At 41.2% G+C, this 111,711-nt stretch overlaps 2 protein-coding genes across 3 annotated transcripts; both read left to right on the top strand.

Annotated features, from left to right (window-relative positions):
• The first annotated feature begins 658 nt into the window (after nt 1–658).
• Nucleotides 659–36,564, top strand: MTDH (metadherin). 2 transcript variants are annotated; one of them, XM_035546239.2, is made up of 13 exons: nt 659–1,241; nt 7,088–7,192; nt 11,740–11,821; nt 12,268–12,447; nt 13,976–14,044; nt 16,527–16,778; nt 19,472–19,558; nt 21,608–21,706; nt 24,077–24,204; nt 24,739–24,858; nt 26,550–26,669; nt 32,585–32,741; nt 33,682–36,564. In XM_035546239.2, exons 1-13 carry the CDS (start codon nt 846–848, stop codon nt 33,750–33,752), a joined length of 1,866 nt encoding a protein of 621 aa, XP_035402132.1. In that variant the 5' UTR covers nt 659–845; the 3' UTR covers nt 33,753–36,564. The 2 variants fall into 2 exon arrangements, with proteins under 2 accessions (XP_035402132.1, XP_035402133.1); XM_035546240.2 differs by lacking the exon at nt 19,472–19,558 and having other exon boundaries at nt 675–1,241.
• A 12,054-nt stretch (nt 36,565–48,618) lies between these two features.
• LAPTM4B (lysosomal protein transmembrane 4 beta) lies at nt 48,619–109,347 on the top strand. The gene is given in 8 exon segments (XM_035546128.2): nt 48,619–48,787; nt 48,790–48,896; nt 64,865–64,976; nt 72,225–72,298; nt 72,927–73,049; nt 81,606–81,704; nt 87,971–88,066; nt 107,377–109,347. Coding segments are annotated over 8 exon segments (855 nt in total). The 3' UTR covers nt 107,452–109,347.
• The last annotated feature ends 2,364 nt before the right edge of the window (nt 109,348–111,711 follow it).

Raw genomic sequence — 111,711 nt, forward strand, 5'->3', positions numbered from 1 at the left:
AAACGGGACAGGAGGCAACATCTCCCTGTCTGTCCCAGGAACCCGTGGGTTGCCTCATGGCCAGCTTTGGCCGCTCCCTGTACCTGTAGCTGGCACGCCGCAGGTACGTGCTGGTTCACACGTTCGGCGTGGGGCGTGCGAGGCTCAGGACCAGAGGTGCTCCCGCTGGGGTGGCGGCACAATTCCAGGCATTGCACAAGCACCGGGGCCCTGGGGCTTTATGTGGTTTGGGGAGGTGCAGGAAGGCTTTCCCTGTACCGAGCCCTACAGAACAAAATCCCCGCTGACATCTGCAGGCCGAGAAGAACCGGGGACGGCTTTGGTGTTGGTAAGAGCTGAGGCAAACCATTAATTAACACGCCCACTCCTCTTCGGGGCGACTACAAAGCAACATGAAGGTGATTTAACACTGGTGGAAACGCACCCCGGCTGCTCACGGAGGGGTCGCTGCCCCTCTCCCTGCCTCCCTCCCTCAGCACCACGACCCCCGAGCCCCCTCGGAGCCTCCTCCCCGCCGCCACCGGGCGGCGCCCGGCCTCGCTCGGCAGCTGCCACGTCGAGGCCGCCTCCCCGGGCCGAGGAGGAGGAGGAGGAAGAAGGAGGAAGGGAGGAGGACGAGGAGGAGGGGGCGGAGATGGCGGCGGGGCGCTGACGTTGCGGGGAGGAGGAAGGAGGAGGAAGAGGAGGAGACCCGGCTGCCTCCGGGGCAGAGGCTGCCGCGTCCCGCGGAGGCTCGGCGCGGCTCCGCGTCCCCCCCCGACCGCCGTCCATAAGGCGGTGGCCGCGATGCGCTCGGCCTGAGCGCCCGCCTCGGGTCCCCTTCTTCGTGCCTGCGAGGGGCGGCGATGGCCGCGGGCAGCTGGCAGCAGGCGGCGGCCCAGCAGGCCGAGGAGACGGCGGCCCGGGTGCGGGACGCGCTGGCGGGAGGCCTGGGCCTGCTGCGAGCCGAGCTGGGCCTGGAGCTGGGCCTCGACCCGCACGGCCTGCCCACCTGGCTCGCCCTGGGGCTGCCGGCCGCGCTGGGGCTCGGGCTGCTCGGGCTGCTGCTGGCCCTGGCCTGCGGGAGCGGCCTCCGCAGGAAGGCAGCGGCCGGCCGGGCCGAGAGGAAGGGCGACGAGGCGGCGGCGGCGACGGCCCTGACAGGCGGCGGGGGGCCGGGCAAGGCGGCGGGGCAGCTGGGGCTGAAGGGCGACGAGCAGAAGAAGAGGAGCAAGAAGAAGCTGCCCGAGAAAGCGGCGAGGGTGAGAGGGGAGCCGGGGAGACTCGGCCACGGAGCCCTGGGCACGGCCGGGGAATTGGGGGGGACGAGGGCCGAGATAGCGGGGTTCACCCCAGTGGCATCCGCCGGGCTCCCTCCGGGCTGCCCGGGAGCTTTGCAAACCAACATTTAGGTGAAAACGATGCTTTTTTTCCTCCTGGGGAAGGAGAAGAGAGCTCCCCGCTTTTTTAGTGGAACCGTGGGTTATGTACGCACACTGTACTGTTGCGTTTTTACTATCAATATTGTCTTTTTACTATCAATCGAAAGCTTAGTGGATCAGGAGCTGGTAGCAGAGACCTTACTGTGGTTCAGCTTCTCAAGGCAGGAGTCGCAGCCCAGGCAGGTACAGGCTGTTGGAAGCCTCATAAAGGCTGCGATGATTCAAACTTGAGTAAGGCTTTCTGCTGCGCCTTTTCGGCAGGACACGTTAACACCAGGCTTGTGGTGAATTTGCCTCGCTAGGAACATGTCTCGGTTGTTACAGTAAGGATCATCTCCTTTAATAAGGAAATCTGTCTCTCAGCAGCCGCTTAAAAACAGATCGTGCCTGTCTTTTATTTTAATCCTCGGTCTGTGATGTAGGAATCTTGTGTCTTTGACAGCGTTTTCATGAGAAAATTAATTGAATGCAGAAATTATCAGCTGTCCTTTTCAAGCTTCCAGTTATCATAGTTTTGGGACTTGAAGGGATTGCTTCAATAGCTTTTATGTTGTTGGTATGTTTGTAATCCTATTTACATCCAAATGGATTATAGGAATGAAAGTGCAGCAGCTGTCCCCTGCCTTTTACAACTATGTCTTTTAATTACATAGTGTGAAATTTAATATGAATTGTTTGCCTAATGACGAGAAAAAGGAGGTGCAGAAAGGGGTTGTGCCTTCGTTTGGTTCTGTGGCAATACTGAGACTTGAGAAGTTTTGTTAAAGATTTTTTAGCCTGCTCTCCATTAAAAAAATACAAAAGTCTGTATATAGCACCAAACTGTCTTTTGAGCAGTGAACTCCTGAAACTCACTGGAGCTGATTCTGCAAGTTGCAATAGGCTAATAACTAAGCACCAAGAAGAGGAAGCACTGTGATTCAGAATTTTTCAAATGTTGCTAGGTCTCCATTTTGAAGAAGACACGTTAAAGATGCAGTGTTTTTTTGCTGTCCTGAAAGGGACATCCTCCAAGGCTTAATAGATCTGTTATGCTTTCTAGAAAACAGACTAAGCCTAGAAATAATCCCAGTTTTTCTTATTTTATTTAAACTCCAGTGTAAAAACAAAACATAAACTCTTGCAAGTCATCATTGGAGACACTGAAAAATGCCTGAACAGAAGACAGAGTGAAGAAATAGATACAGTGTTGACAATGTTCTGCAGTGTAGGGCTTTATAAAAGCAAGCTTTGTATTAATTGTGTATAAACTTAACTAGCCGACATTTTCAGTGAATATAAATACTTGTATTGTTTCCAGCTTGGTTTACTCAGGCACAAAATAGCGAAAGTTAAGGCTATGGAAGAGCAAATAGTTTCACAGTCAAAAAGGAGTAAAAGAGTTTTTCAACTGTCAAGATATCATTCTGTATTCTTAGGATTTGAAAAGTTATTTTCGTAGTACTTTGTATCCATTATTTCAATGCAGAGATAAGATTAAAAAAAACTTTGCAGGAAAGAAAATGAAAGAACTGAATCATTAACTACAGTGCAAACAAGTTTGTATCAGCAGTGAAATTAAATAGGCCTGCCTCGTGCTAGTTTTCCAACATAAGTTCACGGGGACCTGTATTAGCGCGTTCCAAGATTTTCTGACTTTTTCACCATGAAAAACATTCAAAATCACATGGGAAATTTACAGAAGCAGCAGAAAATCCTACCGAAGGCTGCATAGTGGTTTCATCTTGTATTTTTGTACACTCGTGCTAATAACGAGATCTGTGAAGGAAAAAGAGTAAGCCTATTATCAGTAGATTTACCAGAGGGTTTGCTATGCCAGGGTCTAGATTTCCATTACAGGCATTACAGAAAGCTTAGAGCAACTGGTCTGGAGCATTAAAAATCACACTCCAGATGTCTAATTAAAAGCCGTAGGGTTACTTTAATGTAGGGTTACTGAGCTCATTGTGGGGCGGGTGATGTATGCTCTCATCAGTCAGGATCAGAAATGTTCTCCACCGTTCCCTTTCCGAGGAAGAGTATTGTTGCTTTGTTTCTTGTGTTTGGGTTTATTTGGTTCCTTCATAGGTATGGTACAATTTAACTGAGATTTTTAGTACGATGTGGAGCTGAACGGCAGGGAGTTGACTGGAAGCTGTAGTAGCTGTGGTGTTCTGTTTATTGACTTGCTGTGGGTAGACTGAGATCAAGTGAATGATTTAGCGTTCATTAGCACTAAGTTCAGAGAGCCAGTCCTGGCTTCCTCCAGCAGCTTGGAGCAAGGTAGCGTCATGGTACCTTCACTTCAGATTCTCTCTGTAGATGTGCAGTAAACCTCAAGCCCCTTTTTCTCTTTTCCTCAGCTCCTGGCAGGGGACAGAGCACTTTGTCTTCCATCTCAGAGCTCTTTAGCCCCTAGTAAGATTTTTTTTCCTTTCCTTTCCAAAAATCTCTTGATCTTTCATCTTAGTTCCTTTCCCTTGTAAATAATTCCTGTGCTTCGCTTCTACTTTTTAAACCTTCAGAAGAAAAAAGGTGAAACTGATATTACATGGTTTCTGTAAAATCTGGAAAACATCACAGAAATTTAAGAGTAATAATCTGCGTTCAGCTACAGCTTATAGAAAGCCATTCATCCCATCTATTTACAGATGCAGAAAATACCAAGCTGACAATATATTTCCTATTGTTTGAAGTATACCAGAACAGTAAAGGCTGCACACTGAAGTTTAATTTTGGTACAAGCATTGGCATTCATTTGAGAAAGCTTCTTACTTGGCCTGCTTGAAAGAACTTTTCAGGCTATGCTTATTACGCTTAGAAATAGACTGCATAAAGACTTTTTCATACTTCTAACTGATACTCACGTGTTGTACCTGTCCAACTGCAGCAGTAATAAGGCTGTAGGCTTGTCCAGGGCTTGCAGAGAAAATTGCTTAGTTTCTGTCTTAAGAAAAGCTTATAGAAAACAGTGGTAAATGGATTCTTTCATTGGCCAAAAAAATTGTAAGTAGGCGTAGCTTTGTACTGTGTAACTGAGGACTTTGGCTAATATGGCCTTGTAAAACTCCAATGCTAGCGATTTCATTACTGCTTTTTGCAGTGTGAAACTGAGGTATCCATAGCATTGTACTGTGTTTAAAGAACAGTATTTTTGGTTTCAGCACTTAATGTCAGCAAAACCTCTATTCTACTTCTGGATTATCTTAACACCCTCAAAAAAGAATGTATGTGGAAAAAGGGTTGTTTAAATATTGGAGTTTTAAGATCAGCAGGCGAGTTCAGGAGTGTGTTCAGAAATGAGTATTGTTATTGACAGCAGTATTTCTGCTGTCACATCTTCCCTATAGCTGTTTGGACGAAGAGGAAAAAAAGATGGCATATAGCAACTTGATCTATCTAAGTGAATTAATATTATTGGTGGAAGTTTAGTATATTAGTGCCAAGTTTTAAACTTTGTCTTTTTAGCTGTAGTTGCCTTTTAAAAGAAACACTTCTTAATACTCTGGAAAAGCTTTTTTTCTTTCCCGCTTCTGTTACTATCTTTGTTATACCCAAAAATGGTCACATGAATTTTGGTTAAAAGTCTATGATTCATCTGTGGATAGAAATAAAATGTGGAAAGCTTCCACCGAAAAGGCAAATATTGCAAATATTCAGGGAGAAATGTATGACGGTTCAGGCTTTTAAACTTAATTCTAATGGTCATGGTCTACACGATCAGATGATCAGACAGTGTTTTAAGCAGTCGTGGATGAATTTTTCTGGAGGGTTCTTAACGGATATGAATTAGCTTAGTACTTAGGAGAAACGGCTGAAGGTTTTTCAAATTCAATATATTAAACATTTTATATTGAAATTTTGAGAGAGATAAAGACAGTGGTGTTCAAATTTAAGGTATATATGTTATACCAAAGGAGCAAAGCAATGTACAGAATTAAAAGAAGTTAGCTGGCTGTAAACATTTCTGACACAAGTCCAAGAGCAATACTGCAGCAAATCTGTTATCTAGGCATACCACTAAGTAACTTAGAGTTTCTTTCTCCACCTTACGATCTTAAACATCATGGATTTTAAAAAGACATTGTACCACTAACAACATAGCTGTACGGCATCTGGAAAAATAGGTTCGAGAACTGATTTTGGCAGTGGGTTATTGTCAAGAATGAACATCAGATCTTTGGTATCCCTGTGGAGTCTTGCACTGTGAGCTTAGTGGAGAGGAGCTTCTGGACAGACTTTGGAGAGACAGATCTATAAAACGATTTTTCAGAACGCCAAGGGAAGAAGCGTAGTGTGCTAGATATAAGAGGTCTAATTTAAAGCCAGCTGTTGCAGGAGGAGAGGGGTTAGGTGATCTGATCTTTCAATTTCTATTAATAGTTACAAATAACAAGTTGGCATGCTAGCTAACTACAGTAAGCAATACTATGGTACGCACTGGTGCCAGGGGTGCTCTGTAAGCATAATATAAAATGGCAAGAAATAATTCCCTTCCCAGTTAAGCTGAGGAGCAGATCTGGTATTTAAAGGAGTAGGTCACACTAACTTTGTAATGTAGCCTTTTACTTCAGAGCAATCAGGTTGGTTTAATGCGAACTTAAGGTAGCTCATGTTTTTTAATAAACAGAATAGCTAAGAACAATGTATGGAGTGGTTTAAACTTTATTTAAATAGATGTTTTGCACAGGAAATACATTTGACCCAGACATTAAAACAAATATGAAGTAGAGTGGTTACTTATGCTTAACACCCTAAATTAGAGTGAAAATTAAATACCTGAATCATTATGAATAACAAGAAACCTGTTGTGTGGAGCTAGTATCAATTAATACCTTTGGCAGTTGCATTTCTCTCGGTGAGAGTAATTGCTAACAGCAGTATAAAACTTCGGGTAGTTTAATCCTGTTCAACACAACAACCTCACTCTTCATTTTTTGGGAACATTAAAGAAATTATTGTATTTTTGCATTGGGAATATGGAAGCTGAGGCATATGCCTCTGCTGTCAAAGTGACGATAAGACTTAGGACTGTCCAGATTTTTAACTTCATTATCATAGAAACTTTTGGAAAGTAATACATGCTAATTTCCTTCCTTTAATTACTGTGGAAGGGAAAATAGTTGACTGATGCGATGACTACACTCAAGTCTGACCCTCTGAAAAGAACAACAGGATGTTCTTTGTTCATGCTGCATGTTTAACTTCTAATTTCTGTTCTACTGTGGAAGTTTTAACTTGACAAGTGAGTGAGCTGTGAGGGTTACACACAGGTACTGGGGGAATAAAGTGAAGAAATTTATTCAAGCTCGGAATGATTTGAAAAATTCAAGCTGCTACAAAGTGCTAAATGTGTTCGTTTAATTAGATAACTTATGGTGTGTACAGATGTAGCTGGTCTCAAAGCTGGTAACTTACAGAAATTTCTTTCAATAAGTAATTCCTATATTGAATAAGATTGAGATGAAATGAGGAGAATTATATTTTCTTTCCATTCTCATTCATACACGTGGTAAATACAGAACTGCAGTGGATATTCTGAGTGCTTATCCAAAATTCTGTGGGTTTTACTCAATCTTGCAGGCATTTTTCAGTCAAGTAGTTGCATTTCAGTAATCGTGTAGCCTAAGCTTTGCTTCATCTGCTTTCTCCAGTTTTTTTATTATTTATACTTACTGTTTACGCAGCCTAATGGACGGTCTTTCCTTGATGTATCTGAGGATGAAATAATACAGCCTGTCTGTAAAGAAAATACAAAGCAACCTTTGGATGCAGAAAAGAAGAATGAAAAGGTCAGTTATGTACTTGAAATGAAAATGTTGAAGTTTAATGCATGTTACTTCAATATCTAATAACTGTATTTGTGGTAGGAAATCCAGTTATTTATCTGAGTGGGAGGGGGGGGCATGTTTTTTAATATGGAGAGTATTAATCTAATGCTCTGTTGGAAAGAGCTAATGTATTTTCTCAGCTTCTGAGATCATGCCTTATCACGGAGTGTTTGCATCAAGCAAAACAAACCCCCATGCTGAACACTGATGCCATTGTTCACAATTTGAAGATGTTAAACCTACAGAAATTAAGTTTGTGTTTAATCTTTGTGGGCTTCTGTGGAGATGCAGCATAATGATAGTATTGTTAAGTGGCTTGTAAATGGCCCAACAATAGAGGGACTACTATTGAAAGGATTAAGAGCATGTGCATGCTTATTTCTTTTGTCAGATGTATCCATTAGTGATTAGAGATCTTAATTTCTGATGACAAACACAGGCTTTGAAGTCTGGTGTGAACTTTCTTATTGTGCAAATTGAACAGCTGCATTAGAACATCTTTTTAAAGCTTGATCTGAAGCTTTATGTACTAGGTAGCCATACTAAAGACGTGTTATTTTTTTGAGGACTGATCCCTTCTAGCTTTGCCATAAATGCTGTCCCTTCTAGGCAACGTAGATATATTTATGATAGGCCCCAGAGCAAAACTTTATTTTGGTTCTTTTGCTAACATTGTGCATGAAACTTTCTCACTGGCATGGATTTCTGAAAATATTTAATATATTTCCTGGCTTATGCTACAGTGAAGACTAGCTATCAGTTTTGTTCTGATCAGGTAAACATTGTTGGATTTTTTAATTTTTTACTATTAGGAATGATAAAAATTCACTCTGTTAAAAACCTTTAAATATGTACATACATATATTTTGACAAAGTAAATTGACTTAAATCATTTGATATATTTGAGGATTAATTAATAGAATTTCCTTCCCAAGATGCTTTTGCTCTAACTATACTGAAGAGTATTGGAGAAAGAAAACAGTATTTCATTACTGTAATTTGTTTAGCTCGCTCAAGCTCTAATTAACTTACTTGACTACCCTTTTTTTTGCAGTTAGTATGTTGGTGAAAAGAAAACTATCAAAAAGTTAATTGTATCATGTCATTTGGCTATAGTACTCTGAAAGCTTTCATTATTGACAAATAGACTTTTCTGTAAAATGGCTTCGCCTTAAAATTTCATGCTGCATACTTCTTTCTCTTCTCCATGAGTCACATATCAGACTGTTCTTTTCAAGAACAGAACAAAATGTGATCCTGAAGGAATAACCACGTTTTTATCCTTAACTTTCACTTATCTTAAGCATGTTTCCAGGCAGGTAAGGTGTTTCAATACTCAACCTGAGCTTTACCTTAAAACCGAATTTTGAAATGTTAAATGAAAGCTGCAGGGGGTTGGTACCACCACATGGATTTTTGATGCTCGTTCAACAGATTATGTTTTCGTATTGCTTTGGAGAAGCATGTTTGCCTCTGGAGTTGATTGTTACCCTTCAATTAAAAACAGCCCCAAGTACTTGCTTTAAGCTACGGGTAACTTTGCAGACATCTAATCATTTGGTTAAGCCTCTCGGGGCAACTGTTGTGTTTGTAACGTTATAAGCCTGCTGAGAAGAACATTAGGGGTCCTGTGTAGGTGTTCGTTCTTTGTATGGCTTGAGGTGGGCGGTAGGAGGTGATGGGTAGGATTTAAGTAGTACATGCATGTATACAGATATATAAATATATATAATCTGTCACCTGAAGGGTATGATTTTTTTGTTGTGTTTTAAATATTTGCTTTTGATGAAAAATAGAATTCCATTTGAGTTTCTGTATTTGTTAGCTGCTTCAGTCTTGTGAATTTCACGCATGTTTTTTCAGGGTAGTCATTTAGGTTTTGTCCTCTTGTTCTGCTTTGTGTGGAAGGGAAGCTTTGGGCAATGTCTAGATTGTGGCTGATTCATACAGTTGTTCATTCTCTTGTCACAGAACAGTTTCTTCCCTTTTTTCAATTTTAGTGACTTGCGCAGTACAGGGTTTTTAGTCATTTAGTATATGGGACTGTATTTAAAAAAAAAAAAAATTCCGCGGATGACACTGTAGAATCTTAAAACTTTAGTGCCAGTTCTTTTTAAAATTACACAAAACTGCCTTGTCTTGAATACTAGAAGTAAACAGACTATTAAGGACAAAGAAGAAAGGCTTATTTCTCTATAGTTTGTTCTTGCGTGGGGGACCATGTATCTTACAGACATAAATTTTGGCAAGCCTGCCAAGTTCCTCCTGTGCTCCTTGGCTGGTGGCAGACCCAACATTGGCAGCTTTCTATGTTGCAGAAGCTGACACTTTGAATGAATAGGGCTTCTGCAAAATTATTGGCTAGGTTGCTTGAGACCCTTTAACATCTTTAACCTTTAGCAGTCAGTTTGTTACCAGGAGAATGATGGTTACAGAACTTGGTTCACCACTTGGCTGGTAGTGAATAAGCTAGATACCTAATTATAGTTCCAGCTTCTTAGATTAAGTTCTAGTAACTCAGGTTAGGAAAGCAAATATATTTTCAATATTCGAATTCTCAGTCTTTGTTACTAACAAGGACTGTTTTTAAAATCTTACTTTCAAAACTCTTAAGCTTTGATGTTTTTATCAGAAATGTAGTGTTTGGTGTCAGTATCTCTGTAAAAGTGATTTTCTTAAGAAACTGCAGTTATAACTTGGAGAAGCAGTCATCTTAAACTGCTATCTGAAAGACTTGTGAAGTCTTCTGACATGTTCTCTTCATGTCAAAGACCAGATGAGTCGTGGTGGCTTTGTAGATGTGAGATTCTAAGACCTCAGCTTCCTTTCTCAGTGTAGCTGAGACTGGAGGATGAAGGTACACGATCACTAACCTCTCCTTTGCGTAAGTGGCAAGAAGCAAATCACAATCATCTTTCATGTTGTCTGCTGTCATGCTTAATCCTTTACTTGGAAGGTGCTCTGAGGAATGATTTGGCTTGTTCGTGTTCTTAGAACCAATTCTTCTCAGGTAGCTTTTGAAACAGTCCCTTTTCTTTTAGAGACTGTTCAGAAGTTACATAGCCAGTATGTGGGTAAATGTAGTTTACTGAACAAGTTTGTGAAATAATTCTGTTTGGATGCTTGCATATTGTGGGTCCCCTAGTACAGCACGTGGTGAATTAACTGCTCTAGTCAGATCTGTGTTACAGGTGTGTTGGCACAGCACTGCATACAAGCAGTGGCATTTTTATTAGCTCTGGTGCTGCACTAACAAGCTGTACTGCTTTCCGTAGCCATGTGGAAGCTACAAGATGCTTTGGGGGCATGCAAACTCAAAGGCATGTACACCGCCTACCATGGTGGACCTTTAGGATTTCTGCTACAACTGTGGTGATAATTTACGTGTTACCAGTCCTAGAGATATGGGTGTGTGGTTCTTAGCCATCTAAGACTTGCAAATGATATAGTCGAAACTCAGGCAAAAAGCTGGTAATTAACTATTACCCAGTTGCTAGTCTTGCTCTAGATGTCCAGAAAGACATTCAATATACTTGAAATATCTCTATTAGAGTATTCACATACAGAGACAGCAAATCGGTGGAAGTTGTGATTTAATGTGCGTGGGTAGCCTTCTTTCTTTAAAAACTTAAATATTTTTTTCCTTCAGGTTTATCTAGTAGTTCTTACACACCTTCAGGTTTATCTAGTAGTTCTTACACACCTCTTCACTAGATCAAAAAGCTTTTTAGTATTGTAGTTTCTTTCAAAAAAGGCACGCAAGTCATTTTGCCATCACTTTAGCTTATCAAAAGGTTAAAGTCAAAGGCTTTTCTGCAATATACTCCCTCCAAATACCTAAGGTCATTTTTCTTTTTTTTGATAGTATCTTTTTAACATCTTATTACTACCTGTTGCACCAAAACTGCTTGAAGGGGTAGTCGTATTTGTTCCTATTCATTTATCTCTGCCTGTATAGCCAAGAAACGATGACAGGTGGAACCATTTAAAAATAAATAAATATAAATGCATATTGCTCTAATCCCAGCTCCTGCTTTGAAGTAATTTTCCATGCTGGAATTCTTACCAACTTGTGTTTTTGTTTGTTTCATTGCTGTTTGCTTATATTTTAAGGTATCACTCATTCTGTGTTGCTCCACGTATAACTATACAGATTTTGCCAGTGGGATCTGTCTGTCATACAGTTTGTTTTCCTCTGTGACTGTGATGCTATCAGCATCGCTTCTTCCATCAGGATTTGTGCTCTGTAGCATAAGTACTTCTTCCCTCCATCTGCCATTTGTATACTGCACAAGGTTTTAATGCCCTTTAACAGTCTTAATTTATGTTTAGGAATAACTGTTGGTTAGTAGTCCTTTCATTTTCAAGGGACTGTCCATACAGAGGGTTGTTAAGAAAAAAATCAGTTTAAGTTTACTCCTGTTCTTTTGTTTTTGTTTTTTAAATTCTAAATATATAGTGAGCGATCACCAAGTAATTAATAAGGTGATGTTTTATTTTTATTCTAGTCAAAGAAAAAAAAGAAATCAAAGGGAGATGCTAAAACGGTTCAAGATACGTCACGTCTAGATGGAAAGGAAGTTGATGAAGGTACTGAGCACAAACACAAAAAAATCGATTAGATGTACTTTGATTTAAATGCTATTACTTGTTTGTGATTCATAAACACAGAAAACTCATTTTGTCCTACCTCCAGAATTGTATATTAGATCTGGAAATCTGATGTGTGAAACAATGTTTAATGATTTTAACTGTATTTCAGTTAAACTTACAGAAACTGAGAATAGTCATGTATAATATAATAACTAGTGTTATTCATGTTTGCTTTGGGAAGCAAAGTACTATTGCATTGCATCCAGGAAAAAACTTACCTTCTGCCAGTTGTTCATTTTCTCCAGCTAATGTTGAAGTTGCCTGCTGGGTCTGATTTTTAAACTGAACCTTTTTTCAGACTTCAGCTTGATATGAGACGAGGTAAAGCTCTTTCCTGTTTGCTCTGTAACTTAATCATGTTTTCATTTTGGGGGACATATTAGGAACCTGGGAAACTAAAATCAGTAACAGAGAAAAGCGACAGCAGCGGAAGCGAGACAAGGTGTTGACTGATGGTGGCTCAGGAGAATCAAATCCCCAAGGGTCAGAAAACACAGCTACTGTATCCATCGAACAGCTGATGCCTACACCATCACTTCCCGTTGGTCTCAGAAAAAATAAAGGTATGATAGTCAAGAGGTCTGTGAAAAAATTCTATAAAGATGATGTCTCTTGAATGCCCAAATAGTGACTGTTTTGGAAGCATAGGGGATATATTTGGATGTGTAACTCTTGAGGATATTATTTCAAGCCACATAAAGATATCTTTCCTTGTGCAAAACTCCCCCTCTTTTTGAGCCACAGTTTTGGGAGAGCTCAGGAGAGGACATCCTGGAGTAAATGTCTGAGGCAGTGTCCTCCACACCAGAGCTCTGTCAGCACCGGTATCGTATGTCAGTAGCTGCACAGTTGCATGGACGTAGGTCTCCATTCCTGCCTTTATGCTCTGACTCTGCTCGTTATGTTCCCTGGAAACTTCAGACTCACCCACAGCACTCTTGCAGGCAGTACCAACTCAACTTTTGAGTGCTTCCTTGTGGGAAGGTTATGCCTATGAGTTCTCTACACTGATTATATTCATTGCTTAACATGTAGACTCTTTCACTGTCTGGTTTGTTAGTACATGTGCTAAAGTGGTTCATGATGGTGGGACACATCTGGCTGAAGTTTAGAAATCAATTCTAGCAGCTGAGGTTTCAATAAGGAAAAAGGCTTTAGCTCCGAGGGCTGCTGCTGTTTCAGGTAGTCTCATAGATTTAAGCAGTGTGCAGGCATAAGAATTCATATTTTGCTGTAGATGAAAAGTGGTTTAGGAAGCTAAAAGAATCTAAACACACAATTTAGCTTTCTGGCATATTTCTAATCTGTTGATATGCTCAGCTCTTCAATGAAATGATATTCTAACTAAGCAGCAAAAAGACTGAGCCTAGCTACTATCTGGTACCTTGTAACAACATACTGAAACTTGCAGGTCTTAACAGTTGTTTTTTTTTTTTTTTTTATTGACTCTTGTTTGCATCTTGACTGGGTGTTTTGAAATTGGATAAATTGTTTCCTGTTTTCTTTTTTTTCCCTACTATTTACCTACAAACAGTGTCAAGGAACAGTAATTCCAGCTGTCTGTATACTCTGTGGCTATCCATGACTATTGTAAACTCTCTAGGCAAAGTTCATTATGCAGCATATGTTTTTATGTATCACCTAATATCAGAATAAATTGAAGAGAATCAGCTTTGTCTAATGTTTTCATGGTAAAGTAAAAGTTAGAAATATCTCTAAGCATTTCAGAAATGTATAGCTACAGCTAGCTGGAAAATGACAGCCTCTGTTTTAGATTTCTGCTTGCTATTCTTGGGAAGCTAGCTAGAATTCTTTGAAATCTGCAGCTACTAAGTGTATAGGCTGTAAATCACCTTTGAGTTCAATTTGGCTATAAGAATCAACACAAAGAAAAATAGAGTATTAATTTTACTCTTAAGTTTCATGAAAATGGCTTAATTTACTTTGAGGTACTGATTAATGTTATTGGGTGGGGGTTGGCTGTTTTTTTTTTTTTAAAATACCAGTTATGAATACTCTTAAAGGAATTTTACAGGTGTTGCTGTCTGCAGAAATTTACTCTAGCTCTGTCTCCTCCTACCTCTTAACCAGGTGATACGCTTCTGAATGTGCAAGTCAGCAGCTCTAAACCTTCCAAAGGGGAGTCATCAATTCCACAAGGTAAAAGGCTTTCATGACTAGGATTCCTAATTAACTGGAAACGTGCTTTACAGAAGTGAAAGCACATTGTCAGTGCAGGATGTTATGTGGTTACTAATCTGGAACTCTATTATGCAGCTGGCTCTTTTTGCTATGCAAATGTTATACTTCTAAGTTGCAGTTACTACTCAACAGGTTGAAAACAGTCTCTATTACATCTGTTGGGATGTATGAAATAAAAAAAAAAAGGATCTAGTGTCTGAAATTTTCAGGCAGATTGCTTGCTATACAGATCATTACTTGCAGAATGCTAAAGCTTATTCTCAAGCACCAGTTAAAAATCCCTCAGCTAGCTTTTCAAATTTACTTTTTTTGTGTGTTAATAAGTCTATTTGCTCAGAGAAAAATTAATATAGATAATTTCAAAGATAGCAGTTGATTATTGTAAAGTTTGCACTCATTGCAGGTTGTGTACATGTGGGTTATTCAGTTCTTTCAATGCTCCTTTGAGGGGTTTACTGTAAAGGCATTCATTTTGAGGACATTATTTGTCATATAGTTGTTAAACTATTTGGCTACTTTTAGACTATGCTTGACTGATGAATTGTAATGGCTTTTTGATAGGAGATGGTGATACAGCGGTGCATGAAGTGTATTAGTTTGGCATAGTGATATACAGATGGTGGTTTTTTATAGCCATCATTAGTGGCATTTCTTTAAACACGGGTAGTCATTGCATTTAAGCAAGTCAACAAATGAGTTATTAAAAGCACCCAGGTCCAGAAAATGCATCACTGCCAGTTTTTGAGAGCTTTGATTCACATGCTAACTTTCTGGACCATAGCATAGAGAGAAGGAGCCATGTACTTCAGAGGTGCCTAATGATAGGGTAGGAGGCAATGATTAAGTTGCAGTAAGGGAAATTCTGTTTGGACGTCATCAAGGAAGCTCTTTACACGGTTGCCTGGAGAGGCTTTGAACTCTCAAGTTCTGGTAATCATAAAGACTGAGTAAAATGACACAATTTTGAACTTAGCTGTACAGAAGTTAGCAGAAGGTGGAGCTAGGTTGCTTCCAGAGATCCATTCCAACCTTAAGTTTTCTGTGATTTTCTATGAAAAGTTGCTGGAAGAGTAGTTTAATAAACAGAATAATCAAGCTTTTGCTCCAGGACTTCAGCTGTCTTCTTGCAAGATTAAAGGGTTGTTCTACCAGCTACACCAACAGTTCCTGTGTTTGCTGTTTTTTGTTGTTGCCATCCCCTAAAAGGACATGTTACCCACAGAGGACATAGATTGACGCAGTGTAGCATCTCTAGAGTTGTGAGAGAAAGGACAGTGTTTTTAGGTACAGGGATTGTTGTATTACAGCTGTCTGTGTTTGGAAATAGGATTTATCTAGGAACATGTAGGCGTATCTCAGCAAATCATTTCTTTGCCAGTGAGGCTGCCTTGAATTTGGTATGCTCATGCTGCCTGAGCAGAGTTCATTTATGAAATGAAACATATTGTCTGTAGTTTTTGTGGACATATGATTCTGACTTAATTATGTGTCACTTTTTAGCTGAGTATTTAAGTGTTACACTCATAATATGTAGATACTTCATCATTTGTAAAGTGGCAGCTTTTTTGTTGTTTACAATGTATAACTAAAAATAAGAGAGGGTTTGATATGCAGGGCCCTTTGAGAAAGGTGTGTCATATATAGGTCAGGTTGGGTGTGCCAGGGGATCGTTAGCCTTTGTTTTATGGGGACATTAAAAGAAAAGAAAATTTATAATGATCTTTGTCTCAGTGTAGTACTGAGTCCTTTGAAAATGCATATTAAGCTTGCTATGACTAGTAGTTCCTCAGCAATGTAGACTGCAGATAAAGATTTGTGGTCTCTTACCATAGTGTAATGTAGAATACATTGCCTATGAATTATTTTGAGAGCTTGCCATGGGTTTTTTTGTGTGTCGTCCCCCCCCCCCCCCCCCCCCCAAGTTTGGTCTCTGTAGTTAATGATAGCTATGTGCCTAGTAAATTCCATGTAGCACTTGGGAAGCATTTTCTACACATCATTTCTTCTACTTAGTGCTTAGAGGACTATTGTATGCCACCATAGTTACAAAACAGAAATTGTTCTCCATTCAATACATATGGCTCTCCACAAGCCATTGCATCACCATAGTCTGTAAGAGAAATTGCCTTGTTTTTTTAATCTAGAGGCACTGATGAAACAAGATACGAGTCTTATAAAGAAAGGGACACAGGAGGAAGGGTGCAGTTTGGTGCTGTTTTTTTCCCCTTGCTCTTCAAGTTAGTTGACAGATGGTGTGTATCATCTGAACTGGAAAATCAGCTGAGACAGAGCAGCAGCTCTTCTATATCACACTGGTGTAGCAAAGCTGTTGTTCTTTTTTTTTTTTTTTCTTTTATTGCTAAGTATATGTGCATGTAAGATTTTAATTCTTCATCCAATTAGTATTTTGTGTAACGTTTCATTATTCTTGTGTTTTAAGTGTCTACAGGATTGAGTGAAAGCCATACGGTAAATGGTGGAAGCTGGAATGAGAAGTCTGTAAAAATCTCCTCACAGATTGGTGTAGGGGAGGAGAAATGGACGTCTGTTTCCTCAGCTACAGCTGGGAAGAGGAAGACTGAGACATCGGCTTGGGGCCAAGACACTGGAGATGCTAATGGGAATGGAAAGGACTGGGGCGTAACCCTGGTGGGCAGGCCCTGGAAAGAGCGTTCTTTGTTCACTCCTATTGGTAAGCTATTTTGAGAAAAATTTGCTTCACTTAAGCATTTTTACATAATTTTTGGTACTGAATCTCTGGAATAGCTTTGTTTATGTATTCAAAAAAAATCTTGGAATGGTCTAGTGAAATGTGAACTAAGCATTTTCTGTTTATTGCAAGTTCTGATGGCTTATCGTGCATGTTTTTCATTAGTTTAATGGGGTTTTCGGTTTTCATCTGAAATAAAATTATTTCTGTCAAGGAACCAAATTTTTTTTATCACTTTTCTAAAATTCTGAAGGTGTATATTAAGTCATTGAAGTATAATTTTTTTCTTTCCTTTTTTAACATATGTATTGGAACCTAGGTTATAAGTCTGTTTTGTTGATATATGATCAAATCAGCTGTGTTGTATTGACAGACATCTGTTTAGGCTTCGGGAATGAAGATTGCTCAACTCTTGGGGCAGTCTCTTTAAGTGTTTTTACTGTTTTTTCTCATTAGAACTGTTTTTTCTCATTAGAAATTATTTCTTAGTCTTTACCAGTACAATGTTTAGCCTTTTTTGCTTATATTGTCCAGATAAATGATGAAATTTTCATTTGTCTGTGCAACAACCTTATTAGTAGATGCTGTAATATTGTCCTGTCCATTGTTCAGTCTAAATGATCATGGTCTTTTCTGAAAAGCAGTGTTCTGCTATAGTCAGAAACACTGCTTTTGTCTAGACTGGTTTCATTTGTTCCACGTTTCTTGGATTTTGGTGCCTGAGACTGGACTTGGTATTCCATTGAAAGCTTTTTATTACTGAGAGGAAGCAAGTGTTTTTGTTGTTGTTTTTATTTTTATTTTTTTTCATATTCCAGTTAGTTGTATTCTGCTTTATATTCTAATGTGGTATTTCTTAGCACCTAAACAGCTTGTTCTTGTTTTGTTACTGAGAACAAGTCATGCATGACCAGACTGATCCGCTTCTGGTTAAGTGACCAGATTGTGGATGAGCAGAGGATATCTTTTTTACCATAACTTTAGTAATGTTTTCAACACTGTCTCTCACAGCATTTTTTTTATTAAAGTTAGGATGGTCTGCTCTGGGTGGCTGAAAAACAGGTAGTGGTTAGTGGGTATGTTTGTACATAGTGTGCTATGTTTGGAGGCTGGTAGCAATGGGGTATCCCAGGGCTCTGTGCTTCGAGCTGTCCTGTTTATTATCTTTATAAATGATCTGGAGGAGGTGATAGTGTGACTCGCATCACAATTCCAGATTACACAAACCCTTGGGGAACCAGCTGGTACAGCCCAGATCAGGGGTGCCATCTTGAGGGGCCTAAATGGACTGAAGGAGTGGGCCAACCGAAACTCGAGGGAGTTGAAGGACAAATGTGAAGTGCTGCGCCTGGGAAGGAGGAACCCTGAGCTGGGGAATGACTGGCTGGCTGGAGAGGAGCTCTGTGGGACAGGCGTCCTGGTGGACACCGAGGTGGACATGAGCCGGCCATGGGCCCTGGCAGCAGAGGACACCAGCAATGCTCTGAGCTGCATTAACAGGAGTCAGTCAGTAGATTGTGGCAGTGATTATGCCCCGTACTAAGCACTTCTTGGACCGTAACTGGAGTACTGTGTCCAGTTTTGGGTCCCCCGTACAGAAAGGATGTTGATCAGCTGGAGCAAATTCAGCAAAGAACCTCAGAAATGGTCGGTTGTTGGAGCACTTGCCCTGGGAGGAGAGGCTAAGGGAATGGGGCCTGTCTGGTTTGGGGAGTGGAAGGCTTCAGGAGAACCTGACAGCAGCCTGCCAGAACCTGTGAGGTGTTACTGGGAAGGCAGAGACAGGCTCTTCACAGTGGTGTGTAGTAGGAAGACGACAGACAACAGATGTAAATTGAAACAAGATGTTCAGACTGAGTATAAACAGAAACTTTTTCCTCACAAGGACGGTCAGGCATCATAAACGCACAACCTTTGTGGGTAACCAGCCTTCATCCTTGGAGGTTTTTAAGATTCAACTGAATAAAAAGCACTGTGCAGCCTGATCTGACTTGAGAGCTGACCGTGAGTTCAGGAGAGGAGGATGTACTAGGGACTTCCTGAGGTTCTCTTTGTAGCTCATTATAACTCCTGGTAGTTTTTCCTTATCATATAATCACATTCTAACCAGCTGCTTCTTTTTGACACATTTATGCCACTGGTTATTTTGTCTTGTTTTCTACTTTACACTTCACAGAGTTAAGTATGTTGTAATTTTTAATCAGCATCTCCTATTTGTCAAAATTTTTCTGAACTCAGTTCTGTTCTTCAACATAAAAGCAATTTGCTTAAGCTAGGTGTCATCTACAGAGCTAACAAATAGGCTTTTTCACAACTCCAGTGTTGTTAACAGGGGGGAAAATCAGCAATATGGGTCTCAAAACTCAATCTACTCCTCACAAAGGAAAAGTTTATATATAGAAGAAAATCTAACGTTCTGTATAGAAACAGTGGTAGAGGGAGGAAGATCTTAGTCCGAAAATGATTTCAAGCTGAATGTTCATACATTTACACCTCTGTCAGTGCTGATTGTCTCATGTAATAAGGCAAACACTGCTCTCAGCTGTATGGAATGTGAACATGGCTGGAACTTCCTCTGTTTTACTGACCCTATTCATCATTAAATAGCTAACTTTTTCAACGTTGCCAGCAGTATGAAGCTTGCTTTTTTTCTTTTTTTTTCCCTCCCCCCACAGCTGCTTGGAATGTGGATGCACGGATTAATACCTCTGAACCAAATTCTACTTCTTTCTCTTCTTTTGGATTAACTCCTGGAGTTTCTGGTATGTATGCCCTTCCAAAGATTTTTGCCTCTCTTCTCCTATACCAGATAGAAACAAATTTGCCAGGTGTTTTTCGCATCGTTTGTCCATGGAAAATGGTAGTGGTAACTGTGAACAAGTAGAAGACCTGTTTTGTGAAAGTCTGCCAAGCTTTTTGTTTTTATGCTAAAATAATGCAATAAGGTAACTCTGAAATTGATAATCAAAAGCTAAATCAGTGAGGTATTTCTGCTTGATTCTGTGTTGAATCTAAATGATTGGCATAAGAGATTGCTAAGTACTGCTGTGACTCAAGATAGATGTCTGAAGATTTTCTAGGAAAATAATTTTTACCCTGAACTTTCAGGGGTCTTGTTGTTTGTTGATTGGGGTTCTTTTTGCCTTCAAGGAACTGAAGCACTACTTTCAAAACGTGTTGTGTAGGCAGGAGTTGAAGTCCTGAGGCTTTGCTTTGTAGGATGGGTAGGAAAGGTGAACTCCAGGGTCGTCTTGTTTTGAAGGGTGAAATTGCTGTAGAACGCAAACCTGGCTTCCTGACAGATCTTGTGTGTTAAACTACTGACATAAGTGCTACAGTGATTTATTATTTAATAAAGGGGTCAGGTTTTCTTCTCTTGCTTATTTACTCCCAATCTAAAGAGCTTGGCGTGTCTATTTTCTTCCAGCAAGTAGCTAGCCAAGCGCTTATGCATTAAGCTATGTTTACTGGTATTGCAGTTTGTGGTCTTCAAACTGTGAAACTAGCGTTCATTGTCCTATAGCTCACAAGTGCTTCATTCTCTGTGCGCATCTGTGCCAGTATAACAAAGAAGTTACAAATGCCAAGGTCTAATTCACCAGGCTCTCCAAAGAACAGCTCACTTAATGAAAACCTATCTTAAGAAAAAAAAATAGTAATTGTACAAAAAATGTTAATTAAATTGGATTTCCCAAAGGGATCTACTTGAACTCAAGTTCAGTTGCTAGGCTGAAACTTAAGAAAACTTAGTTAATAAAGTGGGAAAGACTGATCTGAGATTCATCTGCAATACCATCATTCCAACTTGAATTCAGAGAGAAGCATGAAGACAGTGAAGTATATGTATAGTCTTTGATGCACATTAGCCAAATTAATAAATATTTACTGCTTGCTGTAATGGCTAGTTAGTAAAAGATAGCGAATGTGTCAGTGTTCTTGTCATTTGAGAGATTTTTTGCATAGGCATTTATGAATTAGGGAGAACCAGGTAGCTATCTGTGGTCCTAGTTAAACTTTTCAAAAATAAGTCTCATTGTAAAGTGGTATGTTAATTTCTTTCAGTTCCACAAATGAGCTTCTTGGATTTTTTTCTGAAATTGTTTCTGTTTGCTGATTCCTTATTTTTCTTAAAATAATGATGTTAGATGTCTAACACTTTTTATTGTCATAGCTGGAATTAGGCTTTACTGTTGTTTGTCATGCTGCTTTTATGTTCCTAGAACTTTTTACTTGAACTGATTTTTTTTTGTTGTTGTTGTTATGCTCAAATAATGCAATAAAGTAACTTTTAATGATAATCAAAAGCTAAATCAATAAGATATTTCTGCTTGATTGTGTGCTGAGTCTAAATGATGAGCATAAAATTCACTTAGTAGTAAATAATTTAATTGCTATATCTGTGATATAATTAAGTTTCTTTCTAGTAGTCTTCTAAGCTGATGTGTATAAGAGTTTTTACTTACACATGGTGAATAATTTTATCACCCATAAATTTTCATTGTTTTCCAATTAGAGGAGACTGCTGTAAGTCTTGTGGAATGTTATTAATCTGTATTACCTCTTTTTTTTTTTTCCCATATTCTACTGCTGACTTTGTCTTCCTTTTTCAGTTCCCTTTTTTTCTGAATAAAACTCATTTTGAAGAGCTTGGTAGTTTTGAAGAGCTTTTCCTGTACTGTGCAGTCTTTAGAACCAGACTTTTTTTTTTCTGTGGGCCTTTTTTCCTTGGTTATTGTGCTTTGAATTGCTTCACCTAAGAAAACTGAGGAAGCTTGTAACTGACAAGTACAATTTCATTTATTCTCTTTCAGGATCCAATAGTGAGCCAGTTTCTCAGGCTGGTACTTCCGATTTTCAATGGGATTTAAGTCACGCTCAACCCCCTGTTGATGACGAATGGTCTGGGTTAAGTATGTTCCTCTAAAATGTTCATTAACAAAAATTGCAATTACCATCACTTTAAAGCATAATTATTTATAAGCTATTTGCATTAACTAGTTGTGAGCATATGAAGACAAAAATGGAAATGTTTCACTTCTGTAAAGCTAAGTATCAGTTTGAGGAAAGCAGGAAAAAGTACTTCTGATGAATGATAGTAGATAATTATTTCTTAGGCAAAATACTTGGTATTGAAACACAGAAGTGAAAGAGAGCTCATGCATTTTAGTGTAGTTCTGACTTTTGCTAGAAGAACAATGTAATTACACCGGTCTTAATTTGCTACAAATGATAAGAAATCTACTGCAAGTCTGCACAAGTTATGTTGGTATTAGCAGAAAATATATCTGAGTAACAGAGTTTGTCTTTACATGGTTGTACCTTACTGAAAACTTAGCATGCCGTTAAAACTCTTGTATTCAGTCTTAGTCTTACTTCCTTGTTTAGCAAGCATTAGGGAATTTTGTATGTATGTGAAAAGCATATGCAGGCTAGAGATTGAAGTTACTTGGGAGTTGTAGTAAGCTTGGTGTTTATTTTTCTTTCCCCTCCTTGCTGATTTCAGAATATACTTGTAGTTTTTACCACAGTCTCTACCTAAACAAGGGCTGTAGCATAGTTAGTAGTAGTAGTGTAGGGATGTTACAGACTTACCTAAATACCTACCAGTGAAAGTGTACCCTTAAAAAAGCTTACAGCCTTAAGTCCATTTTTTGAATTGCCTTGTAGTTGATATTATATTTGACTGAATAAAGATTTTTTTTTTCTGAAATAAACAATGTAGTTTCATTAGCTCATTGGCTTAAAAACTTGGTCAACAAAGTGACCAGCAAGGCTGCCATACATACCACCTTCTAAGAACAATGTCTTATTTAATGACTGCAGGATTAGAATGGATTGATTCAGTCATTGACTCCATTTTTGTCATGATCATTCTAATACCAGTTGATATAAAAATTATTCTGTCCTTATCTGGCTTAAGAATAAGGGAAGCACACTTTCAGTTAATTGTTTGGAATTGATCAGCTTTCCATTATAAGAGCATAATTTATTCACATTTCTGAACATAGAATGTCTATGTCTACAGCTTCTGTTAATCAAGTCGTTTTTTCAGTAGTGTACCTCCATTACTTGGTATCTATAAGAAGGGGGAAATAGGCTTGAACTTTCCTTAAATCAGTAAGGTATATCTGTATATCACTTAACAGATTCAGTGCATGGGAATTAACTGGATGTGCAGATGCTATGAATTTTCTATTTAGGAGAATGGAATTTTCTTAAAGGAACTAGTGACAGGGCAATAGATAATAAGCTTATTAAGTGTTACACAGTAGTAAACTTTTTCAAATCAGTTGATTCTAGCGTATAATGTTCAAAGTATGTAATATATATGTAATATACCAACTAAGTTGAGGTAATATTTTACAAGAAGGCAAGAGATATGAAAAAGTTTTCTAGGCAATCTTAAAATTCTTGTGTACTAGCAAACTACAGTGTTTGCTAGTAAATGTAATTGGCTTTATCATTGCTTTTCCTTTGGGCATAAGTTTTTTAAATGTTTAAATTGAATGCTGCCATAGTTGGCAGACCAAGCTTGCACCTTTGCCATCAATTTGGCATAGGCGAAGGGTAAAAAAAATATTTTTGGTAGTCTTTCATTTTGTGTTTATATCATCTTTTACAAGGTGTTCGGTTTTGAAATCGACTTGCTGTAAGTTTCTGCTAAACTCTAGGGCTTAGTTCTTTCCTTCTAGCATTTTTAACTTTTATATAATTGACCCTGTCATTCCTCATCACAGCATAAACGCGTGCCATTGCAAAATGACAATACTAGCAAAATAGAGTAGGGACTTGAAAGCTTGGGAAAATATGGTATTAAAGAAAGAATGTCTGTGTTACAAGATGACTTCTGACTCAATGAGATTTACATTTCTCAGATATGACACTTGTAAAGGATCCTTACTAAGCATCAGTATTATTCACAGTTCATCCTAATGTCTTCACAAACCAGGAAAAAGACTTGAGATGAAGAACAACCCTTAACTTCGTTGCTCTTTACATAGTTCATAAAAGTATCCCAAAGCAATTGCATGTGGCTAGCTGCGGCTGTGACTAGTTTGTAATCCTATTGCTTTGTAAAATAATTTAAACTGACTCATTACTTACCAAAGTCTTCATCTTATCATTAACATATTTACATTTTTCAGAAATACAGGAAACACCTGTTTGTATCTTGGTATCAAAGGTAGTTTTCTGCATAGTAATTTTTTTTCATTTTTCAACTGTCAAAGAGTACCTGTAAAGCAAGGTGACATTCCTGAAAATCTCTTTAATTTTTGCAGATGGACTTTCTTCTGCTGATCCCAGCTCTGATTGGAATGCACCAGCAGAAGAGTGGGGAAACTGGGTAGATGAAGAAAAAGTTGTTTCTGTTCCACAACCTGAAGAGGCATTATCTGATGTTCAGAAGGTAAAAGGTGATATTTTCCCCTTTAGCTCCAAGACTTTGCCCTTACCACTGCCGTTTCTTAAAGTAACTTAAGGGTGATGATTAAGGTAATCTCTCATTTCCTTTACGCTGATAAGAGCAGCAGCATTTTGTTAACGTGTGGTGCTGGATGTTATAGGGGAAAATAAAAGCCAGTTAGCTCCATGTCAGATCTTATTGTCTCACCATAATGTAAGGTATTACCTTTTATTGTGTACTAATAGAGGATTTGGATCTCTCCTCATAAATACTACTCAACAATATTTTGCGTGTGTAAAAAGCAGCATTTCTGTGCCACCAGTACGTTGTCCGTTTTCCATTTCCCAGCTCTTGTACTTTGTTTCCAGAGTGTGTAAAGAATGTAGTCTTTCCAAAATGAACTGAACAGATAAGATTGTGTTCACTTACTTTTATATGCCATTAAATCCCTTATAGCTAGTGTTTTATGTTTAGTTTATAGGAAGTGTGTTTCATTGTCATCTTAAATGTTTAATATCTTATATTTCCTTATTTAAGGCTTCAGATAATGAAAGAGAAAAAGCAGAACCAATTCTTCAGAGTTCGACAAGTGGGAAGTCCAAGAAAAAGAAGAAGAAAAAGAAGAAGCAGGGTGAAGAAGCTAACTCTCCTTCACAGGTAAACGGAGCAAGATCTGGATTGTCTGAAAATAAATTTACAAGGAATTCACAAAAAGTGATTCTCTGATGGACTGGTGAATGTAGAGTAGTTCTGCTGGATTTCTGGAAAGCATGAAATATGTGGAAAATACTTTGAAATATTTTCTTTCAAAGCAAGATTCTGTAGTGTAGGGATGCTTCTACAGGGACTTTCCTCTGCGTGGGAAGCTTTCTGTTCCTGTGTTTTGAAAGACAGCTGCCTTGTGTGCATAGCTAGCTAGGAGAACAAGAGAAATTGAAATTCCCTTTCTAGGTGTTCTTGAAGTGCGGTCCTACTAGGACATAGTGGTTTTCTAAAGTACTTTTGTAATGTATGTGAAATATTAAGTATTTACGACTTTACAAGTACAGCTGTCCTATGTGAGATCTTTGAATGAGATGGATACTGTTTGCAAACAAGATGGCTGGAGTTGTCTGTGATATTTTTTAATTGTTTTTGACAAATTACATTGAAACTCATTTATTGTAAAAAGGAAAAAAAAAAAAAGCAAAATCAAATTGCACTTGGCAATTGGAGCATGTTTAAATAGATGAAAACAAGTACGTTCTAAATAGGAAAAAATCTTTTGACAGCTCATACTCAGAATACATCCTGCTTCTGCCTGTGGTGACAGCCGTTCATAAAGGAGGGGGATAGCATTACTTCAGTCATAATTACTTTGGATTTGCTTCTTTTTTTTTTAATTGCAAAAGATAAAATTACTGTCAAGTAGAGTTCCTTTAATATTGTGTAAGTAGAGATGGTTGATTTGTGTCGATTTGCAACATTTCTTTTGAGGTTAAAAAAAGAAAGGATACTAGGACTGTAGCTTTCCTATGATTGAAACCTATGTTGTTCTGGAATCTGCAATAACTCTAGACATAAGTCATGATTAATAAGAAATGGTTAACAGGTGTTTTCAATGTTTTGCATGGATCTTCAAGTTAGAATAGTAAGTTCAGTGATTTAACTTGCTAGTTCTTCTTCAAACTCACATAAAATGTGTATATTTATAACTCTGAAAGTTGAATGTGTTCATTGATGAGAAGTATAATTTTAACAGTACAATCTAAGTGTTCATGCCGTATTTGTTGGCTTCAGGCAGCAGAAGCTACCACCAGAGCTAAATGTAAGACAGGATATATTCTTACCCGTTAGGAGTCAACAGACTTTGACTGCATTTCTCACAAGGTTTCAGGGGAAATAAGGAAGGAAGGAATGTTTTGAGAAGGTACTTCCAGTTTAAAACTGGAGATTTGTGTTCTAGTTACCGTTCACCATAGGGCCCTTTTAGTGCTTTAAACAAATTTATCTACTCTAATTCCTCATTTAAAGGAAAACTGTCCAACATTAGTGCTTAAGGAGTAAAGGTTGAGACTCTTGGAAACTTAGGAAATGTTTTCAGTTTGTATAGAGGTATGTTTGTTACAGACATCACTGGAAACTGCACTGGGTTGCAAAATATTGTTAAAGCATAATATGTGAAAGAAAGCTATACGAGTTAATACCTGAAACTTCTGCATATTAAGCAAATATTAGCCAACTACTTTAATCTTTTTAGATTTTCTTACTTATAGAAGTTAATTATGGCAACCAAACTGATGTGCAGGGAGAAAGAGTCGGAAATTTACTGCACATACAGGCTCCTAATTTTTTCCCCAATTTTGTAGGACACTGAAGAACTGGATAGAGAAGCTGGAGAGGAATTTCAAGAGGATACCTCAAAAGCTCAACCACAGCAGGAAATAGCTTTTTCTCTGAAGACCATAAGTACTAGTGAACCAGCTAAGGTAGGGTTATAAAACTGTGTTTAAGTAAGAATTTCTTATTTTGAAATGCTCAAGATGTACTGAAACATTAGTTTGTGTATGGTAATGTTACAGTAGGGATATGTTTCAGGTTATGTTTAATTTGAAGGTGATCAAGAGGTGGAATTTTAGGCATGGTTCAATTACTAGCTTATAAAAAGGGCATCCACTCTAAGAAGCAGCATTTGCTAAATCATTAATCTTCTTCATCATGATCAAGGTTTGTGGTTTTTGTTGTTGGTGATTGAATATATAAATTCTAAAACTTTCATATCTGGAAACCTAAGAATAAATAGGTAAGAGTGCAAGACTAATATCTCAGCATATCTTACTGTTTCATTGCAACAGAGTGAAGAGCTATCAACATACTATGTTCTGAGTTGTCATTGAACCAATTCACAAACTGACCATTCATTTCAGCTCTCAGTTGAAATAAGTGCTATAGAAAATACAAGTTCCTTGGTCTTTCTCCAAAATAGCTTCTTTAAATAATGTCCTACAAGCATCACACTGTAGGAAGAAGTAAAATATTAAATATTTCTGATGGTATTGATTTTTATTCAATCAAGTATGAACAATATCAGTGAGACAGTACCTCAGAATATTGAGTTTCACTTCAATAACTAAGCATTTCTTACATAAAGATAGCAAGGTTATAACAAGGTTGCATAAAGACAAGAAGATTTCAATGAAAATAATAGAATGGAATCTTCTACAAGAAGCTACAGGTCACCAAAGTACAGAAACTGTATATTGAGAACATGCCTTGAAAAACAGATTCAGACATGTCTTAGCTTATTATAAATATTCTGCATTGATGTATAGCTTTTACTGTGATTATTCAGTTTAAATTAACTTCAACTTTTATTCAAGGTTGGTATCAATGTGTCTGATTCATCAGCTCAGATGTAGACCTACACTGTGCACTATTATTTTTTAGACTGGAGTGATCCTGTTGCTGTGAGTCTTAAATTCGTTGTGTTTGTATAGGTTGTGCCTATATATAGCTGTGTTGCAGCCAGCGGCAGTTTTGTGAAACGAGATCAAATATTGTATTAAACTTGTTGTGGAAGCAAAAGAAAAAAAGAGGGAAGAAAAATGTTACTGATGTTCCCTGAAAATTAGTTGAACTTGGTGAACATAAAGGGCAATTTGTGAATTGTTATATCTGACAATGCAGATGGCTTATCAGTTATTTTTCAAGCCTCTTTGCCATCAGGTTTGGCTTTACTGTAATTTCACATATACAAAGATGTTTTCTGATATTGAATTGGCTGTTCCAAAACATTTTAGAAATGGTCTGTGACTGATGCCTGAAATGGATGACCTAAGTTTCCAAGCTAGGTAATTGAGTCTTGAGCAAATGTTCTGAAACATGAAAACAAAATATGAGGAAAATTAAAATTTGTGTGCCTCACCACCCTCTGAGTGAAAAATTTCTTCCAAATTGCTAATCTAAATCTCCCCTCTTTTAGTGTAAACCCATTCCCCCTTATGCTATCACTGCACTGCTAGACAAAGAGTCCCTCCCCAGCTTTTTTGTAGCCCCCCTTCAGGTACAGGGATTGTATTGTACAATTGTACTGGAATGTACATTTAAATCTTAATCAAGTTGTTTTACATGCGGGTGGAGAGTGACCCTGTCCTAACAAAACTGTGAGTGATGCCAGTAAACTGAATTGGTTACCTTGCACAACTAAGAACTTTAAGTCCTCTTCCTGTTTGAGGCAACGTTGATTTTGTTGAAGTTAATGTTCTTGTGTAGCTAATCGTTGCCAACAATTAGACAACATTAGAATTGGCAAAGCCTGGAAGTCCTGCAATATGGGAGTTCATTTTATCAGCATAGGCAGTATTTAAAAAAAAATATTGTCATGCTTACAGTGTGATGTTATTTATAATTCCAGTAGTTCTCTTATTAAACCTATTTCAGTTGTGTAAGAACACAGAAAACTTCTCTATCCATAGTAGATTAGAGAACTTCTACCTTATTTTTTGTTGTTAGTTTTTTCTAATTAAAATTATTAAAGCTGTTTAATTTCTTGCTCAGTATTATATGGCTTAAAAATGTATGTTGCCCTATTGTATGTTTTGACTAAATTTTTGTGAGATGCTTATGTTACCAGCTTGTACTGTTGCCATCACTAACAATAACCTAGGACCTGTGTACATCTGCATCAAGGGATGGATGTAGACATCACTGTTACGTTCTGTTAGTTTCACATCCTTGCTGTTGTAGGACAACTACGGCCATGAATTCTTAATAACATCCTAAAGTTTTAGGTTTGTTTCTTGACTGATGCCGTGTTTTTCCAGTATACTCTTATCTGAAGCCTTCTGTCAGTAGGTTGCTTGCTGTGGGATCATACAGTTCTTTTTTGTTCTGACTTTCCTACTAAAATGTTTTTCTTTGCATTTCAACTTGTGTTTTACTTAGCTTTCATTCTAGTAAGTGCTACGTAGTAAGCTACAGTTACAGTTCATCTCTGTAGTGGGAATCTTCAAAATAGACCATATAATTGGAAAATAAGCTGTCTTTCACCTGGTAGTTCATCCTACAGTAGTTTTCACTGAAATGTTTTTGACTACTCTCACAAATACCTGTTGTTCTAATATAAGCACAGAATGTGAGCAACGACCAAGTAGTTGCCCGCTGGGTAGGAATGACTGCAAATGCTTTCTGAACCATATAAATGCTTTTTTGAGTTGTAGTTTTTGACCTCACCAGTTTGCCGTTTTGCCTTGAAACAAAAGGCTACGACTTGGTTGCCATCACGGAGACGTGGTGGGATCGCTCCCACGACTGGAGTGCTGCAATGCCTGGCTATCGGCTCTTCAGGAGGGACAGGCAGCACAGAGGGGGTGGTGGCGTGGCTCTCTACATTAGAGAATCTTTTGATGTTGTGGAACTCCAGGCTGGGAATGATAAGGTTGAATCCCTGTGGGTTAGGATCCGCGGGAAGGCCGGCAAGGCTAGCGTCCTGGTCGGGGTCTGTTATAGACCGCCGAACCAGGATGAGGAGACGGATGAGGAGTTTTATAGGCAACTGACAGAAGTTGCAAAATCGTCGGCGCTTGTCCTCGTGGGGGACTTCAACTTCCCGGATATATCCTGGAAACACAACACGGCACAGAGAAAGCAGTCTAGGATGTTTCTGGAGAGCGTGGGAGATAGCTTCCTGACGCAGCTGGTCAGTGAACCTACCAGGGGTGGTGCCCTGCTAGACCTTCTCTTCACAAACAGGGAAGGACTGGTGGGAGATGTGGTGGTCGGAAACTGTCTTGGACAGAGTGACCACGAAATGGTAGAGTTCTCTATTCTTGGCGAGGCCAGGAAGGGGACCAGTAAAACTGCTGTCTTGGACTTCCGGAGGGCTGACTTTGAGCTGCTCAGGACGCTGGTTGGCCGAGTCCCTTGGGAGGCGGTTCTGAAGGGCAGAGGAGTCCAGGAGGAAGGCTGGGCGCTCCTCAAGAAGGAAATCTTAACGGCACAGGAGTGGTCCGTCCCCACGTGCCCAAAGACGAGCCGGCGTGGAAGAAGACCGGCCTGGCTCAACAGAGAGTTGCGGCTTGTGCTGAGCAGAAAAAAGAGGGTTTATAATCTTTGGAAAAAAGGGCGGGCCACTGAGGAGGACTACAAGGATGTAGCAAGGCTGTGCAGGGAGAAAATTAGAAAGGCCAAAGCTCATCGGGAGCTCAACCTGGCTACTGCTGTTAAAGACAACAAAAAATCCTTTTACAAATATATCAACGCGAAACGGAGGACTAAGGAGAATCTCCATCCTTTACTGGATGCGAGGGGAAACCTAGTTATTAAGGATGAGGAAAAGGCTGAGGTGCTTAATGCCGCCTTTGCCTCAGTCTTTAGCGGCAATACCGGTTGTTCTCTGGATACCCAGTGCCCTGAGCTGGCGGAAGGGGATGGGGAGCAGGATGTGGCCTTCGCTATTCATGAGGAAATGGTTGGCGAGGTTGGCGACCTGCTAAGGAGCTTGGATGTGCGCAAGTCGATGGGGCCGGATGGGATGCACCCGAGGGTACTGAAAGAACTGGCGGAGGAGCTGGCCGAGCCGCTTTCCATCATTTATTGGCAGTCCTGGCTATCGGGGGAGGTCCCAGTTGACTGGCGGCTAGCCAATGTGACGCCCATCTATAAGAAGGGCCGGAGGGCAGACCCGGGGAACTATAGGCCTGTCAGTTTGACCTCAGTGCCAGGAAAGCTCATGGAGCAGATTATCTTGAGGGTCATCACGCGGCACTTGCAGGGCAAGCAGGCGATCAGGCCCAGTCAGCATGGGTTTATGAAAGGCAGGTCCTGCTTGACGAACCTGATCTCCTTCTATGACAAAGTGACGCGCTTGGTGGATGAGGGAAGGGCTGTGGATGTGGTTTACCTTGACCTCAGTAAGGCTTTTGACACCGTTCCCCACAACATTCTCCTCAAGAAACTGGCTGCTCGGGGCTTGGACTGGCGTACGCTTCGCTGGGTTAGAAACTGGCTGGATAGCCGGGCCCAAAGAGTTGTGGTGAATGGAGTCAAATCTGGTTGGAGGCTGGTCACTAGTGGTGTCCCCCAGGGCTCGGTACTGGGGCCGGTCCTCTTTAATATCTTTATCGATGATCTAGATGAGGGCATCCAGTGCACCCTCAGTGAGTTTGCAGATGACACCAAGCTAAGTGCGTGTGTCGATCTGCTCGAGGGCAGGAAGGCTCTGCAGGAGGATCTGGATAGGCTGGAGCGATGGGCTGAGGTCAACTGTATGAAGTTCAACAAGGCCAAGTGCCGGGTCCTGCACCTGGGGCGCAACAACCCCAAGCAGAGCTACAGGCTGGGAGATGAGTGGCTGGAAAGCTGCCTGGCCGAGAAGGACCTGGGAGTATTGGTTGATAGTCGGCTGAATATGAGCCAGCAGTGTGCTCAGGTGGCCAAGAAGGCCAACAGCATCCTGGCCTGTATAAGAAGCAGTGTGGCCAGCAGGTCTAGGGTAGTGATTGTGCCCCTGTACTCGGCTCTGGTGAGGCCGCACCTTGAGTACTGTGTTCAGTTTTGGGCCCCTTGCTACAGGAAGGACATGGACGTGCTCGAGCGAGCCCAGAGAAGGGCGACCAAGCTGGTGAGGGGTCTGGAGAACAAGTCTTACGAGGAGCGGCTGAGGGAGCTGGGCTTGTTCAGCCTGGAGAAGAGGAGGCTCAGGGGCGACCTTATCGCTCTCTACAGTTACCTTAAAGGAGGCTGTAGCGAGGTGGGGGTTGGTCTGTTCTCCCACGTGCCTGGTGACAGGACGAGGGGGAATGGGCTCAAGTTGCGCCAGGGGAAGTTTAGGTTGGATATTAGGAAGAACTTCTTTACGGAAAGGGTTGTTAGGCATTGGAATGGGCTGCCCAGGGAAGTGGTTGAGTCACCAGCCCTGGAGGTCTTTAAGAGACGTTTAGATGTTGAACTTGGTGATATGGTTTAGTGGAGGACTTGTTAGTGTTAGGTCAGAGGTTGGACTAGGTGATCTTGGAGGTCTCTTCCAACCTAGACGATTCTGTGATTCTGTGAAAATGTGTATGCATCACTGTCTTCCACCTATTCTGAATACATATTCTAGAATCCTTTTCAGATTTTAGTGACTTTCAGAGTGTATTCTCTTTCTATGCACGTCATGTGTTTTTTAAGGTGAACTACTTTACGTGGCTACTTGTATGCAACTGAAAAGTTTTGGCACTAGATGGCAGTCACAGTCTTATGGCTTTGAATGCAATTTTAAAGGATTTTAATACTGGCTTAATTTTTCAGTGCCATCTTCCCAGCACCTGCGAAGTATTGTTCCAAAATAACACTGTATAAGAATGTCTTACTGTTATATGACTTAGTAAACTCTTGGAATTTTTTTTCTGTTTTTTTCAAATAGCCTGAGGAGGCTCCTTCACTTGCTGTTTCTACTGAGCCATCTGTAATTGTATCAGAGAGCGATTCCGACAAGATCGCTTCCCAAGTGCCACAGATGCTGCAAGAGACAGATGTTTCTAGTCCCAATATTAAGCAAAACAGTGTGCCTCCTCCACAGAGTAAGTATCTCAGTACAATTTTATCTGAATTCAGTGTGGTGTTTTTTTTTCCACAGAGCAGGTACAGTCAGAATGCTTTGCCATGTGGTTTGGATGCGGAGTAGCACATCAGATGCTTCTATATTTCATTGAGGGATCTTATTTAAAAGAAAGCTAAATGATAGTATTTTGGCAACTGTCCTTTCACTGTGAGGAAAAACAAGCTTCATATGCTTGCATGACTGAAAATGTTTGTTGTCCTTGTCAAGACCTTAACAGACGTTTGAATGTACTCTTCTCCATCAGGATGGGAGTTCCGTGCTGTAACTATGTAGTTAATATATCAATTAACTGCTTTTTGTTCTGGTTCTAAAATAAAAAGGCTTTTGTGACTAATTCCTGCCTCAGCAAATGGGAGAATATCTCATATTAAACATATAAAAAAATTTGATGACTTTTGCTGCTTTTGGCAGCCAGCACGTTTTAAGGCCGATCTATTTATTCAAATAATATAGCGATTCTTTATTCAATTCTAGATACCATGTAACCACATCTTTATGTAGTTCATTATTTTAAAAATTAATCTTTTCATGTGCAAGTGTAACTCAGTGGTTAAAAATGATGTAATCAGATAAAAGTGAACAAATAATGTTACCTGTGTACATATATATTATTTCCAGTTAGCCAACAGCTGATAATGACCTTATTGCAGATGTTACATTAACAAAAATGAGTGACTTTCTCTATGGTGTAAGAAAAATAGATTGAAGTTATCAAACGTTCTTTTAGAGGTACTTCAGATTAGTCTATTCGGTACAAACAGGTAAATGGGAGGTCTACAAAAATCATGCTGGCTGAAGAACAGCTTCATCGTGTTATGGAATGTACTCTTTAGGATTTTAAAAGTCAGTTCTGTGTAAACTTCCTCAGTTGTAACTCTGTAGTTATGCTTTGTTTTTAGCAAAGTCTGAAGAAAGCTGGGAATCCCCCAAACAAGTTAAAAAGAAGAAAAAAGCAAGAAGGGAAACGTGAACTTCCTGAGATGGACATGTGTTGCTGAATACTGTCATGAAGATTATGCTGTTTATGCAATAATTTGTGAACATGTACAGAATTTTATATAAGTTTCAAACAATTTTTAAAAACAGAACTGCTGTGAACACAAACATCTTTAAAAAAGGAATCAAAGGAAAGTAACTTTATGATATAGAAAACAGAACATGCTACATTTGAAAGACATTCTGAAGAGTCTGTTTTTCCAACTTTTGGAGAGAGATCTTAAAATAAAAAACAAAACTGGTTTTACAACACAGTGCCCTGTTTACAACAGATTATACTCTCATCTACAGCTGCGGATAAAAGGTTGATTTCAAGGAAGGGTTTTCTGTAAAATATTTGTCTGTATAATAATGGGTGTTTCTTGCCTCTCTTTTAAGTGATGCAGTAGAAGCACAGAATGTCAACCATTTGAATTTGTTTCATGCCTAAATCAAAGTGCTTTGATAAAATACGTAATCTGCCATATCTTTACAGTATGTTGGTTAGCAAGTCTGCTAGCTATTACAGGAATCAAGTGCAAATCATTAACCATTTGTACAGTCAGACCTTCATGGTTTATTATATGAAGTTAACACAATAAAACTGCTTTGGGTTAAAAGTTTGAGAATGTGATTTGAAACTTAAGTATGGTTCATGAAGTTATTTTTGATAATGTCTATTACCTTACTTGAATTGCTGAAGATAACAATATATTTTTAAGAACGCAGTAATGTGCATAAAATTGGTTTTTCTGCTTCATTCCCTACAGTTCTTGGTTGATTCAGACTCCCATCTAAAATTGCACCCCTTTAACTTTTAAGCTCATACAATGAATTGAAATCAAATGTTCCCTTCTCTTAACGCCCTAATTTGCCATACCCAATTCTGTTTTGTTCTCTGTTACTAAAACTCCGAAGAAAACAAGGTGAACTTTTTTCACTCAACAAATTATATGGGATTTCAATGATCTGTTGGAGAACTGGAGTGGCTTCAGACAGCTTTAATTGACATTGTCAAGACCAGTTATCAGGAACACATTTTTTTTACTGCCTTAACCTGTAGTATGTAGAATGTGTCTAGACTTCTGGACAGGAGTTAGTGTTTTTATAAAAAATAAATAAACATTCATGCAAGTATAGCAGTTGTAAAAAAAATAAAAATAAAAATAAAAAATAAAGAACATTTCCCGCTTGAAACTGTTAATTAAAATGGTGTTTAAGATGTGTTGTCATTTTCAGGCACTGTGTAATTACGTAGTATCAAACTGACAGATGTGTTTGTCTGTAAGGTGCATGCTCAGCCATGTACACTGTAAATAGTCTTTACAAAAAAAAAATAAGGATGGTAATTAACATCACCTGGTAAAATTCTGTTAAAGAGCCAAAATGTTTTGTAAATGATTTGGTTTTGTGGCACAAACAGAATTGTTAACAGCTGCAGCACATGGTACTGATCAGCAATCTTTCACTGTTCTACTGTACGTACGTGCATTTGAACAGGATTACAGGGCAAGAACAGTTAATGCAGCAAGCTGGTTTTAATTGTACTGAAGATGCACCTTGCTAATGGACAACTTACCTAATAAATGGATACTAATTTGCACAGGTATTAATCCCTGTATATCAGGAATATGTGACACTCTAAACTGATCTGTCAAAATAAATCGAGCATATTGACAGTACTGATTTATTTACTGGGAGGGAAGAATGCCTGGAACCGATGCCTGTCAGGCAGGATTCATGTGAGCTAAATTTAGAACTGAAGTACAGTTTTCAAGGAGTATATTAAGGCAGGCACTCAAACAGGATGTTACAAAACAGAGTTATATGCATGTAAATAATATTTTAATTTTACTTATCCTTTTCTTGGCAAAAGTAAAAGAATTTTACTTCTCAATTCAGGTTTGTAATGTACGTCCAAAATGTGTTTCTAACCTGTATGTTGAGCTATGGGCCTTTCTTGTAGGGGAAAAAAAATGAAGCATTTATGTGATGAGGGTGACTGCCCTCAAGAGCTTTCACTGCATAAATTTATTCTTTTCATCTCTTCAGGATAAAATTGGTGGTATTTGGGGGTTATTAAGCTCTAGCTATTGGGAAGTTTGTCATTCTGGAAAAACGAATCTAGCTACCAAGCTACCAACACAGGAACCCTGCTGATTAACTGCTACTCCTAAGCAGGATCGTATAAGTACATAGCCTTCCTTTCAAAATGTTACCCATTTTAGCAGCACCTCTTACTGTTTTCTTAATGTGCAGTTTCAATGTCTTAGAAAGCAAACCTTGCTTTATTTGACATTCATTAAAGAGGTATATAGCGTGTTGTCTATAAATAGAAACGTGGTTATCTATGTATTGTCATGTTTCTATGAGTCAAGCAATGGTTATTTTTAATGATACACTGAATCCAGACTTTGGTACTTGGGTAGAGAAAACGCTATTTAAAGAAATTTAACAATCTTTTTTTTTTCTTTTATTTGTTGTTGAATGCATGAAATGGTTTCATAAATCCAATATGTTGGTTTTTTTTTAAATACTCTGGAATTATTTGTATGCGTAATTTAAACTTGTGATGATGTGTAATTGGGTAGTCATGGCATAGTTTTCTTTTGTGGGGAGGGAAAGATGTACAGTATTCATGTGTGCTTGTTACAAAGGTAACAACCTGTGCATTGGTTCGGAAGGGGATGAAAACTGTATTTCTGATGCCCTTTTAGAAGTCTAAAGAAAAAAAGTGCAAGAGAAGAGCACTACTTTAATATTTACTAAGAATGTACATATTAAAAACATTTCAAACTTTATAGAAATACTTCTAGTATTGTTGTGTTGTAACTGAATTGTATCTCACTGGAAACTGCCTTATTAATGGTTATTAGCCATGGGATTGGCCTGTGAAATAAGGCTCTTATAACTGCAGATGACATCAGAATACATAATTTGAGCAGACTTTCATCTATTATTAACCGTAGTAGTTTTGCTTTTACATGTCTCAAGTTGGTCTCTGGCTAAGATTTGAGTTGTTAAGATACAAGTCTTTGCAGTGACCATAACGATAACCATTTCTACTTATGAATTTCTTTCTAGTGAATGCTGCAAACCAATGAAGGATAGTTTGAGTTTTCCAGGCTGACTCTAAAAGCTTTCAGCATAGTTCTGCTGTAAAAGGAAGAAAAAAAAATATAAAATGGAACTACCTTTCTAAAGATACTGCTAAAATATTTTACTGTTAAAATGGGTTAGAGTTTGTGGGGTTTGGGCAGAGAGGGGTGAGGACCAGAAGAGGTTCCATGGCTGATAATGAACCTGAAAGCGGTATGATATAGCCATGTGTCGTCTTCCGTGCAGGATTAAGAGAGCCACTGCTAGTTGTGTCAGGAGCCAAGTGGGAAAACTTGTATGTCGTCAGATGGGTGGGGGGTACTCGGTGTTTTCTGGACTAGCATCTTGCTAGGAAAGGTTCACAAGTTGTTCTTATTGAAGAAAAAAACAGTTGAATTGCTAAAAATTGTCTAGTGTCTGTATAGGATCCCTTCTGTTAATGAAACTTGACCTTCTGTTTCTTAAATACCAAGTTAGTTGAACCAAACTGAAGATTTCCAGTTCGTTGAAGATCAGTTTCTTATTGAAACCATGATGTCTAATTTTGGTGTGTTCTGTAAAAGAACATTTCACAGAAAATTGCATTTGAAACTCTTAATATGAAACTAATGGTTTCAGGATTTCATACGGTGCTGTTAAAAGAGCAAGCTTGCGAACATCTGCAGTTCAAAGCAAGTAGATTTTCTGTCCTTCATCAAGTGACCTCTGAAACTGGCTTAGTATTTTTAAGACAGTTCTGTTTTCTCAGGAATATCAACTCTTCTGCGCGCACACAGTTTCCACGTAGCTGTTCAATAGACTGCCTTTGAGCTAAGTGAGTTATTTCAAATGTCTGATGGAGTATAAGCCAAGTACTTTGTTACTTGAGAGCTTTGTTTTTAGAGGCCACTGACTGAAGCTGCCACCAGGCCCATTCACAAACACCTTGTCCTTCCCAATATTCCTATCTCCTAGACCATCTTTGTCTATGTAGCTGACCAGTGAAGTCATGCCTCGATCTATACCCACAATTGAAGCTGCACGTGGGAGATCCCTTTTGCTGTTTTTATTTATTTACAGGTTCCAGAGACGGGCTCTAAGAGCTGTCTGCTCTGAACTAATGTGATTTAAAAATAATAATAATAATGAAACAAAAAAACTTGGAGATGGAAGATGACTTATTAAAAAGCAAAACTAATGTTATTTGAACTTGATCTAGAGAGTGATGGTGAACTGATGTTCAAAACTGTTCATTTTAGAGTTAAACTGCATTTTTTAGTAACTCAGGAAAACAAGTAGCTACAGAGGGGTGTGCAAATTTTGACCAAGTATTGCATTATTATGGCTACCTAATTACATGTTGCGTTACTGATGATGTGATTAAAGGGAAGGAAGAAAAAAAAGATCTTGAGATTGCTGCCATTCACATATAGAAAGGGCATGTCCAGGTAATGAGGCTGGGCAGTTGTGAGTAGTTACTCCAGCAATGAAACCACAGATAACAGAGCCGAGCAAGGTCTCTAAGTTCTTCTGGAAAAGCTGGTAGTAGCAGGCTGTCACCCAGTGATCAGCAGCTTCTATGGGCACCATGTCCCACTGCTTATATGGGAATTTGGGGGGAGAGGGCCCATACATGTTCTGTGTTTGCTGATGCTGGTGTCTTAAGATTCCTCATCTCAGACTTCCTCTTCTATGTTATGAAAGGGGCACGGTTATGGATCTCATACCTTGGCTTCGGCTAACCTATTTGTATGAGTGTGAATGTATTTAAGTGTTCTTCTGGAGTGGGCTCAGGATGCTCAGCACTGGTAGAACGGAGCTGGAAAATCAATACCCTGCTATTTTATGTCCACATATTATAGAGGTGGTGTTCAAAGTCATTCAACTCGTGCAGCCTGCTAACATAGCAACTTCTTTACAGTATTTTTGAAACATTTAAGGATGTCCTGCATTGAATATAAAAATGCTTGGTAGGCTGTGACAGAGACACATGATTGAAGGCTTCCAGAGTTTGGTGTGTCTGCAACTGAGAGGGGCAGATTTTTACATATCCAGTGATTGCCATGTTGGATTTCCATAGTAACATCACCTGGGTAATAGGGAAAACTGAGGTCAGAAGCAGTGCACGTCACATCAGAAACTAGTTTTTTGCTTGTTCACTTCCAGGTAAAATGTACTTCCAGGTAAAATGTCTGTCATGCAGCACATGGTTAAGACACAGAAGCATGACTGCGAGTGCTTCACTCTATTAATAATTCCCTCGCTAATGACCTTGACTTCGTGCTAGTATGCTGCTGGAGTTCATCCTTCTGTGCTTCCTGAGAACATCTTATGGGAGCAGGATTTCTTATGTAAGGACTTAATGTAGTGCTGACAGCTCTGGAAACCACCGTGCCTTTTCTCTCACACAAAATGTTTTGCTTCTGCTTCGTGTTGCTACTGCGTTGAGAACACGATACACTGCGAGGCTTTAAACACCTTAGATTTTACTGTTCCAAGTATTTTTTGGCCAACCCACCTCAAAAACAGTTTTTTGCCAGCTTAACTGCGGGGAGAATTGCTACCTGCAGATCGTGTTTGTTATTTATGGTGAATTAGTGGCTCAAAGGGAGCTGTCGGCAGGTCCTTCCTCCAGCACACCAAGGACATCTTGCTCTGCACGGCCAAAAGTCAGCACCTTGTGCTGAGAGGGTATTGAGGTGTCACCCATGGTAGTTAAGTGGTCTAAGGGTTCACGTAGGCTAAACATCAAAGGGAAAGGGGGAAAAAACATGCAGATGTACATGTTCAAAGTAAGCTTGGTTTTGGAGACCATCCTGCTGGTGATCAGTTACTTTTATGTTAGAGTGGAAAAGAAAGTCAGGCTCTGAGCAAATGTCAGGTACTAGAGTGTGAAACAAGGAAGCTGCAGGATGTATAGTAACAACATTATACAGGTACATACCTACTGACTTGCCCCAACAAGACTGACTTAATTTCAGAGCGCTTTCAGATTCAGAATTGGTTTAAACATTGTCCAAATATTCATCAGCTTGCAAACTGGGAGTATGCCGATGAACACCCCTAATAAAGCTCAAGATGACTGCAGCATTTAAAATCCCAAGTCCGTGCATGTCATCTGGGCTCAAGCTGGAAAACAGCATAAATCATGATTAAGCGAGGTGCTAAGATGGTGTAAAATCAGAGGGGCTACTCCGTAGAGTGTCACTGACCTGCAGAGATGGGGTTTCCACATGCCACACCTGAGCCACTCCTGTTCCAAAGGTTTGTATGTAGATGCTTGACTCTAAAGATGTGATGAGCTGTAATTGTGTGTTATTGCAATTAAACTTTCCAAAGTCAATTGGGAGATCTTCACAGCATTAGCCCAGTCAGGATTTCCCAAAGTTGCCTCAGATTATAATCAAACATGTTCAGATGTGTATGCCTATAAAATGTTATATAGCGGCAGTACAGTAATAAACTTTGTATTCATAATCTATGAATGTACCTTTACAAAAATATAATGACAAGAATAAGTGTGAGATGTGCTTCTGAAGTGATGTTTATGCTGCTCTTGGGGATGAGTTGCCAAATAATGCTATTTCAGTAGGATTATATTGGTATTTATGAGGTCGTTTGGTATACAAAGTGGAGAATGAAATATCAGGCACATTATTTAAAACATCAATCTTACTTCTGGCATGAGGGATCCTAAGATACTTTGGTCATTTGGAGGAGCTTGTTATGAAGAAAAGCCAGGAGTATCTTTGGTTTCTGTAATTGGAAGAACATTAGCAGCCTTGACCCGTCTCTCTTTAGAAGAGAAAACATAAAATATATAGCACTAGAGAGGTTCAGTCTCACACCCCACACACATTGCTGTACTGGTGGCTGTGTTTTATGTAGCTTTTCATCTGGTTTTCCTAGCAGTATTTTCTGATACAAGCAAAAGTTTAATTAGAAGTTTGTTCCAATTTATAAAACTTTCTGCACCACTAATACCAAAAAAGAAGTGTTTTCCTTGCTTTTGAATTAACAAATCCATGTGTGCTGTGTTTCAGGAAGGACATACCATGACCTGTAATATGTATGGTGTATATGAAAGGTGTTACACTGCATGTATAGTGCTTGCAGATTGCCTCTGCATGGGCTGCAAGAAAAGGTGAGTATTGGCTTAACTGCATCCGAATCACCATCAGGTACTCAGCAAGTCAACCATCAAGGGGGCTTTTCCTGGGGATTCAGAGCAGACTGCTGAAGGGGGCAAACCTCATTGACATTTTCATTGTATGAAGCCAACAGCTACTGTGGCACATTCTCCAGGCTTGGCTGGCAAAAGAATCAGTCTCCATTGGTGACTCCTTATTAAGCAGTAGATGGGTAAGTTGTCAGAGGATGACACTAAGAGAAAAACTCAAGTGCTCCTCTTAGCATAGAGGGGAAAAAATATATCAGTGAGACTGGAAGCTTCTGTAAAGCTCCGTGGCAAACCTCTTACTGCAATGAACACCGGTGAAAATTGTACGGCATGTCCTGGAGTTTGCTCAAGAGGCCAGCAAACTTCAAAGAGAGCAGGAGAAGAGGAATAACTCCACAGATACTCAAAATAATGATGGAGATGGTATTTAGTTGGTTTAAAGCTGGTGACAATTCAGATCTCAGGTTTCTGGTGCATGTGGTTTAATATAGGGACTAACAACGTGCATCTGGGGAAAGTCTAAGCAGGCTCCAAGTGGTAATGTGGGTAACACAAACAGACAAAACTGCAAGTGTTTGCTGTGTAAGCTACAGAAAGTAACGAGATACAATTATGGAAGGTGTGGTGTTTTAGTTTCTCCTGACGTAAAATTAAGTCCTGGTTCTCAATAGTAGGACGGAAGAAGATACTTTATCACTACACTGAGGTCAGTATTAAAAGACCAAATGGTCATGATTTCTGATAGTTCTTAGGTGTATTTATTTTTTTTCTTATAACTATGTAAACATAAGACTGAGTAAAACTGGGAGGAACATCTATTCTTTTGCATTAATAAAAAATTAAATATTGAGCCTTTAAAAGAAGGGGAGAAACCTGTTACCACATAAAGAAAAAGGGAATAAAATTTGGCAAAATTCCCAGTGTTGAGCCATACTCAAAGTCATAAATTAAAAATTAACTAATCTAACTAATGGAACTAAGAGGAAGTAAATACTCTTTATGTACATTAGCTTTTCTTAGAAGGTCTGCCTCTCCCATCAATAAAAGTCTTGTGACCTCTTTGACTGCAAACTCACCACGGTGTTAAAAACTGTCACTTAGATTTCCTTTGTTTAAGCAATCTGGCAAGCAGCATGGTCTTGTTGGCAATGTAACAACCTATTTATCCAACAGCTAGAATCCCATCCTAATATGCTGTATGTCATGCTTCAGAATTGGTTGTTTGCAGACTATGGATAAAATGTACCCGCATATACCAGCTGGCTTAATACTGTGTCCAGCATAACTGCTCAGGCTAAAAGGAAAAAAAAAAAAAAAAGCCCTAAGCGTGACCTTCTACTGGGTCATAGTGAAAGGTCAAGTGTAAACCCTGAGATGTTTGAATCTGAACAGTGAGGAGGAATGAGGGCACAATACCAACCCTGTGTCCATTTAGTAAATAATGTTGTGCCTGATGCCTGCAATTTTTAAGGCTCTTACAACACTGTCTAGGTGCAGACCTGAGAGAAGCAATAAATATATACTTAAGGGACTGGAAGTAGTATTTGGCTGGTAGAAACTTAATTTGACAAAAAGATTTGGAAAAGACTTCATTGCAGGGTAGAAGTTACTAGACATTAGGTGCTAAAGGGCTTATTCGCCTGGCAGAGAAAGAGGTGACAAGTTTGTGTTGGATATAAGACATCTGGGCTTATTGATGGGGTTGATAACAGGTTGAGACCAAGCTGCTATGATCAGTGGTGGTGTCTCCACTTCTCTCTGTCTTTTGGATGAAGAATGGTTCCCTCTCAGGGAACTCTCAGGAGATGGGTACAAGTTACTGGTTTAAATACAAGGGCAGCTAGATGAGACTTGAAGGCTTGTGCAAGAGAAGCCAGCACACACTAGCTCGTGCTTTCTTCTGGCCATATGTTCTTCAAATGGGAGCAGTCCATGTGTGACAAACATGCCCACAGAGGTGACTGAAGTACCCGTTGCACTGGGTTGCGACAGCCAAGTGTTCTGAGCCAGTGAAGGGGAAAAGTCAAAGCTGTTCTTCTCCACTGGGCATGAGATGGGGCACAAGGTTCACTAGCTGTATTCAGCCAAGAGAAATAAAAGTATTAGAGAAGTTCACGGACTTCCCCAAGGTAAAAGGAGAGAGAAATTGATCTTCTTAATTGCTTAAAGTACTGACTAACAGCATATAACCACTGCGGCATGGCAAGGTACAATGTGTAAACATTCCTTTTACATATTATCGTGCTCCAACTTTAGATGTACTTTTCAGGCTTTTTCTTTATATTCTTAACTTCCATGTTGTGGTGGTTTAACAGTGACAGGCAGCTCAGCACCTCCATGCCACACTCTTGCTCCCCCTCCTCAACAGATCGGGGAGAAAACAGGATGAAAAAAAAGGTTCAGGGGTTGAGATAAGGGCAGGATGATTGCTCACCAACCACAGAGGCAAAACAGGCTCAGCAAAGAGAGATTAATGTAATTTATTGCCTACTCCCAATAGACCAAAACAGTGAGAAACTAAAAACAAATAAAATACACCTTCCGCCCCCCATCCACCCTCTTCTAAGTCCTCCCCTCAAGCAGCACAGGGGAATGGGGGCTGTGGTCGGTCCCTAACATTTCATCTCCGCTGCTCCTTCACGGTCCCTCTCTGCCCCTGCTCCCCGTGGGGTCCCTCCCATGGGATGCCATCCTTCCCGAACTGAGCCTGCAGGGGCTGCCCACAGGCAGCAGCTCTTCAAGAACTGCTCCCACATGGCTCCGTACCACGGGGTCCATCCCCCAGGAGCAAACTGTTCCAGCATGGGTCCCCCACGCGCGGCAGCTCCCCCCAGACCCCTTGCTCCTGCGTGGGCTCCTCTCCACGGGCTGCAGCTCCGGCCCGGGGCCTGCTCCTGTGGGGGCTCTCCATGGGCCGCAGCCTCCTCCAGGCCACATCCACCTGCTCCACCGGGGGCTCCTCCACGGGCTGCAGCATGGAGATCTGCTCCTTGTGGGACCCATGGGCTGCAGGTGGATGGGCTGCAGGGGGACAGCCTGCTCCGCCAGGGGCCTCTCCACAGGCTGCAGGGGAACTGCTGCTGAGTGCCTGGAGCACCTCCTGCCCTCCTGCTGCAGTGACCTGGGGGGCTGCAGGGCTGCTTCTCACTCCTCACTCTCCCAGTTGCTGTTGCACAGCACGTTTTTTGTTTTTTTCCCTTTCTTCAATCTGCTCTCCCAGAGGCACAACCAATGTTGCTCACTGGCTTGGCTCTGGTAGCAGTGGGTCCCTTTTGGAGCCATATGGAGGTGGCTCTGTTCTGACCTTGGGAGGCTTCTGGGCTCTGCTCACAGAGCTCAAACCACACCAGGTTGACCCACCTCTTCCCTGGCAGTTGGCACCAGGGCTGTCCCTGCTGATGGGTCCTTGTCCACTGGCCAGCTGATGGAGAGTCTGAGTCCACACAGGGAGTAGGTGATTACTACTTTTATACCTTTTCTTATGCCCCACATTCAGCCCTTTCAAACCAGTTAAATGTGAATCTGGTGCTGGTGATCAGCTGGTGCTCAGCTCATGCTCCAGGCGGTGTCTAGCACCTCCTTATCCTTGAGATTATTTAACTCTTGCATTCCTTTGTTCCCTTTATCTCTGTTTGTGTGAGCATGCAGTGTCACTGGAGATTTATGGGGGTGGGGGAGACCACCAGGCCTCTGTCTGTCATGGCAGGACTTTGGTCAACCTACACGGTGCAGTGACATAGTCAGGAATCCTACCCTCTGAGGGCACCCCAAAGGTATCTCCTTCTTGACAGCCATGGCACCCCTAGTCCTGCCCTTGCAGTGCACTGTCAATGTGGCATCCTGTTGGTCAAGGTGGGATCTCTGTATTTTATACTGGGGGAGCATGCTGAAGGAACGATTCACAGTAAGCTAAAAACAGTGTCAAAAAGGTCTGAAAATTATCTATGCTCCCACCCTACTAGGACTTACAGGTCTTCCAGAAAGACAAAGGAGAGGCAGAATGGGATGGAAGGCCCTTTAGAGATCTGACATGGTGAGCCAAAGATTTGTGCAAGGGAAATGCCAGAGCTCAACTAATGCTGTAAAGGAACTGGAGCAAGCTATAAGAGATCAAATCTATCTGATGCATAATTTAACTCCTGAAATAGGGAAATGCCCACACTATGTCAAGCAAACACTGTCTGCTCTTTTCATGTCTGGATGAAGCCTTTAGGATTTATGAACCTATTGGCACCTGCAGCAGTAATTTTCGTCCTTGCTCATACAATCTGAATCATTTGCTTGCATTCTAAAACGTAGTAAATGACTTAAACAGCTATTATGCTCTTGTTTTTGTGTTTTGTGGGGACAAAAGGTGAAGGTTGTAGTAGGTACATGTTCTGTTGGTTACGGTGTTAACCCCTGTAGCCTTGTCAAAAGGGAGGAGGTATGGGTACTGTGGTAGGCGTATATTCAGCGTGTAATAGTGCTGACCCTTTTCTTGAAGAATTTTTGGGCTCTGGGTTTTCCTGATTTACAAAGGCAACATATCAAAATATTTTAATGATGCATATTTTAAAACCAGTGACTTTAAAACAGAATTATGAAACAGTGACCCAGGAAACTGGTGTTGCAAATGCTGGTTACCATCATTAAAGAATATGTGTAAGTATATCAGTTGTCTATGAGACTAGAGCTATCATCTGCTATAAGACCAATCATGATAAAAATCCCTAGAAATGAAATAAAGAGGTCCAGGCACTTCTTCTAACAATTTTTAAAGGTCAATAGAGAACACAGAAAACAAAAGAAAGAAAGAAAGAGAGAGAGAAAGAGAGAAAACAACAATAAAAATAGGTAACAGCTTATTATTCATTTTTTGGTACTGGATCAAAGGAATTTGACTAGCTCTGTGTAAGCAGTTGTACATCAAGCTGTGTCAGTGTGATGTCTCTCTTATATGTCTTTAAAATGTATGTTGAGTTGCAAGACAAAGTGTTGGAGACAAACACTGTTCTCACCTTGAATTGTTTTACTCAAACCAGGAGAATGAATGACCTTTTGAACTCATTTTGAATTGCAGCAGCAGTCCTATTTTATTGCCTGTTGTCTTTCTCTGTGAAACAGAGATGGTGTCAGGTATTTATTGGAAGGCTACTTTTTTTTTTTTTTCTAGAAAGTGGTGGGGTTTTTTGTTGTTGTTTATTTTTTATACTTGATTGCATTAATTATTTCTGTAGCCCTGGCAACTTGAATCATTTGCAGCCATCCTGAAACGCAGGCTCTGGACCTGGCCAAACAGGAACTTGAGCAAAATTGCTCTTTAATACAATCAGCCAGTTTCCCAATGTTGTCACTGTCCTGTGCCCAAGGACAATACCTAGACCTTGGTTTCTGGACAATATTTAACCCTTTACTTATCTTGTCTTAAGCTGGCCAAATACAAAACAATTAACAACCTCTTTGCTCACCCCGGAGCATGGGGCTAATCCTACTGAGCATCAGCAGTGCTCCTGAGAGCACTCCCTACAACCACCCCTTTGTGTATGTGCTGCAGGCAACACCGGGTGCAGTGTAATTGAATTATTCAAGGCCAGTTGAACCATGCTCCACCATCTCTGTGGACTGTGAGTGCAGACAGAAGGTGTGCAGCTTCCAAGCCACCTGTCCAGAAGCAGACTTGCTCAGAAAAGTATTAAAAAGTTGGGAGGAGGAGTACCAGCGACTAGTTCTAATGAGTGAAAGAAAAATGGATTGTTGTGCGTTGGAGCACAGTAAACCTCATGTTGTAACTCGTGTTGCCATGACCCCCACTTTTCCTTCCTTGCATCTGTTTGTTTTAATGCAGTTTTCAGCTATGTCCTTGCCACCACAGCTGGTAACAAGGGGCAAGAGATGGGGTTGCTTGGTGGGGTCTCTACAAGCACACAGCAGCACTTGTGCCTGCACCCCGTCAGCTACTGACTAGAGTCAAGGACTATCAGTGCTTCGAGGCAAGGACTAGGTCTTCCATCTGCAAAGTATCTTGTATGCCACAGAAATATAAATAGAGCAAATTGGGCTTCATCATTTCTCTAAACCCTACCTAGGATTTGTACTACTCTGGACCCCCTAGAGCTGATTATAAATGGGGAGTGTGATATAAACCCTGATGTTTCCTCATCTTTCCCATCAGGCTTTTTGAATGGAAATTTATAATTGTACAGGAAACTGCTTTGAAGTAATTAATGATCACTTTCTCATTCTTCCTTTTTCTTCAGCGGATATCTGGATTACAGCCATTGATGGGAAACCACGAGAACCTGCTGGCTCCAGCCACTGACACCGCAGGCCCACAGCCCCCCCCCGAATATCCCAGCTCCTCAGGTCCCTTTTGTTTCCCCTTCTTATCAGTCACAAAGTCCAGGGGCCCCTCTCCAAAGCAATGCTGGAGCTCCTCAATGGCCCATCCATTTGTAACTGGAGACTTTGAGTCTTCGGCATTGTCTCTGTTATCCCTTGTCCTCCGGGTTTGTGCTTGGGTGTCCTTGTTTATCACACACCTTTGCTTATTATCCCCTTTGCTTTGAAAAGGTCCTTGCTCAGATAACCTTAATGAAGCAAATGCTCTTACCTTCCGCATACTCTCACAAGTCGCATATACAAGATTTTAATCTTTCTAACTTGCATACCTTTACCTTCTGGTATTAAACACAGAGGTCTGTCAAGGTTGTTGGCAAGATAGTACAGAGCACATTGCTTGGGATTTTTCTCTGGTCTCTTGGATTTTTTATTTATTTTTTGTCAATTAGGGATGTTTCACTTTAATAGATTTTAGTGTAATTTTTCAATATGAATTTTGAAAATACAATTTTTACGATTTTTAGTTTTTGCACATAATCTAGTCCAAATTATAAATTCAGTGCCAAGTGGCTTTTCTATTTATGCACAATTTTTTTTTTTTGGTAAGGGCAAGGTAAAAACTGAGGTTATAGAAAGGTCCTACTTAAGGGATTTTTAACTTAATTTACTACAGTGGTTTTACAAGTAGGGATGAGGCATAGTTAGAAATGTTCTTCTGTGCCAAGTTAGCTTTTATCTGGGAGTTACTGTTCGGTGCAGATGTATGTATGCAATAAAAACGAGCCCCAAAGCAACCATATAGGGAAACATCTGAGTACTTTTCAGCGTTATATTTTGATGATAAATTGCGCAATTTGGGAAGTAGCCAAGATAAGATGTCAGCGACTGAATTATTCTCGGGGTCAGGACAGGTGTGCAGACCTCCTGGTCGAATCTTCTCCGTTATTTCCTCTAGAAAATGATACAAGTCTCAAGAAGTAGAATAAGAATAAAAATATTATGATTGATGATGACGATGAAACAGCCATGCGCTAGGTAGGTAGCTTAGCTTCTACCTGCATGGGGGCTGCTGTTTGACCACCAGAAGTGGGTCCTTACTCCTGCTGCAGTTCCCCCACCATCAGAGCACTGACTACAGCCAGCAAGAGTGAGGTTTCTGCCACTTGCGTGCCAGCTAAACAACCACCACAACGCCAGCCTCCTCGATGGCAGCGGCTATGGGAGCGGGTTGGGAGGACGCTGGGAAAACCCCAACCGTTCGTGCCTTCAGAACCTGGGGCCGATGCTGAGATTTTCCCCGTCGTCTCCGGCCCTATCTACTAGGGAAGGAGGGGGATGTTTCGTGCTGGGTGCCCGGCCAGGGGGGTCCCGCCCGCCGGGAGGGGCCGGCCCGGCCCCGCCTCCGCCCCCGCGGAGCGGTGCGGAGCTGCGCGGAGCCCGGAGGAGCTCGGAGGAGCCGCGGAGATGCTGAGCTCGCCCTGGGCACGCTTCTACTCCAACAGCTGCTGCCTCTGCTGCCATGTCCGCACCGGCACCATCATCCTCGGCGTCTGGTACCTGGTAAGAGGGGTTTTGGGGGGGGTCCCGACGCGGGCAGGCGCGGCTGAGCCCCGATAAGGATCCGGCGCTTCTCCGCCGGTCCTTGGCAGGGCTAGTGGTGGAAATCTGCCGACAGCAAGAGAGGAAATCCGTGTGGATTTAAAGGTAAGCAGGGGTCTCGAGCAAAAAGCAAGTTTGGGGGTGAAGATGCGAGACGTGAGGGTTTGTCCCGGCTCCCCAAACTTCGGAGCAAGGGTTCACTGCTCACTGCAGCGCTGCGACCCCATGGATGCGCTGACTCCGCCGAGGCTGCTCAGGCTCTGACCACACTGCACAGAAAATCTTGTGCTCTCAAGATTTTTGAGACACTGCTTTGCAAAGAGGGCAGGTGCTCTTGTCACTGCTGCTCCGCGTGTGCCGGATAACTGGTGGTCGATGGCATCTGAGCCTGGCTGACAGGGGGCTGGAGGCTTGCAGGAGCCTCCGACGTGTATCAGGAAGACTTCTTTCCTCCACCAGGCTGGAGGAGTGAGGGATTGACCCTTGAAGCGCAGCCTTAATGGGTCATCATCCATCCATCCAGAGGCTGTTGGGCACCTGGCATTGCTGGACACCGGGTTGTCCAGCCGGAGAAAGAGGAGGAGATGCACCAAGCCCCCATCTCTTCTCCTATCATTGGCAATCTTTTCTCAACCCCTTGGGTAGCAGTGCAGGAAAAGCAGCTTTTCCAGAGCCAGCCCCGTAGTTGTGGGGTTTGCAAATGTGTCACAACAATAAAAAGAGCTGGTTCGTTGCTTTGGGTTATGTGGATGTGCTGCTTCTCAGCCTGTTTTGTCTTCCCAGTCTCTTGGTGCGAGAAATCCATCCCCATCTGATGCCAAGGCCACCCAGAGCTGTTTGCCAAGGGTCACTGCAGACGGAAGCAGATTAGACCCAGGCTTGTTTGCTAACTGCTGAAATTCCCTTCAGAAGGAAGCGAAAAATGCATGGCTGTCCTCCATTGTAGGGCAGCTCATTAAATAAATTCAATCAGCGTAATTAAAATGCTAGGTTGACATCTATGTCCCAGAAATCACATAAAATATGATGTCCTATAAAATGCATATTTCACCACTGATAAAATGGTGTGTCAGTTCAGCTATTTCTTGCTCCCCTTTTAATAGTTAAAAGAAATATCCACAGCCCGTGGTATCCGAAATAATCACAGCATTGAAAAAGATGCCCTTTTTGCCCACCTATAGCAGAGTTTCAGTGAGTCTGAATATGACCTGAAAGCTTCTGAACATTTCTTCCAAGATTCTTGTTATTTCTTTCTGCCTTCAGCTGAATGAAGCCTCTTTACATCAGCTCCACAAAGACAGGGATACAGATACTTTAGCTGTTCAGTGGACTTAAAAATATTCAAGGAAAAGGGAAGTAAGTGCATTAGCTTAGCTTTAGTTACAAAGAAAAGGCTGAGGGCTTTTTTTTTTAGACTTTACCTACCATGTTACTAACATTTAAATGCCAGTGCCCCAGTTTCACTTACTACATTTCTGCAAAACCTCTGTAAAAATGTTCTTTTTTAAGTATTGATTTTTTCCTGATTTATACCTCTTCCTACTTTGTTTCCTTCCCTTTTATACATTTTTCAGGGCAGATTCCTAAATGACTTCAAACTGACAATAGCTCATAACATGCCAGTTAACTCATAACACTGCTTTCTATTCTTTCTCATATATCACACATACTTTTATTTTTAAGGTTGACTATTATGAACAGAAATTTTGCTGCATGTTGATAATAAATACTAAACCTTTTTGCTAGCTTACCAAGTTAGGAGGTAAATAAGGGCTAGCCCCTTAAGCCCCTGGTTGTAAGTTCTAGTTTACAAAGTCATATAAGAAAAATAATGTTTTATCTCAGATCAATTATGTTCTGATACAGTATACATAAAAATTGGTGCTGTTCTGCTGGTGTTTTTTCCTCTCCATTCATTCTGTGTGGTTGTATTACTTCAAACCACAAATGAGCTATGAGTGTTACCTCAAATAAAAGTTAAAAAAAAATCTTTGATTTTTCACCACCAATATGTTTTCTCTATACTGTTTGCCATTAATCTTTACAGGAAATTACCTGAGAAAAAAGAATCCCCCTAGAGAATGAATAGTTTTCTTTTTTTTTTTTTTTTTTTTTTCCCCATATCTTGCTTCTTGTGAAGTGCAAGTCTTACTAATTCTCTGACTATGAATATAATGCTTCAGTATCACAGAAAGAGTTTCTTAAGAAGAGAAAAAATAGTAGCTTGTAAGTTTGGGGAGGTCTTTTAAGTAACATTTTCACATGTTGAACAGGTTTTCAATTAGGATAATTTCAGGAGGCAGAATTTCTGAGTAAATGTGGAAAAAAGCATTGTGTGTCTCTGGGATGATGTTTTAGCTCTTCAGTTTTAATGTTTTAATTGTATGTTTGGGATCCTTCAAATAACGGAGAGTGAGGGAGCTGAGTGCAGGTGGGGCTGTCGGGTGATCAGAGCACTTTCCCCTGCAGGTGAAGGACAAGAACAGTAGTTTCATAAAGTATCGATAACTGGGAAATAAATATTTAACTTTGCTTCATTTTAGAACATAATGGATCTCAGAATGCTAATGTTTCTGCAGCTGTTGTGTTTCGGTAGTTTCTTTCTGGTAGAGCCATAGGCACCACATCTAGACTAACGTAATACAGCATTACATGATATTACACTATAGTATGCATCTTAAAATATACTATCAAAAAGCACTGATGTACTTCAATGTAAAATGTAACTTGTAAAGGGTGAAGTAGCCAAATATCAATCAGAGGAAAATTCCTGACAGCAATATCTAGTAGGGCTCCAGAGTGGCCTGCACTTCAGGAGCTGATGTGTTGCACTGGGGAGAAAAACTTCAGGCATGCTGTAATGTTGAAGATAAATGTAGTGTTCATAAACTGGCAATAATATGGCTGGCTGGAGGGTAATATTTATTCAGAAACCTGGGGACCAGTTCAGTTCAGCTGGTTATTGATCTTTGTCTCATCCCACTGGCATGGACTTTACACCTCTTTGTATTATATCAAACATGAAATCTGAGGCCATGTGTAATAAAGCAGAAGACTTTAGGGCACAAAAGTCTTAAAAGAGCCATATATGTAGGGAAAAAAGAAGGACAATGAGAATGAAAAGCTGGCGTTTTTGTTAGCTCCAAGTGATCCAGTGGGTAGCGGTGAGTCAGAGTAATATCCTCTTTGGTAACAGCACTTGTAAACACAGCATGTTGTCTTCCCGAGTAAATGCACTCCCCTTTCTTTATCTAAAAAACAAAGAAGAAACAGCTCTGATGTGCTGACATTGCCACAGAAGGGTTTTCCATTAGCTCGACACATGGCAGCAGGGGCTTTGTTTACACCCCGCGGCTCTGCCGGCACCATCTGGGACAACGGCAATTATTTTCCATTGACTTGCGCAGGGCAGAGATGAAACTTTCATCTTTCTGGAAAAAAAATCCGGGAGGGGTAGTGGTGGGGGAACAGGAGAAGAAGGAGCTTTGTCCCCTTGTACGCGGGGCAGCCGGGACCCCACAACCACTGCGGGAGCTGTCCGGCACGGCCTGTGCTGAAGCACTGCTCCGTCTCCTCAACCCAGGGCCCTGCAAGGGAGCCTAAAAATAAAAAACTAATGGAAGAGCAAGAGCCTTTTATGACTGCCAGTTATTCAGATTGTGGAGGCACTCTCTGGAGGACATGTGGTACGAACATAAATAGAGCAAGCCTAAGTTTTTAGCCGGGGTGGCTTCAACGTTCGAGCTATTTGTGGAAAGCTCAGGACGGATTGCTAGTCGTGATGCTTCAGTGCTGGATTTTTCTGAGCGGATGGTTGAAAACTTGAATGGTTTCTGTCAGCATTCCAGTTGTTTTTAATGAAGGGATAGAGTCCTAATGGATGAAAAAATGTATTGGTACTATCCTTTTTATACGGTAAAGCAAAAGAGAAGTACTGCTTACTATAGCCTCATTGTGCAATGGATTTACAGGTTCCTTATCTCTGCTGAGATCAGTAAAGTGTGCTTGGCCTGATGTCAAAAAGAGATTCAAGATCTATACTTTGTAACTGGGCCATGTTTATTCCCTTGTCTTTTCCAAGGCCTGTGCAAAACAGCATGTATGGCGATGTGCTTAAATACCCATTAGAAGATTACTGAAATCTTGGCTTATTTGGCAGGGAGCAGAGATCAGAACTGACTGTTCCAGTACACAAAATATACCCACACTGAGGTCCTTCTAACCTGCTCTGTTCTCACTCCTGCAACCTTTAGATTGTCTAGGACTGCTCACATTAGCAAGGAGTTGTAAGTGTCGGTCACTTGAATGGTGTGAAAAAGTCTTTTCAGGGAAGGCAGAAGAAATTAAAAAAAAAAAAATGAAGTTATCATTTTCAAACCTGTGAGAATTGGGAGACTGAAAAACTAAAAAATAAAAACAAAAAACAAACACAATTGAATTGTGAAAATTGTGAAAAGGGGGAAATCACACCATTAGAAACTGAGGTTCAAGGAAACTGGGAACTTTGTTATCTTGGGGCCAGGTTGTGGGAATTCGCATGAATGCAAGTTTGAGGTCTTGTGCTTTACTTAGAAATTTCATAGATTCATAAAAATTATTATGGTTGGAAAAGACCTCCAAGATCACCTGGTCCAACCATCACCCTACCACCAATGTCACCCACTAAACCAGGTCCCTAAGCACCACGTCCAACCTTTCCTTCAACACCCCCAGGGACGGTGACTCCACCACCTCCCTGGGCAACCTGTTCCAACTCCTAACTACTCTTTCTGAGAAGAAATTTCTTGTAATTTCCAACCTGAATTTGGATTTCTTTGTTTTTATTTGGAATGAAATTGGCTAACAATACAGTTTCTCCAATTTTATGTGCACGCAAATGGTCATACTGAAGTCTCTGTTCCTTCATACCAGCCAGGGATGTCACTTTCCATGTTGTGGCAGTGTGATGTAGCTGGGCTGTTGGGTCGGGTTATCCTGCAGGCACTGCTGGTCCCTTTTCTGCCTCTTCTAACAATCCAGAACTGGTGGCACTATCTTGCAGAATGGGGCTCACTGTGGGTTCACCAGGTGATTACACCTCCGTGGCTCAGGCTTGGGCAGTACATTCACAGGGAAGACCTGGATGGTGCCAGTGACATGGCTAATTTCCGTCCCATAGCAGGAGATGCAGTGTCAGTAGCAGACGAGTGTTATCCACCGGCAGGTGAAGGGGTCAGCACATAATCTGAAATGACTTGAACTGCCTGATTCTTGTAGTGGAAATAGCTGCAATGACTGAATATTTATGTTCCAAGTTCCTTGCCTACAAAATTATTATCTTTTTTATTGTCTGTGCTTTCTTTCATAAAATTAATACTGAGATCTTGGAGGGGGGGAAAAATATTCCCAAGTAACTCTTGGAGCCTTCCTGCTTTGAAAAAAGAAACGAGTGCTACTTTCAACGATTTCTACATATCATTGATGTATATGTTGAATACCCAACTGGCACTGGAATCAGGGGGGGATTCAGGGTGTTTACTTTTAGAGTGAATCACATCCATTTCATTATCTTACTGACGATGAGCAGGGGATACATTAATGATCCTACACATAAATGTCTACTCAGGACCTGTATGGTACTTTCATAAGAAACTGAAAATATATGTCTGCGTTTTAGACATGATAAAGCAAAGAATAAAGACCAGCACTGAATCTGCTCTGGAGGACCTTCTAAATAAATATATTCTGATTGTAACTTGTATAGAGGGGCAGTTTAGAATTATGTAATGGCTACTTGGCTGCTTCATGAAAGGCTTCTGGTGAAGTTCTTTAATAAATTCTTCCCACCACGCACAAACCTAGGCAGGTTTCTACTGTGGAGGACTTTATCCCACTTCCTTTCTTTCTCAGTCCAATTCATTCCTCAGGACTTCTTCAATTAAAATACTGAATAAAGTCCCATGTGGGAGAAATTTAAATGTACAATCAACAAGACAACTTGAAAAGACCCTAATCACTCAACTATGGGTGACAGAATTAATGCATGAAGAGGACAGAAAGTTTATCTGAAACAACAACAACAAAAAAAGAGTGGACTCGTAGGTACCTGGTATCTAACACTACCTCTGTTTTCTGTTTTGAGTGAAAATCTCCAGGTTTGCTTGTTTGCTATAATGCACAGAGGAGCAGAAATAGCATTTTTTCAGTCCTCCCCAGACCTTTTCACATATCAGCATGTTGATTAATGTTTCTGTTTTAAAAACTTTTTAAGGCATCGGAAGGCTAAAATTTCTTGTATCTTTTGGACATTCCATGCATTTGCTAAACGCAAGGATTTCTAAACACTTGTTTAAGCTCTAATTATCTTGTGTATGCAGGTATTCTTGTATCCCCAGATACCACACTGGGATTTTTCACAGTATGAATTATTGCAACTAGAGATGATAATCTGCATTAGCTGTTCAGGATAGTGACAGAGTTGTCTTTTCCAATTAACATAGTTATCAATTCAGAAAATACAAACTTTTGTAAAATGTGCTTTTTTTTTTTTTTAGTAAGGCTTTCAATTGGGTGATAAATTTACGGAGATTACAAGGAACAGTTTTCTCCTTCCTTTGAGAAAACGGACAGTTGAAAAAGGAGCAAAGATTAGATAAATGCTTGTTACAGGAAAGAAACACCTTAAGAGTACAGTACACTATATTTACCTTTTTTTTTTTAAAGATGTCATTCAAAAATCATGAACATATTTACAGAAAGGAGAGAAGGTATTACATTAATCAAGTAAAAGGTGTTTAGCAGTTCCGTTGAAGGTTAATATACATTTCCTGTTGAGCCAGACATTAAGCTTTGTAAACTGATCATTGATTAAGAGTGACGTCAGTGAAAATGCAATTAGTCTTATATATTCCTGGACATATGGAACGGATGTTGCAAAATAGGCAGGAATTAATCTCCTCTATTGCCTACTTCCTCTCTCATTTTATTGTGAGGCTCATGACTTGACTATAAAGCTATGGATATTCAAAGTGGCCAAAACCTGAAAATGCGTGCAAGTTCCTCTGGTGTTCGGCAGCTGAGCTTGGGGCTTAAAGGCCCATATCTCTGGACAGCAGAACAGGAAGGGAAGAGCAATGCTCATTACTGAAGGTGCAAGAGTACTCCTCATCCATCTGAGGCATTGTCTCTGCCAGCAAGGCATCGCTGAAGATATAATTTGGACTTGAGCCTAGTGCAATGTTCTGGACCTCCTGTGGATCTGCTCTCATTCGTGTGTCTGCAGTCAGTTCTGACTCCTGTGATCTTAGTCCTCTGCTTAGAGAGCTTTTTAAAGTGCTGTGGCTGCTTTTCACTTCACTTCTGGCTTGTGCTGAGCATGGTCTTGTTCTGTCAGGAGATACTTTAAGCTACTTAATTCAGACAGGACAGATGCTTTCGGCAGAAACATGGGTTTGCAGGAAATTTTCACCTTGCAGAGGTGCATTTTCCAGCTGTGAAACAGCTGGGCCCAGGCAGATTGGATAAATGTGATCAAGTTGTTTATTACTTTGGTAATTATCTGTAGTGTACTATCCTTTGTGGTGTGCCTGCTTCTTTTTTATATAGCTAAATTGCTGCCTGGCTCGCAGAATGATGTGAGGATGCAGTGTACTACTTGACAGCCCTTTTCCATTGCTTGGTTTCTGTGGAAATTGCCTGTGGTGACTACGTAAGAATAATTGATCAAGGCTTTGGTGATTTTTTTTTGTTTGTTTGGTTGGTTGTTAAATAAGCAGGTGTGCGTGGCTTGCTGGAGCACACTCCTCTCACCGTTGCAATAGCTCATGCTCAGAGAGGCTGGAGGTTGGTCTGGGCACAGACAGCACCGTGAGCTGGCATGGGTAAGGCACTCCAGCTGATAGCCAGGGCCAGCTGCCTCTGGCAACACAGCCTGCTCATTTCCAGCTGCGGTGACTTGGCCATCCTCTGTCACAAGTGCAAATTAAGGTTTAGACTCATGAGAGGTTCCCTAAATCACCCCAACTGTGACACTTGAGGAGGGCCACCCTCAACCTTTCACAGTTGTGTTTCCAAATCTGTATTTGGAAGTCAAGGATGACTACAGAAACCAAACAAATCCCAACTGACTATTTGAAACTCTTTTCCAAACAAAAACAGAAACAAAGAAACAAACAAACAAACAAAACAAAGTTTTAATGCATGCCAACTCATTTCTAGCTCTCCACAGCATCCTGAGCCAAGGTGTGCTTTAGTAGGAATTGTGAGTTGTTCTGGCAATGTTGTAACTAGAACATTGCTATATGATTAAATTTCCCCCAGGCTGGGCAGAAGACTTCAGCAATCATTTTTAGGACCTTGATCAGATATAGCTTCAACTTTCTTTAAATGCAATGCAAAAGTAACAAAGAATCCGCCAATAAATTTGAATACAAATTTGAATACAAATATCCCATTCCTCTAAACCACAATAGGACTAAGATTAAGTATATAACAAATTAAACTCTATCTCTAGGGAGGCAGAAGTCTCTAGTGTGCATCCTGCACTGCCTGTCCATCTAATTTTTCTTTTGTACATTTAGTCATTACCATATTTCATTAGTGACAGGCCTCTTGTGGTTTGGGTTTTAGGACTGTTTAAAGGCTGGCAGCCAGCAGTAGTTGAGTCATTTGTATAGAAGGGTGCTGATAAATTATGCTGGACTTCCTATATCAATTTAATCAGCATAGACTTCAAAGTTCAATGCTTAGTGTCATTATAATAATCAAAGTTGAGATTGCATATAAAGTCTGATTAAAATATTTTATGCAGCTTTCTATTATATGCTGTCTATAATGGGCAATCTGTATTATGCTAGTCTGAGCCTTCCTGGATCATTCTTTGAATTCTCATGAGTAATAAGAAAACACAAGCAAAAAGAATTGCAGACTCTATGCTGTCTTTTCCATATTGAAGAACAACTTAATTGATACTTCTGGTTTGACTAATGTTCTCCCTATTCCAGTGCAGTGCTTCAGGTAGCAGCCAGAAACATGTGCTTTAAGAAACCACACAGGGAAGTTAGAAAGAATGTCTTGTGCAGGGAAGACATTTTCATTTATTCTCCTACTGTTTTAATTTAGGGCAGTAACCTGAAGCATGAGGGCTTATATTTTGTTTTTTAAGATGCCTGGAAATATGACTGAGCACATGCATTTCCTGAATAAACATCTCAACCTTTCTGTATTCCTCGTTACACCTTCAGTAATAATGTCTATGAATGGATATCACTTGTGAAAAGGATGAAGAATTTCCCTTTAACCCAACTTCACTTGGCCATCTTTCTATTTCCCTTCAGGCTATTACTCTTTTGTGGGGTGAAAAGCTAGCCAAGTGTGACTGGGTTTCCTTCCCTGAACCATTCATTATTTCATGCATCACTTGCAGCTTGTCCCTAGCCACATCACTGGAGAGTACATACATTTTAAATAGCATGAAGCAGAAGGCTTACAGAATGGAAAAAAGAGCGAGAAGTATCTGCTCAGACAGCCAGAACTGTCCTGCTCCTTCCTCTCCTAGGAGTTCAGGCCACTGCATGACGTGTGCTCAGACGTGTGCTCAGACGTAGCTCCTGGCTTCTTTGTGCCCTGAGGGGGAAGACGATTGAATCACTGCCATGAGATCTGTAATGAAACTTAGGCACATACCAATACACTTCTTGTCTTCTCACGTCATTTGCCTGCTTTCCACAGCAGTCAAACAGCTGTAAAAACCTAATTTCTAAAATTGCCTCCTTTTTTCCTCTTTAATCGGAATTCAGAAAAGAAAAACATAAACTTTGCCTAGCAGGGAGAGGATATAAACAGACAGAAAATTCTGCCTGTAAGGCACTATAGATCATAAACCTTCTTAACTCATTATCAGTGCTAAAAAAGAAATTTGTGAAAGGAGCCCCAGATGGCACAAATCTACCTTGAACTGTTAAGTTATATCATGAACTTGATTTTTTTTTCTTTTGTAGAATTCTTGTGCTCTCTTGATAAACAAAACTTTTCCTTGGCAATGTCTTTTATGCTAAAAGAAAAATGCAACAAAAATGCAAAGAATATGCCCAATGGGATGGTAAAGGTAGATAAAGAGAATTACGGCTATTTGAGTTACCTTACCTAGACATTTTCCATACATTCTAACTTTCTCTGATGGTAATACCGACTTCAAGTACCCAAGTATTATAAAATATTTACAGACCTGTTGTTAGTTTAGTTTGAAGGAGCAAAAATGTTGCTTCTGGTTCTGTTTTTGTTTCTGTTTCTGTTTTGTTTTTGTTTTTCTCTAGATAATGAGCACTAATAATAGATAAAAAACTCATTAAAAAAATATAAACTAGAATAAAACTAAAAACCCATAGATAATGAGTTTTGCTTGAGACTACCTTCAGTTTTATTAAAAACATTTATAATTTCTTACTAGTGAAATCAATGTAATCAGTGACTTGCTTCAATAATAGTTCTGTAGAGAGCAACAAACTAAAATCTACCAGTTTAGTGTGTTTTTAAAAGTACACTAGAACTGTATTTTGAAGTCTGGGTTAGCAATGCCCTTCAGATGGCCCACCGGTCACAGTCCTTTAGTCCGTCCAACTTTTTGTTATTTTCTACATCATAAAAACAAAGGTTAGCTTTGCAGACTTGTGTTTTTATTCCCTTATCTAAACATATGTTCTTGTCCCTATGTATTAGGGTGGTGTTCACTGCCATTACAGCCTCTCTGGAGCTGTAGGGCCCCCAGACAGGGTGCTGGTGCTCCACCATGGCAGAGGTGCAGGGAATGTGCTGCCCTGGCTCCTCCTGGAGCTCAGTGAGGCTGTGAAAAAACTCAGAATTAACAGCCTGTGGGCATCTTTCACAGCACAGTGTGAAGATCTTTGTGTGCATGGATTCAGTTAAATTGAATTCTCAATATAAATAAAGCAAGCTTTCTTCTTACTTTTTCTCGTAAACATAAGGAACTCTCTTCACTGCATCAGGAAGTCTTGGGAGAAGTCGAGAATATTTGTAGAGCTGACCCTGTGGGGTTCAATAAAAAATCAGTGTATTTTTAATGCAATGTGCCAATTTAAAGTAAGCTTTATATCTCCTCTTCTAAACTCCTTTGTCAGAGCAATTTTATTTCAACTCCTGACTGTAAGCTGGAGGAAGGCATGCAGAAATTTCATTATTGTCACTCCTGACAATTCTTTTAATATTTACAGGCATCTGTGTAACTCACTAGCTTGAATATTGTTCCCATTGCTTCAGTTAGGTATCAGCAAAAGATCTGTATTAATGGCATGCTCTTTGGAGCTACTGGAGCTATTTTAATTTTAGGTAAGCTGGGATAGATACCATGCAACCTGCAGCTCTGTGAAGGGTCTGAAATTAAAGCAGTATTCATTTTCTTATCACCTGTTGATACAGCACTGATGCTCAGTGATATACCTGCTCTCTCTCCTCTGCATTTTATCTCTGCGGGTCACTGCAGTTCACTGCTCATCTCTGGAGCAAATGGTGTGGAAGAGAAGACAACTAACTCACTGATGGCAGGGGTCTCAAAGTGTAGCACATTATATAGTTTCTACACTCTGAATGCTGTCTGTGGTAAACATGAGGTTGCTTCCTTTCTTCCTAAAACATTGCATGTTCCTTCTAGCAGAGCTGCCTCACACCATACACAAGTGGCTGGTTCCTTACCCCTGTACAGATGGGAGCAGTAACCGTGGCTGTTGGTGCTGGTCCTGCTCTCAGCACCTGTTGCCTTGCTCCCTGCTCCGTGTGTACATGTTCTCTCACACAGTTGTTGCTATTTAAAATCTTCCACTCGTATTTGAAATCATGTTTAGTTAGAAAAATCCAAGCAATGCTCCAATATTTGGACTCCGTATCTCCTCTAGAACATTTCCTGCTTTCATTACATATTCGGGGGTCTCTACAAAGCAGAGTATTTTTATTTCCCTACATTGAGGAGAAGGGGGGTGTATTTCACCTGTTTGCCAGAGCAGCAAGATTTGGGGATTTATTAATTGTCATTTTATTTCTATTACAGGATAGGAGGACAGTTGGACTTTTCTAGGACTTTCTGTGAGAACTTTATCGAGTCTCTTGTTAGAATGCCCCAGGTGCCATCCTGCAGGGGCTGAGCCTGGGACAGAGCTGGAGGCTGGTAACAGGGTCCATCAACAGCCCCCACAGCAGCCAGTGATGAACCAGGGCTAGTGGCCATCCAGGGAGCCCAACCAGGAGCAAAAGAGGATGAAACCAGGAACACAGCTGGAGACAAGCTCCAACATACTTTGGAAGGGGTTCACTAAGGCAGCAAGGCTAGAAAACAGCTCTCTTGTGGTGTTTTTAGGCAGGGACTGACAGTCCTGGGCTGAGCTGAAATGGGGTCCTGGGTCATGGGCGGGCATGGGGGCAGGTCCCAGCTGGGGCCTGTTGATGCCTCAGGGGTTCCTCTCCTATAACTCTGTGTAGAACTATGGCCATAACCAGCAGCAGGACCTCGTGGTCATAGCTCTGACTTGATAGTGAGAACTCTTGAATTTTATGCTCAACACCTAACACTAACCACCTTGCTGCATGATCATGAACATGTTTCTGTTTCTCAATCCACAAAAGGAGGATGATGTTTCATCAAGGAGGCACAGCGTTTAGTTGCTGACTGAAACATTGCATAATGAAAATGTTTTCTAAGCACTGTTAATTTGTTGTTACATCATTTGTTGTTGAAGGAATGTAAAAAAATTTCAAAGAAATCTTGGCTGTATTGAGAGAGCAGTAAAACAACCTTTGCTTTTCCTCAAACAGATATTTCAACTCTTATAAAAACTGCATATGTCAACAGGGATTCACTTTATGCTCTTTTCCTTGATGATGTGTCCTTAGAAGATGCTACATCAGTAAGTTTTTAGGCACATTAAATTTATGCATTAAAGCATTATTCAAAATTCAATGGTTGCTTCACAATTGAAACAAAAGAAAAACCCTAACAAGGCACCCAACTGTGCATACATATCTTCTCTTGAGAAAAAGGTTGAGCAAATAAACAGTTGGTGTATTTTTTTTTTTATTTTTTTTTTTACTTTTCATTGCTAACAGCACATTTGGAAGGGGCTCGGAGATTGTTATGAGGATCTCAAGACAAAAACCTGGTAGGTCAGGAAAGTGATGTACTAAAGAGCCTTGGAGAGATGCCCACTGACTGTACTAGGCTTTAGATCAGACAAACACATCCTGTGTCTTTATACACAGACTAACAGACTATGCTGACCAACATGTAATATGAATCTGAACATACCCATATGGAGAAAGTAGAGTGCCTAGGTCAGTATTTTATGAATCTTCCTATCTATATCTGTACAAAAGATTAAACTGGCGTGCCTTTAAAATAGCAACACAGTATGCATTTATAGTTTCCGATTGCTTGATTATTTTGAGTACTCTCCTTAAGTAACACTTATTTATTTATTGCTGATAGCTGTCCTCAAGCTTTCCACAGAAGAGTTTAAAGCAATCACTGCATTGAAACATAAAGGTTATATATAATGTTAAAAACTGAGAGGATTTATAGAATATTACTTCGAATCCTTATGGTCATCTGATCTGCCTTGGAAGCCAAGCCAAGACTTGAAAGACAAGCCAAAACTATGGCAACAGCATTCCCAACAAAAAGCTACCTAACTGCTCTGTGAAAAAAAATGCAGTAATGAAGATTCCTAAACCCTTCTAGACAATCTCCTCTATTGTTCAGCAAGTTGCATGACCTAAATTCCCTTTTCCTGTAATTTAAATTTGTTACTTTACTCATCTCCCAGTGGATCTGAAGGATTTTATTGCCTCCTTTTCCTTGCCTTTCATATTCTGCATATGAAAGGCTAAGAGTATCTCCCTCCACCTTCTCTTCACTAGACTAAGCAATCCCAGCTTTTTCACTGTCAGTCAAGCATTCTGGATGTCTGATCACCCTCTGTTCTGCTGTAGGATCCTCCACAGGGTTTTTCTTGGTATGTTTTTGAAGGGCTTTGAACTGCACCCTTCCTACAGAGCCCCTGTGGAGGGCATGTGGGAGGTCAATTTGCATCTAATACCCAGGATCCTGCAGCAGGTATGGGACAGTGCTGAATCATGTTCAGTTTATTCACTGTAACTCCCAGGACTCCTTTCTGAGGAACTGTTGCGTGCTCAGTTATCTCTACTCTTGATCTTCTGTAGGTGTTTGTCACAAATGAGGTGCGCTACTCTCTATTTGTCTGATTTCTGCCATAGTTGGTCAGTGTCCTTACATCTTGGCATTGGCTGAAATGGAATAAAGACACAATTCACAACTTGAAATACCATTTGAACAATACTGGAGAACCCCTAACCAATATATCTTCTGTGAATCCTTGAGAGCTATTTTTCATTCCAACCATGCAGCTGGCTGTGTGCTCACCTTCCTGCACCTTCAACCAGACCAGGTTTTTCTTGCTCACTACCAAGACTCTCATCATGTCAAAAAGCCTGCTAAGATGCAAAAAGTTATCTACTCCTTTTCCCCTGCTCACAAAGCCTATTTTACCTGCCAGAGAAGGTGAATAGGATGAGATAATATGGCTTGTCCTTGAGAAACCCATGGAGGTTGTTGCTTATGACCATACAAATTTTAAGTGTCAACAAGGAGACCACTTGATTGTCTGTTCCTGGGTTTATTTTATTCTCAAATTGCACAGTCTAGCCAGAAATTCTTTTTATGGCCTTTCTGCTTTGTGAAGGTATAAACTGGATGTGTTCGTTCCCTGTCTTGTGAACTCAATCTATTCTTAACAGTTTTTCAAAGAACATTGTTAACAAATCTGATATCAGCTAAACACAGCAGAATTTGCCCATCAGAAAGCATTTAGCTTACCCAAGAAATTCTCTAGCCTATTCATATCTTATTATAGCTCGTTCTACACCTTTTTATTGCTGTTACTAACCTGTGATCAAATTGAGATGACTTCAAAGTGCGAACCAGAGCAGTACAAATCCATCTTTCCCAGCATATTCTATTATCAGCATTCTTTTCTTCCTTTTTCCTGTTGATCAGTTATCTTCTTACTTCTGTATAATAATCTTTTAGCCAGACAGTGTTATTTCATGTTGAGCAATCTTCTTCTCTGCGATTAGTCTCCTCATCACTTCAAAAAGCTATAAGCATTTTGTTCGGATTTGTTTCAAAGTACAGCTCTTCCCTACCTTTGCATTCCACTCATACCTGACAATCTGTTTCTACAGAATTTCTCAGTCAATCTTATGTTCTTGCATTTAATTCACTTATTGAGCTTCATAGAGCAAGTCTTATTGGGTGTGAACTTCTCCCCATGCCACGTGCCACAAAATATGTTCATCAGGCATTGGGCTCATGATGCCACCTACTCCTGTCCCCCCAAAGCCTCCTGATTTAGCAGCTCATGTGAACCTGCTCATTATTCACAGCTTCTTCTCAAATGCAGCCTCTTCCAGCAAATGAGCCCTTCTTTGATCATCTAGCACTTTAATGGGTCACATCACCAATTCCAGCTCTGCCCTGCTAATAAACCTTCACTGCAGCGCTCATTTGTAGTAATCACAAAGTTACCATTTTTAATTGATTTGGAGTTTTTTGACAGAAAAAAAAGGCTGTGTTAACATGTTCTGTAATCTGAAAGAACAGAGATAACTTGTCTGATGTTGTGGGAGAGAGTCTGAAGGAAAAGGAGTGACGCACATTTTGTTTAATTTTCCTGCCACTTGGGAAAGAAATATATCCTGCCCACACAAACCTAGAGGAACTAATTCTGGTGTTAGTGAAATGCTACAGTTTTGCAACTGGAAAACAGCCAGTGCCTCAGTCAGCAGCAGAGCCTGTGGTGGGACGTCCTGCCCAGAGTTTCATTATGGATTGCTTTCACAGCCTGACCCTTCTCCCTTCTTCTCCACAGATCATCAACTCGGTGGTACTGCTGATTCTGCTGAGCGCCCTGACCGACCCTGACCAGTACCACCTCACCAGTGCCGAATTAGGGGGTGAATTCGAATTTATGGATGATGCCAGTAAGTACAGGCTGTCTAAGCACTAACATCTATTGCTCCAGCATTTAAGTAGCTATCCTATTGTTTCAGTAATTATTGACCATTAATTATTTCTTCCTCTTGGTATCTTACAGGTGCATTTTTATTGTGAAAGATGTATTTGTGGCACAGTTCAATCTGGCTGCCCACTACTAGCCTTACCTGTTCCCTGTGCTGTTTCCTGGCTTGACAGGGCACAGCCAGGAAACAGACATGCAGATATTATTCCCCAGCACAATGCTGAGAGCCCCAGGGGGGTTGGAAAATTCAGGAAACTCTGGGCCTCTGAGCACCATGCCCTGCGGTGGCTGCACACACATAAGACCATGTGCTGCTATTTCTAAAACCATCTGAATAACCATCTGAATATGGTCACTCATTTACACCCCCACGTGCACATGGCATGACTTGCCCCCACCTGTAGTGACAGATGCAAAAGTAAGTATTAACTGTACAGTCATAGATGTATAGAGATAACACAGGGCTGTTATTTCTCACGGAAGGCCATAGTAATCTTCAATGCCATTTATTTCTCCTGCAAAAACCTCCTGCCCTTTGCAAATGCTTCTTTCTTCCATGGCAGTTTTATTTTCAGGGCAATGATTTGGTGGTGTTTGGTCTGCTTGTTTGTTTTAACTGTTTAAGCAGTACCTAGAAGATTTTCCCTTGTATGTGTTTTTGATAAAAAATGTCTACGTATTTGTTTTTCTGCTCACAAGATTGCTATGTTCAACATTTCCCACTGCAATCTGAAATAAGGGCTCCCATCAGTCCCACTGGTGCCTTGCTGCTCAGAGCCACACATCTACAGCAAAAGGTTTCAACTCATTCCCGCTGAAGCCAATAAAAATATCAGCAGGAAAAGGAATAGCTCCACACATGAGAAAAATAATTATGACCATGGTGTGTCAGAGCTGCTGGGTCATTTGTTAAGGGATGCTTATTTCCACAAGTTCTTTAGTGCAGATATGCCTCGAAGGCTTACATTTAATAACAGGGGGCAATTGCTACTTTATTGTGTCTTCACTGACAAAGCACCAACAACTTTGGACTAAAAATCTTTTTATATAACTGGATTTAAGGAAGTAGGGACCGTCATACATACAGATGGGCTCCTAGCTGATTCTGACGTATTAAAACTGACTGCCATGTCCTAATTCTCAGAGATTAACCTTGGTAATGACTGTCTGTCAGTGTGGTTTTATATAGCCGACATCAGAGGCCTGCCAGTGCCCAAGGCTTTAAAATAGTAATTCTGTTTTGTAATGCAATAGCTGTCAGATCAAGTACATTGGGGATTTCCATCTACACTTGAAAATTGTATTTTCTATATTTTTTATTCAAGTTTCTGAAGTGAGCCCTGAAAGACTGTAAAAGGATGGCTTGTGGGCCAGGCAACCTCATTTCCATTCGGTAGAGGGAACATTTCTCAGGCAGTTAAATTATGAATGAACATGTGAATTAAGGTCTCCTTTTATTCTTTGACTCCCTCTAGCTTAATGCCTTACCAAGTAAGGCAGCTGAATCAGGCTGCTGGCTTTTATAGTCACTGGAAATAGCCAGCATGAGAGAATTTTTTTTTATTTTTTATTTTTAATATAACTATATCTGTTCAAATCAGAGGAAACACTTTCTTGTGAAGTAAAACATCAAACAAACTTTCACATGTTCTTCCCTTGTCCCAGTTTTGTTTGCCTGTTTTTGAGTATATATTTCCTAGGTTAGATATGTGTGCTGAAATTCTTAGATGTGAAACCATGAGTACAGAATACAGTAAGATACATTGACTTTCACACTAGTGAAGGTCCTAAAGTTGTTACTTGTACTTGTAGCCCAGAAAGCCAACCATGTCCTGGGCTGCATCAGCAGAGGAGTGGCCAGCAGGGCGAGGGAGGTGATTGTCCCCCTTTGCTCTGCTCTTGTGAGACCCCACCTGGAGCCTGCGTTCAGCTTTGGGACCCCCAGCACAAGGACATGGGCCTGTTAGAGTGGGTCCAGAGGAGGGCCACAAAGATGATCAAGGGCCTGGAGCACCTCTCCTATGAAGATAGGCTGAAGGAGCTGGGGTTGTTCAGCCTGGAGAAGAGAAGGCCCCAGGCAGACCTTACAGCAGCCTTCCAGTACCTAAAGGGGGCTACAGGAAAGCTGGGGAGGGACTCTTGGTCAGGGGGTGGAGTGATAGGGCAAGGGGGGATGGCTTTAAACTAAAAGAGGGTAGGTTTAGATTAGATATTAGGAAGAAATCTTCACTCAGAGGGCGGGGAGGCCCTGGCACAGGCTGCCCAGAGAAGCTGTGGATGCCTCATCTCTAGAGGTGCTCAAGGCCAGGCTGGATGGGGCTTTGGGCAACCTGGGAGGTGGGAGGTGTCCCTGCCCATGGAAGGGGGCTGGAACTGGGTGGGCTTTAAGGTCCCTTCCAACCCAAACCATTCGGTGATTCTGTGCTTGTACTGGCAAATAATGATGGAAGTATTAGCAACTTTTATTCTCTGCTACTTTGGTTACCCTTATCCATAGCAATCCAAAAAAAAAAAAAAAACCACAAACAGATTTTGCATGTAAAATTGTCACTCCTTTTCCCTCCCTCCTCAAATAGACTTGGTCAAACCGCTGCAAATATTAGCTGGAAACAAACTTTTCAGCTGAGTCATAGTAGTGGAGGTAAGGCTCACCTGATGTTGATGACAGATTTTCCCTTGGCTCCCAAGAAACCAGGATTCCCCCATATTTGTATTCATATTTCTTTACGACTGTACTAAGGCCTGGTTTATGGACAATTTTCAGTTTTCTATTCCAGCAGTGTCACAGTTGTCTGTCACACTTAGAGCCAGAGCCAGTCAACTGTGAAACATTTGAAAATGCCAGTGCAGCACCAGTTCTTATGCAAATGGCTGCTTACCCTTAACTTCAGGATTTAGGCTGGAGCATGGTCCCCAGGGCATTGCCAGAGGCTCTGCACCAAGTGGTCGATTAAGCAGAGGAAATATCTACCTGAGCACTTGGAAAAAGCTGTAGGGCAGAGCTTTTTCTTTCTGTTCTGGAAAGGGAAACAATGGGGGAAAAAGCATCTGCCAGGTCTTGCCTTGTGGCAGATAGATGTGCTGGGTGACAGGGGCATGTGGCTTGGCTGCCACCCCGAGGCGTGCATCTGGGAACCGGCAGTGCTCTGGGCTTCCTCTTCTTCTCTGCTGGATGCTCAGCTGAGCCCTTTCAGCCTCATCTTTCTTTCCATTATTTCCTCAGGGCCTGGGGGAGTTTATGAACTAGAAGTTGGACTGGGAAAAACAAGAAAGAAACATGTGAGCTGCCTTTTGTGATGCTTTTGCTGGTAAAAGCATGATGATCCCTGTATGGGAGATGGAAAAGCCCTGTAAGTCACTCTGACTTCCCAGAGGGTTTCACCTGAAACTCCTGCTCAACTTCTTCAGGTGTGCAGGCTATGATCCTGATGTGTTAAAGCCAAATGAGCAAGGAGTGTTGCTTGTTCTCATTTACTGCCCTCATGGTGTCACAGGTGTGTGTGATCCTTCCTAACCCATATGACAGCCAGGACTGAAATCCTGCCTACGCCCTGTGGGAACCCATGGGAACTTTGACACCAGTGTCAGCAAATCAGTCCAGAATCAGCTGGTGTTCTTGCCCAGGGATGTGCAGACGGGGCGAGGGGTTTCTGTACAGGGTTGGAATAGTGGAAGAGTGGGCAGGCTGGTGGGATGGTCTCCATGCAGAACGTGACGTGCACCCCAGGGCACAAAAAACAATAATTAAAATAGATGTATTTTTATAAGGAAACCTATAAATAGCAGGCTTGGACTTCCACTGGGGGGTACCAGAGAGCATGTACCCTTCCTGCCCCTCTGCATCAACATCACTGGTGTAGCATGAACCCCATGTCACAGGGAGAGGAAAAAAATAGATCCCTGCCCCACTATTTGGGGCTACATCTTAACATTTGGAGTAAACGAGCTGGACTCAAAGATGCAGAAAGCTCACTCTTTTTTCTTCTCTCTTTCCTTCTTACTGGCCTTCTTCTTTTGCTGGACAGAAAATGCCACTGATGCAGGGGTTGGGCCCCAGGAGCAATGCTGGGAGCAGGGTCACAGAGCTCCCCCAGGGAGGCTGGAGGAGGCAGAGAGGCAGTAATCCTCAGCGGGCTGTAACAGGGCCAGGCTGCCAGATAAATAAGGCTGGGAGGGTAGACATAACTGCCTGGGGATTGTAGTCTGCTGCTCAGCATCTTCTTGGTTCCCCCAGGGTGGGCAGGGAAGGAGCTGGAGGATGGGAGGTCATGGCCTTGCTGCAGCTCCTCGCTGTCTCCCTGTGAAGGAAGCAGAAGTCATCACATGCAGAAAGATGTCTCCCCGCAAGGCTCAAGAGAGAAAAATCTAACTCCATTTCTTTAAAACCAAACAGAAAGCTCAAGAAGCCCTCTAGAGCAGCAGGCCTTATAAACACTGCAGCGGTGCAGGTACAGCTCATCTAGTCGTGAGTGCCACGGGATGTACAGCGTGGCTGGGGAGAAAATCACACGCCCGTGCTAGCGTCTCATTCAGCGTGCTACATATCTGGTTTCACTCTCATTAATTGAAGCTGACACAGCCCAAAAAGCCCAGTGAAACCTTAAATGAGAAAGGATGAGCTTGGGCCAACGAAGGCTTGGCACGGCTGTGCACGGCTCGAGTGGCACCAGGGACCAGGCTCGCTGGGCTCTGGCCCTGAACCAGAGCTGCCAGGATCACCAGCACAGCCAGGCCCTAACTGCTGTGTCTGCTGCGAGCTGCAATGACAGCAGCTTCCCCTTGAGACTGGGAATAAGGACTGGGATTATGAATGGGCAGAATAAATAAGCGTGCAGTGGCTTCAAACTGATGGCCAAAATGAAAATATCGATCCAAGAGGCTCTTTTTCAAGAGGTTCAATTGAGGTTGGTGGCTACAGACGGCCGTTCCCACATCTCTCCTTTCTTTCATAACCTTGATTGCACTGGGAGTGCTCAACATCATTTTGATTTCACAGGAGGCGTGGGGGGCAGTCAGAGTAAACACCCACACAAATAAGAGCATACAAACAGACTGCAGTAACTGTTATTAGCACAGGTTCATTTTGTGGGTCCTTCTTTCTCTCGAGGACGGAATCCAGACCACCTGCAACAGAAACACTGCAGGCCTTACAGCTCCTAAAAAGCTGGAGTTTGCTCATGGTAGTGTAGCTCAGTTGTCCAAGCTGGATATATGAGATGAGTATCAGGAGAAGAAGGTGCCTCTGAAGAGCAGTTTGGGTTGAAGGGCAATTTGGGAAGCACTGAGATGTCATCCTCTCCTGCATTACAAACAGGGAGCCTGTGTGTCCTCCCCATGGCATCCACAAGCCAGCATGTGTGAAGCTATGGGGTAGGAAGCACCATGAGTAAGGAAATGAGGACTCCAAGCCCTTGTCACACTACAGGGGTTTAAAAGCGTTCAGGAAAGAGGCTCCATCCATTAAATCAGGAAGCAGCCTGCAGTAGGGTCTCTTCTGCTCCACTGGAGTCCCTGTCCAGATCAGGCTCCTTCAGGGACCTCTTGCAGGCTCCTGGGCACCTGTGCAGGGCCACTTTTGGATGCAGACAGGGAGGTGAGGGACTGCTCCTCAGAAAGTGCTAGAGTTAGGTGTCATGTCAACACTGTGGTCAAATGGAGGCATCTTCACCCTTCAAATGCCTCCAAAGTCAGGCAGTGAGCAGCCTGAACACAGCATTTCTTTGTCCCAAGTCCACCAAATACCTCACGGAGGCAGGCAGTTTCCACGCACATTGTAACAGCACTGTGAGCAGCAGGTATCTCATGGATACTCACAGAGCTGGGACCTCTACAAGTCATGTCCTAAATACCTTGCCTCCTCTCTCCTCTTTGTGCTTAGCCTCTGAAGAATAGTTGCAACGTTCAGTTGTGCTCCCAAACCTACTGTCAGGGCAGGGTCAGAAATACAGCCTCTCACTTCTGGCATCCTAAGGCCAGTGATTATATCTAGGGAGGTGTATAGGAAAAGACCAAACATACATGATTTTTTTCCCCCCAGGATCTCCTTCCAGCTGTCCGTGGCTTAGAAACTTCTTAAATCTAATAAAAAGTTAATTGAAAGCTCAGCAGCAATAGAAGAAAAAGACAGGAGTCCTGTAATACCCCAATCAAAACTGTAAAGAATATTTTACTTCCTTTACTACCTCACCTTTCCTGACATTTATACATTTCCATTAACAAATCATCTATCTCTGTAGTATTCATGGTTGAAATGAAAGTTTGGAGTACATTATTTCTGTTGTAAGATACCTCTACTTGCCTTGTCTGGTTTTGTGTTTAAAAATGCATTTCTGCTTCTCTGAAGTGTTTAGAAAGATGTGAGCAACGATACATGGCAGCTGTTACTGCAAAAACAAGCCACAGTGTTCATTCTCTCCTCTCTTTTTTTTTTTTTTTTTTTCCCAGACCCATGGCATCTTGGTCATTCTTTAGGTTAGCTGCAGAGTAGGTGTGGCAATAATGAGAAGATCCTGACCTCCCCAAGGTTAATTTAAACTTATCTGTCTAGTTCAATGCAGACATCCTTTCCAAGGCTGTAAACTTTTGTAGTCTGGGAGGCATGTCTGCAACCACAGGCGAAGAAGTGACAGTGGTTCCTGCTGACTCACACAAGACAGATAGCCTTCAGCTGCCGGTCCTGATACCGAAAGCCGTCTCGCAGCAGGCAGAGCTGGGTACAGGATGTAAAGGTACCCGAGGGGCTGGTAACAGCCAGGCATCCGGCTCCTGCTGAGCTCCATGTGTCTGGCAAGCTCAGATTTATCTCCAGTGGTCACACTTTGACTTCAGCACCGACACTTTCTGACTACAGATGTCATCCTCACAGGCAAAATAGTCTTCTAGCCATTCTTCCCCAGATATTTGAAAATCCTTAAAAAAAAAAAAAAAAAAAAAAAAAAAAAAAGGAACAATTCACAGCATCCCCCCAGCCTTATCAGGGCTGCGGAGGCTTGTGCAGTGTAACCACTGTCTTAGCTTCTCATAATTTGGAGATTTCCCACAGGAGCAAGAGATTTCCTCCAGAAATGGCTGCGTGATGCACCTGGCTCATCCCCACCCACCCACGCTTCCCATCCTGCCCTTTGGGATGCTCAGCACTAAGCAGATGGCAAAATAACTGAACCAAGCTCTGAATTTTTCCTGCAATCACTCTTACGTGTTTCTTTTTCAGATATGTGCATTGCCACAGCAATTTCTCTTCTAATGATTCTGATTTGTGCAATGGCTACATATGGCGCGTATAAGGTAATTCATTACATTCCATAAAGATGTGAAGCGAGTGAACTATACAACTCTGTGGAAATAAAATTAAGAAAGTTGCTTTCTAACAATTTCATATTTAGCTGAAAATTGAGAGAAAAACAAACAAACAAAACAAAGAGGTGGCAGAGCTGGTTGTCTAGATGAGTGGTATGGCACAGCCCCATGCTGGAGGCTGCCCAGATGTGTTTGCTCTCTGCACTTTCGAATAGGAGTAAGCTGTGGGCAAACTGTAAATTCAGAGAACTGAATCTTGTTCCCACCAAATTTAATAGATTTTTTTTCCCATTCCCTCCCACATCTGTGGTTTGTCCTGATATTAATCCTATTTATTTGGGAAAAAAAAAGTCTCATGTGGTTTTTAAATGTCCCAGTATAATGAGCTGCGGGGGTTGCACCACACATACTGCAGCAGCTCAGCAGCCAAGCTGGTTTGGCCAATCTTTTTGGCTGAATGTTACATTTCTTTTAGCCTATTTTACAAGTTATTTCCTCTTATAGTTTCATGAAATGTAACATTGCATTCTGTTAGATATTTGTTAGGTTTTAGTGCAGAAAGATATATATCCTCCCATTTTAGCTTGTGGTTGATGTGTTTTTATTTCCTTTCTAGCAACATGCGGCTTGGATCATCCCTTTCTTCTGTTACCAGATCTTTGACTTCGCTCTCAACACGTTGGTTGCCATCAGTGTACTTGTCTATCCCAGCACAATTCAGGACTACCTCCGCCAGCTGGTAAATCACCCAAATTTCATAAGCCTTTTGAGGCTTTGGGGAGAACCATGCAAGGTGCCCAGTTTGTCCCATATTTCTAGCCAATGGTTTACTGTTGTCTTCCTATGCAGTCCTTGAACAGTCCTCTCAGTTTGAGCTTGCTCATCTGTGTTCCACACCCTTGCAAGTTACATTTCCAACTTACATTACTTACATTAATGTATCTGTGCAGAGTTCTAGAGTTTTGTGATGCTGTGGAAGCTCTCAGCACCATTTCATTAGGAATGATGATGATAGTGCAAGAGAGAGATCCTAAGAGATTGCTTTTGGATTCAGTTACTGCGTTCATATCCCTTGACTTATTTCTCATGCTATACCAAGGATGTTTTGTTGCTTCTTTGAATTTATTTGGTGGCTTTAACACAGCTTTCTTTAGGCAGGAATTAGATTCAAGGTAGGTTTGTTTTTTCTAGAAAATATTATCAATCTGTCTCATCTTTGGGACAATTAGAGGCTCCCTTCTTGACAGGTTCTACTGTGGCCAAACATCCATACTCAGTACTGTGTGAGCCTAAAGTATGTGATAGCAACCACCTACAGTGAAGACAAGCAAATATTTCATCTCGGGTCCTGGGCTGTGTCTGGATGGGTTCAGATGGAGTTGCAGAGCTCTGGGACAACTTAACACAGAGGCTGTCTCTGAAAACCCACCTTGAGAACTTGAATGCAGATTAGTTTGGCTGTGAACTTTGTTATGTGGATGGAAAACCACCTAGGGCATTATAAATAACAGGCAATGAGCAACAGCAGGCAGATAAGTGGCTGCACAAATCTCTGGGAAGAGGCAATGTGTCAAGCCAGCGGGAGCTGGGATGCATCAGGGGTCTGTTATCCTTCACCTTACTTAACACCCGCCCACAGTCACAGCTGGTGCTACACTGGAAAAGAAGCAGAGGAACAATTCAAAAGGTACTCAGAGATAAGGGTGAAAAAGAACAAATTAAGGCTGGAGCCCTCCTTTTCACCCTTTTCCTGCAGCCCCTCACTGTGGGTCAGTGCCAGCCCCCCTCCTGTGGCAGCATGAGGACCAGCTGCAGCTCTGGAGCTCACGCTCCCCATCCCAGGGGGCTCGTTGTAACCAGGTTTTGTTTAATCTTGGTCCTTGTTGGAAAATATGAGGGGGAAAGCAGCAGTCTGGGGCTGGGAACTGCATGCTGAAGAGCTCCTGTTCTTCTTGTTGGTGCCACATTTGGAGCCGGCTCACCAGGAAGGCAAAGGACGGCCAATTCCCTCAAAATGTCTGCTAAGACATCACTGTCTTTGGCCCTTCCATAGCCAAAATACAAAGAGCAGACCCTGGAGGACACTGGAAATTGTGCAGCAGAACTCTTTGTAATCCACATTCCTGTTTTGACCTACATTTCTAACAGCAACTCCAAGGCATTACCAATAACTCCAAGAAGGACACATTTTTCCCTCAGTGTAGCCACCACCTGCTGCACACGTATATTTGGGTTTTCTTCCATGACGCTTTTCCTGTCGTACACTGAGGCATGGAGCTGACTTCAAGAAAGCTGGAGATTTAATCTTATAAGAATTTTCCACGCTGTTGAGATGTTTTATTTCTGGATAGCTCAAATTAATGAAACCTTCATTAGAAGTTACCAGAGGTAAAAAAAAAAAAAAACAAAACTAACAACCTCAGAGAAAAATCTATAACTGCAAAAAGGCCAAAAGACTACTTATAAGTATATTAGAAGTGAAAAAGAAAAATTTCTAATGCAAGGAGAGGCCATTTGTTGGGCAGAGGTGATAAATATACTGATGCAAAAAAAAAAAAAAAAGGAAGAAGTGTTCACCAGCTATTTCTGCTCTGCATTTGGAAACAAGCAGTAGAACATGTTGATATAGCTGGGGTTTTGGAAGTACTTTCTATTCAGTGACAGTCAAGAAACATATTAAAGAGTTTTCACTCTGAACACACCGTTTTAAAATGAGCAAGTCCAGATAATGTGCACTCTGGAGTGTTAAAATGTCTGATTGCACAGATCCTTTCTTGCTGTTGTAAATCATTTTCTACGTGGGTAATGAAATTGCACAAGGCTTCATGAGCACTAAACTGTCTGTGCTCAGAAGGGCAAGGGGAATTTTCAGGATAATTATAGGCTGATTAGCCTGACATTGCTACCAAGCAGAGTAGCAGAAATGCTGAGATGAGAGTCAATTGACAAAGGATTAGGACAGAGAAATATGATTAATGACTGCCAGCATGGTTTCACAGCAAATCACTCCTGCAGGGAAACTCATTTTCTTTCACTGACAAGATTACTGACTTCGTCAATAAAGCTGGGCAGGGGCATAGTAGACCTTTGTAAGCCATTTGACTTCGCAGCACGATACTCAGAACATCAGTGAAGCACTAGATCGATAAAGGATGTAACAAATGCATTAGATCACGTTAGATGGCAGATGGAGGAGGGTTGTGGTGCCCAAGAGGCCATTCACAAAGGTAATGTCAGCTTTGGGAGAGCTTCCCTAGGTCACTGTCCAAAGGGACCAAGTCCTCTAGAGGAAGGTTGAGAGCAGGAGCCTAATCTAGTCCTGCTGTGCCATCCTCTGAAAGACTATACACTGCATTGCCCAAAGTGAGTAGATCTCTGCATTTCCCAGAGTCAATACTTGTGCTTTCCCCAGCAAAATCACTTCTAGTAAAACCTGTGGCTGACACAGAGACTGATGGAAATGTAAATAACATTATGGACAGAGCCGTTACTCAGAGTGAGCCACACTGATTGAGAAGCTGAGTTCATTCAGCAACGTGTGCTACATTGCTAAATGTGAATAAATATTTAAAAAAAAAAAAAAAGAAATACAGATGAGCTTATACCATGGCAACTGCAACTAGAATGCAGCCTGGGAACTAAGTGACAAAACAAGAGTCCACTTTTTTTTTTTTTTTCTGCTTGCAAATACTATTCTTGAGATTTGCGGGCTGAAGAATATAGAGCAGTGAATAGTAAGATAGGAGGCTTTCCTTCTCTGTTGGTCACATAGGTTGTGTTTACCTACTTCTGGTGTCTCCAACTTAAAAGTCAAAGTACATGCAGAGAAGCTCCTCTGTAAATCATATAAAAGCTGGATAAATTGTAGTATGATGACAGATAATCAAATTTCCTGCCTAGTTTGTCAAAGAAGCAGACCAAGAGGTGATACCATTATGGTTTTTGTATGCATAGCAGCTAGGTTTAAAGGCTGTTTAAATTAGATGAGAGGTGTAATGATAATGAGTAGCTAAAAGCTAGTCCAGGTAAAGTTCAGTAAGAAACAAAGAGAAATTTCTGTTGTATCATTTACAGCAGAGATTAGTGATTGGCACAAACTACCAACAGCCAAGGCGAATTTTGTACACTAACGCCAACTGTTCAACAACATTTTGAAGCAATTTTACAACAGCTTTGAAGCTGTTGACTCTTCCTTGTCGGAGCTGTGGTCCCTAGAACAAGTAGCTCAGCAGGAATCCCTGGGACCCCCACAAAGGAGCCCACATCAGCTGGCAAAAGGTTGTCACATTTGGTTCAGAGCAAATATGCTCTAAGTAGGAAAAAACAGACACAGTGGGTGAAATTCATGTCTGCTGGTATCAGATATTCAGAGATGCTGAGATGCTCTTACAACGTAAAGGATTTAGGAGCAGAACAAGATGAAACTAAAAATAAACTTCTCCAGTTTTTAACAATAATATCACCAATGCAGCTATACAGCCCAGGTACTGCTATACAGGCTTGCACCCATGGACATGTTCCCTTACCTTTAAATGATGTTCATGGTAGATATGTCTGTAGTCTTAAACACCACATTGAGAACAAGATTGCAGTTAATACCCATGTCCCCACAGGTGAGATATGAGTCATGCCAATTAGGTGTGATTGCTCCTGATGATTTATAATTCAGCCTTAGGGATGTCTTGCCCTCATTCCCTTTGCAGGGGCCTGCCAAGCAAGGCAGAAAGTAAAGGAGTGAATTGTGTTTCTTCCTGGCATTCTCAGTTTTCGTGCCTCTAAAACTGCTTTGAATATGGGGATTGGTGTTTTAAGGAGCACAACTCCATAAGGGAAATGAAAAATCCCAATCATTCTTCAAATTCATTACTGAATATCTGGAAGAGCATATACTTCAAGTAATGCATTGTATTTGGCAGTCACAGAAGAATATTATTTTTTTACCATAAGGTCAACCCCTCATATTTTTAATCACTTCTACTTCTCTATGCTAGTACCTGGAATTATTTTATCTCTTCAGTTTGGTGCACATCTACCAGATTTAAGTCTACCAACGGTGAGTTGCAAGCTGCTATAAAACCTTCTCTGTACTTTTAGGCAAATAGGATTCTATCAATAGGATAGGCAGAGCCCTAGCTAAAAGTGTTGCAACTCCAAAGCACTGAGCATGGTGTTCACAAGCTGTTTTGTAATGTCAGCCTACGCTGACTGCTTCTTTCAGAGTCGTTAAGTGTCTTTGGAAACTTGGCATTGCCATTTAGTACCCAGCTGCACACAGGTGTGTCCCTTAAATCCCATACACTGCAAGAGCATCTCAGCACAAAGGGTCATGTAAAATAAGTAGATGTTACAAATCTGTCATTTGAAACGTCGCAGGGAGATGACATGTCATAAAACTTTCTGAAGGTTGTGTTGGACATCTTGGTCATTATCACTGTCACTAGGAAAAAAAAATCTTCACATAGAGCAAATGTTGCATGTATAAAAAAATCTTCTTGGTTCTTGGAGCAGTAGAGGTCTGAAGTAGTTTGACCTAAAACACATTTCATTTCTTTACCCCAAATAGCACTTTGATGTATGTGCTTTCTAAAACCTTAAAATTAAACACTTCATCTTCTGTCATCTGATAACAGTATACATAATGAATTGAACCAGAGGTGCAGAACAGGCTAGTCTGCAGCTGAGTTACGCAACATTGTTTTTTTTTTTTTATGAAAGTACAGAACTTTCTCAGGTCATCTAAAGAAAATTTCAGAGTATATTAAATAGCTGTGATGCTGCTGTCTAACAACTCAGGTTGTACCAGTCATACTTTTCAGTCCTAGGAAAGAGGTCTAGAGAATGTAAAAGATTAAAATTAAAGAACTGATTCCTATAAACTAAAGCTTAAAAATGGAATATTCTTTCTGACATTTTAATGCCATTTTATAATTCCGAAGAAGTACAATTAACTTCCTAGTAGGGTTTTAAAAATTCTACAGATTCATTCCTGTTTTATTTCAATTCTGTAAGATCTAATTTCAGAGTATTTTAACTGTTGAATAAGAACCCACTCCATTATTTGAAGTGGATTTTTTGTGGTCCCAGAGGAAGGAAAGCATGGGTGGTTGTACAAGAGGGAACAAGAAGGAGCTTCAGGCTTGGGTTTTCTGTTGTTGTGCATTTGTACAATGTCAATACCATATACTTGCCATGCAAGATTTAGATTCCTTTGAAGTCTCTAATAGAGCTTTGCTACATATAAGCAGTAATTATTTTTTATTGAAAATTTAAGGGTATATTATTATGCATGCAGTGCACTCAGTGTCCATGGCAAGGTTATGAATGACACTTTAATTAAGACTTTAGCATGCCAGTGCCACACCACTACAAGTACTTCTTCTCAGTGCATGAAATTTCACAACATCTTCCCGCAAAATCCCTCCTGCATTTCCAGTGACAGGATGGATTTTTTCCCACCCAGCCATATTTCTGTCTGAGCTTCATCAGACCTTGCACAACATTTGACGCTGAGCTTTTCCCAGAAGTTATGGCACGCGTGCATTTGCCAAACCTTTGGCCTGACCCTGGTGCCCAGGACCATCCCTGTGGCAGGCTTCCAGCTCCTGGTTTCCCTATGGGTGACAAACCCCTTGCACGGGATCACAATTTGTCTTTTCCCACTTCATACAGTCACATCAGTGTTTGAATTCATCACTGCAGCATCAGCCAAGGACAATGGGTGTTTGGTTCATCTGAGCCACTTTTGGCACTTGGTTACGGTGGGAATGAAGGAGACCTTCCTGGCATGGACCAGCTCCGCAGCAGTACCTGCACTGGGCAGCTGAGACACTTCCTGTAATTTTTTCTGCTTCTCTGCAAAATGAAGGTTTCATAAACTGTTTTTCCTACTGCACTGAAGGGGTTTGTGGTTGTGAGTCAAGATCAGGTGGCTTGTCGGCCAGCCTGGGCAAGCCAGCATTAAATATCTTCTGGCTGGCAGGTGCAACCAGCCTGGTTACCAAACAAAATGAACTTCTTCCACAATGACCCACAGCCCTGGGCCTTCCACGCAGCCCCAGAAGCCTTTTGTCCCACGCAGCAAGCAGGGAAGCCCCAGGAGGGGCCTGCTTTGGTTTTCACACAGCACATGAAGATCTACCAGGCACCACTTGGTGGGGGCAGCTACCACGTGGGGCTTGCTCCCACCTCATGTCTCTCCAGGAAGGAAACTCCAAAACCTGAGTGTGGAGGACAGAAACCACAGAATGTGCTCCTCACGTACTCTCCCAGCTTGTTGCTTTCAGTGCTGATTAGGCCCTTTCACTTAAAGCACTGCTGACGTAAGGGATGTGCTGCTCCCAGACTTGGCCAGGGCTCCTGGCTCCAGCAGATGTTCCTGCTCTTCAAGGTTGCAGGAACTTCCTTGGTCATTTTTCCACCCTCCTCTTGCCCCCGTGCAAATCCCAGTTGCAATGATGTTTGGAAGCAGGCATAAACAGGCATGAAAACCCCAGTATACAGTTGTCCAGTCTTTGACTAGCGACCGGTTCCCCAAAACCAGAGCATATGAAGACCAAAGCCAAGCGAGGAAGTTCCTATTACACTCATGAATTAGTTTGAATAGTTTTTAATGGTAGATCAGTACTAAAAGGTAACCTATTTGGGCAGTTTTACTGGGACTGACCCTAATTGACTGGGCTTTCTAACCAAGCCTATGGCCTCACTCCTGCAAGCAGTAGGGTGGGCTGTGGTCGTAGTACTTAAATATTCTGTATATAAGGGGGTTGATTTTACTTTGCAGTGCATCTTTTCTTGGCATACACTCTTGCTTTCTTGGTCTCTGGGTGACCGCATCCACTATATTTAGCAATAACCCTGTGTGAAAAAAAAAAAAAAAAGAAAAAAAAAGAAGTAACTCATTGAATTATAGCAAGTTGGTTTCCTACAAAAGTTGTACCTCGACAAAGAAGATAACACGATAAAAACCTCAGCCATGAAATTCAGTACATTAACAGAAATGTTGCTGTCAAGAAGCGAAAAATGTGCTTATGTAACTGTTATCTGCATCGGCTACAGCTGCAGCTGATGTTAACCACTCTGAACAGTTCATGGAAGCACTACATTAAGAGCTAATCTCGCCAGCGGCTGTCCAAAAGGAGAATTTCCTGAAGCACTGCTCTGACTTCTGGTGTAAGGGGCATCAAGGGGTTACGCTGGGTTTTCACCATTGTTGCCAAGAGTACAGTTGTAGCTTGGGCTGTTTAATTGTCCTGACAGGGATTCAGTGCTGGCCTGCTTAAGTAATTAGACCTGTAAGGAAAAAGGGGGCTGTGCATGGAAGGAGCTAATGCATGCAGTTATAGTGAGCTGCTGCTGCTGCAGCGGAGCTATCGTGTGAAGAGTGGCTCTGTCTGCAAAGAACGGTTTCTTCCATCTGGAACAGGAACCCCTGTGCTGCCATGTTTCAAAACGATTCATTTTAAAGGGTGTTTTTTGTTGTTTTTTTTTGTTTGTTTGTTTGTTTTGTTTTTGTTTTTTAAAGCAATACCAGATATAGCAAAACATTTTTAGAGGTTGTTTTTCAGCCACTGATCGTGAAGCATCCCACAGTTCTAAATCACTGCTCTTAAGAAGATGAATGTTGTCACCTCAGTTTCACGTACAAGATAACAGAAGGGCCTGGAGCACATTCAGATTTAACGTGATGTCTTTGCTCCCCTGGACGGCCCACGCCTTGGGGAACAGCAGCACTAACAAGTGCCCCTGGGAGAACTAATCCAAATTTAGCTAAGAGAAGATGGATTTGAATACAGCCGATGTCTTTTGATCAAATATTTAGGTGAAAGGATTGTGCTGTCTGGACTTTTCCTCTTTGACTCTTGGAAGGAGCTGCCACTGGTCTTTGGCAACCACAGCCAGAGTACTGTATCTTGTAAGATAGTGACCACTTCATAGGACCAGAACTTGCCTGTCATTTGCCCCAGAGGGCACGTTTCCTGCTGCAAAGCCCACAGAGGGATACCCCTTGTCAATCTGTGTCCATTACAAAACCTGTGTGCACAAAGGGAAAGAAAACCCACCACACACATAGAGCAAAAGCAATCTCCTCGGCCCTCCGGGGAGCATTTGGCAGGCTGAGCCTTTGTAGCACGTTCCAGACAAATTTACTGAAATTGGTTGTTGGTACAGAGAGCTCCCAATTTAGTAGATCACAGCAAGTTTTTTAAGCTATTAATTATAGACTGCACTAATTGAATGGATCTTAAATGACTCGTGAGATTAACTTACAGTGTTTTGCTTATTTTTGCTTTTGCAGCCCAGCAATTTTCCCTACAAGGAAGAGATCATGTCTGTGAACCCTACATGCCTGGTTGTGATCATACTCCTTTTCATAAGCATCATTTTGGCTTTTAAGGTAAGTCCATTATTTGTATACCACCTACTTCTAGTCATGGGCGAAATGCTCCCTCTGGGAGTCCTGTCCCCAGAAGACACATAGGGAGATACTGACCAGGCAGTCTGAAAGCTGCACAAAGCAAAGTGGTAGGTATTGTGAAAAAAATAAAAATAAAAAAGAATGGAGAAAATGTCACAGACAGACACATGAACATGTAGGGCCCAATGGGGAAGTGCGATGCTTGTAGGGGGAGCGCATGATACTTAAATCTGTTGAAGGAGTGGACAAGGAAGGGACTGTGGATACAGACTTCTTATTTTTTCAAAGATATTTGGCAGGGCTTCTCATCAGAGGCTTAAAAAAAACAAAAAACCACACCCTGAGAAGTGTAGGGACAAGAGGAAAGGTCCTTTTGTACGTTGTAGCTAGGAAATAGAGGATAAAGGTAAATCATCAGTTTTTACAACAAAGCCCCATGCTGTCCATTCACAAAAGATCTGGGAAAGGGAATGAAGATCTACTGACAATGTTTTTTGCAATGTCACCCAAAATAGGGAAGCAATCAGCTGAGAAAGCTTTGTAGAAGGGTCTCATGGCTCTGAGTTACTGAGCAATAAAACAGTGGAGAAACCCCATGGTGATATATTCTAAGTGATGGGCACAGAGGAAATACAATCCTGTTTCACAGACACCGCAGACAACTCTGAACTAAGCATGAGCACCTGAAAAGGGGTCTTGTAGCTGTAATAACATAGGCCTGTGAAAGTATTAGTTTACTTCTCAGTTCTGGTCAAACAAGTGAATCAAATAATAAGAATATTAGATATTAATAAAATATCATATATATATATATATATATATATAACCTAATGAAATAAAGAAATAAATAGGAAATAAAATAAATTAAAAAAGAAATCTAAGGGTTTCTGTGCCATTTGTGATGTCTGCCATGCACCAGCATCTTGAAGCACACATTCACTTCTGGGTGTCCTATCTCAAAAAGGATGCTGTAGAGCTGCAGAACCAGCAGGAACAGAAGGAAAGTGATCCGAAGGATGGAAGAGCTCTCATACAAGGAGCAGTTAAATAGATCCAGGCAGTCCCTCCTGGGAGTGCCAGCACAGAGGACTGTCACATGGGGCGGAAAAAGGGAACAGGGAGTAATTATTTAATTGCTGTTGGTTTGGTGTCAGAATAGCTCTCGCTCTTCCTCTGCAGAGCAGCTACACATTAGGTTAGAGACATCCTGAAGGGCCAGGACAGGAAGTTGCTTCCATACAGCATGAACAGGGAAGGTTATTGTGACCAAAAAAAAAGAAAAAAAAAAAGTGGATTAGATTATTGAAGCTCTTTCAAAGTTGGAAAGAAAAGATAAGATATTTTAAGGTGCAATTGGAAGTGATGTTCATTTTTCTATTTTTGACTTAGAAATATAATTTAACCTTCTGGCTTTGTCCATATATATGTTCACAGCAATAGAGTTGTGGGGTTTTTTTCACCTTTGAATGTAATAAATATGTAGATCCGCCAGGTGACACAAGCAACATGCTCTTTAAAACTCTTGGATGCAAGCATCACCTTGTTTTTTTCCTGGTGAGTCAGGTGTTTCATTGAAAAAGTATGGCGAAGATGTCTCAAGCTTATAAAATAAATGCAACTAAAATTGGAATAGCAAAAAATACTTACTACAGAAAAAAAGAAATCTAAGAAATTAATAGTGCAAAATAATCATTCTATTTTAAAGCTGCTACACATATTTTTTTCAAGAGTATATGTGACTAGTTAGATTGAAGTATTAGTTAATGTTCCATTCTTCTATTTGAGTTCTTTACAGCCAGGGTTATTACAGACTACTGCTTTTCTTAATGTTCATTCTAGCAACATATTATTGTGCAAATGAGTCACAAAAATATGACTCACACAGAAACACATGCTAAATTTCAGTTAGCGTTTTAATTTGGATTTCTTGTGTTTCCAGAAGAGCTGCTATGCAGATTTTTGGAGTCTGCTACATGAAGAGAAAGCTGGACGCTATGACATGCATCACACTTTATCACTGATAGACTTAACAGATGGCACCAGGTTTATATACTGAAACTGAAAAGGTGCTGTACATAAAAATATGCCTGAGCTCCCTCTCCCTCCGAAATAGAGAGAAACCAAAACATTGTAACCTAGGAAAAGCTACAGTAGGAAAAGCTGAATTCGTCTGGTTGGAAACATGAAACAGAATCACATAATTTGTCAGAAACATTTGGCATCAGGACACTTTTATTGTGGGTCTAGCTACATGCAAATGAAAACACTATTGAGCAGAAATTGAGATATCGATGTGTCAGAGAGAAGTATTGTGCTTTGTACGTAAGTCTGAAAAGTGGGGGACAAAAGAGGGCAGTAAGAATGAATGAAAGCCAACCACACACCAGCACTTGTCTTTATAGCCCTCAGGATTCACTTGGATCCCAAGCAGCTAATAGATATTTCAGGTGGATGGATAGATGCATGGACAGATACTTCATGCCAAGTGAGAGACTTTTTCAGAGTAGACCAAAATGTGTTATACCGCTTACCCTGTTTGTCTAGAAGCTGAACCAGAGCTACATACCATGAAACATAGGTGTTTCCTATCTGGCTGACGAAGGACAGCCAGCAGCATAACTGAATGTACGCAGCACTTCAAATGGCACAAAGCCAACAGGGTGGCTTTTGAATCGTGCCCTTCTCTGCAGCTGCTTTGGGGAACGGAGCCCCGGTTTTCTCTGGCCAGCCCAAGCTGCTGGCACAGACAACCTGAGGCCTCAACCTCCCCCTCCCCAGCCTTGGCAAAGCCCCCCATGCACAAATGAGGTAGAGTCCAGTGAGCACAAACACAACCAAATAAATCCTTCCCCCTCGCTGCCCTGGCACTCTGCAGCTGCAGACTTTGGCCTCTTCTCTTCTTTGCTGGCCATCCTTTTGATGGAAAGTAGGGAGGAAGAGGCAGCCGAAAGGTATTCCAGTTCAGGGTCACCCTGGTTCCTGTGATATGCCTATAAGCTGTGGGGGTGTACTGGTGAGCCTGGGAACCAGACCACCCCTGGTGGTGCTCAGCAGATGGGATAAGGTGGTGCTCACCCCATTTTGTGCTCACCAGGACAGACCCAGTATCTCAGACCCATGGATGCTCCCAGCAGGGCTAACCTGTATAAACCTTCTTATACTCACAAGATGCACATTCAAATGTGCTGGGAAGATGGATTTAATTGCAGATTTGATCAGTAAAGCAGCCCCGTGTGCACCCTCCTGCAGCACTATGTGTGAAATACATGTAGCCAACCGCCCTGCCATTCGCATCACTCTGAAGTCTTCATATATATTTCAGCTTGAGCCGAAATCTTGTGCAGCTAAACATCTGCATGCAAAAACTTCTGTGAGAGGCAGAGTTATAGTTTTGTGGGTTTCAGTTCCTTTGGAGCTAGTGTCATTTGTCACCACACAAGAGGAGGGACCGAAAACTGGCAGGAAGAATTGCGGTGCCTGTTTCCTTGCTCAGCCCTTCTGGCATCCTCATCCTCCAAGTGGTGGTGGCATCACCGTGCTCCTCTGGAACAGAGGCTGCTGCCCCAAAAGGAGTCTGCCAGCAGCCTGTGTTGTGCTGTATGAAAATACCTCTCAGAGTGCATTGGGCTTTTACATAGGGCTGATTATCGCCAGCTATGTGGTGTGTGCTGACTGGAGGCCTCTTCACCCCAAGGGCTGGAGCAGGCCTCCCCCTCTGAGAAACAGCTCATGCATCCAGGCGGGCTGGGAGGCAGAGAGGCTGTGTGTACACGTTGTGGGGTTAAATGGGGTTTATTCACCACACATAGCAGAAGAAGAGAACTCAAAGATAAATCTCCCGCTAGCCTCTCCCAGACAAGGCTGTGTTACCAGAAATGGGGCTTCCCTCGCTTTGGATTTGAACAGAAGCAGCATAAAGATTGGCTTGCAAACAGATGGCCTTGCTGTGCATGGGTTTCTTATCAAGATGAGCTGTCCCCACAAGTGTCCCGCATTCAGTACTCTGCTCTGTACTACCTCATACCTTTCTCAGTGCCTGGCATCTGAGTATCAAAAGCTACTGAAGTACTTATTACCATTTATCATTAACAACAGTGTCGTTGTTACTCAATTCTGGGGGAAAAAAAAAAAAAAAAAAAGATGCAGTTCATCATTTACATGCCTCTACAAGACTGGTTCCAGTAACCTGTGTCAGGTTTGCATAGCCCACTGCTTGGGGTGCAGAGCCAGCCTGCCCTGCCCTTAGCACTCAGCTCGCTCCAGACTACTGTCATCCTCCCCATTTGATAGAAGAAAGTATTGTCAAAGCCTGTGACACCTCCACGTCATCCAGGATCTGTGATGTGTCATTAAAAAGAGGAAGAAAACTTACTGGATTTCAGCCAGCTCAGCTCCGGTGAAAAAATATTAAAAAAAAAAAGACCTCTTCCTGGTCTGCAGGCAAGCGATGAGTGAGTCATGTGGCGTCCTGAGAAACACAGCTCCTGTGTGACAGCTCTGGAGAGGGAGGAAGCACAGGGCAGCTGAAGAGGATAAGAGGCTTTTGGAAGGTCATCAGTGCAAGTGAGTCACAAAAATATGACTCATTCTGAGAGATACACATGCAAATCCAATCAGCGCTGGCAGTTCAATTTGCACACACTAGGTTTGTGGAAGGACTGCTATGCAGAGCCCACTGAGTAAAAATATAAGTTGCATGCTATCAAATCACGTTGTTCACCTCATCACTGTCCTGTGTGGCTACGTGGGAAGCAGAAAGCTCCACAGGGGGCTGCTTAGTCCCACCAGCCTTGTCCATGGCATGCTGAGGATCTGAGTCCTACTCCTCCATGTGTTCTTGCTGCCTGTCTTCCATCCAGCCACTTTGCTCCTTGCTGCCGGCCAGACTGGAACATCTCCTTCTGGCAGAGGAGATGTGAGCATTTTGCCTAACCAGCTATAAAATAAGTGCAGACTCCTAGGTCTTTGCCAGGCAGACTCCTAGCTCTTTGCTATCTGGAGCCAAGTGAGCTCCAGGAACAAAAACAGCTAAGTTTATGATCCTGCGGTAGGAATATTGCTGCAATATTTTTTTTTCCTTTATACTGGAAAAAAAAAAAAAAAGTATTTGCAATAAGGATTAAAAGGATAGAAGTAATTTCAGATTTCAGTAAAAACTTATACACTGGCAATTTTCTCTGTTCAGGCAAGAATAGGAAGACCACAGACTATTCCGGTCATATGGAGTACATTGATTTAATCTCAGATTAAGTGAAAAGGAGTATTGAAACCATGCATGTGATAAATGGAGTCATCATGTAGTCATCAGCTAGGCTTCCAACCACAGGACATGGAGGGGTTCCTGTAATTTTCTTGATGATGTTTCAGATCCCAGCCTGCTTGTGCTCTTTCTACTGAGGTTTGCTTCAGCTTTCTGAAGACCACTAACACTCAGTGACAATACTTAAACAGCCTTATCATGGAGGAATCCAGAACTGGTTTCTGTTTATTTTTTCTATTGTACCTGAGGCATTCTGCATCTGCAACACCTTCTCTGGTTTGTCATGATCTGACTTGTATGCTCATTTTACATGGTAAACCTCACCCCTGCCAGTGTGCAGCATCCTATGCATGGCAGTGAGGTGTCTGACTGAACTCATCTCTCTCTGTATTTAGAGAGGTGTAAGGAAGAAAGCTTGCATATGTGACCTGCTCGTTTAAGTAAAATTGGGGATAAAGAGGTGTTGGATCACTTACAGAATCCCTGCACAAACTTACAGTCACTGCAGCAAGCAAAGTGACTGTCCCATGCTTCTCTCAGGCTCATATTCATATTTATAGTAGTATTTCATTTTTTAAATGCCCTGGTTTGTGTACAGAGCTCTGAAGAGCATGACTCACTCCACACTACTCTGCCTTTGTTCCTTGGTATCACAAGACTAAGGCAAGCACACAATTTACAGGGCGTCGTGGAAAGCTTCCTTTATGATATGGCCTTTCATAAAGGCACAGAACAAAAAGATAGGAGGCTGAAATTTCTCTAGCAAAAGAAAGCTTGATAATCATATCTATCTTTTTTTTTTTTCCAAATAATGAGCTTGTTTATTTGTTTTCATGGAACTTGCTGTATTTATGCTCCCGTTCTGTTCTCAATGTCAAGCTAGAGCTCTTAACCAGTCCAGGTTCAAGAATTTGCACAAATGTATGGCAGGAAAATTTGTATGGTTTATCTTCTGCACATAATGATAACTTCCTTCTCTTTGCAGGGTTACTTGATAAGCTGCGTGTGGAACTGTTACCGATACATTAATGGCAGGAACAACTCAGATGTGTTGGTGTACATTACCACCAATGACACTGCGGTAAGGGTGTTAGACCACAGAGAAAATATTTGTCTAATATTGTGTCAATATCTCTATTTTCTATTAATTTCTAACTCCTTAGTTAGCCATCTTCATTCCTTCAAGAGTCCTCATCTGTTGGTTATGTTTAGACTTGAGTTTTAATGGCTTGGGGTGCTGTTGTTGAAATGACACCTGTTGCTAAAGTACTGGTTTTATTTTATGCACAGTCTGCTAAAGAATCTGTGTTAGGCATAAACTACAGCTGATCTCATTGGCCCAGGAATGCCTCCAGCCCTGAACTCTCCAGCTGTGTGATAATCTCATGTTAAGACGTGAGATGGCACAGCCCCCACTGCTGTGTGGGATGAAACGGGTCATTTAGCCTGGAAGACCACACCACGGGATGCCACAGCTGGAACTACGATCAGTTCAGGGACTGATTAGGACCCAGGGATGCCATGCTCTACACCTGCTGCGAAATGTGAATTTAGCTATAGAAACTGTGGTTTAGGGCACTCAGTACTCAGTGGTAGCACTTTGCACCAACACAGAGAGGATCTAAAATCAACACAAGTTCAGTGATTCATCTCCCAACGCGTGATGGGTTTTGTAAAGTAAGGAGACAACGAAACAAAGAGCAACATGAAAGAAGTGAATAAACAGATTTTAACCACAAAGGATGGAAGATATCAGTTCACTTTATAGTATCCTAGTGCTGACATGCACACGTGCAGAGTGCTACTGCTAAGCAAAGTCTTGCTGGTTGTAGAAGGCACTGAATGAATGCAGTCCATGGAAAGAGCTAGTTCTGCTTGCAGTGATCTCTGTGGAGCTGCCCCACATTGAGGGCAGTGTGCCAAATCAGTCCCTGGGTGACACCACTGGTTTATGGAACAAGTTTATGTAAATTATGTCTTTACGTAATTTATATAACCGAATGACAGCAGCATGATCGTGGTTCTTGGGATCATTTGGGTAAAATTTCAGGACTGCCCACCTGAGGTTTTCCAGAAGCATGGGTGGTCTCCACATGTTGAGACATTAGACCAGCAACTTAAAACCATGAGAATGAGTGACTCCTGTGTGGATTCAAGGGCTAAAAAACTGCTTTCACATGAAAGCTGTAATTCTCACATGATCTCTAGCTCTAAGAGAAGCATAGGAAGTTTTACAGGCTACGATCAGGGCTGGCAAACGGGACATTTAAGTATAAAAAAATGGGTTTATTGAAAGCTAAGACATATTACTATTTTCTTAACCGGAATCTACTTTGAGTAAAAACATGAGTTTTATGTGAAATAATTTTGATAGCTCTTTTTTTCAGTGTGTAGGTTGTTGTAACTCATTTTCAACCATTGCTAACTACACAAACCACAGCACTGGCAGGCTTGGCAGTGGGAGAATGTCAGCTGAGCCATCTAGGAAACTAAATTTACCAAGGCTTTTTAAGACATGGGTTAAAAACACAATCTCCACTGCTTCCTTTACAGAGCAGAAGACTTCGGTTTTTAGACATGCGTGGCTATGAGAATTTATCTCAGTACTTTTGCATTCACTATGAAATTATGTGTTTAATTACCAAAGTAATCTGAGCTGCCTCCTCATCTTTAAATTTCTTGTGAGTGTTTCTGTGGGGAAAGGAAGCCCTTTCACCCTGTTTTACATATGGCGTATTCTTGCATTGAGAGTTTAATTTGACTTTGCTTATCTTGATCTTAAAAGACAGCTACCGCACAGGCAGGTTTTGAGAAAGGCTGTGTGTCCCTGGCTAGTGCCCTGACCATTGGACTTATTTTCCTTCCCCAGTATTTACATTCTCTTCATGTGAACATGGCCAGAATCTGTTGCTTTCAGCTACAACGTATTTGTTCATTCCTTGTAAGTTCAATGGGATGATGTTAGATCAGGTCCTGTAGAAAGCGCTGTGTGGGAATTTCTCAGCTAACCATCTTCTTCACCACAAAATTCTGGTTCAGGAGTACAGAAAGGCTCAGGAGCAATGCCGCTGGAGAAGAGTTTCTCGGGCCCTGCCAGAGAGGCAGGAAGGGAGAGTCACTAACAGTCTGGTTTTTGAACGCGTTACTCGGGATGGAGGCAAGCCTCATGAAAAGCTGTGTCTGAGTGCTTCTCTCCAGCCAGGATGAGTTCCTTCACCTCCAGGTGATGCAGTCACATTTCACCTCTTGCACATCTTTCCCTGACAAACTCCATGGCCACCTGCCAGCACCCTGCACTCAGGGATGTGATGGAGGAGCTGATGTACTCCTGAGCAGCCCTTCTTTCTTATGCTCTTTGCTAAGCTTCAGCAAGGAACAACAGAGTTTGTAGGGTTAAATCTTCATTCTCCTGTGCTTTGAATCAGAAGATTGTTTTTCCCTCCCTTCACCCCTCAATCTGAGGACTGAAAAAGATTTTTTTTTTTTCACAATGCATAGGCTGAAAGAGATCATCAAAAATCTCTGTTCACGTAATTTTTAAAAAGTAAACTCATCACAATTGGAAAAAAAGTGGTTTGGAAACGAAGCGTGGAAGAATAGGACTTAGAAAGTTGAGTGCTGAGGACCTTTGAGAGTTTAGGATTCTTGAGTAAGCCTCATAAAAATTTGAAATGTTCTGATAGGTCACTGCTGTCTGCTGAATTGTATAACATTCCCCCAACACTCTAGTGTATTTATGTATGAAATCAAGGGTTTGATGATAGGAAACTTCTTTTGGCAAGGCTCTTCACCCCAACGTGCTTTTTAATTACAAACTACAAGTCTCTGAAAAAATGTGGGTCAATCTCTGCCCTCTACTTCAAAAGAAATGTATCATTTTTAGAATCAAACCTGCTGCCTGAATTCCAACAGAGCTGTAGGTCCTAACTGTAGGGCATATTCTTGTATTCAGGGATTTTTTTTTATACATACTTGTCACTAGCACTAGCTAAAAGAATAGCAATCCATACAAATGGAAGTAAAAATCTGGGCTTAAATATGGGACTGGGCATAATAGCTACATTTTAGTGTAACTAGGTTTAAATATATCCTGATACTTCTAAAATCTAGAGATCAGGTCCCAGCTATTATTTCCTAGTATCCCTTGTGCTATATACAATGTGCAAGTAATGCCTCTCATCTATACGCTGCACCCAAGATTTTTTTTTAAGTTATGAAGTTTTCAGTTGCTAAACATGGCATTACCAAAAACATTTGGTACTTCATACAGGCCAACTGTATGAGGTTCAACAAGGCCAAGTGCCAGATCCTGCACCTGGGGCACAACAACCCCGTGCAACACTACAGGCTGGGGGAAGAGTGGCTGGAAAGCTGTGCAGAGGAAAAGGATCTGGGGATGATGGTCGATATCTGGCTGAATATGAGCCAGCAGTGTGCTCAGGTGGACAAGAAGGCCAACAGCATCCTGGCTTGTGTCAGGAATAGTGTGGCCAGCAGGTCTAGGGAAGTGATTGTCCCTCTGTACTCAGCTCTGGTGAGGCCGCACCTCGAGTACTGTGTTCAGTTTTGGGCCCCTCAGTACAAGAAGGACATCGAGGTGCTGGAGCATGTCCAAAGAAGGACAAGAAAGCTGGTGAAGGGTCTGGAGAACAAGTCTTTTGAGGAGCAGCTGAGGGAACTGGGGTTGTTTAGTTTGGAGAAAAAGAGGCTCAGGGGAGACCTTACTGTACTTTACAATTACTTTAAAGGAGGTTGTAATGAGGTGGGGATCAGGCTCTTCTCCCAAGCACCGAGTGATAAGATGAGGAAGATTTGCCTCAAGTTGAGCCAGGGGAGGCTTAGGTTGGATATTAGGAGAAATTTCTTCACTGAAAGGGTTGTGTGGCATTGGAACAGGCTGCCCAGGGAAGTGGTTGAGTCACCGTCCCAGGAGGTCTTCAAGAAACGTGTAGATGTAGAACTTCGTAGCATGGCTTAGATGTGGACTTTAGTACTAGGTTAAAGGTTGGACCAAATGATCTTAGAGGTCTTTTCCAACCTGAACGATACTACGATTCTATTTAGTATGGAGTTCAGATATGGACTGGAGCACGGGTTTGTTTACTGTCAAATTTGAAAGATCTGGCTTATATATTAGGATGATTAGAAATTCAAAATCTCCCTGCAGTTACATCAATATGTTCAATGAAGCTAAGAAATTTACTGCTACAAACATTGTATTACTGTGCCTTACAACAAATTTGGGGAGAGCTGTCTTTGAAAAATATGTTAAAAAGGACATGTACCTTATTTCTATTGTAATTTGCACTCAGGGAAAATAAGTGTCAGTAAGAGATCAATAACAAATCGTCAGCAAACTCATCCTTGAATTCAAAATTCTATGTACCAACAGGATTAATCCTGAAAATGGAAAAAAAATGGGTAAATCCATGTTCTCTAATAACTACAATTACAGACAAATTGCCATAGAAAATTACTCGAATCACACTTGTGTTATGATTGCTTGATGACTGCTGTGTGCCACATTTTGAAGGGACACCCATGCCTGTTGCAAGAGAAGATGTGTCAGCTACTATATTTATTCTTATTTATTCTCTGGTCTATTCAAATCTTGGCAAAATCAAATTCTTGGATGTTCCATTGGCAGATAAATATGAATTTACTTATAGCTTCATAAGGATAATTATTTTCCCTCTTCTGATGTTTGAATAGGGAGTTGCCTGTTTTACCTGCTTGAAAATATATCTAAATTCAAATTTAAATGGAAATATAAAATTCATGACTGAGATTTTCTTGAGAAAAAAAAATCAGATCCATACTAGCTGGGATGTCGTGGTACAAAAGGTAAAAAGGGTCCATAGTTACTTTCTGGGTGCAGCAGCTGTGAACCCTTCTGAGATGCTTGGATTACAGGTCCCTTTCTTAGAAAAGGAGGAAACATCTTTAATATAGAACAACAGTGTTTGGTTCAAAAGAGCAAGAATCCGTGATTTTATTTAAGTGGCTCTCCAATCCAGCATGTTGTTCTGAAAATAATAACCAGATTATCTTTTGTTTTACTGCATTTCTTAATTTACCACTGGCAAAGTGCATAAGCACACCTGCACATCACATCCAAACGTGATTAGAAGAACGGGCAATTCCTTAAGCACAGTTGCGTGGGCCTGCTTCTTGTTACTTACTTGCTCCTTGGCTCTGTGCGTTTGGAAGTCCTTGGTGGGTCTCACAATGAGTTACTCCGTTTCTATCTAAGAGCAAGCCCATCAAGAATCTGAATTCATGTCGAGAGTGCATAGGTCTCAACAGCAATACTCCTTCATCTTCTCAGCTGGCCTCGTGGTGGAAAACTACAGGTGTTGCCTTCCAAGAGACAAGCTTTTGTCTTGTCTGCCCTCACACAGAACTGCTCTGCCAGTCCTTGTCACCAGCACTCCCCTGCATATGCTCTACCTTCTTCTCCCACAGTCCTTCTGAGATCCTCACTGCAGGGATACATTATTTTTAAAAATTCCAGTTGTCTCCTTCCCTTCCTTCTTACTGTCCAATTCTCATGCCACTAAAACACATAAGAATAATTTCAGTGTGGACTAGTTTGGTGGGAAAATTCACAGCACAGAAATTTCCAGTTAGTTCTCCCTGACGAAACTGTTTCTTATAAATAACACTTGTAGATCTGTACTGTAAGTAACCTGATAGCTATAGTTATTAGCTACCAGATAATCTGATTTTTGTCACTCATTGTAAGTGGTTTAAGCCATACTTTTTGCAAGCGTGCCGTCTGGAACAAATGAGCCTCCTCCCCACTGCTGGCTGTGAATGGGATGCTCACGTTACCCCTGTGAGGTGAAACATCCTCCTTCTGTGGCCCCTGATCTAAGTTTGACACCAGAGCAGTGCACCCAGGTTGGCTCCATGAACAGTGTGTGTTATGGGGTGGGGGGACCGCAGGGTGCTGGGCGGTACAACAGCCTGGACCCCAGCCGATGGGAAGACATGGCCCTGTTATGCCCCATGGGTTGGTAATGGCACGACCTGGAGATCCAGCTCTGTACGTTAGTCACAACAGCCTCAGGGTTGCTCAAGAATACGTTATCATCTCACCCCTCTAAGCTTTATTCCAGTACTGTAAAAGATGGCAGTAAGGTGGCTCCCACGCAACAAACCATGGTAACCTGAAGGTTGCTTTTTCTACTTTCCCAATCTGGGATCACTTTTTCCTGCCAACTGCTTCGAGCACTCCATGGATGAAGATCAGTCTTCTACACTGATTTAAACTGTGACTGCAGTACCCTGGAAATGACTGTCCGATTTGGAAAAATTGCCAAGTTATGAGTGTGGAGGATTACCCAAAGTTAGACAAAGTTTGTTCTCCATAGGAGGAATGGCTCCTTTGTGCTCTTGGACAACCGGGGAATTTCATTATTTTATTTATAACACTCACCATAGCCAACCAGTGGAAGCCAACCTGGTCATGCTGCCAGTGAGGATAAAATGTAAAGCCGTAAATCTCTCCTCAAATTGGGATTTAGATTCTTACGTACTTTACCAAATTGCTCTAACGGATCCTATCTGACATACATTTATCTGCAATGGTTAATAAGTTATTTGGTAAGTTATTCGTTTTTGGTTTCGTCTTCAGCACAGATACAGTTCTTTTGTGGATATGACATCAACCATGTAGTTTGAAATTAATCTGCCAACACTCTTCTTTTGTTTGTTTTCCCTTTCTCAAAGCAATAGGAACTTGTTTGAGAAGTGCAGAGTTCAGTCTTTCATTCCTGCTGGATGATTCCTCTGAGCAGAGGCAGGAATATTCTTTGGTGAGGTTGAAAGAGCCACTCTTTGTGTTATTGTCTTATTCTGCATGTGTGGAGGGTGATTAGTTTGTGTACAGAAGGAGAGAAGGATCCTTAGACTCTTGCCAATTAAACAGACAGAAGTGTGAGACGGAGCCCAGAGGCAGACAAACCATGCCCAAGAGTTCTTGTTTCTGATAGGCTCTTTGGGACCTGTGATTTCCAAATACTGAGCCAGGTTTGAGAGAGTACGTGTCTGAGTTCAAGGTACCTTTGAGAAAATTCCTGCTTTAAAGGTATTTTCCATAATGCAGCATAAAATGCCTAGAAAGTTGGCAATGCTCACCAAGGAGTTGGTCTTGCATGGTGGTTTGTATGCATACCGTTATGGCTGGGCCACTACATCAGAGGCATCTTTTTCCACTGAGTAGTAACCATGAGCATACTTTACAGTGAGCACACACCACAAATGAATACCGCTGCCATGACTCACTCTCTGAGCCCTTCTCGGAGCCTCCAGCTGCGTGCAGGCAGAGGAGTTCCCACCTTCCCTGGTGGAAACTGTCTGATAAAACCTGCAAGAGGGAAAGCAGGTAAAAACAGGAGGCAGAGAAGAGGAAGAAGAAGCAGAGGCAAGGAAAAAGAAACAAAAAACACAGCATATAAGCAGAACTACCGAGCACTTGAAGTAAAGGTGGTTATTAATTAGTAGCCACGAGTAATAGTCTGCATGTGATCTGGAAGTGTTGTTTAAGGGCTGGATCTGTTTCTCTGCAGAATGGCTCTTATGAGCTTGAATTGTACATTCCCACAGCAATGTCTTCAATCAGAGAATCTTCAAAGGGCTCAAGTCCCACGTGGATGCCAGCATTCACGTCTTTCTCATGTGTGCGTGCGCTTCCTCTTCTAATTGATTCCGAGTTGCAGAAAAGTATCCTAACAATCTGCTTCTGCCAACAAACAGCTATACAGCTGCTCTAGCACTTCACTTTCTACCTGCAGTGAAGTCTCATCCTTTGTCAGTTGTCCTTTAATCTTAATGAAGAGATTTTGTTGCTGCTGCTTCTTTTTTTTTTCCACCTTTTCCATCTTCCTATCGTCTATACACAGCTCTTTCTTCCACTGCTTCCTTGTTTATGCAAGGATTTTCTCTTAAATTCCAGCATTCCCTGAGGTCAAAATTGCTTCTTGCTGCCTGCTTGCTCTGCTTCTTTGGGCTATTTGCTAATCACAGTTTTTGTTACAGGTCTCACCTATCACTTACTGGCTGATGTTAGAAGCCAGCTGTGCTGCTCAGACAGGCTATTAATGGTGTCAATTTGGGGCAAATGCCCTCTAAAGATTAAAAATAAGGTTTCCAGAACATTTTCACTTGTCATTACAGTCATTACACTCACACTTACATTTACTTACAAGTTGAATTAGAAATCAAAATACATGTTTATCTATTTTCCCCAGTGTAATTAAAAAATAAAAAATAATAAAAAAAAAATCTAGTGCTGTTTGCAGCTCTAAGAGCTCAAATACTGGAATTACTCTAACACGTGAAAATCAGTAAGAAGTTTGAAATAGAAAGAGATAAATCTGTTTTCACTGTTCATAATTGAATTTAAAAAGAAAAGACATAACATAGAGATGTGTAATTTGAATCTTCCAAATCTTTTTCAATTCACTAATTAGGAGTGTTGCAATGTAGGGAAAAATAGAGTCTTTATAAAGTTGCAGAGTTTCTTTACAGACCCTTTTTTTTTTTTTTTTTTTCCTAACAGGCTCAATTCATTACCATCTGGCGGCTGCTGTTTTGTGGGCTTGAAAAAATGAGTTGAAGTCTTAGGTATAATTCTGAGGATATGTATCAGTGCGGCAAAAGCTGATGACAGCTTAAATCCTTATTGCCAAGGATATACGGGTGTACAAGCTGAGCCCTGTGTGAGTTTTCCAGGACAGGCTCGCATTGTAGTTACACTGTGCGATGAAGAAGGGGGGAAGCCTGAATCCACCCCAGCAGTGTTGTGCAGACCAGGAAGTGCAGCAGGATGTGAGATGCCAAGCCCTGGCAGCAGTCAGCCATGCTGTGGCTGTATAGCCACAGAGCTGGCCCATGCTGGAAGCCCTGCTCCTCTGCTAAGCTGCCTTTCATCTTTAAAATTAGCTCAGCCTTTGCATCACACCCCCTTGTACAGCGCGAGTCTGGCCATTGCCAAGTGGAGGAGCAACTCCTTGCATGTCCCACATATTTTAGACCTGAACCTCTGTGCCAAAACTCACCCAGCACCCTAAGCTGTGTGGATGCAGAAATAACATCCTCTGTAACTTGGGTGGGAGGGAGCTGCCGTTGCCGGCAGTTCAGTAGGTGGCATTGTTCTCTTAGAGATTGCACTGAGGCGGTGCTCAGCACCGTGTCACGGAGGAGTACAAGCAGCTGCAGTTGTTTTGCCGAGGGTGTGACAACAATCCAGAAGGCTGACTTCCTGCAGTTGTTAGCTTCTGGTGATTTCTGGACCGTTCTTCCAGTCTGCCTTCGTTTTCCACAAAGGCGATAGCTTCCAGTAGAGCAACTGCTTTCTTCCCAAGCCTCCCTCAGGACTCTTGATGGACATAAGACTTCCTCCACTGCAGCCTGCCCTGAGCTGCACAGCACTTACGGTCTCAGTCCTCTGTCTTATGAGCAGTGAGAAAAGCGAGGTCTGCTTTAATTGAACTCCGTGACAAACCCTCCTTAACTGTGGAAAGAACAAGGCTGAGCTGTCAGTTGTGTGCCAAATTTAGATGTGCAAAAAATGATGAGAGCTTCTGTTTGACAGGTGCTTTACAAATGTGATTTACTAACATTAACAGATTTCCACATAAACATACGGTTTTTCCCTCAAGCTGTCAGTTCATCACCTTTCATGACACCACTGCTTTGTAGTTTTAACACAGCATTGCAATAATTCTGTTATAAACAAGGATTTTCTTTCAGCTTTCACTAGGAAATGCCTAAATGCGCTGTGCAATATATAAATATATTTTTTTGTATTAAAATAGTAATTAGTGAAAAATATTTATGGAAGACAGAACTAGGCATCTCAAAGTCCCATATCTTACTGCCCCCAAATGTTATGATGAGATTTCTACCCCCAAATTTTACAGTTGGTCCATCTCTCTGTTGTGGTGCCAAAGACCAGTGTTCAATCACCCCACATCCCTGGGCAGATAGGGAGGGAAAAATGGTCCATCTGGTGAGATGAAGATAAAATGGAAGCCTTTCCAGCAGTATTTGTAAAGCAAGAATATCTCCCACGAGATGACCATTTCTATTAAACAATTTGGCTGCCCTGTGTGAGCTATTTATAGGTTCCCGTCTTTTTAACTCTTGAGTGGCAGCAAAATGTAATTATAAGAGGAGACAAGGTTGGAGATGCAGGTTAGTAATTAAAAAGTCCATCAAAAGATTAGTGTGCTCTCACAGTCTCTGCGCTCAGGACAACAGACCAACCATTTGGTACACAGAGTTGTAATATACTTCTCCAAGTCATCAGTACTGGTGACGTGCAGTCAAGTACCCCTTAGGAATCATATATTCATCCAGCAAATGCCCATTTTGAAAGCGTGAAGGATGTGCTCTGTCCACACACGATCATGATGCACGACAGGAGGTGCAGCAGAAGAGGGCTGGCCAATATGTAGGAAAGGCTTTTGTGGCCTGAGGTGAACTACCACTCCATGCCTTTGAATGGGGAGGGTAATTACACCATTATTCTGGATGACTTTTATGAGGTTGCGCACGATGAAAAAAGACAATAGTTTCCTCAATCCAATTTTCTTCCCACGCAAGAGCAATCACAATCTGCCTAAATATTGCTGTGTCCTAGTAATATATACATTTATTCATCTATCTGTAGCACTGAAAACATTGTGCTGCTTCGTTACAGAAATCCATAAATGCATGTAAAGTAGCTGAAACAGTGTCTTAGAGAGCTGGTGGCATGGAATAAATAAGCAGTTTTGAGAAAGGAAAAAAAAAAATCCAACTCTAACTCTGTACAGATGATTTTTCAGCATTGAGGCCTTTTTGTCTGAATGGAATTATGAATTATCTCAGAGCTATTCTGCTTCCAGTTAGTCCATCTGTAATCATTCTATTGTGGTTTCTAATGGAAATGCACACATATAAGCATACAAACTTCCTGTCCGTGTCGGGGGGAAGGTTTCCTGGGATTTATTTGACAAATAACAAATCATGAAACACTTAAACAAATTGTAATTAACTAGCATGTTTGGGGCAAACTTTTCAAGCAAATGCAGCTGTCAATAAAGCAAAGAAAAACATTTCCTATTTGATATTAAATACTATTTGGTTCTGATATGAAGCTCTGGTCCTATATCCAGGGCTTTTTTAACTGGGGATAGGGGAAGGAGAAAAAGGCAGATGGGAAGGTTTTTTTGTAAACATTGCTCTCTTAACTTCTTCAAAAACAGTTCCTTTGATTGCACTCATGTGACCAGGGCAGCCATTTACACTGTAAACAGCCACCTTGAAAGCAGATATTTCTAAGCAGCAGAGAAAAAGAATTGCTTCCACAGGGCTGTTGATCTCATCTGGAAGAACATAGCTAATACAGATCAAGTGGGAGAAAGTGCCTGGTCCTCTCTTGAGCATGGAGAAAGCTTCATTCAGATGGAGGTCAGCTCCCTCCTCAGCACCCCTCTTGCTTCTCTAACTTGCCTGGTCTTGACCTTGCCAGTCATGACCTGTCCATATAGGCTTGCTCCGTCTTCATCTCTTTTATTAAGAAATTTCTTTTATTTAAGAAATTTCTTTTATTAAGACCTCTTGCTCTTCTCTTTCTTCAACATCCACCACTAATCGCTGTGGTCTGCATGGACCTCTCACCTAATCCAGCAGAGCTGTCCATACATGTACATGCTCAGCTGCACCTAAAAAGCTAAGCCCTACTTCTTTCTCCAGTTCTTACCCTGCATGAAACATTTAATAATTGCTTCTTGCCTTAGAATTACTCGTATTTTCCCTGGTTCTCCACTCTGAGGAAAAAGCTCGCTCTTCACCAGAAGGCTGTCAGTCTTTTCATAGAGTCAGCATAAAGCGTGTCTTCGTGCTCATGGGTTAAAAGGCTTTTCTCTGAATTCTTAATGGGTTTTGTTTTAATACTTCCTGATTCAGTCTCTCTCTCTCTCTTGACAATCTCGGTGTGTGTAATCCATTGTTCTTCCAGGCCAGATTGTCCATCCAGTTGTATTTTCACCCAAATCTGCTAGGTATGCTAATAATCACCCTAAAAGTTTATGTTAACCCATTTTAATTTTACATTTTCCTCTGTCATCTGACTTCTCAAAAACAAAGCAAAGAAAGAAAGAAACAAAAAAGTACACATTGCCAACTTGACAGGAAAACATTGCAAAGAGAGAATCATTCTCATCCTTTTCTGTGTGCAGAGTGAAGCAATCAGAATTGCACACAGAAATCTGCTTTCCCCCGGTGACCTTCATAATATTTGTCTCCAACATGAGGAGAGGGCTGTTGGGATTACCTTGAACCCGACAGGTCATGTCAGCAGCCTTCCCTTCAGAGCTGTTTGTAGGATGTCTGCTCGCTCCACTGCAGCTGAACGTGGTTTAGGTTGTGGTTAATGGCTTCTCACGGCACCGCAGCTGTGGAAGGAAATCCCTCTCCTCTTGGTCGGGTGAATGACAGGAGAACAGAGAAGTAAGCATGGAGTTAGAGAATGTGATTGCACGCTGTGAAACCCACTCCAGACCACACAACAGTAACACCTGTACATTTATCATGCCTTGCATCTGTCGGTACAAGTAGGTGCTGGGTCTCATGCTGGGATTATTGAGATAAAAAGAACCCAGAACAGAGGACTTTTGCAACTAGGCTTGTGTGGCTTGAGGCTTCATATTGCAATCAAGCTGTCCCTGAACCTGATGCATTAGCCCTGTGCAACATTGAGGAGAAATTTTATCCTGGATTTGGAAAGAAAGGGGAAAAATGGCTAGTTGCAGCAGAGGAGACCTTCAGTAGCTCTTTATTTCAGCCTGCAGCTGTGCCAGCACTCCTCCCATCAGCACACCGGCGCTGCATGTTGGGCAGAAGTTCCCGGACGAGGAAATTCCTGTGGTTCAGCACTTTTACCCATGACTTGGTCCAGCAACACTCCGGTGATTCCTGCCCTGGCTCTGCCATACTCTCCATCACTTTGTGGTTACTTTCCCTCCCTTTTTAAGTAAAGAAAGGCCTGTACTCATTGACACTTCGTACATCAGCTGCATGAGAGAAAAGGCTCCTTTTGCCCTCTCTCTCTTTCCTCTCTGCATATCTGCATGGGCCTCCTGTAGGGATTCCTGGCAATGGTCTGGGTGTCTGGGATGCAAATGTCCCTTCTGCAGGAGAAAGAGAAGTACTGCACACATAGCTGTGGTGGAGAGTGTGGGGTAAACATTTCCAGGCATAGGTCAAATATTTAGCAAATATACATTTATTTTGTAAGTATTTCCACAATTTAGTCCATGTTTCACACAGTCATATGCAAGTTTCACCCAAGAGAGTTTTAAATCTGTCTTTAGGTCTGGAACACTTTTCAGGATGTTTCAAATAATGTGCCTGTTTTACAAATGTGAAATCGTTCTGCAACCAAGTCAAACGATTTGTTAAAACTCAAAATGTCAGAGACAGGACCAGGACTGAATTGCAGTAGTGATGACCCTAATCCTACTCAATCATTCATTGTCATCTGTCCCTCTTTATATATTGTGTATTGATGTAGTGTGAAGTCCTTCAGTGTGAAGGTCTGGAGCTTTTATTGAAGAAACTCTCAGGTGGTGTTTGCTGCGACCCCCTGCAACGTGTTCACATTGCTCCATGAACTCTCATAGTAAAGCTGGAAGTTGCTGCACCTTGGAAATGCTCACCAAGGTTATAGAGAACACAAAGATGATCACTTGTTTATGAAGTGCTAGAGTTCAAGCATGTATCCCTCCCAAATTCATGAAGTGATACTCTTGTGTTTCACAGCACAGTTGTTGAAGTACAGAGCATTCATAAGGCTGGTCCCAGAACATGTTTCTCACTTTAAGAAGCAGGGATGGGTCTTGGCTGAAGGAAGAGTTCTCAAACACTCGGCAGCAGCTCACTCCTCTGTATTTCACATGTAAAATAATGAATTTAAATTATTATACAGTAAATCTGTGTTTTTTACATTTTTTTTAATCCAACCTGATTGATGCATAGGATGTGGGTTTTTTTGATGTTTTTGTTTTGTTTTGTTTTGTTTTGTTTGTTTGTTTTGTTTTTCAAATCTATTCTATAATTTATAATCCTGAATTTACAGACAGGAGATTTAAGGGCTGATGCATCTCCAAGCTGAAGTTTGAGAAAACATCTTGAATGCTGACTACCACCATCAGCACACACCATAGAAATTTTTAATCTATGGCTTTTTTTGGCATTATCAAGTACATTTCTGTGCTAGGAATTGTCAGGAAAAAATATATTTTAGAACTGTCTCTAACAATGTTTGTTTCTAACAAGAAATCAACAAGGTGTTTTGCCATGGGAACTCACAAAGCCTCACATAGCTGCTGCCAGCCAAAATATTGTTCAAACCAGAAGCTGTTTTGTGACAATTGTACCATTGCACTCTGTGAAGAGTACAAATGGCTGTGGGAAAATGTTATTCAAAGCTCTCTGAAGACACAGCAAGATTGCTGTTAAGTTCAGTGAGTCTTGGGTCAGGTCCTCAGGAATGCAGAAATAATCAATTCATCAGATATTTAAGTTTACTCACACGGGACTAAGCACATTTTGTCCTGTAGAAATGTACTAGACACCAAACATATCTAAGATCTTGAGTTCAAACAGGAATACATGCAGCAATATGAGAGAACTTGCACATATGCTGAAGAAAGAAAAATTTCTACTGGAAATTCTGCTAAATGGGGAAACAGCTACACAAAATATAGAAGGATTATTGAAATGATGCAACCCCCCCCAACCCCCCCAGAAAACAACAACTTTGGGCCAAGATTAATTCTGAATTATTTGAATATACAAGTATTTGCGTGTGTTTCTTTTTAGGCATATTTCTAAGCAATAACTTTAAGAACTTCCACTCAAAAACAGATTAACCAGGATGTAAAAAATAAGAAATGACATATGCTTATACTAACTGAATGTTATAGCTAGTGGGAAACTTATATGGTAATTATTTCTTCCAGACAAGGTCATTCTTTATCTTGCACTTTAAAATAGAGAGAAGCTTATGTAATACAATTATCCAAATAAGTTGGATGACACCAGCTAAGTCAGGACCAGGATTTCTTATGGGTCAGTTCTGGATTATTCCTGTGTATTATACAAGACTGCTTATCACAAAATGCTTAAATGGTATTGGGAGCAAAGCACAGCACCCAGGACTCTCTGTCCCACTTAAGCACTAACTATGGGGTTATGGAGCCACACTTTCTCTTATTTTCTCTCCTTCCCAATGGTTTATTGCACACTTGGCTTTGCTATGACAACAGAAGTGTGGAAAATGGCCTTCCAACCTGCCTGATAACCTTGTGTCTGAGGCATTCATATAAGAGATGGGCAATGTGGATTCAAACCATCTTGGTTTGGGAGCCCCTAGACATCTGATCTCACAGTCTCTGGGCAATGCTTTTTATCACTAAACATTATACAAACAGCAAGTAATGTCAGCTCATTTTTTGGATGCATATTAAAGGATGATATTACAATCATCCATAGTTTTTAAATACTGCTTTAGGGGTTGTGAAAGAAGTTGGGAACTTCTGTCCTTTGGATTTTAGGCATCCTATAGGACTGGACCCTAATCTTCCAAACGTGTTAGCTGGTCTAGCCATAAAACCCCAGAATTTCGCTTCACAGAAATCACTGTGTTTCATAAAATCAGGGCCATTTGTCTTTACTCTTTATAATGACTTTCAAGTGACAATCTCAAACACTCTGTGAGCATTAGTCCCAGAGCATTCAGGGGAACAAACATACATTTTTCTCAATTCACAACAAACAAACAAGAAAATGCTCTAATGTAGTGCCCAGGAAGCAAAATGCTTCAGTTGTTTTAGTGCATATTCTGCCCTGGGGATACCATGGACCTAAAGTATTTTTGACATTCATTAATTATTTTAGACTGCATCCATTCTATTTAGGTTCTCAGATAAAACTGAATAGTGAGTTTCTGTCTACTTTTCCAGCTTCTGAATTCACCCTTTGGCTCAGTGACTGGCTTCCATTTTAAGTCTCTTGAGAGCTTAATCTTTTGCCAGAATAATTAAGCAGTTTAATGTCTAGGGAACTTATCTGCTTCCATTAAACCATGCTGAGGTTTAAAATTAAGACAAGAGATGAGAAAAATACCATCATCCAGATTTTCATCTCAGCCACTTTGGTGTAAATTCATCCATTAAAATTCTAATGGAATTCTCTTTTTCTTGAGATTTTTCTAGGTGGTTAACTGTTTTAACAGTAAACAGTTAAAAGCTGAGATAATTCAGCTCTTATCTTTCTCCCTTTGGCCAAAATGGACTTAACTGAAAGGACAGAAAAATTATTAAGGGAAGTAATGGCTTGAAACTGTTCCTGTCAAAAACAAAGAAAATGTAGTCTTACAGGCAGAGTTGCAAGATTTATAATTATAGTGTTTTAAGAGTTATTAAAATTGTCTTGGAAGCTGAATGATGACTATTTATACTTAGAGTTGACGAATGATTAAGTAACAGTAAAAAAAAAAAAAAAAACACACACACTGAAAGAAAACCAGTCCATATTTTCTTTGTCTAACTCAAACGCTGCTAGGCAAAGGTAGTAATTTTGAATACTGCTTATTCTGCACTCATTGGTTTTTACAGCTCACAATTCTGTTCATGTCAAGGAAATGGATGATGAGAGTATTCCAATATTTGAACACAAAAATGAGTGGGGAGTAAGCCTGTAAACTCATCGCTGATGGAATTATTCACCAGCAATAATAACCCTTGCCAGCAATAAAGTGACCCTAGACCTTACAGAAGTTTGAAAACACTCTTTAGCCTTTTGCTGTAGACAATTTATTGTGAAACGTACGGACCTCTTTAGTGACCTCCCCAATTCATACCTCACACACCTTGAATTTTCCAACAGAAGTCCATATGCCTTAGCATATTACCAATGGCTTCTCCAGAATGTCTCCTCTACATACTCCTATTTTCCCTCTCTTCTTGTGGAACTGTTGGGAAGTCAGAAAGCGTTTTCTGGGGCTCCTTGGGGTCATTGACCCACATATGATTTTGGGGTCCATGGAGCAAAGCAGAGCATTCACCTCCCCAGAGCATGGTAAGAGCCTCACGAGGAGGCTCTTCTCCTACCTGAAGGATTTTGTTTCACACAAGAGTGAAGGCAGCCAAGAAGCTCACTCGTATCAGCAAATCCTTCAGGAGACCTGTTGCAAATGACAGTAACCACAGTGCTGAAGTAGTAATATTGATGTAGCCACAGTAGTTTTAGGATTCATTGATCTAAAAGAGAGAGGATCAGAGCACAGGGAGAGGTATTGTTCTTTATTAATCAACTGGTAGACTTGGGAAATGGACAGCTTTTTGGATTGAGTCTGCTGTCATTCACATTATGCCTGATGAAATGGACTCTGAACCTAAAAGGAATAGACAACAGTTTGGGGCTGAGCATTACAAGAATGCAAAAAGAAAGCTAAATCATCACAAAGTGAACTTAATTCATTTTTAGTCATCTGTGGATTAGATTTAATTACTAATTATATTGTTTTATATACAACTAATGAATGTGTTTCAATACGTTTGAGAAACTAATGCTTTTTTCAGAAACACGAGGATTTTACTAGAGACCCTAGAAAACTATTAAACTAGTGATCGGCACCAAGGATAGGATCTCAGTTTTAATGTTCTTCACAGTTTACATGTTCTAGCAATGTGATTTACTGAGGTTACATTGTAACATGAATTTATGATTTTTTATCACAACATTTATATAAAGTTCTATATGTTGTTCTAATTTCACTAGATAAGTATTCTGCCTTAAGTTGTTTACACTTAATTGTTGACACCATTTATTAAATGCTTATTAAATGCTTTTTAATACAGAGCTTTTTATATTTTGTAGTGGATGTGTGCATCATGTGTTACATTTACAAGCTCAAATGTATGGTATTCATAAAGGGCAACAACACTGACAATTTCCTTTTCTAAATGATGAAACTTTTTTGATTAAGGGCTGAAGATGCGAAGGTATCTGTTTTGTAATCCAACAAACATGTGCACAGATGTACTAGAACACACAGTGCATGTTTGTAAACTCACGTAAGGACAATGTGAATCACCCCTGGAACCGTTCTACAAAGGACTGATCCAAAGCCTATTTAAATCTATAGAAAGATTCCCACTGATTTTATTATGTCGTGGCTGATGTCCAAAACAGATGACCACGGATGTTTCTTCACAGAAAATGTATTATCAACTTCTTTAAAAACTGGTGAAATCCTCTCATGGCAAAACTCCCATCAATTTTAATGGTGTCAGGGTTTTCCCTATGCATGTTTAGACATTCAGCTTCATGTGCCCTTTAATGACCAAGAAGTGATGTTCATATATCTGGAAACTCCATTGTGAATAATTGATTTTCAGCTGCATAAAGTATCTCTGCCAATGCACCACAGCTGATATTTTTACATGCTATTGATAGGTTTTAGGGAATGCACACTCATTCTTCATTTAGACATCCGTTTTACTCTCAGTCCCTGCTGGGATTCACAAACCAAGTGCTCTTTCACCTTCTCACATGCAAGCTATTTAATGTCAGTGCTGGTGACTCTAAGAAATGGCATGATAGCTAGCATGCTGGCTTAAAGAAGTAGAAGCCTTGGTTCAAATCCCTCCTCTGCCCTGTGTGGCCTGAACTTGCACCTCCTATGTCCTAGGAAGCTGCCTGGCCTCCCATGAATGGGGATGATATATGATTAAAGCTGTCCTAATTTCTATCAGATGTTTAAGTATTTACTCAAGAGCTTATGGTAATGTATGTCTTCCCTCTCACAGCTGAGAGCCCCTAAAGCACAAAACTGGGGATTTATTTAGACATTGGTAATTTGTTCTCTATTTTCTTTCCTTCTTGTCATTCCAAAGTAACTCTTAGCTATTCTAGTGAGAGCTCAGAAAGAGAGGTTTGGGGGACATTCCTCACTCTGGTTTAGCAGCTTGAGCACTCCTCCAAGAGAAATGGTTTAAGCACTCTAGACAGAGGACAGCTGTGGAATAAGTAGCTACTGTCACCATCAGATTGAAGAAATTCGGGTACCAGCAAGCAGTGGCCTTTGGCTGAAATCAATCTGTCACTGGAGTCAATAAGAATGAGAAGAAATATTTTCCTTCATAATGAAAACCAACATATAAATTGAAAAGGAGGAACTTTAGACTAATACCGTTTCATTTTCTAACTAATCAGCTCCTGATAATTCTTTTTTGTTATTTTTTAGCACAAGGACTTTTTTTTTCCCTTGTAATTTTTATCAGCTGGCTTCTTTTTAGAAAATATAACCTTTTTTTTTTTCCTTTCCTGCAGGTGTTGTTGCCACCATATGATGATCCTGTGAATGGAGCTGCTAAAGATCCACCACCACCTTATGTGTCAGCATAAGTGAGAGTGCGCTATGTACCTAGGGAGGATAGCTTTACTTTCAGACACTGGAGCAATAGTTTGATAATTTCACTTCCAGGGTATAACCTCTATGGGTTATACGTTGCTGTTTTGCTGACATATTGAAACCTAAATTGTATGATTAAAATTCTGTAGATAGTTTTAATAATTTGCTGCAACTACAGTAGTGTGCTGAACTAGTTTCAGAACAATTCTGGGTAGCGATAAGGTTACAGTAGTTGCTGAATAGCTTTGTCCACATCTGACATGCAGTGCTACAGGATAGAGAACTTGGCATTCTCAGTCAGGTTCAGAGTGTAATGTGCTTTTTTTTTTTTTTTTTTTTTAATTTATAAAACTTCCAAAGAATTACAAATGCGTTTCTCAGATGCCCACTTTGACCTTCAGAATACAGACCAAATCCAAAAAGTGACATTCAGCTTCATTCCTGTTCTGCAAAAATCTATGAGTAAGCATACTTACTCATATGAATAGTGATGATTGCAAGAAGAATGAAAGTTACGTACTATTCTCATCAACCTGGCTAGTAAGAAACCAATTTAATGGGGAAAAATAAGTATGGGAAACCAGAGTAGACAAAGCACTCTGTGATGTGTAACAAGCCAGAACCTGTGGTCTACAACGACTCAGTCCCAGCCTGTAACTATTCTAATGGTCAAAACAAAACAAAACAAAAACAAACAACTTCTTACCAACTTCTGGTAATTTTCTTTTCCTGCCTATACACCATTTTTCTCTCCAGAAACTTCTCAAATAGCATTTTGAGGTCACAAACTCCCTGTTTTTAAAGTCTCACGGTTAGGTGGCAAAGCTGCATCTTTCACACTCGATATGCAAATGTTTTCCCATTGGAATGTGCCTGTAAATATCGCAGTGTTCTGCTGGGTGTGAAGTAAATTATGCAGATTCCAAGATATATGTTCCCAGCCTATGGGAAACTTATGCATGTACCTTCCTGGAGCATTAGCATATACGTTTAGCGTGTTTCTCGTATACATCAGCATGAGGATTTCAGATTCCTTTTATAACCGAACTGGTTATGCTGAGAATCTTCCTCATGGGACTCATCCATCCACGAATGCTTGCGTGAGGTATTTTTTTTTCTTCCCCCGAGAAGTGCCTCCTGCACATGTAACTTTTTGTTGCTGACGAAGATGCTACTTTTAACTGAAAAGGATCAGGACAAGGAAATACAATGTCTATCTCTACCTCTCACCGCTCCCCCCTGTGGTGCCTCCTCTGCATTTGGGGTGATTAAGCAGGCTGAAGCAAGGCTGATGCCACTGCACAGAGGAAAATTGCAGTGCAGAGCTGAGGGGTGGTTTGGAGGGGCACCAGAAGAATCCAAGGGGCCATCTCTCCCGTGGCTGGGCTGGCACGTGCACCCACACCCTTCCCAGGGAGGACGTCTGTTCTTGCATGCAGTGCATTGACTCCATCCTGCAGACTGAAGAAGAGTGGAGCTTTTCCTGCCTTTTTCTGGAAAAGACCTTTCCAGGGGAACACAGGACCGACAACTTCTTTTCACAGAGGTTCTCACCATGACAAGTCCTTGCAGAGGCCATGGAAGGAAGGGTCACAAGCTCTTTCTGCCTGTCTTTTCCACACCCCTGGGAAAAAGCACGTCCCAATCTGCCTCTTGGCATCTTACTTTGTGGTTCATTCACTCTGAGTTCAAACTAAGCAATGCTTTTGACTGAACCAACCCTGAAGTCCATCCATTGATCTCTGTCACAGTCCCGTTGCTTCCTTCAGAATAACTCCATGTGTAATGATCTCATTGCAGTTATCTTTGGGAATTAATCTGAATTTAGGGGGTTGGGCTGGCTGGTTGGGCTTCTGAGCTTCGTTTTCTTTCATTCTTGACAGATTTGTGAAGGATTTTAAATAGTCATCTGTTTGAGAAAACCTGGTTGTAAATACATCGCATCTGTGTATACAAACTTCTCTACAATAAAGGGTGTTTCCTCAAAACTGTGGAAATCTTTTTTTGCTGGTCTCCCAAGCACAAACCTACACTGATTCCTCTCCAGTCAATCTGACACGGCAGGATTTTCTCTGTAAATTAAGTAAGCAGCAGTTTTTCATCCAACTTTCCACCCATATTGTGTAAGAGGAGAAAAGAATAGTAAATTTATCGGATAATTTATTGTACGATAAAAACAAGAAATAATTGAAGTTTCTATTTTGTTGTCCAGAACTGCAGACAGTTTCCCAGGTCTGATGAAGTATGTGATGCAGAACAGGGATATACTGAGCTCTACTGAAAGCTGTGGCTTCTTTTTTTCCACCTCATTACAGGGATAATATTGTGCTAATTCACATGAAATTTCTGTAGACTCTAGCTTGTCCAACTAAAAAGAATTCTTCACGCATACCATACGTGCATAAGTGTGACTGCATGTGTGCTCCTGCCAGTACTCCTTGTGTCTTGGAGCTGGGCCAGTTTGAGTTAAAGGAGGCAGGGCTGTGGAGGGGGCAGATAATGCAACCTACGTTAGCTCTGCTGATGTATTGGAGGACCCATGGGGGAAGACCAGTTGCCTTGCTCTCAACGAGGACAGATTCTCCGGGTCACACGAAGAGAGAGAACCCCAGCTGAAGGTTTTTTTTGTCCTCACTTGTTGAATTCGTTCTCCATTTCTGTGTCTAATCCTGGGGAACTCACACTACAGCTTTTCTGTAATTCATTTTTATTAACACACAAAGCCATTAAAAACCTGGCTTGTTAAGTTGTTAGGAGCTTTGGGGACTGCTTGCTTTTCTCACTATTCCTTGCAGTTTTCCATGTCTCCTAGATATTAGGAGTGTGTACTTACTCAAATTCTCTCCTGTTTTCTTATCTTAAACTGTATTATGGCAGTTTATTACTAATAATATCTGGTAACTTGAAGAGTGGAAAGAAAATATTTTCAGGTATGTTAATATGGAACATCATAAATATGGAGTCAAAGTCAGCAAATAGCAATCTAAACCTTGACAGTACCAGAAGTGTAAGTAGATCTTTTGCTGAGATCTTTTTTTTTGATTGATTGATTTTGTTTGTTTCTTTTAATATCAGTTGCAAGGCATCGTAGGCTTTGCAAAGCCAACACATGCTAAAGCACAAATCCCATTTCTCTCATCTGTGCCTGATGCTCTTATTCCTGATGGAACAATGTGGCTTCCCTTTCTCAAACACACATCCATGCATCACACTGCAGAAAGTAAAGAGGAGTTCAAGAGGAGATGAATCATGCATGTAGCAGGGCTGGCTACCTGGCTTAGAGGAGAAGCTTGCTAGCCAGTAGTGTGGCACTTGTAAGTACATGAAATTTTCTAAAACAATTATTAACTATTATTTTAGTTGCTAGTCTGTCTGTATTTCTTTGGGAAAGCCCTTGGTCTCTACAAACAGCCAAGACTTGATATTTTACCAAAGGCCACATCAGATGAATTCATGGCCAAGAAAAGCTTGGCAAGGAAGCAGAGGGAAAAATAATGTACATCCTTTAAGCAACACAGAGAGACAGGTGTCATAGCATTGAGAGGTTCACCGCTACAAAACTGGTTGGTTTATGTGCTCTCTTTCTCCCATGTTATGGTCAGGAGAAAATATAATTGCTCCTGTAACCTGCTACGTTAGCTGTAATGCCAGCTCTGATTCAGATTTTCATCGCTGGAAAGAATGATGCCTTGATTCCTACCAAACTGTCTGGTTTGACAGAGGACTCTGAGCATATAGTGGCTGCTTCTCTGGAGCTAACTTATATCCTTGCTATTTATATGTCTATACTGGGTATACTAGGTACAGAATTTGCAGTCAGGTACCACAAAAAGGTATTTCTTGCAAAATGTTGGTGCCTGTGGCTACAGAGATGTTCCAGCACTATCTCAGTTCACAGCTCCGAGAAACCCCAAACAGCAGCCATAGCTATCTAAAGGGAGGCTTGGCTCTGATAAATCAGGATTAGAGTTCTTTCAGGGAAGGACTCTGGTATTTGTAAATGATGGCTCCACACCCATGGATTTGACCCAAAATGGTTCTGCAACGTGGCCAGTTTTTCAGCTGAATAGTTCAGCAGGGTGTGGAAGCCAGATCTGTGACCTTCTGCCTGCATCCTCTGTCTACCTCCAGCAGGATACGAAACAACAGGAGTGAAAACCCCATTGTCACTCTGCCAGCAGATATCAAGTCATTTCAAAGCAGAAAGGCAGTTCTTCGAATATATCCTAGACAATGATCTACTACAGTAGCTT

The sequence above is a fragment of the Cygnus atratus genome, chromosome 2 (genome assembly GCF_013377495.2).
Source record: "Cygnus atratus isolate AKBS03 ecotype Queensland, Australia chromosome 2, CAtr_DNAZoo_HiC_assembly, whole genome shotgun sequence".
NCBI lineage: Eukaryota > Metazoa > Chordata > Aves > Anseriformes > Anatidae > Cygnus > Cygnus atratus.

Coding starts and splice junctions, on each gene's coding strand:
- MTDH (XM_035546239.2), top strand. CDS start 846: ATGGCCGCGGGCAGCTGGCAGCAGGCGGCGGCCCAGCAGGCCGAGGAG. Junction 16,779..19,471: donor TTCTTTGTTCACTCCTATTG/GTAAGCTATTTT, acceptor CTCCCCCCACAG/CTGCTTGGAATGTGGATGCA. Junction 24,859..26,549: donor AAGCTAACTCTCCTTCACAG/GTAAACGGAGCA, acceptor CCAATTTTGTAG/GACACTGAAGAACTGGATAG.